Here is a 122,440-nt window from a genome sequence, read left to right on the forward strand (position 1 = left end):
AAAAAAAGATTTTTCTTTAATTTTTTTCTACTATATTTTTTTACTTTTGGTAAATTTTTTAAATTCTATTTTACTTTCACCATTTCATTTCATTCTACTTTATTGTATTGATCTTTGTAAATTTTCAAAAGTTTTCCTTTTATTTTCCTTATTCTTTCTTTTCTCTTCTTTCCCTTTTTTCTCTATCCTATCAAGCTTCTTTCAACAACCAAACCAAAACACATAGGAGCTAGCATCCTTTATTTGATTTTTTATGTTGTTTTTAATTTTTAATTTTTAATTGTAATTTTTTTAATTTTTCATTTTATTAATTATTTTTCTTCCTTCAAAATGATGAAATGAAAGAATTCACCCCAAAAGAAAGAGCAGGAAGAAATGACAGCCAGGGACTTAATCAACGCAGATACAAACAAGATGCCTGAACCAGAATTTAGAATCACAATAATAAAAATAACTAGCTGGGGAATCTCTGTGTAGATAAAAGAAGTAAAATCTAGTCAGGACGAAATTAAAAATGCTGTAACTGAGCTGCAATCTCAAATAGATGTGACGGCAGCAAGGATGGATGAAGCAGAGCAGCAAACCAGCAATATAGAGGACAAACTTATGGAGAATAACAAAGGGAAACAAAGGCAAAAGAGCATGACATAAGAATTACAGAACTCAGTGACTCATTAAAAAGGAATAACATCTGAATCATAGAGGTACCAGAAAATGAAGAGAGAGGAAAAGTGGTAGAAGGTTTATGTGAGCAAATCATAGTGGAAAACTTTCCTAACCTGGGGAAAGACATAGACATCAAAATCAAGGAAACACAGAGGATTCCCATTAGATTCAACAAAAACCAACCATCAACAAGGCATATCATAGTCAAATTCACAAAATACTGAGGCAAAGAGAGAATCATGAAAGCAGGAAGGGGAAAAAAGCCCTTAACATACAAGGGAAGACAGATCAGGTTTGCAGCAGACATATCCACAGAAACTTGGCAGGCCAGAAGGGAGTGGCAATATGTATTCAATGTGCTGAATCAGAAAAATTGCAGCCAAGAATTCTTTATCCAACAAGGCTGTCGTTCAAAATAGAAGGAGAAATAAAAAGTTTTCCAGACAAATAAAAACTAAAGGAGTTTGTGACCACTAAACAAGCCTGGCAAAAAATTTTAAGGGAGACTCTATGAGGGGAGAAAAGACAAAAAGAAAAAAAAATACCAAAAGCAACAAAGACTAGAAAGGACCAGAGAACACCACCAGAAACTCCAACTCTACGGGCAACATAATGGCAATAAATTCCTACTTTTCAGTACTCACTCTAAATGTCAATGTACTAAATGCTCCAATCAAAAGACATAGGGTAACAGAATGGATAATAAAACAAGATCCATCTATATGCTGTTTACAAGAGACCCATTTTAGACCTAAAGGCACCTTCAGATTGAAAGTAAGGGGATGGAGGGGTGCCTGGATGGCTCAGTTGGTTAAGCATCCAACTTTGTCCCAGGTCATGATCTCACAGATTATGGGTTTGAGCCCCACATCCAGCTCTGTACTGATGGCTCAGAGCCTGGAGCCTGCTTTGGATTCTGGGTCTCCCTCTCTCTCTGCCCCTCCCCCACTCACATTCTGTCTCTTCTTGAAAAATAAACTTTTAAAAAAAAAAGACAGGGGTGCCTGGGTGGCTCAGTCGGTTAAGTGTCCGACTTCAGCCCAGGTCACGATCTCACGGTCCGTGAGTTTGAGCCCCGCGTCGGGCTCTGGGCTGATGGCTCAGAGCCTGGAGCCTGCTTCCGATTCTGTGTCTCCCTCTCTCTCTGACCCTCCCCCGTTCATGTTCTGTCTCTGTCTCAAAAGTAAAATAAACGTTTAAAAAAAAAATTTTTTTAAATAAAATAAAATAAAATAAAATAAATAAATAAATAAATAAAAAAGACAGTAAGGGGATGGATAACCATCTATCACGTTAATAGTCACCAAAAGAAAGCCAGAGTAGCCATACTTATATCAGACAATCTAGATTTTAAAATAAAGACTGTAACAGATGAAGAAGGGCATTATATCATAATTAAGGGGTCTATTCACCAAGAAGATCTAATAAACATTTATGCTCCAAACGTGGAAGAACCCAAACATATGAATCAATTAATCATAAGCATACAGAAACTCATTGATGACAATACCATAATAGTAAAGGACTTCAACACCCCACTTACAACAATGAACAGATCGTCTCAACAGAAAACCAACCAAGAAACAAAGGCTTTGAATGACACACTGGACCAGATGTACTTAACAGATATATTCATTTCATCCTAAAGCAGCAGAATACACATTCTTCTCCAGTGCACATGGAACATTCTCCAGAATATATCACATACTGGGACACAAATCAGCCCTCAACAAGTACAAAAAGATTGAGATCATATCATGCATATTTTCAGACCACAATACTATGAAACTCAAAATCAAACAAAAGAAAAAATTTGGAAAGATAACAAATACTGGAGACTAAAGAACATCCTACTAAAGAATGAATAGGCTAAACAAGAAGTTAAAGAGGAAATTAAAAAGTACATGGAAGCCAATGAAAATGTTAACACCACAGCCCCAAAGCTCTGGGACACAGAAAAGGTGGTCATAAGAGGGAAGTATACAGCAATCCAGGCCTTCCTAATGAAGGAATAAAGGTTTCAGATACACAACCTAACCTTACACATTAAAGAGCTGAAAAGGAGCAGCAAATAAAGTCAAAAGCCAGCAGAAGATGGGAAATAATAAAGATTAGAGCAGAAATCAATGCTATCGAAACAAACAAACAACAACAACAACAAAAAAAAAAAAACAACCAGGAGAACAGATCAATGAAACCAGAAACTGGTTCTTTGAAATAATTAACAAAATTGATAAACCCCTAGCCAGTTTGATCAAAAAGAAAAAGGAAAGGACCCAAATAAATAAAATCAAGAATTACAGAGGAGAGATCACAAGCAATACAATACAAACAATAATAAGATAATACAAACAATAATACAAACAATACACAAACAATACAATACAAACAATAATAAGATAATATTATGAACAATTATACGCCCATAAAGTGGGCACTTGGGAAGAAATGGACAAATTCCTAGAAACATATAAACTACCAAAACTGAAACAAGAAGAAATAGAAAATTGTGAACAGACCCATAACCAGTAAAGGAATCGAATTAGTAATCAAAAATCTCCTAAAAAACAAGTGTCCAGGGCCAGATGGCTTTCCAGGGGAATTCTACCAAACATCTAAAGAAGAGTTAATACCTATTCTTTTGAAGCTGTTTCAAAAAATAGAAATGGAAGGAAAACTTCTAAACTCATTCTATGAAGCCAGCTTTACCTTGATTCCAAAACCAGACAAAGACCCCCACTAAAAACAAAACTGCAGACTAATTTCCCTAATGAACACGGATGCAAAATTTTTCAACAAGATACTAGCCAACCAGATCCAAAAATACATTAAAAGAATTATTCATCACAGCCAAGTGGGATTTATACATGGGATGCAAGGCTGGTTCGATATCTGCAAAACAATCAATGTGATACATCACATCAATAAAAGAAAGGACAAGAACCACATGATGCCCTTAATAGATGCAGAAAAAACATTTGACAAAATACAGAATCCTTTCTTGATAAAAACCCTCAAGAATGTAGGGATAGAAGTATCATACCTCAAGATCATAAAAGCCATATATGAAAGACCCACCGCTAATCCCATCCTCAATGGGGAAAACCTGAGAGCTTTCCCCCTAAGGTCAGGAACACGACAGGGTTGTTCACTCTCACCACTGTTGTTCAACATAGTATTGGAAGCCCCAGCCTCAGCAATCAGACAACACAAAGGAATTAAAGGCATCCAAAGCAGCAAGGAGGTAATCAAACTTTCACTCTTCACAGATGACATGATACTTTATATGGAAAACCCAAAAGATTCCACCAAAAAACTGCTAGAACTGATCCATGAATTCAGCAAAGTCGCAGCATATAAAATCAATGTACAGAAATCGGTTGCATTTCTATACACCAATAATGAAGCAACAAAAAGAGAAATCAAGGAATCGATCCCATTTACAGTAGCAACAAAAACCATAAAATACGTAGGAATAAACCTAACCAAAGAGGTGAAAAATCTATACACTGAAAACTATAGAAAGATTATGAAAGAAATTGAAGAAGACACAAAAAAATGGGAAAATATTCCATGTTCATGGATTGGAGGAAGAAATATTGGTAAAATGTCGATACTACCCAAAGCAATCTACATATTCAATGCAATTCTTATCAAATAACATCACCATTCTTCACAGAGCTAGAACAAACAATCCTAAAATTTGTATGGAACCAGAAAAGACCCTGAATAACCAAAGCAATCCAGAAAAAGAAAACCAAAGCTGGAGGCATCACAATCCCGGACTTCAAGATGTATTACAAAGCTGTAATCATCAAGACAGTGTGGTACTGGCACAAAAACAGACACTCAGATCAATGAACAGAATAGGGAACCCAGAAATAGACCCACAAACGTATGGTCAACTAATCTTTGACAAAGCAGGAAAGAATATCCAATGAAATAAAGACAGTCTCTTCAGCAAATGGTGCTGGGAAAACTGGACAGTCACATGCAGAAGAATGAACCTGCACCATACACAAAATAAACTCAAAATGGATGAAAGACCTAAACATAAGACAGGAAGTCATCAAAATTCTCAAGGAAAAGGCAGACAAAAACCTCTTTGACTATGGCCACAGCAACTTCTTACTCAACATGTCTCCAGAGGCAAGGGAGTCAAAAGCAAAAATGACCTATTGGGACCTCGGCAAAATAAAAAGCTTCAGCACAGCGAAGGAAACAATCAGCAAAAAGCAACTGACGGGATGGGAGAAGATATTTGCAAATGACATATCAGATAAAGGGTTAGTATCCAAAATCTATAAGGAACTTATCAAACTCCACACCCAAAACAAACAAACAAACAATCCAGTGAAGAAATGGGCAAAAGACATGAATAGACACTTCTCCAAAAAGACATTCAGATAGCTAACAGATACATGAAAAAATGTTCAATGTCACTCATCATCAGGGAAATACAAATTAAAACCATGATTAGATACCACCTCACACCAGACAGAATGGCTAAAATCAACAACTCAGGCAAAAACAGATTTTGGCGAGGATGCAGAGAAAGAGGATCTCTTTTGCACTGCTGGTGGGAATGCAAACTGGTGCAGCCACTCTGGAAAACAATATGGAGGTTCCTCAAAAAATTAAAAATAGGACTACCCTATGACCCAACAATTGCACTACTAGGTATTTATCCAAGGGAGTTCTGTTTCAAAGGGGCATATGCATCCCAATATTTATAGCAGTGCTATCAACAATAGCCAAAGTATGGAAGAGCCCAAATGTCCATCGACAGATTATTGGATAAAGAAAATGTGGCATACAGACACACACACACACACACACACACACACACACACTGGAGTATTACTTGGAAGTCAAAAAGAATGAAATCTTGCCATTTGCAACTACGTGGATGGAACTAGAGGGTTTTATGCTAAGTGAAATTAGCCAATCAGAGAAAGACAAATATCACATGACTTCACTCATATGAGGAATTTAAGATACAAAACAGATGAACATAAGGGAATGGAAGCAAAAATAATATAATAACAAGCAGGGAGACAAAACAAAAGAAACTCTTAACTACAGAGAACAAACTGAAGGTTGCTGGAGGAGTTGTGGGTGGGTGGATGGGCTAAATGGGTAAGAGCATTAGGGAGGACACTTGGCAGGATGAGCACTGGGTATTATACATAGGGGATGAATCACTGGAATCTACTCCTGAAATTATTATTGCAGTATATGCTAACTAACTTGGATGTAAATTTAAAAATAAATAAATAAATAGGTGATGGGGATTAAGGAGTGCACTTGTAATGAGCACCAGGTGTTGTAAGGAAGTGTTGAATCACTAAATTGTACACCTGAAACTAATATTACTCTGTATGTTAATTAACTGAAGTTTAAAAAAAAAAACTTAAAAAAAGAATCAAATCTTGCCATTTGGAACAACACGGATAGACCTAGAGGGTACAATGCCAAGTACAATAAGTCAGTCAGAGGAAGACAAATACCATATGATTTCACTCATATGTGGAATTTAAGAAATAAAAGGGAAAAAGAAAGAAAAGAGAAACAAAGAAAAAACCAGACTCTTAGCTACAGAGAACAAACTGGTGGTTGCCAGAGGGGAAGTGGGTCAGGGGATGGGTGAAATAGGTGAAAGGGAATTAAAAATATGCTTATCTTGATGAGTACTGAGTAATGTATAGAATTGTTAAACCATTATATTGCACACCTGAAACTAATATAACACTGTGTGTTAATTATACTTCAATTTTTAATATTAATTTAAAGCAAAAAAGTAATAAATGAGGAATAGACGAATAAAAAATCCATAAGATATATAGAAAAGAAAAAATAAAATGGCATGTGTAAATCCAAGTATATCAATGATTACAATAACAAAACCTAATAAAAAAGCAAAGATTGTGAGATTGGATTTTTAAAAGTGAAACAACTATATATATACAGTAGAAATGCTTAAGAGGGCACTTGCTGTGATGGCACCGGGTGTTGAATGTAAGTGATGAATCACTGAATTCTACTCCTGAAACCAATACTGCACTGTTGTTAACTAAATAAAATTTAAATTTAAAAAATGATTAATAGTCCACAGTTACAAAATGATTGAAAGTATATATACATATATATATATATATATGGCAAGTATATATACACACACATATATATATGGCAAAAGATATATCATGAAACATCAGCTACAAAAAAAGCTTAACTGTTTATACTAGTATCACACAAAAGAGACTTACAAATAAACAAACAAACAAAAAGTGTTACTGGAGGTAAACAGGAACATTTCATAATGATAAAAGGGTCAATCCATCATGAAGTTTAGCAATTACGAACATATAAGCATCCAACAACCGAGCTCCAAAATACATGGGGCAAAACTGATTTCTCAAAAGTGAGAAATATTTCTACAATAATAGTGAACACTTTACACCCCGCTTCCAATAATGGATAGGACAACTGTACAGAAGATCAAGAAGAAAACAAAAGTCTTGGACAACACTAAAAACCAACTAGACCTAAGATGCATATATAGAACACTACACCCAGAAACAGGATATACAATTTTCTTAAGTGCACATGGAGCTTTCTCCAGAATAAACTCATATGTTATGCCATAAAATGACCTCAAGAAATTTGAAAGGATACAAACAATACAAAGTATGTTCTATGACCACGTGGAATACAATTAAAAATCATAGCAAGAAAAAATGTGGGAAACTCACAAATATACAGAAATTAAACAAAACACTCCTATGGGGTGCCTGGGTGGCTCAGTTGGTTAAGTGTCAGTCAGGCTCTTTTTTTTAGTCTTTATTTTTGAGAGCGAGACAGAGTGTGAGCAGGGGAGGAGCAGAGAGAGAGGGAGACACAGAACCCAAAGCAGGCTTCAGGCCCTGAGCTGTCAGCACAGAGCCTGACACGGGGCTCGAACTCACGAACCGTGAGATCATGACCTGAGCTGAAGTCGGACGCTCAACCAACTGAGCCACTCAGGCATCCCTAAGCATCAGACTCTTGATTTCAGCTCAGGTCATTATCACAGTTTGTGAGTTCAAGCCCCATGTTGGACTGTGGGTTTACAGTGTGGAGCCTGCTTGGGATTCTCTCTCTGTCTCTCTCTCTCTCATAGTAAAAAAACTTAAAAAAAATAGTTTTAAAAAAACACTCCTAAATAACAAAGGGCTCAAAAAAAAAAAAAGAAATCAAAATAGAAATCAGAATATATTTTTATTATGTTTCTTTTTTTAAAATTTTTTTTAATGTTTATTTCTGAGAGAGAAAGAGAACGAGCGGGGAAGGGGTAGAGAAAGGGAGACACAGAATCTGAAACAGGCTCCAGGCTCCGAGCTGTCAGCACAGAGCCCAACCCAGGGCTGGAACTCACGAACAGAACCGTGAAATCATGACCTGAGCTGAAGTCAGACGCTTAACCAACTGAGCCACCCAGGTGCCCCAATAAGAATATACTTTTAGATAAATGAGAACAAAGACACAGGATACCAAAATTTATGAGATGCAGATAAAGCAGTTCCCAGAAGGAAAGTTAAAGCTGTAAATGCTTATGTTAAGAAAAAAGGAAAATCTCAAATCAATAACCTAACCATATACCTTAAGAAACTGGAAAAAAGAGAAGCAAACTACAAGTAAATCAAGGAGAATGAAGAAAATAATAAAGATTATAGCAGAGATAAATGAAGTGAAAAGTAAATTTACATTAAAAATAGATTTGACAAAAGGCAAAGTTGGTTCTTTGAAAAGATGAGCAAAATTGACAAACCTTTAGCTAAATTGAGCAAGGAAAAAGGAAAGAGAGAAGACTCAAATTACTAGAATCAGAAATGAAACAGGGGACATTACTACTGACTTTACAAAATTTTAAAGGATTGTAAAGGAATACGATGAACAAACGTATGCCAACAAATTGAATAACTTAGATGAAATGGAAAAATCCTACCAAGATACAAACTAGTGAAGCTGACTCAAGAGGAAACAGTGGCTGGAGTGGAGAGCCACTGGGGATGAGGTACGCACAGGGGCTTCAGACTCCTGCCTCAGCCTTTTAGTTTTTTATTTTTTTTCAATATATGAAATTTATTGTCAAATTGGTTTCCATACAACACCCAGTGCTCATCCCAAAAGGTGCCCTCCTCAATACCCATCACCCACCCTCCCCTCCCTCCCACCCCCCATCAACCCTCAGTTTGTTCTCAGTTTTTAAGAGTCTCTTATGCTTTGGCTCTCTCCCACTCTAACCTCTTTTTTTTTTTTTTCCTTCCCCTCCTCCATGGGTTTCTGTTAAGTTTCTCAGGATCCACATAAGAGTGAAAACATATGGAATCTGTCTTTCTCTGTATGGCTTATTTCACTTAGCATCACACTCTCCAGTTCCATCCACGTTGCTACAAAAGGCCATATTTCATTCTTTCTCATTGCCACGTAGTATTCCATTGTGTATATAAACCACAATGCTTTATCCATTCATCAGTTGATGGACATTTAGGCTCTTTCCATAATTTGGCTATTGTTGAGAGTGCTGCTATAAACATTGGGGTACAAGTGCCCCTATGCATCAGACTCCACACCTGAAAAACAAATAACCCAGTGAAGAAATGGGCAGAAAACATGAATAGACACTTCTCTAAAGAAGACATCCGGATGGCCAACAGGCACATGAAAAGATGCTCAATGTCGCTCCTTATCAGGGAGATACAAATCAAAGCCACACTCAGATATCACCTCACGCCAGTCAGAGTGGCCAAAATGAACAAATCAGGAGACTATAGATGCTGGAGAGGATGTGGAGAAACGGGAACCCTCTTGCACTGTTGGTGGGAATGCAAATTGGTGCAGCCGCTCTGGAAAACAGTGTGGAGGTTCCTCAAAAAATTAAAAATAGAGCTACCCTATGACCCAGCAATAGCACTGCTGGGAATTTACCCAAGGGATACAGGAGTACTGCCTCAGCCTTTTAACACCAGTGGCGGGCTGGCAGACCAACGACCCCATGGCTCTGCAGGGATCCTCACTTCCTTTTAGAACTTGGGTAGGTAGGTGGGGAGAGTGTGAGCATCTGAGCCCACTGGGCAGGGCGGGTGTATCTGCGCCGCCCCCTTCCCTGCCAGTGGGCTCTGTGATGTAACCTGAGCGGGGTGTGGTGGGGCCTAGGGCACTAGCCAGCTGGTTTTGAGAAGGAGTTGTAGGGGGACGATGCCATGTGCTGTAGGTGCAGAATACACACCAGAGTTCCAAGCCTTAGTACAAAAAATATATATAAAACATTTCATTCATAATTTTATATTGATTATAAACTGAGTAATTGATTACAAAATCGATTATAGATTTGGGTATATTTGGTCAAACAAAATGTATTTAAAATGTTAAAAAGAGGGAGAAATAGACCATCTGAGTAGACTTATAACAAGAGACTGAATTAGTTATCAACATACTACCCACAAAGGAAAGCACAGGCCCAGATGGCTTGAATTTAGCAAACGTTTCAAGAAGAATTAAAACCAATTCTTCACAAACTATTCCAAATGACAGAAGAGGAAGGAACACTTCCAAACTCATGTTATGAGGCCAATATTGCCCTGATGCGAAAACCAGAGGAGGACATCACAATAAAAGAAAACTACAGACCAATAAATACTATGAACTTGGATGCAGAAATTCTCAACAAAATACTATCAAATCAAATCTAAAAACATATTTTAAAAAATTATACACCATGATCAAGTAGGATTTACACAAGGAATGCAAGTTTAACTCAACATCCAAAATTTGTTATAGTTAAAAAAATTTTTAACGTTTATATATATATATATATATACACACACATATATGTGTATAAATATATATATTATATTAAATATAATTTATTGTCAAATTGGTTTCCATACAACATCCAGTGCTCATCCCAACAGGTTCCCCCCCTCAATGCCCATCACCCACTTTCCCCTCTCCCCCACCCCCAATCAACCCTCAGTTTCTTCTCAGTATTTAAGAGTTTCTTATGGTTTGCCTCCTTCCCTCTCTGTAAGTTTTTTTCCCCCTTCCCCTCCCCCATGGTCTTCTGTTAAGTTTCTCAGGATCCACATATGAGTGAAAACATATGGTATCTGTCTTTCTCTGCCTGACTTATTTCATGTAGCACAATATTCTCCAGTTCCATCTACGTTGCTACAAATGGCCAGATTTCATTCTTTCTCATTGCCAAGTAGTATTTCATTGTATAACCACATCTTCTTTGTCCATTCATCAGTTGATAGACATTTAGGCTATTTCCATAATTTGGCTATTGTTGAAAGTGCTGCCATAAACATTGGGGTACAGGTGCCCCTATGCGTCAGCACTCCTGTATCCCTTGGGTAAATTCCTAGCAATGCTATTGCTGGGTCATAGGGTGGATCTATTTTTAATTTTTTGAGGAACCTCCACACTGTCTTCCAGAGCGGCTGCACCAGTTTGCACTCCCACCAACAGTGCAAGAGGGTTCCCGTTTCTCCACATCTTCTCCAGCATCTATAGTCTCCTGATTTGTTCATTTTAGCCACTCTGACCAGCATGAGGTGGAATCTGAGTGTGGTTTTGATTTGTATTTCCCTGATGAGGAGTGACGTTGAGCATCTTTTCATGTGCCTGTTGGCCTTCTGGATGTCTTCTTTAGAAAAGTGTCTATTCATGTCTTCTGCCCATTTCTTCACTGGATTATTTGTTTTTCAGGTGTGGAGTTTGTGAGTTCTTTATAGATTTTGGATACTAGCCCTTTGTCTGATATGTCATTTGCAAATATCTTTTCCCATTCGTTCGGTTGCCTTTTAGTTTTGTTGGTTGTTTCCTTTGCAGTGCAGAAGCTTTTTATCTTCATGACGTCCCAATAGTTCATTTTTGCTTTTAATTCCCTTGCCTTTGAGGATGTGTCGAGTGAGAAATTGCTGTGGCTGAGGTCAGAGAGGTTTTTTCCTGCTTTCTGCTCTAGGGTTTTGATGGTTTCCTGTCTCACATTCAGGTCTTTTATCCATTTTGAGTATATTTTTGTGAATGGTGTCAGAAAGTGGTCTAGTTTCATTCTTCTGCATGTTGCTGTCCAGTTCTCTCAGCACCATTTGTTAAAGAGACTGTCTTTTTTCCATTGGATATTCTTTCCTGCTTTGTCAAAGATTAGTTGGCCATACTTTTGTGGGTCCAATTCTGGGGTCTCTATTCTATTCCATTAGTCTATGTGTCTGGTTTTGTGCCAATACCATGCTCTCTTGATGATTACAGCTTTGTAGTAGAGGCTAAAGTCTGGGATTGTGATGCCTCCCGCTTTGGTCTTCTTCAAGATTACTTTGGCTATTCGGGGTCTTTTGTGGTTCCAGGCAAATTTTAGCATTGCTTCTTCTAGCTTCGAGAAGAATGCTGGTGCAATTTTGATTGGGATTGCATTGAATGTGTAGATTGCTTTGGGTAGTATTGACATTTTGACAATATTTATTCTTCCAATCCATGAGCACAGAATGTTTTTTCCATTTCTTTGTATCTTCTTCAATTTCCTTCATCAGCTTTCTATAGTTTTCAGCATACAGATCTCTTACATCTCTGGTTAGGTTTATTCCTAGGTATTTTATGCTTCCTGGTGCCATTGTGACTGGGATCAGTTTCTTCATTTGTCTTTCTGTTGCTTCATTATTAGTGTATAAGAATGCAACTGATTTCTGTACATTAATTTTGTATCCTGCAACTTTGCTGAATTCATGTATCCGTTCTAGCAGACTTTTGGTGGAGTCTATCGGATTTTCCATGTATAATATCATGTCATCTGCAAAAAGCGAAAGCTTGACTTCATCTTTGCCAATTTTGATGCCTTTGATTTCATTTTGTTGTTTGATTGCTGATGCTAGGACTTCCAACACTATGTTAAACAACAGCAGTGAGAGAGGACATCCCTGTCGTGTTCCTGATCTCAGGGGGAAAACTCTCAGTTTTTCCCCATTGAGGATGATATTGGCTGTGGGCTTTTCATAAATGGCTTTTATGATGTTCAATTATGTTCCTTCTATCCCAACTTTCTTGAGGGCTTTTATTAAGAAAGGATGCTGTATTTTGTCAAATACTTTTTCTGCATCAATTGACAGGATCATATGGTTCTTTTCTTTTCTTTTATTCATGTGATGTATCACACTGACTGATTTGCAAATACTGAACCAGCCCTGCAGCCCAGGAATGAATCCCACTTGATCATGGTAAATAATTATTTTCATATGCTGTTGAATTCTATTTGCTAATATCTTGTTGAGAATGTTTGCATCCATATTCATCGGGGATATTGGCCTGTAGTTCTCTTTTTTTGCTGGGCCCCTGTCTTGTTTAGAAATAAAAGTAATGCTGGCTTCATAGAATGGGTCTGTAGGTTTTCCTTCCGTATCTATTTTCTGGAACAGCTTGATAAAGATAGGTATTATCTCTGCTTTAAATGTCTGGTAGAATTCCCCAGGGAAGCCATCTGGTCCTGGACTCTTATTTGTTGGGAGATTTTTGATAACTGATTCAATTTCTTCACTGGTTATGGGTTTGTTCAAATTTTCTATTTCTTCCCGTTTGAGTTTTGGAAGTGTGTTGGTGTTTAAGAATTTGTCCATTTCTTTCAGGTTGTCCAGTTTGTTGGCGTATAATTTTTCATAGTTTTCCCTGATAATTGCTTGTATTTCTAAGGGATTGGTTGTAATAAGTCCATTCTCATTCATGATTTTATCTATTTGGGTCCTCCCCCTTTTGTTTTTGAGAAGCCTGGCTAGAGGTTTATCAATTTTGTTTATTTTTTCAAAAAACCAACTCTTGGTTTCATTGATCTGCTCTACTGTTTTTTTTTTAATTCTATATTGCTTATTTCTGCTCTGATCTTTATTATTTCTCTTCTTCTGCTGGGTTTGGGGTGACTTTGCTGTTCTGCTTCTATTTCCTTTAGGTGTGCTTTTCGATTTTCTATTTGGGATTTTTCATGTTTCTTGAGATAGGCCTGGACCACTACAAGCATGAAACCTACAGATAACATAATGAGTTTAAACCCATATCTTTCAATAATAACACTGAATTTAAATGGACTAAATGCTCCAACCAAAAGACATAGGGTATCAGAATGGATTAAAAAAAAAAAAAAAAAAAAAAAAAACAAGACCCATCTATTTGCTGTCTACAAGAGACTCATTTTAGACCTGAGGACACCTTCAGATTGTAAGTGAGGGTATGGAGAACTATCTATCATGCTACTGGAAGTCAAAAGAAAGCTGGAGTAGCCACACTTATATCAGACAAACTAGACTTTAAATTAAAGGCTGTAACAGATGAAGAAAGGCATTATATAATAATTACAGGGTCTATCCATCAGGAAGAGCTAACAGTTATAAATGTCCGTGCACCAAATTTGAAGGCCCCAAATATATAAAACAATTAATCACAAACATAAGCAACCTTATTGATAAGATTGTGGTAATTGCAGGGGTTTTAATACTCCACTTACAACAATGGATAGATCATCTAGACAGAGAATCAATAAACAAACAAGAGCCCTGAATGATACATTGGATCAGATGGACTTGACAGATTATTTAGAACTCTGCATCCCAAAACAATGGAATATACTTTCTTCTCAAGTGCACATGGAACATTCTCCAAGATAGATCACATACTGGATCACAAAACAGCCCTTAATAAGTATAAAAGAATTGAGATCATACCATGCACACTTTCAGATCACAATGCTATGAAGCTTGAAATCAACCACAGGAAAAAGTCTGGAAAACCTCCAAAAGCATGGAGGTTAAAAAGCATCCTACTAAAGAATGAATGGGTCAACCAGGCAATTAGAGAAGAAATTAAAAGATATATGGAAACAAATGAAAGTACAACAATCCAAATGCTTTGGGATGCAGCAAAGGCAGTCCTGAGAGGAAAATAACATTTATATATTTTGGGGAGAAAGAGAGGGACAGCACACGAACAGAGGAGGGGCAGAGAGAGAGGGAGACACAGAATCTGAAGCAGGCTCCAGGCTCTGAGCTGTCAGCACAGAGCCCCATGAGGGGTTTGAACCCATGAACTGCGAGATCATGAACTGAGCCGAAGTCAGAGGCTTAACTGACTGAGTCACCCAGGTGCCCCAAAAATCAATTAATGTAATACATCATATCAACAGAATAAAAAGCAAAAGTCACACGATCATCTCAGTAGCTGCAGAAAAAATCATTTGATCACATTATACAGAATACCCTAAAGAAAACTATTAGGACTAATGAATGAGGTTGGCAAGACTGGAAATTATAAAATAAATTAAAAATCTATTGTATTTGGTGGGGGGGGAGGAGAGAAGAGGCCAATGCAATGGCTAGTCTTTACTGGAAAGAAGAAACTTTACAGCACATTTAAAAAAAATTTTTTTTATGTTTTCTCTCTCTCTCTCTCTCTGTCTCTCTGTCTCTCTGTCTCCCTGTCTCTCTCTCAAAAATAAATAGAAAAAGGAAAGGAAAAAAAGAAAAGGGGTGCCTGGATGGCTCAGTCGGCTAAGTAGCTTACTTTAGCTCAGGTCATGATCTCGTGGGTCATGAGTTCAAGTCCCGAGTAGAGCTCTGTGCTGACAGCTCAGAGCCTGGAGCCTGCTTCATACTCCCTCTCTCTCTGCCCCTCCCGCGATCATGCTTAGTCTCTCTCTCTCTCTCTCTCTCAAAAATAAATAGGCATTAATTTTATTTTTGAGAGAGAGTGAGAGAGCAGGAGCGGGAGAGGGGCAGAGAGAGAGAGGGAGACACGGAATCTGAAGCAGGCTCCAGGCTCTGAGCTGTCAGCACAGAGCCCAATGCCAGGCTTGAACTCATGAACAGAACCGTGAGATCATGACCTGAGCTGAAGTCCAACGCTTAACCGACTGAGCCACCCAGGTGCCCCTAAAGCACATTTTGAGTAAGTTAGTGCAAAAGTTCAGTGGACCAACTGGTGAGGCACCAGCTTGTGATGAGTTCCCCAACTAAGGCATCACTGGGCTTCACCTCTGTGCAGCCAGAACCAGATGATGGCAATATTGTCCTCTTCACAGTTGCAGCACTATTCACTTGTTGGTGATAGATGGGACAAAAGTAGGGTCCTCTTTGGTAACTGAAGCTGCCTGGGGGCTAGCATTTTGTATGGGTCTGGTCCCTTCTGTGCAGCCATCATGACCTCCCTCTCAAGCCCCGTCACCTGCTCACCTCAGCAGGAACACTGCCTCCAGGTGCCATGCAGCGCACCAGGGTGACTTGACTGGGACCGTGCAGCCAGTGTTCCAACTCCACGAAGTAATCTTGAGGTCACCACGCCCACTACAGACAACTTCTGTTGTATTTTTATACACTTGTAATGAAACAATCTGGAAATGAAATTAAGAGAACAGCTTCATTCACAGTAGCATCAAAAAGAATAAAATACTTAGGAATAACTTAACCAAAGAAGTGTTAAGACTCGTAAACTGAAAACTAAAAAAAAAAAAACAAAAACAAAAACAAAAAACAAAAAAAAACTGTTAAAATAAATTTTCTTTTTTTTAAAAATGTTTATTTATTCTTGAGAGAGAGAGACAGAGACAGAGACAGAGGGAGAAGGGGAGGGTCACAGAGAGAGGGAGACACAGAATCCAAAGCAGGCTCCAGGCTCTGAACCGTCAGCACAGAGCCCGATGCGGGGCTCGAATCTACAAATCAGGAGATCGTGACCTGAGTTGAAGTCGAACGCTTAACAGACTGAGCCACCTAGGCGCCCCTAAAATAGATTTTCAAAGACCTAAATATATGGAAAGATATTCTATGTTCAAGCATTAGAAGATTTAATTTAACTTAATTTTGTTAAGATGAATACACTGCTCAAATTGATCTATAAATTTAATAAAATCCCAATCAATATCCCAGCTGCCTTAGTTGCAGAAATTGACAAGCTGCTCTTAAAATTCATAAGGAATTGAAAGAGGCCCCAAATAACCAAAACAATCTTGGAAAAGAACACAGGAGGAGGACTCACATTTCCTGATTTCAAAACTTACTACAAAGCTACAACAATCAAGATAATGTGTTACTGGCTTAAGACTAGATACATTATAAACCAATGAAATAAAATTGAGAGTCCGGGAATAAACCATGGTCTATGGTCAATTGGTTTTCCACAAGGGTGCCAAAACCATTCAATGGGGAAAGAATAATCTCTCCCAACAAAAGGTGCTTGGTGAACTAGCTATTCAGATGCAAAAGAATGAAGCTGGACCCCTATGTCACAGCATATATAAAAAATCAAATTAGAGCATGCATCTAAATAAATGTAGGCGTTAAAAATACAAAAATTTTAGAAGAAAGCATAGGAGTGAATCTTCATAACCTTGGATTTGGCAAAGTAGTCTTAGACATGGCCCCAGAAGCATAAGCAACAAAAGAGGAAAAAATTTTTTCTATTTCATCAAAATTGAAAACTTTGTGCTTCAAAGGGGCACCTTCAAGAAACTGCAAAGTGCAAAAAGTGTACACAGAATGGGAGAAATATTTACAAATCATATATCTGATAAAGGACATGTACACTTGTACCTAGCATATATAAATAACTCTTAAAGCTCAATAATAAAAAGACAAATAACCCAGTTTAAAAACGGGAAAAGATGGGGCATCTGGGTGGCTCAGTCGGTTAAGCGTCCAACTCCAGATTTCGGCTCAGGTCATGATGTCACAGTTTGTGAGATTCAGCCCTGCGCTTGGGATTCTGTCTCTTCCTCTGTCTGTGCCCCTTCCCTGCTCTCTCTCTCTCTCTCTCCCTCTGTCTCTCAAAATAAATAAACTTTAAAAAATTTAAAAATTAAAATAAAAATGGGGAAAGGATTTGAGTATACATTTCTTCAAGTGGCTAATAGGAATGCAAAAAATAGGCACATTGTCATCAGTTCTAGAATCAAAGACTTCGAAAATAATGTGTTAGAAAGATAGGGAGAAATGAGAACACTCATGCATTGCGGCACTACGGAAAACAGCCTGGCATTACTTTAAAGCATTCAACATTCAGTCACCATTGAACTCAGGAATTTCACTCCTAGGTTTAAACCCAAAAGAGTTCAAAGCATGTGTTCAAACAAACATTTGTACAGAAATGTCCATAGCAGCATGATTTGTAATAGCTAAAATGTGGAAACATCCCAAATGTTTATGTGGCATATCCACATGGTGGAATATTAGTCATAAAAATGAACGTGGATAAACCTCTAAAACATGTTAAGTGAAAGAAGCCAGTTATAAAAGTCTACATATTCTGTAATTTCATTTATATGAAGTGCCCAGAATAAGGAAATCTATTTAGTGAGAAAGTAGATTAGTGTTTGCCGAGTGCCAGGGGGGGAAGGATGATAGAGGGGTGATTTGTTTTTGAGGTGATGAAAATATTTTGTTTTATTAATGTTTACTTATTTATTTAGAGAGAGAGAGCACGCACATGTGGGGGAGCGTCAGAGAGAGAGGGAGAGAGAAAGGATCTCAAGAAGCTTCCATGCAAAGCCGGATCCTGCCATCATGAGATCATGACCTCAGTTGAAATCAAGAGTAGGCCGCTTAACCAACGGAGCCACTCAGGTGCCCCGGGATGAAAATATTTTTTTATGTTTATTTATTTTTGACAGAGAGAGAGAGAACGAGCAAGAGAGGTGCAGAGAAAGAGACACAGAATCTGAACCAGGCTCCAGGCTCCAAGCTGTCAGCACACAGCCTGACGAGGGGCTTGAACCCACAAACCGTGAGATCATGACTTGAGCCAAAGTTGGACACATAACTGACTGAGCCACCCAGGTGGCCCTGAAAATATTTTCAAATTGACTGTGGTGATGGTTGCATAAGTTTGTGGCTAGGCTAAAAAGCATTGGACTGTGCACTTCAAATGAGCGAATTGTATGGTGTGTGAATTATATACCAATAAAGCTGTTTTTTAATTGAGTAAGGCAATGATAAGGAATTACATTTTAAAAAAAAAGGGCAAAAGATTTGAAGAGGCAATTCCCAGAAGAGGAAATGCAAATGGTCGATGCACATGAAATGGTATTGACCTCATTAGTACCAGGGAAATGTAAAATAAAACAAAGATCACCTTTTTATTTAACTACATCAGACCGGCAAGAATTTGGAAAGAATACAACATGATGCTTGAAAAAAGGCGAAGAAATGGTTTTTTCACACATTGCTAAGTAGAATTTAAATTAATAAACGTTTTTGCAAGGTATAATGTCCATATCCATTACATTTAAAGTACTCCTACTCTTTCACTTCGTGTTCCCTTTTGAAAGACTCCATGTCCTAGAAATAACGCATGTGACTATACTTAGAATCACTATTGCAGCATTGTCATGCAAAAAGCAAATGCCAGGGTAATGGCCCAGTTTGATCCAATTTTTGTAAAATCAAACAGCAAAAAAAAAAAAATTATGTGCATGTATATTTGCATGGAAGAATATATCCCAAGCTGTTAATATCTTGGGGGGGGGGGCGTGTCAGATAATGATGGACCTGCCTTTTGTGTACATCCTTGCATTGTTTTGTTAGTTTTAATGAAAAAGGCATTACTTTTGGGTTTTGACGATGAAGAAAAAAAATTAAGACGAGGAGGTGGGTGGAGGAATTAGAAAGGAAAGGAAGGAGCTATTTTTGCGGCTGTTTCCGTGTGCGCTCCTTTTACAGATAGTGCGGCAGGCCCGGGCGTCGCGTCTACGCGCGGGATTACAGTAACTCGGTTGTCAGTGATGAGTCAGAGTGCGTGGTGCTGATGCTGCTGCCATTTCATCACCTCTGCGAGCGCAGCATCCATTCCTTCGCTCTCCTTGCGCCTGGGCCTACCTCGCCTCGGGCTCCCAGGCCAGCGATGTGCTCGTGGCCGATCTAGATCCGGACCAAGCCACGCTCTCCGAGGCCTCGGCTGGGCGCCCCTCTCGCCGCCCAAGGCCGGCCCGGGCCAAGGAGACCTGCTGATCCCCGGCTATGGAGGCCATCTGGCTATACCAGTTCCGGCTCATTGTCATCGGGGATTCCACGGTGGGCAAATCCTGTCTGATCCGCCGCTTCACCGAGGGCCGCTTTGCCCAGGTTTCGGACCCCACCGTGGGGGTGGATTTTTTCTCCCGTCTGGTGGAGATCGAGCCAGGAAAACGCATCAAGCTCCAGATCTGGGATACCGCGGGTCAAGAGAGGTTCAGGTGGGAGCGCAGCCGGGGCCGCGAGCAGTGGGAGGGTCTTCGGGGCTCGCACAACCCCTGGGAAAAGAGGACTTCCTGGTCCTGGTCGCGGCCCCTTAGGGACGTTACCGAGCATCTGGGGATTTCTGCTCAAGCCCACCTTCAGCTACCTGGGAGTTCAGTGCGGGGAAAGAAGCGCCCTGGCCGGGAAGGCCGGGCAATGATACGTATTGCTTCCACCACAATTCCACCGATGTGCCCCTTGCTGGCTAACAAACTAGCTGGAATTGATCACTGAAATTTATCAATCTCAGTCCTTATACTACATACTTTCAAACATGTTCCCAGGTCCACCTAACATAACTGACAGACATAGATAGGTGGTATATAGCGACAGCTACATATAGACCTAGACATAGATATAGATTTATAGAGAAACACACACAGAATTACATGAAATAGATACTGATCATTGATTCCTGCTTGCCACCAGCACACATTCAGTGATTATCCACTGCATGCCAGGCGCTGGGCTTGTTTCTGGGGAAACAGCCCAAGGAAACACACAAGAGGATGCCTTGTAAACAAAACAGACAGGCCCTTCCCTCTTAGAACTTCCGTGCTGGCATAGTGGGAGGAAATACATAATTAGCAATGATACAAAAGAGTGTCCTGTTCATATTTGTATGCTCACTGCCTACTATAATGCTTCACATATAATGAGTAATCAATGAACAGGTGTAATTTTCTGTCACAACCCTTTGTTTTCCCTTTGGAATATGTATCATGTGTAATTATATGTGTGAACACAGAGAAGGCTACCTGGAGAAGATGAGGCCGTGATGAGTAGGAGTAGCCCAGCAGAGACAGGAAAAGCCCAGGGAGAGAAAACAGTGTACACAGAAAACTTGGAGAGAACAATTTGAGCTAAAGTCACATAAAGCAGCAGGAACTGGACCCACAAAGGACTCAATAGCGTTTATGCATTTTCAAATATGTTTATGATTATTTGTTTACTTATTGAACACTAATTCCACACAGAAAATACTGGTTAGGTAGTTGAAGAAGAGGAGATGCAAGAGTTCACTACAAACTTGAGGTGTCCCCACCCCCAACCCCACAATTCCACAAACTATAAGTGAAGAAAGGTGTCTTTTTTATATTTATTGCAATCTCTGTATGAACAGCCTTTTCATATCCACTGCCTATTATTTATTGGGTGATCTTGATTTGTAAGAGTCCTTTATAGATTATTAATCTTCCTCTGTCATGTACGTTGTGAAATATTTTCCTAGCTTGTCATTTGTCTTTTAACTTTAAGAAAAATTTTTGATGTATGGAAGGTTTTAATTTTTATGTAGCCTCATGTTGTGTTTGGAAAGGGCTTTGTTACAGCTTCCTCACTGATTTCCTGAACCAAGTTGTTCACAAATGAAAACCTTTGTTCATGTTGAATTTTCTGATTACACCTACCATTCTCCTTTAAACGTAAGGGAATCAGAAATGCTTTCCATCTCCAAGGCTTATTTGCTTGGTTGAACTCATTCGTAGCATTTGTCCTTATCATCATCTAGCTTGGACTTTAATTCCCTGGATGATGTCTGTTCTCTTATCACTGGGCCATTTGTACTAAGCCTTAAGCTACTGAGTCACTCATTGTTTATCTTTTTTTTTTTTTTTTTTTTTTTTATCCAAGGAGACAGAAAACCTAAAACTAGACGTAGATCAAAAAGCACAGTACTTTCAAGCAAGTAACTGTAGAGACAAAAATAGTTTGACACCCTCTAATAAGCTCTAATATGCTCTAAGCAAAGTACCATAACGTATGCAAGTCAACAAGTTAAAATATAGGCAGCTTCTCCTGTTTAAGAAGCACAGCACATGTATAATAGGTTTTAGAGATATTCTAATTACATCGCTTTAAATAAATTGTCACTTTAAGGGGAAGTTTTGGCTCTTTAAGCAGTTCTTCACAGTGGTAGCTCCCGAGTGAGCCTCTCTGAAATGTGTCAGGACCTTTGCAGACCATTCTTCTTTTTCCCATTCCCACATAGCCTAAGAAATAAAAAACAAAATGCATTTCTCCTCAGAGATGCACATAGCAGTAAGAAGTGGGAAAAATGGGGCCTATTGTAATATACCTCTATATACTTATAAACATGTTCTGTTGACTCTCGTCAGTTCATGTTTAATCTTTTCAAATCCTGTTTCAACTACGACAGTTTGTAATGAGCTCTCCAGGTCAGAGAACACTTTAGCATTCGTTATTTCATCTTGCTACATAATAACCTGTGGCTTAGGTATCCCATTTTGCCACGGTGGGAGAGTGGGCTGTGGTTCTACCTGAACTGAGGGGAAATGCCTGTAAGGCCATGAGCATTCATTTCTAGAAGATGCCATCTCAAAGTTTTGGCCAATTGAAAATCTATGTAGTATTACTACACAATGACACCTGCATTCCATTGTTTAAGAAAAAAGAAAATCATTCTTACTAAAGGACTGTGTCCGTAACGAGACACGCTAGAATACACCATCTGAGTTCACTGAAGGACAGGAGTTTGGGCACGGCCTTTATTCTTTACTTCTTTCTTGTGTTTTAGATCCATCACTCGCGCCTACTACAGGAACTCAGTAGGCGGCCTTCTCTTATTTGACATTACCAACCGCAGGTCCTTCCAGAATGTCCATGAGTGGTTAGAAGAGACCAAAGTACACGTTCAGCCCTACCAAATTGTATTTGTTCTGGTGGGTCACAAGTGCGACCTGGATACACAGAGGCAAGTGACTCGCCACGAGGCAGAGAAACTGGCTGCTGCGTACGGCATGAAGTACGTTGAAACGTCAGCCCGAGATGCCATTAACGTGGAGAAAGCCTTCACAGACCTGACAAGAGACATCTACGAGCTGGTTAAAAGGGGGGATGTTACCATCCAGGAGGGATGGGAAGGGGTGAAGAGTGGATTTGTACCAAACGTGGTTCACTCTTCAGAAGAGGTTGTCAAGTCAGAGAGGAGATGTCTGTGCTAGTCAGCCCTTTTATTTCCAAAACATGCTCTCCCACCTGAACTTAAAAGTGATGAAAATGAAGAGAATCCTTGCGTGACTGAAGAGAACTCAACCTCCATTTTGCATACAAGGGAGCCTCCTTCTCCAGGGGTCTTGGACAGGCCGTGGAGGAGTAGATGTGGGAGCCTGGGTGCTGGGAGTGAGGGACTCATTTCGGCGACTGTTTGTGGCCCATTGTGAGTGGACCACATGTCAAGGGGCTGAGGCTTGGGGAGCTGGGCCCAGAAAAATACAACCACAGACAGGACAGCCATTTCTTGGTATTTCAGCTCATTCATAGGTCACAAACATAAATCTGCAAAGGGGAAAAAAGTATCACATTGGAAACAATAAGCCAAACTAAAAAAGACGACGACATCAACTTAATCAGTGAGAATACCCTACGCCAAGTGTGTGTGCTGGGTTGGGTGCAAAGGTACCAATTAGCTTCCAAACAGCTTGTCTGTAAAATGAGGGGCACGGACCAGCTATTTACTAAGACCGTTTCGAGGCCTGTTGTTCTAGTAAAAATGCCGTGTGTATGAAGAGGGAAGCCATTATATGTATTGCTTTTATCACATTCCAGAAAATGTACACCCTTATGATGGAATAACCAACCGTGTGAAAGAAATTGTGCCATGCAAATTACCATATAAGTAGAAGAAAGGAACCCTGTAACCCATGCCATGCCCTCTTCCCTCAGCCCCCCAGCCCAGATCATGCCCGGGGTTTCTCTGCAGGGGCAGCGGCTGCCTAAAAAGTGCACAGCCTGCCTGTCCCTTCAGGTTCCTGGCGACAACAGTACAGGGACTGCCTCTGCAAAGAGCCCTGAGGCAGACATTCGCTCAGCAAGAGGCACCACCGGCACCCTCACAAACACTTCACCGTCACTTGAATTCACAGCAGGCCTCTGAGGTTTTCTTCCCCATTTTACAAAAGAGTAAAACTAAGAAGCAGGAGCCTCGCTCTGCCAGGGTGAAGGTCTCCTGACTCCTAGTTCTTGTTCCCGCTGTCGGGTGAATGAACCGTTATTAATTTGTTTACTTTGGAAGAGCTATGACTGTAAATAAATGTTCTCGACATGTTAGGGTGTTTCCTTATTGCTTACGACTCAGCTGTCATCCTGAGGGAACCTGGGGATGAAACGAAGGTAAAGCCATTTCAGGTATTACTGACAAGCAGGCTTTAAACGAGTGAGTAATTGCACAACTAAAAACACATTAAAACTGTGTGCGCCACAAGCGTTCTTATCACTGAAACACAGTGGACATGTTAGCGAAAAGAACCAAATGCAGCAATGGGGAGTGGGATGGGGGGTAAACACTCAGCTCACAATGACCTTGGCTACCTGTTTGCCATATACTACACGGGGTTCTTGTCTACCCTAGAGAGTCAGCTCCTAATTCTCAGGTGAGCAGACGTCTAACTGCATCAGAAAACTGAAATGGTTGGCTTAAGGTTCCATTACCTTCTTGAAGAGAGGTCATGCTTTAAATTATTTTTCAGATTGTAGCCAGCTGAGCTAGGCAAAAGCCATACTTTTCACAGTAAGAAAACAATTCTGAGTAGTCAGGTTTCTCATATCCATTCTGACAGGAAAGCCTGACAACGGTAAATTGCTTTGAGATATAATACTGAACTTCGGTATGAATGTGACTGAATCTGAAAGTTCGGGAATTTGCTTCAGCCACAAAGAAGAAGCCAAATAACGAGAATTACGGAAACAAACCACCTTGGACCAACCTGCGGCATCGACTACAAGTGAAGCTCTCATCCTGTCTACATTCATTTCACATGACCTGGCCTGGGCGGAGTGATTAAGTGGCCAGCTTTGTGGTTTTAGAAGGCAAATAAAAGATGGTGAACAGGATTAACACACAATTTCATCAACTACTATGTTTAATTGTATCAAGAAGATTCTGAAAGCAAGATTATCCAGTAGATAAATGAGTTTTTTCAGTGGCTTCTGTCAGTTCAACAAAAAGAGAAACAAAACTTCTTTATGGTTTTCTTGTCTAAGACACTATATGTATACTTTTTCCATTCCTTGCATTTTTTAAAGGCAGGTTTAAAAATACTCAGCATAGGATCCAGCAAAGGTGGCTGAGCTTAATTGCTTAAACGAGTTCTAGAAACTTTAAAAATCATTTTAGTAGAATTCAGTGCTGTTGTCACTGCAATAAGTGGGTTTTAGAAACTGAGTGTGAAAAAATCAGGTGTTAATACAATACTAAGGATAAAGCTTTAGAAGCTATTTTACTACATAGGTAAAGAAAAGATCAACTAACTTGTAACAAAGACCACAACTGCATGTTGGATTGGATTGTCTCATATTCCAGAATAAAATGTACTGTATACTTTTCCTCACTTTGTTGTGCATTGTAATGAAATGTGGAAAAATGTTTTCTTTAGCTGTATGTGAATGAGAATTTGCTTGTATTTAGTAAAATGGTTGATTATGTGACTGTGAGATTCCAAGTGTGTGTTGTAGCTGTTTCCAGAGTCTGTCACCACAGTAGTAACCATTGTAGGTTATCCGTTATGTACGACATACACTATGCAAAAGAGTCTTCACTGGTATCTCAAAGCCAGAACAAGAATATGAGTTTTGAAAGTTACGTAATCATCATGTTGAAAGTCACAGAGACCTCACTACAGCCTGAGGATCCCATGACACCAGGTAGCTGTTTACAACTATTGTCATCCCTGGAAAGTCTTCTTTTCCACAAGCTAAATTGTCTCAGCTGTTTTGAGTCCTACTCTATGATATCCGTTTTGTATCAGGATCACTTGGAGTGTGGGGCCCAGATTGGAACACAAAAGTTCAGAACACTGCCTGTGGTTGATAGTGCCTATTTAGGGGAGGGGAAAAAAGGGAAAGATGTTTGATTCTGAGTCTGGGCATAGGAAGGCTGAATTATGCACAGCTTTATCATTTTTATAGTCATGAGTGAAGGAAGGAGGAAGGAAGGTAGAAAGGAAAAACCAACAATGCAACAGCATTTCATATAGTTAACATCCCATTCTCCTTAAAACACTCCTTATAATGCCAGGGTCTGATCATCTTTTCTTTGGTTAATTCCTTTGGTGACCTTATTCTGTCCTGTGTCTGTAAAGACCACGTTATAAGCCAATGAGTCCTGAGTGTATATCTCCAGCTTGTCTCTTTCCCATGGACTCCAGACCTTTATAAATAGCTGCCTACCCAGCATGTCCACTTGAATGTCTATCAGGCATCAGAAATTTAACATGTCCCAGACCAAGCTCCTAATCTTCCTCCCCAAATGTATTCTTCCCATAGCCTTTCCTTCCTCAGTAAATGGCGACTTTGTCTTTCTGTGTACTTTTGCCAAAAACCTTGGAGTCATCCTTGACTCCTCTCTTTCATAGTCCACATGGGATCTATCTGGCTAGGCTGGCTCTACCTTAAAAGTAACCAGAATCAGACTCAGGTGAAGATGTTGAAACGTTCTTCAAATGCACCAAGCACATTCACACCTCAGGGCCTTTGTACTTGCTCTTTATTGTGTCTGGAATTCTCTTTCCTGAGATGACTGCCTGGATTTCTCCCTCACCCCCATCAGGTTCTGAAACCGACAGCCTCCAAAATCTGCAAGCAGCTTCCTGATTCTCGAGAAGATGTAGCTCCAGAAGTTGTCCCCGACAGCTCAACGTAGCATGTGACTCCTTAGTCTTCCCTGGAGAACAACAGAGTTTCGGTATACAATAAAGGGCAGAGAAACTTGGGAGGAGAGAATGGAAAACCTGGAGAGTGTAGCTTCACAGGAAGGAGTGGACAGTAGTATCACAATGCAGCAGTGGATTCAGAAAGCTAATGACTAAAATATATCCATAAGATTCAAGGGAGCCGGAAGTCACGAGCGACCTTTGTCAGCACAGCGTTGGTGGAATGATTTCTGCCTATACCATGCCCCTTAGGGCGTTGTTCTCAGTTCTGTTGGAAGTCCAACTCTTTCCTTTTCTTTTTTTTTTTTTTCCAGTTCTTTTCCTTGCTCTCCATGTTCTCCTCTCCCTAGACAATCTTACCTTTGCTCGTGACTTCAGTTATTGTTTTGGCATTGAGGACTCCCCGATGGAGGACTCCAGCCCATTCTTTTGAGCGTTATACCAATACGGCCAACTCACCCACTGAACACATGCACAAATTCCTCAGACTCAACATATCCAGTATGAAACCAGCATCTATCAGAATGTGTTCCTTCCACCCCAATCTTTCTCATCTCTATAAACGACACACCATCCAACCCTTTGTTCAACACAGAAACCTAGCAGTTATCCTTAATCCCTCACTTCTCCCCACCTCCTGTACCAAATCCATCTCCACTGCAGCGCCATTGCTATCACCTATGTCCAGGCTGCTGCCAACTCTTTCCTGAACTACTCTGGTATCTTCCTAAGTGGCCACCTTACTTTCTGTTCCTATTCCCAAAATACATTCTCAACATAACAGCCAGAATGAATGGTCTTTTCAAAACAGAAAACAGATCAAGTCATTCTTCTGCTTACTACCCACCAATGGTTTCTCATCACATTTAGAACAAAATCCAAATAAACCTTACGTTTCTTAACATGACAAGGCCTTGCAAGATCGGGCCTCTCTGCCTACTTCTCCAGTTGTAAGTTCCACAAATGTCAGAATCTTATTTGTCTTGTTCACCATTGTTTCTGCAACCCGTGACATACACCTATTTTTCAATAACCAAGAAATATTTGAACGAATGGTTGTTTCATTCCCCTACTCTAATCCAAAGACCTTCACTATTACTTCACTTCAGTAAAATACACACATGGCCCTATCCTAAAGTATGGCCAAATTTTTTCTTTTATTTTGAGAGACAAAAAGAGCCCAAGAGCAAGCATGAGTGGGGGAGGGGCCGAGAGAGGGAGAGAGAGAATCCCAAGCAGGCTCCAGGCTGTCAGCACAGAGCAGGACACAGGGCTCGATCTCACGACTGAGATCATGACCTGAGCCGAAATCAAGAGTCAGACATTTAACCGACTGAGCCACCCAAGCATCTTATGATGAAATTTTATGTAGCCTCTGAAACCTGATTACAGGTTCTGTTTGTCTACTCTATCCCATGAACCCTATTTTAAACTTCTCGAGGACCTTCAGGCAATCAACCACCATCCATTGCCAGTCTATCAATGCACCCTTTGACTTTGTTTCGCTCGCTCTTTCTCCTGGCTGTTGTGATGTCTGTCAGCTGGATTCAGGTCATCAGTTCCTAAAGAATAGGATTGGTAACAGTTTGGTCTATTTCCTTCTAGACGATTTCTTTCTTTCTTTCTTTCTTTTTCAAAATGTTATTTACATAGTGGGTAAGAGTATGGATTTTGGAGTAAGACCATCATGGGTTCAAATTCTGAGTCTACCAGTTAATACATGTGTGATTGAATTTCTCAGACTCTCAGGGTACCACATACACTAAACTGGACAATGATAATATTTAATTCATAGAATTGTTGTGAGAATGAAATGACATAATCCATATAAAGTACCTAGCACTTGGTAAATGTCACATCGTAAACATACTCAGAAAATGGGTGTTTTATGTTTGCACCTAAATTACTCTTTTTCATAAATTGTATTATGTAACCTTTTGCACACATACAGTATATATTTTGTAAATATGTGAGAGTAGGAGTTGTCGGTTTTCTGCTTATTATTGTACCTCTATAGTCAATCAGTGCCTGATACATATTTGTTGAATGTGATCAGGAAAAAAAGGTGGCTGACATACTGAAGATGACAGACACAGAAGAAATCGGGGTTTTTGATGATGCCATTGAGCTACAGATTTGACTACCCTTGGAGCCACTCTATCTTAAGACTATTACATGAAATAATACATGCCTTTTTAGTTTATGCCATTTTTTTCAACTTGTAGCTGAAGGTCTCCTAACTGATACAATAGCATTATACAGGAAGTTATTTAATTCCCATTGCTGCTTTAAAGTGATTCTGCGATGTATACATACCTTTGAGTATTTCACCAATTATGTCAAGTCAAAATCATAAAAGTGGAATTTATGAATCAAAGAATATACACCTTTCAAATTTTGATACAATTATTCAGATTGCTTTCTAGAAAGCTTTTACTGAATACCCACGAACAGTGTGTGATAATGTCTATAATGAGTATTATTGTCAATCTTTTAACTCTTTGCAAAACTGAGAGGTGAATAATATATATTTTGTAATTTGCATATATTGGGTTAATTGGTTTTTTGTCACTTGCAACTGAAAACGGGACTAATAACAAGGTGCTGACTTTTTTCTTATTGATCAATAAATAAGATTTCCTTACATATGGAAATAAATTCTTTATCTACCACATATGTTATTCTATATTTTTTCATGTTTTTTGGACTTTTAACTTTATTTATGGTCTTTGGTAATATAAAAAGAGTCTTTAATATTTCATAAATAATATCATTATTAAATAATTTAACAATAAATAATATTTTGTTTATTAATCATAATTTCACACATTGTCTATGAGAATCTGGAAACAGTTCTCTCTAAGTTGGGGAACTGGGTGGCTGGCAGACAAGGTGCAAAGAAAACTTAATGTGTATCAGATAATATTTTATAACTTTTGATATTTATACCATGTACCGCATATATATATATATATGTGTGTATACACACATATACACACATATATATATATATATATATATGGCCTGTTCTCTTGATGTTTTATGGCAATACTGTTAGTTTTAGATAAGCCTTCTCCACCTAAATACTAGAAAACCATGTTTCCTAAAATGCATTTAGGGTTCCTTCAGGAATTGACTTCTGTTTAATATGTGGAGGTAGGAATAAGAACTATTCTTCCCAAATGGCTACTTACCCTACACTATCCATAAAATACTTCATTCTTTCTTCAATGATCGGAAATTCTACTCTTTTCAAATGTTGACATACATATGGGTTTTTGGACTCCCATTTTATAGCTCATTAATCTGTTTGTCTATTCCTGCCCTAACACTACATTGTATTTTTTATTACCTTTTTTCGCTTCAAAACTTTCTTTGATATTCTCATGCAGTACATTAAAACTTAAGAATAAATGTGTCAATTTCTTTATCCACTCATCTGTTAAAAAAGCCAGACACAGAAAGGAAACAACTGCATGATCTCGTTTATATGTGGAATATAAAAAATTTAAATACATAGAAGGATAGAATGGTAGTTACTAGGGGGTGGGGAAGGAGGGGAAATGGGAGAATGCTGGCCAAAGGTTACAAAGATGCAGTTATGCAGAATGAATAGGTTTTGGAGATCTACTGGACAGCATGTAGACTATAGTTATCAATAGTGTATCGGATACTGGAAATTTGCTAAAAGACTAGATTTCAGGTACTCACCACACACACACAATGGTAACTATGGGAAGGGATGGATATGTTAATGAGCTTGACTGTAGTAATCATTTAAGTATAGACAGATAGATATAGATATATCGCCATGTTGTACACCTTCAATGTATACAATTTTTGTTATAAACATAAAAAATAATAAATGTGTCACGTTTTCCCTCAGGCAGGGTTAGGATTTTGATTGCTTTAATTTACTGACACTGATAGAATGTCATTCCGTTAATTTAATCCTTGTTTATGTCCATCAGTTAATTCTTATAGTTCACTTATAGGATTTAGCTATTGTCTGTTAATTCCTAGATATTTTATAATATTTACATATCATAAATATTTGTATTTTATTTGAATGGGTTCTTTTTCTCATTACATGCTCTAATTGGTCATTGCTAGTGTGTAGGGAACTGTGGATACGTGTATGTTTACATCTTGTATTCAGACACTATACTAAATTCTCTTATTACTTCAGTTTTTCAATTGATCTCTTCTGTTTTCTAGGTGGACACTGTAATCCAGAAATAATAATTTTCTGGGGCACCTGGGTGGCTCAGTCGGTTGTGTCTGACTTTGGCTCACTTCATGATCTCATGGTCTGTGGGTTTGAGCCCCGCGTCGGGCTCTGTGCTGACAGCTCAGAGCCTGGAGCCTGCTTCGGATTCTGTGTCTCCCTCTCTCTCTGCCCCTCCCCTGCTCATGCTCTCTCAAAAATAAATAAACACTAAAAATATTTTTAAAAATTTTGTGTGTGTGTCTTTTATTTTGAGAGAGAAACAGAGTGAGAGTGGGGGGAAGGGCAGAGAGAGAGGGAGACACAGAATCCGAAGCAGTCTCTGAGCTGTTAGCACAGAGCCAGACGCGGGGCCGAACCCACAGACTGAAATCTTGACCCGAGCTGAAGTCGGACACCCAACTGACTGAGCCACCCAGGCGCCCTCATTAAAAATATTTTTAAAAAAGAAATAATTTTCTCTCTTCCTTTCTAATATTTATACTTCATTTCTTCTTCTTTTCACACTGACTAGAACCTGGATTACAGTGATGATTGGGGCACCTGGGTGGCTCAGTCGGTTGAGCGTCCGACTTCAGCTCAGGCCATAATCTGGCAGTTTGTGAGTTCGAGCCCCGCATCGGGCTCTGTGTTGACAGCTCGGAGCCTGGACCCTGCTTCGGATTCTGTGCCTCCCTCTGTCTCTGCCCCTCCCATGCTCACGCTCTATCTCTCTCTGTCAATAATAAATAAACGTTAAGAAAAAAATTTTTTAATAAAATGATGAATAACAACAGTAATGGTGGGCATCTCTGTCTTGTTCCTGCTTATATGCTTCTAGCATTTTAACTTTAAATTACTTTGATTACGTTCTAGAACTTTTCACTACATTACTATTTACTAAGAGCTTTTACAAAGAACGTATGCTGAGTTTTTCAAATGTCTTTCTTATACCTATTGAGATAATCAAATGTTTTTTTTCCTTAACCTGTTAATGTAATAAATTGTACCTAGTAAATCTGTTTATGTTTAACCATGTTTCTTTACATGCTTCAAATAAACTGTACATGTTCATGGTATATTTTTAAAACAGTTTGACTTAATTTACTAATATTTTATTAGGATCTTTGCATCTATATTCATGTTTGAGATGGGTTCATAACAGTACTTCCAAAAATTCAACAGAGATTAAGAGAAATAGGGGGGATCTACAGTCAAATAAACTTGGAAAATTGTGGATTTAACAAATCAAAACAATATCCTGCAGGAGTACGCTAGTATATATTGGGGCTTTCCAACGGGAGGCAATTTTATACAGCATCTCCTCAACTTATATGACAAAATAATTTGACTAAGAGTTCATTGTAAATGTTCTTTTGTGTTTTCTTTCAGGTTGTGGCACTATGGTTATTCTGGCCTCGTGAAATCATAAAATGGTTGAAAATGTATGTCTTCTTCTTCTATATCCTAGAATACTTAAATAACAGAGTGGTCTGCTGCTGGAAACTCTGATAGAATCCACCCATAAAAGCTTTTGGGTCCGGCATTTATCTTTCTTTCTTCTTCCTTCCCTCCCCCGTTTTTTTGTTTGTTTGTTTGTTTGTTTCTTCTTCTTTATTCTTGTGGGGTTTTTGTTTGCGTTTTTGTTTTTGTTTCTGGAAGAAGAGGGTATAGATCTTTAGCAACCCTTTCATTTTATTTCAGAGTTATGGTTAGATTCAGCTTTAAACCATTAGATACACTATTCTGTTGTTCACATGTACTCATTGTCCTTCTCTGGAATAGGATTATACTTCCCTCCTATGATGTGGGCTTGGCCATGTGACTGTCAGCGCGCTAGCTGGAGGCTTACCTATCCGACTGGATTCCAGAGCCACCTGGACCTGTGGCGGCCACGTGGCACAGGGATTGGGAGGGACTACCTTAGCAGCACACAGCCTACATCCTGGTGAATGAGTTTTGGTAATTGACATTTTCCTTGAAAGGTATCCATTCCATTTAAATTTTCAAATGCATTGGCATACAGTTGTCACACTTAGTACAGCTTTAAAATCTCTGGATTGGTGCATAGAAACCTCTCATTTGTAATGCTTTGTTATGTTTTTGTCTTTATAATTCAGAGTTGTTAGAGGCTTATCTATTTTTATCAGTACTTCAAAGAACCAGTTCTTGGTTTTATCAATTTTGCTTATTCTGCATTCTAATTTATTAACTTTTCACGTTATCTACATAAACATACTTTGTCTTTTCTCATGTGAATATTTCTCTGGCTCTTCATATGCCAAGTAATTTTTAATTGTACTCCAAACATTTTCTAATATTATGCAACTCTGGGTTTTGTTTAAATTCTATGGAGAATGTTGATATTTTTGTTTTAGCTGACGATTTCTCTGGAAAAGTTCGGGTCACACATTCCAACCTGTCCTCTGTGGGCTGTTGTTCCAATACTAGTTCAGTTTTCAAAGCTTTGGCTGAACCACTTGGATGGTTCCTGTGCTCGTGCACAACACAGTAGCCAGTCCAGAAACTGGGCAGTCGTCTATCCTTTTGTTCAGCTCTTTGGTATGCTAATTAGAAACACATAAGAACCCAGGAGTTTGGTTGAGCTCACGGGGGTCACTTTCCCAAGTTCCTCCCTCTTTCCAGTTCCCAGGGGCTTCCCCTTTGCTGTGCTTCAGCTAGAAATCCCAACCAAGCTGGGACAGAACGGCTTGAGATTGAGATTAGGAAGGGGTGGCAGTGATTGGTAATGACAAGGTCTCAGGTGTGACTGTGGGAATAAGTGGCTAAGGAATGCTCTCGGAGACAGACAAGATCACTGGAGGGGAGATGAGGTAGGAGAGAAAGACTATTCCCCTAAGAGACAGATCATCCTTGACCTTTATTGATGGAGGCAGCAAAAATCAGTGGTTGGATATTTGGGTTTTTTTGAGTTTGGCATCAAGAGGGTCATATTTTAATCTGAATTCCATTTTCAAGCTTACTAGTGTTCTCATTGCCATTAAATCCTAAATAACCTGTAATTCTAGCTTTGATTTCTTTTTACCTCAACATTATTTCATAGTATTTAATTTTGAAATGTTGTGGATTTATTTTAAAGTATTATTAATTACTAATTTATATGAGTTATGATCACCAAATGTGACCCAGATGATTTGCCTGCAAGTGACTACTGGTGTACTAAGACTTCCACTAATGTTTTGATCCATTTTTTTCTTGAATTCCTAACATTTCATATATTCTGACACAATGTTATTTACCAGATACATGTTCACAAAGGTTTCATCTTTATCATAAATGGTACCCTTTACCACTGCAACAGGATCCTGTTTTAAATATATGAAAGTAGAAAGAAAAATTAATTTAAGGAAACAGGAAGTTGAATTCCTACTACAAACCCCCTGGTGACCGGATTCTTTGGAACTGAAAACACAGAAACATCAAACACCAGAATGAAAGACGTTAACGAGGCAGAGTTTTTACTCTAGTAGAAAGCCCAAAATTTGATTCTCTAAAACATCCCTTGACATGTCACTTAAAGTGTTCAAAAACATTTTTCTAAAAGTATGTTACTCTGAAATACTTTACTTATATTAATTACAATTTCATAGAAATATTTCCTGGGGCAGAAATAAGAGGGCAGAGTAATATGGATATGGTTAGTGACTACCATAACCAGTGTTCAGTATTCCAGTGTATTCCTCCACTTTCGAGTGCTTTAAATATTGGTATTTATTTGCCATTATTCAGTAATCATCTTTATTTTGTACCATGGCATACGCAGTCACACATAAAAAATTGGAGCTGTATAAAGCCACTGACCTTTTAAAAACTCTTCCAAGCTGTATTTTCTTTAATGTTTATTTTTGAGAGTCTGTGAGCAGGGGGAGGGGCAGAGAGAGAGGGAGACGGAGGATCTAAAGTGGACGCTGTGCTGGCAACAGCGAGCCCAGGGAGCCCAACGTGGGGCTCCAGTTCAGTCATGAACTGTGAGCTCATGACCTGAGCCGAAGTCAGACGCTCAACTGACTGAACCACCCAAGCGCCCCACAAGGTGTATTCTTATTATATACTTTTCAAATGCCTCTTTCCTTGGTTATTACTATGGTTGAGTGGTTTTCCCTACAGTTACTATATCTGGATTTCTCCTAGAACCCAGTTTGGACTCCATCTACTTTCAGGAGTTCCTGGTACAGCCAACTTTTGCCTATGGGATAGGTAGAGGGTAAAGAAGGGGAGTATGATACCCGCTCCCTAGCAGGTAAGAAAGCAAGGGGTTCCATGCTTAGTCCCCAGCTTGTCTGCCTCTACCTGTCACTGACAGGCCTCCCGCCTTTTGACTTCCAGGATCATTCTTACTGTCTTGGAACTTGACCACTCCCTCCCTATGATAAAATGCATTATCCCCCCTACATTCTTTCCCCATCGTCAGTCCACTTTTTAAACAAACACTGATACCAGTATTTCAGTGTGACACCAAATAGATACCGAAAAGCTCGAATTGTTCCTTTGCTCTGGTATTGCAACCGATATCTATAGTGGAGTTGAAAATTAATGATCTAGGGTGAATTAAAACTTTAACTCTGGACTGAGAAGAAATTGTGGCCCAATCCGGTCCAGACATGGGCTGAAGTAGCCAATGGTGTAGTTGTTGTCACCCGGGGTGTACCGATGAAAAGAAGAGACTTACCTGCTAACCTTTTGCTTTTTAATTTTTGTATTTTTTACCTTCTAGAATCCACAGGTTTGATCTGGGGAACATAAGCCCATTCAGACTAAGATGGATTAACTGAAGCAGCTAAAAGATCTAGAAGAAATTTCCTGTTTGGTCATGGCCTACCTCCAAATAAAGTATCCCCGAAAGGCAAATAGCTGTCATACAATCAACTAAACATAAAATTATTTGAAAACCATGACCAAGATGTATGGTCCTTTATAAACAAATTGCTCAGATATACTGTGCACACCAGGTCCATCCTTTATGTTTAATCTGACTGTAACTAAATCTGATACCAGACAAGAGAGAAGGACCAGACAAAAGTAAATTCTTCAAATGAACTGAAGCACAACCCACACCTGTTTTCATGTGTACACAGAACCCTGGGCCACCTTCCACTAACTCAACAAGAACAGCAGCTCTGCGCACATTTACCAAGTTCAAACACTTCAAGTCTCAAACTTCCCTCTCACATTGGTCGTGTAAGCAGTACTCTCTCTGAATACAGAACAGTATTAATATATAGAAAACATGGTTAATTAGCAGGCACATCAAATCTATGATGCTGGTTGTAGTTACAAAATTTCAAACTAAAAAGTGTAAAAATCAAAAATGTTATCGAGTGGTTTTGGCCACAAGCCTAAGAAGTTACTCTGCAAAGCCTTCCTCAATAGTTTTGCTAAATTTATGGCATCACTTGGTTTTGGGTTAAGGAGAAAAAAAACCTCTCCAATCCATCATATAATTGCAAAACTTTGGAGGCTACTTGAAGTCTTCCTTTCACCTAATCCAGACAGAGATGCTTCCATCTGGCCCTTTAAAGTATCCGAACCATTACTACCTTTTTGGCAGAGGCGGTTATTAGCCAGGGGCCTTATAAAAGGAAATAAACCACTATCAAAAACTGGGCCATAATTAGGCAAGATCCAATGGGCTGTGAGCAAGAGGTATTCAAACCCCCTTTCTCCTTCGAGGTAGGGAACTGACCCTGGATTAGCTTTCTAGCTCAGCTCCCCTGGAAAGCTGACAAAAGTGCACCAGCAGCTGTGTGACCAGGTGAGCCTGCTTCTGGTAAAATGCCCTGGCTGGCACCTTGTGTCCAGACTGAGGGCTGAGTGAACGTCAGTGTCGGTGAGGAGTTACAGCTCGGGCTCCCTGAGTACAGTGTACCTCCTGTTACTGGCCCCTGCCCCTGGCCAGGACCTGCGGATGCCATGCACAGGGGACTGATCTAAGATGTAGTGGTCCCCTTGCGGCTTCTAAGCCACGGTGGCTCCTGCAACCTATGTATGTAGTCTGTGGGGCCTACTGCAAGAATTCCCACAGAACCGTGCCCAAAGCCGCCCCCTGGCGTGGTGTCTTAATGTCCCATGTCCTTCAGACTACATTGGTGTGAGACATAGCCTATCCAGGGCTTTGGAGTTTAAATGTATATTCGAACCCAACACCAGCTATGACAGGTATCACACATGCACTCAGCCAGTGTCTTCAGACACAACACAATCCCACATCAGGAAGACACAACACAATCCCACATTAGCACTGAATAGGCACAGACAAGGCTAGCAAAAGGGTACAGAATTAGAACCACCAAGACAAATCTTTAAGAAATGGTTCAAGACTTACAGGTATCACTGAGTTTAGGGCAGAGAACAGGAGAGAAACGAAAGCATTACTCATGAAGGTATTGAATTTCAGTTAACATTTCTACCCAACTTAGCTACTAGTTATTGTGAAATAAAGGAGTGAGGCATCATGGTACAGAGGGAAGGAAATTCACCTAGGAACTGGATCTGGGTCTCATTCTGGCTATGTGGCTCTGGATAAGGTCCATCAATATCTATATGGCAGAGAAGGGCAGGGGCATGGAGGCAGGTTCCATCATCCCCTGCTGTCTCTACTGACAAAACTACTCTCAGTTAACCCTGAAAATAAAAACACTAGAATCTTGCTCCTTCCGTTTTTGGCAAGTCTCGGGAAAAATCCTAAATACAAGAAAAAGCCTTATGTAAAAATGTTAACTACTGAATTATTTGTTACCCATAACGGAGAAAAAATTTTAAAAACACCCAGATGTGTAAATGTGTACCACAGTTTACTAGAGTTCACCCATTAGTATACTACTGTGGAACTAGTAAAGTGATGTTAATATAACACCACTACAAATAAGCAAATTACATGCTAAGCAAAAAAGGTAGAATAAAAATTATAAAGACAAAATTATTTAAGTTACATTTTAAAAAACTTATGCATAAAAAAGAAATGGAAGACACAGCATTGTTAAGGGGACTACAAATGGAATTTCTTTTTCCCATTTTCTAAATTTTCTCAAAAGAGCATGTGAATGGGAAGATTGTTCAATATCAGTTTCATTTCCAAAACACTTATTATTCAGGCCAAGTTTTGAAGGGACTCTTTTGCCCATATCCTTTCTGGGTATACTGTACTAATATTAAGCTTGAAAATATCATGTCAAATCAGGATGGTTATATTATTCTGAAACTGTAAACCCGTATAAGAGAAATGATCTGGCAGAGATGCTTATATGTATTTGTTGAATTAAGTTTTGTTTTAACTCATATCTCTAAAGAGCTGCATTTCTTCATATTCAGTTCAATTTTCATGGACTTCGACCGACCAAATCATTCCTGTCCTAATACTAACAAGGACATTTTGTGACAATATACTTACCATAACAAGGTTTGGGGAAAAGTAGCACTTAAAATATCTCAAGATGTTTACAAAGTTCAAAAATTAAATATGGAAATTTAAAATTATGAAAAAACTGACTCAAGGAACTTTGGTATCTTTCAGATTTAACTCCTCAATTGTTTGCTGATCTGTACTCCTTCCAAAGGGATTCTGTGTTATTTCTACAAACATAAGTTCTTGGGACATGCTGGTTTTACGGTGAAGTAAACGTGCTTTACAAATATGTGAAAAGATACATGTTAACTTTAGAAAGAATAATGTGGAAAAAAAGGTGCCAGGCCACAGTTTTAACTTCAATGTTTTAATATCATGAAATACAACTACAAAACATTGTACGAGTATATTTTGTTCTCTACATGGAGATGGAATAATACATTTGTGTTTTTACCAGAATCTCTACATCCAGCGTTAGCCACTGTACCAACGGCTTTCCACAGGGATTTTCTAGTCTTCCCATGAGGTCTTATCATGAATAAAAAAAGCTCACAAATCTTTTCAACCACTGCAGATTTATATTTAGCTTAACATTTTTGTTCAGCTGCTTTGGAGAACTGTTAAGAAATACAAAATTGCCTTAGCCAAGAGTTTTGAGAGGCTAAAGAATTTTGTTGTTTCACGTTGGCCAAGATCTCCCTTATGTTGACATTGCAAAGACACTGTGTACTTCTATGGGGTAAGAAAAAGCGTCTCAATAGCCCTCTTACTACTTAGGAAGGTCAATTACCAGTTCCTTAAAAGTACAGAATATTATAATAGATAGCTATTGGCCAAGCAGCACTTCATGAAAATCCATTATATAAGACAAATAACAGCAACAGAGAGCCATAAAGCCCCACATGTACTAAAGAAAACAAGTTTGGAAATATTTAAACTAAGTGCTTTTCCTACCTCTAAACTGGTTTAACTACATCAAGTAAGAGTAATATCAGCCAATAAAGAAAAAGTAAACTGTGCTAGTGTCCAGAATTAGGTTCAAGAGTATACCTCACAGTTTTCAGCCATTCCAGCTAAGACTTTGTTTATGACCGACAACAACAAAAAAAAGATGAAAGTAGCATTTACTTTGTTGGAAATAAAAAAATTAAAATACTGCTAATTTCACAAAATATTTGAAACTAACTTTGTTTTTATAATAAAATGTTTATCTTGTTTTTTAAAGTTTTAACTACCGCTCTTACTGTTCAAAAAAATCAGTCAAAGTAATGTCAACCTTTAGGGATAAACTTTGGGGTACTTAAGATAACATGTTTTGAAAACTGAACCACATTTTTAATTGCCAGCATTATGCTTTGGTCTTGGTAGAATCATCTTTGTTTCTTCTTTTTACATCCCAATTATAAACCCTGGCCATATCTGCAAGAATTGTCAAAGAAAATGCAAATGCAATTCTAAAGATAACATACGCAATGACTAAGTAAGTATTCACTCACATGTTGAATCAGAAATCGTGCACACAAAATACCGGTAACAGCTAGGATTGTGAGCTATCTTGCTAGAATACCATTTGCTAAGAAAATACTGGAACTAAATTCCACCAATACAAAGTCAAGGCCTCAAGTCAACAACTGTTTAGCATATGTAGCCAACTGAAGCCTTATACTTGACAAAACATGTCCTTGACACTGTCAACAGTTTTAAAGACAGCTCCTTGTCCATGAAAGTTCAAAGACTGTTGACACCATATCCTTACAGGCAATATTTAAATTAGTACAATTCAATTATCAATAATTTCATCTCTTACCCCCCCTTTGGTTTCATAGGACATTCACTCAATTTATTTTCCTTTCCACAAGCACCACCCTGTGTAGGCCCTCGCATATCAGTGATTTCTTTCATGGACTGTACCTTTGGTGTTGTATCCTAAAGTTACCAGTGTAACTCAGGCCATCTCGATTTTCTCCAATGTTATCCTCTACGAGTTTGATAGCTATTTCCCTGGACTTCTGTGGATCAAATCTCCACATCACGAGTCCCATCCCAGCCCCTGCTCTAGGCCTCCACCAGGCCTGCCTTCCGTCTCCCAAGTACTCAGCGGCCGCTGTGTGCCGCATGCCACGTGCCGTGGAGAAAAGAACAGGTGCAGCTCCCACGCTTGCAGTGCTCCCGACCTGGCACAGAAAACCAAGTACTGGGTGCAAAGCGCTAAGTAAGCACAGAGAAACAATAAAACACCCTGAGGATCTGAACAGGTATAGAAATGATCTGATACTTGAGATGTACTAGGAAGGAAACGAAGGAGTAACCCACAGAAACATAAATAGGGGGAAATCGTTCCAGGTGGGAGGAACAAAGTGGAAATGTAAAGGGTGTGGCACATTGGCAGGGGGCAGTGAGGAGAACCGATTGGGGCTACTTGGAACCCAGGTGCACGGGGTGGGGTGGGGGAGGTTGGGGCAGGAAGAGGTCAGGGGCACGAGGTAAGACGGTATGGGACACTTCACTCAGGGCCTCTGTGCATACCTTACCTGCAACAGGGAGCCACTGAAGTTCTCTATCGCAACCAGAGGAGCAAAAATAGGATGCGTGACTCAGTAAATTCACACTGGAGATAGTGTGAAGGAGAGATGGGAGAAAAAGAGACTATAAAACTACTTAGTCTAGGTTCTGGAAGGCCAAAAGGAGAAAATGGACAGAGAGGTTTACAAGGGAAATTTGACAAGAATCTGGTGATTGGTTGGCTCTTGGTGATGAAAGAGGAGTGGAGAGCAACTCCCGAGCTTCTGTCCTGGGGAGTGTGTGGGACCAGTGTCCGCAATAGGAACCAGGAGAGAGAAGTCAGAAAGGAGAGGCACAGAGCTGGGTTTCAATATAGCTGCCCCCTCCCTAAGCAGAACACCTGCCTCCACCTCTCTTCTCTGCTCGTCTGAACCCTCTACTGCCTTTCAAAACAAACCAAGTTCTAACTTCCCCAAGTCTTCTTTGCACTAATTCCAGCTCATATCTCTTTCCCTAACTTTATATTGCCTTGGCATGGCATACACGGAATGAACTTATATTTTGCTATGAAATTATGATGTAGCTTTTTACATGTTTAGTTCTAACACAGCAAGACTCTGCCGCTCTTTTTTTGCACTGATTCCCTCACCATCCTGTGCCCCATACAGCTTAGCACAGTTGCAGCAACATGGGAGACCCTTAATAAATGCTTGCGGATTAAACTATTCAACTGGCTATGAAGGCATCTTGAAAAAAATATTTGAAAGAAAAACGCTTATGCATTTTGCAGTTTCCAAACCTTCACAACTCAGGTCAGATTAACCTATCTACAAACTTATTTCAGTATTAGTTCCAAATATGTTATTTATCACTCTCATAAAATCTGCAACTTCAAATTAGCCCAGGAATAAGGATATTCTTCTCATCAAAGTAATGCAAATAAGAGTGTTGAAAATCATCTTTCTCTTTTCCTCCCTTTGCTTTTAGTTAAAGAAAGGATACTGACTTCTGTGGTAGTAAATTGATCTCGAAGAAAGTCAAGGTCTTCCTCAAGGGAATCAAGATTCTTTGTAGCAGTCGATAAATTCTTTTCCAACAATGCCTGGGCTTCATCAATATCATATTCAAGCATCACATTAGCCTGGAGAGAGGAAGTCACAACAATTACTGAACATTCACACAGTGTCTCACAGGGTCGGCAGGGGTTAGGCCAAATCTAGCTGCCCTTTCTTAGAAGTTTTCTTGGACTCCAGATATTCTCCACTCACTTATGCGTTCACACCACAGTGGCAGAGCTGGGTACTCGTGACAGAGACCGTGTGGTCTGCAGAACCAAAATATTGACTCTCTGACCATGGGGCACCTGGGCGGCCCAGGCGGTTGGGCATCCAACTTTGGTTCAGGTCATGATCTCACAGTTTGTAAGTTCGAGGCCCACATCAGGCTCTGTACTGACAGCTTGGAACCTGGAGCCTGCTTCAGATTCTGTGTCTCCCTCTCTCCCTGCCCCTTCTCTGCTCACACTCTGTTTCTATTTCAAAAATAAATAAACGTTAAAAGCATTTTTTTTAATATTTACTCTCTGACCTTTTACACAAAGTTTATTGATCCCTGGGTTAGAGAATATATTTACATACACTACATCATCTATTCCTCATAAACAACACTGGTCAGTCAAGTTACCACCTTCTTTACAGCTAAGAAAATGTGGGCTCAAAGAGGTCAGGTTGCCTACACTAATATAGATAGTAAGTAAACAGGAGAATTAAGAGAAAAACCAATGATCAGACATCAAATTCCATCTTTCTACAACCTCCATGATGACAGTAAATTGTATTACATTTGAATCAATTTATTTTCTTACAGTTTATTTAGTTTGAGAGGGGGAGACAGAGGGAGAGAGGGGATTCCAAGCAGGCACCACACTATCAGTGCAAAGCCTGACTCAGGGCTCCATCTCATAAACTGTGAGATCACGACCTGAGCTGAAACCAAGAGTTGGACACTTAACCGACTGAGCCACTCAGGTGCCCCACATTTGAATCAATGTAAATAGCTGTTTCTGGAGCGACTGAGTGGCTCAGTCAGTTAAGTGTCTGACTTTGGCCCAGGTCATGATCTCACATTTTGTGAGTTCGAACCCCACGTCGGGGTCTCTGATGACAGCTCAGAGCCTGGAATCTGTTTCAGATTCTGTGTCTCCCTCCCTCTCTCTGCCTCTCCCCTTCTTGTGCTCTCTCTCTCTAAAATAAATAAACATTAAATTTTAATTTAATTTAAAAAAAGAAAGTTGTTTCTGAGCTTAAGCTTAAGTAATTTAAAAGTTTTCAAATACATATATATTATGTAATTTGATCCAGTAATGGCAAGCTTTTACTGTCCCCTTCCTTTTCTTCAAATATTTTTTAATGATTTTATTTATATTTGAGAGGGGGGCGGGCAGAGAGGAAGACACAGAACCCGAAGCAGGCTCCAGGTTCTAAGCTGTCAGCACAGAGCCTGACGCTGGGCTTGAACTCACGAACAGCAAGATCATGATCTGAGCTGAAGTCGGACGCTTAACCGACTGAACCACCCAGCAGCCCCTATTGTCCCCTTCCTACCTCCAACAGATGTTAGGAGCAAAGACAAAGTGTGTTGAATTCTGAAGCTCTGGTGTTACTGCCTACACTTAGAGATGCGGGCATTCTGGAGGTGGGGAACCAAACCTCCTCCAGCACTGAACTCTTCCCATCACCTGACTTACACTGGGCATTTCCTGAACCACTTCTCTCATCTGACAAATGGAATTTAAAAATTACTCAAAAGATGATTGTAAGGATTAAATCAGACAGACAATATGAAAGTGTCTGGCACAAAGTAGGTGCTACATAAATAAATACTTACTGACTGAATAACCCAATCCGTGACAGTTAGAAAACTGTATACAAATTCGAATAGGACAAAAAAACATTCAATGGAAGCACATGTCTCTTAAATCCCAGACCCCAATCTCATTCCCAAGTCAACTGACACTGTCTCTTATTACTGTTTAGTTTTCAGAAAATCTCTACACTTTGGAGCTGTACACGTAGCTTGTTACTTTGTATGAGAACCTGCCTGGGGTAATGAGACCTGTGGACAGTTACCTGGCCCATCAGGAATGGCCTGGATGTCTGGTCAGACGACTGAGAGGAGTAAGGCAGGAAAAATCACAGACAAGGCCTATGAAATCGTCTAAAATTGAAATATATGGTTTAAAAAATGGACTCCATTTTCAAGGTTTTTTTTAATAATCTTTTCCCCTTAACTTTAGAGAGAACTAATAAACTCTTATGGGGAAGATACATTTATCGGAGGTTCAACAGTCCTTTCCATTTTACTTCTCTTGCTCTTCCTTCTGTTACATTTAAACGATACGGCACGAGAGGAAGGGGATGAGGGTTTCAGGTAGTTCTGTCTTGACCAGGAGAGACCCGAGCATATTGTGAAGCTCACCACACTCCTCACCTCAGTCCGTCTCCAGTACAGACCCCTTGAACTCCACCTCTGTTCCTTCCAGGGTCAAAGAGAGATGGGCACTTTACCCAGCTCAAACAGTACTGCTATGCCGGGAAAACCATGCTGGTTTACAAATGTAAGCCAAGAAAGCTGTGGCCATTTCGGTTACTTACCCCCAACCACAGACACACTTTATCAGTAGGAGGAACCGAAGCCTTGCAATACAGGTTATCCGCCAGTAAGAATCTAGTCTCCAGTGAACTGGTGGACTCCTTGGAAAAAAATGACAGTACTGTAAATAGGTCAGTTTAATTAAAAAGGTTATAAAGGAGAGATCACAGATCTGAACCTGAGTCACTGAAAACCGTCCCATCACGCCAACTAAGTGTAGTGGCAACAGAAATGAACGCTGGAGCCAGACACCTGGGTGTGGGGGGGATGGATTCTGGATCAGCTACTTACTACCTGTGTAAATTGAGCATTTCACCTGACCTCTCTGTGTCTCAGGTTCCTGGTCTGTAAAATTAGGAAAATTGTCCCTACATCTCCGAAGGCTGTAGCAAGCAGACTTTACACAAACACAGACACACACACACAACAGTGCCTGGCACAAAGTAAGTGCTATGCAAGAGTCAGCAATTATTACTTCATCAGTGCTTCATGCCCAACCAACAAGTTTTCTGAAGTTTCTTACAAATTTCACCACGAGTTTATAGATACAGTGGAATACTACTTGGCAATGGGAAAGAATGAAGTCCTGCCATCTGCAAAAATGTGGATGGAACTGGAAGATATTATGCTGAGTGAAACAAGTCAGTCAGAGAAAGACAGGTATCATATGTTTTCACTCATATGTGTAATTTGAGAAACTTAACAGAAGACCATGGGGGAAGGGAAGAGGAAAAATAGTTTCAAACAGAGAGGGAGGCAAACCATAAGAGACTCTTGAATACAGAGAAAAAAACTGAGGGTTGATGGGGGTAGGGGTGAGGAAGAGGGGTAAATGGGTGATGGGCACTGAGGAGGGCACTTGTTGGGATGAGCACTGGGTGTCGTATGTAAGTGATGAATCATGGGAATCTACTCCCGAAGCCAAAAGCACACTATCTATACTGTAGGTCAGCTAACTTGACAATAAATGATATTAAAAAAAACTTCACCACATAAAATAATGTATTAGAAATACAGTTATCCTGTCAAGTAATAAATCATATACATATACACATATAATATATTATACACATATATATATTAATACACATATATTAAATATAATATGCTTATAAAATTTAATCTTTACAGCCTCTAATGAGTATGGGATTAAGACTTAGCACATTTTCAAATCCAGTTCTGCCAATAACCAGCTATGTGACACTGGTCAAGTGTAACCTTTCTGTAATGGTCCCCTCAACTGTGAAATGAGAACCCAAAACATAATTTCTAAGATTCTTTGCAGATCCGTAAATCTTGGACTCACTCCTTATTCTTAGGGAGAACAACAACAACAAAAACCCTTAGATGCTGTTACCTCAAAATAAGGTATTTTCTTTTTGTATCGAAAATAATTTTGGGGTGCCTGGGTGGCTCAGCTGGTTAAGTGTCTGACTTTGGCTAAGGTCGCAATCTCACAGTTTGTGGGTTCAAGCCCTGCGTTGGGTTCTGTGCTGGCAGCTCAGAGCCTGGAGCCTGCTTCAGATTCTGTATCTCCCTATCTCTCTGGCCTCCCTCCCATTCGTGCTCTCTCTGTCTCTCTCAAAAATAAATAAACATTAAAAAAAATTTAAAAAAGAAAATAATTTCAAATTGCATTTAAGTTTTATAAATACTCCATATAAGTAAAATAATCCAAGATGTGTAGACCCTAAAATTAAAGCTGACTTGGAAAAAAAAGCCACAAAGCCACATTTATCACAGAAGCACACTGCACATGTACATAAGAATCAAGGCGGCAGACTGGATCTACCAGCACATTCAAATACCAGTAACCAAGGAGTCAAGGAAGATGAATTTCTGCTGAAGTATTCTGGTTCATTCACATTTATAAACAAAAATGCACTTACTTTTTTCTTCTGCATGTATTTTAGAATTTCTAATGTCTGCTTAATTTCAGGAATCTGACCTTTCAGCCTGTGAATAAGAAAAAGGTTGACTTAGTGTTCTGCAGGCAAGAAAAACCCTAGGACACAGTCTTACTAGCTTTGCATTTTCTATCGATATCTTTTTGAGGACTGCTAAAATCATCCATTTGTCAAAACCCACAGAATATACAACACAACAGTGAACCCTAAGGTAAACTAGGGAGTTTAGTTAATAAAAATATACTATGTATTGGTTCATCATTCATTTATTTTTTAAGTTAGGCTCTATGCCAAAAGTGGGGCTCGAACTCACGACCCCTAGAGCAAGAACCACATGCTCTACAGATTGAGCCAGCCAGGAGCCCCTTGACTCATCAATTGTAGTCAATGTCCCACTCTGGTGGAGGCTGTTGAGCTGTTGAGAATGGGGGATGCTCTGCATGTTTGGGGAGGCACAGAGTGTATGGGAAACCTCTGTACCTTCTGTTCAACTGTGCTATGGAGATGTGCTCCATAAGTGCTCTAAAAATGAACATCTATTAAAAATTAATCTTAAAAAACAAAACTACTAGCAACTGTCCCAAGTGACATCAACGTCACTGACAAGAAAATAAGAGATAAAAATATGCTGAAAACACTCAAAGTTACTTAGAAGAAAGAATGAAACATTTTTTATTTTGTTGGCACTGAAGTAGCTCTTTTCTGTGATGATTAGAGGCTGCCCAAGGTCATAAAATGTTTTGCATGGAAAAACGTGCGAGCTAGTTCTGGGGTCCCTGTCAAATCACAATGGAATCTGCAACAAAACAAACTAAGGATACAGAAACAAAGCTGTGGTTCTTTCAGAATGCATTTAACTAAACATGACTGGAGATTGGTATGTAAACAAAATTTAAATGTGATGATGAAAATGTACTTATTATAGAAGTGTTGAATCACTATATTGTACACCTGAAGCCAATATAACACTGTATGTTAACTACACTGGAATTTAAATGAAAATTTGATAAACAAAGAAAATATACTTATTATATAAAGGAAGTCACAGCATGCATGAAGAAGAGCAGCAGGGAAAACTGTATTCTACCCTGTGCTACTGACCTGGCAAGAAGTGTGGTAGAAGAGCTCGCTACTTAAAAAAAACAGTATCGATACCATAATGTCTTTTTTTAAACGTTTATTCATTTTTGACAGAGACAGAGTGTGAGCGGGGGAGGGGCAGAGAGAGAGGGAGACACAGAATCCGAAGCAGGCTCCAGGCTCTGAGCTGTCAGCACAGAGCCTGACACGGGGCTCGAACTCACAGACTGCGAGATCATGACCTGAGCTGAAGTTGGACACTTAACCAAATGAGCCACCCAGACACCTAATACCATACTGTCTTGATGACTACAGCTTTGTAATACAGCTTAAAGTCTAGGATTGTGATGCCCCCAGCTTTGCTTTTCTTTGCCCACATTACTTTGGCTATTTGGGGTCTTTTCTGGTTCCATACAAATTTTAGGATTGTTAGCTCTGTGAAGAATGCTGGTGTCATTTTGATAGGGATTGCACTGAATGTGTAGATTGCTTTTTGGAAATAAAGTCCAGTGAATAATCTAGAAACACATACTTAGCATTTATGTTTTTTACTTAGTTTGAAGGATAATGCTTTGTGAACTCTTTACAAATTCAATATGGATGTTGTAGATCTTCCAATTTTGCTTACTTTTGTATTCTGTGTTGATATAGGTAAATGCTAAGGAGCTATATTTGTAAAATATCTGATACACATACAACATAAGAAGAATGTTCAGATAAAGATTTTTTGGTCATGCCAATGATTTCTAGCATATATTTTTGTATGTAAAAATATTACATTATACATAAATTATGGAGCATATATAAATCAACAGCTGCAGCCCCAGGCAACTTAGGAACCTCATCACCCCTCCCCAGTCTGCTCCATCCCAAGAGATAGCAGCTCTCCTGAACCATATGCTTACAGCCCCTTTTTCTCTTTTTCAAGAGTTTCATCACATTTACGTACATCCCCAAATAATATATTCTTTGCAGGTTTCTTGGCTTAATACAATCTCGTGTTATATGTGGTTTTCTTGGGTTTGCTTCTTTAACTCAGTTAGGTTCCTAAGACTTGTTCATTCATTTTCAGCTGTGTAACATTAAATTCTGAATATAGCACATCTTCTTTATCTACTCTCTTGCCAGTGGACAGTTGGGTCAGTTCTACGTCATTATTATTATATGAACAACAGAAATCTCTAAGTTCTAGGAATGGGTAGGGGAGTGAGAAGGGAGATGGAGGCTTAGAAGGGAAGCAAACCAAATCTTCAAAAGGGGAGTACAGCTAAAGGAGAACTTTCTAGGTGTTTTCTCCTCCATCTAAATTGCTCTGGGTGAATCACCTTACCTACTCTGTCATTGCTACGGGGTGGAAAAAGAGTAGAACTGACCAGAAGCAGAGAGGTCAGGCTGAGGAGCTGAGAAGACAAATACTGGTCCCCAGTCACCCCCTTCCCCTCACTCCTACTCCCAGGAGTGATGACACCAAAGACAGCCAAGGGCAGAGGAACTAAAAGAATCCTCAGAGACCAAGTCACCTGGCTGGGGAGAAGGGACATTTGTCCAATGGTGGTGCCCTAGACTTTAACACTAACAGCATTCTTCCTACCCCTACTCACCAGGAGGGGCTTAAATTACTCCCACCTCCACATTACTCCATGACTGGCCAAAGTAACTGGTATCCCTGAGGGAATGTGAGCTGATGGGGAAAAGAAATGATAATCTGATAAACACAACTACAATAAGAAAAGACAATTAAATTCAACAATGTCCATCAGATGAAACAAAATGAAACACTAAAAGATTAGATTATCAATAAGTATTTAAAAATACCTCAGAGAGCAAAAAAAAGGATTATCGGTAATATGAAGAAGAAACAAGTAGCTATAAGAAGAACCAACCAGAATGACTAGGTATAAAAACGTAATGGCTCAAATAAGGAACTCATGGACATCCATCTAATCGCCAAAAGTCCAATTACCAAAGTCAGAAGAGAGGAAATAATAGAGAAATGGAAAGCAGAATTAGAATCATCAACATCTATATTGACAGGAATCCCAAAAGGAGAAAAAAATTAACAGAAAAAAAAAGCAAAAAATGATAATCACAAAATTTCCGGTTAAAGAACAATAAAAGGCATACAATTCAGGTGTTAGAGAGATTACCACAAGAGAATTATGAAATACTAAAGAACTTTTATACAGCTGAAGGTGAAGTTAAAGACAGATGACAGGCTGCAAGGAACCATTTACAGCATATGTAAAGACAGAGGTTAGTATGCAAACTACTACATAGAGCCATCTGCTGCAAAACAACTCAATCGTGCACAAAAAAATCGTTTTTGTTGCATAGCTGATATCAGAGGTGAGGGAAGTTCCAGAAAAAAATTAAAGGGTAAAAAACTGGAAAAGGCTTTGGGTTGAGCAGTGAGACCTACAGAAAAGTAAGCATCATGAGTCAGGTGCCACTGTGGGCTGCAGACCTAAGCCTGCCCCCCACCCCCCACCCAGCAGCTCAGTGGGGGAGCTCGCATATTAAGTGCCAGAACAGGAACAGGCTTGTATAGAATAAGCACTCCTGGCAAAAGCAAAATCCTCTATGGATAAAGGCAAACCACACAGCTATATCCATACTAAAAGGAAGCAGACATACAGCTCGGTAAGAAAGACAAAAGATAGCCACACACAAATTCCAGTGAATTAAAACAAAAGAGATGATGATATCAAAAGTACCCAAAAAGAAAAATTAGTTTATCTAAAAAGAAAGGCTAGGTTTAAAACAATAACCTTATGTTGTTTCCATGGAACACCCTTAAATAGAAATAATAAACAGGTAGACAATAAAGAGACAGAAGAGATGCATCAAGAAAATGTTACCCGAAAAAAGCTGGAACAGCTGTAAGCATTCAACAAGACAGACCTGAAACAATAAGCATTATTTTATATAGGGTTAAGTTCACCAAAACATAGTAATTCTCAAACTGCATGTGCCTGATAATGTAGACTAAAAAGGTTTTAAAAAGGGATACAAATTGTCCCAGGTTCAGAGGGGAGACCGGCCCTCCCACCTGTAACCGTCCCAACAGCCAGAGAAAACACACACCCTGTTAGCTGGAAGGCAGCGGAGAGCCGCTGAGGGTGGCAGGGACCACAGGCGTGACCCCTGCGAGGGAAGCAACTTGGAAGTGAGCTGATCTCCTGCAGCTACTTCACCACATAATAGGTAGGGGATGCTTCTCTTTATAGAAGTATACCAGCTTATGTATAAATTTAAAAATAACTGAACTAGAACATCATTTTGCAACTCACAACGAATGGATCCAGCATGGAGCATCATAAAAAGAGACAACTAGATACTATCTACCTCTTAATGGAAAAACGTTACACAAACCTATGAAGCAGTACTGTCAAAAAACCGCAAAAACCCTGAATACAATTAAGACCGTAGATCCAACTACCAATTTATAGTATTGAGAGGACAAAGAGAGAGGACAGAGAAACATGCAAGAAAGTTTCACAACTGCTTCAAAATTTAGCAACATACTTCTGAATAACCCATGGATTATAAAGATCTAAATGTGAAAAGATAAAACAATAAAACTTAAAGAATAAAACATGAAGAGGATATCTTCACGAACCTGGGATAGGAAAGTATTGCTTAAATAGGATACAAAAAAGCACTGACTAGTAAGGAAAAAGATTGTTAAACTGCACAACATTAAAATTAAATAGTGCTGAGTCAAATACTATGTCCACAGTATATCCACTAAAAAAAGAAATTGAAAGCCTACCACACACCATACATAAAAATAAATTTCTAGATTAAGACGTTAAATGTGAAAAGCAAAATTTTAAAACTTTTATAAGAAAACATAGAAGTTTGTCTTTTTAAACACAAATAAGGATAGGATTTCTTAAACAAGACACAAAAAAATATTAAGGGAAATTTTAATCGAAAACATTTAAATTAAGAACTACTCATCAGAAGAAACCGTAAGAAAAAAGACAAATCACAAAAGGAAGAAAAATTTCTCACCCATACAGTTGACCTTTGACAATGCAGGGTTGACAAAATTCCCCCATGCGGTCAAAAATCCATGTATAGGGGTGCCTGGGTGGCTCAGTTGGTTAAGCATCTGACTATTGATTTTGGCTCAGGTCATGATCTCATGGTTCGTGGGATTGAGCCCCGAGTCAGTCTTCTGTGCTGATAGCACAGAGCCTGCTTGGGATTCAGTCTCTCCTTCTCTCTGCCCCTCCCCTGCTTATGCTCCTTCTCTGTCTCTCTCAAAATAAATAAATAAACTTAAAAAAAACAAGAACACACATATTTTAAAAAATCCACATATAACTTTTGACTCCCTCAAAAACTTAACTACTAATAGCCTGTTGACTGGAAGCCTCACTGATAACATAAAAAGTCAATAAACATGTATTTTATATAATATGTGATATGTATTATAGACTGTATTCTTACAGTAATACCTGACATTTTCTTATTTTTTTCCAGTATTTCAAGGCTATGTGGTTCATCTGTGAGTTTTTTCAAAAGGTCACACATCCTCAAAAAATTTTTATATGTATGTATATACATACATATATATATATACACACATATATCATACACATAAACACACACACACACCCTCTTACTCCATTTTCTATTTCCTTTGCATTTATTGCCTTCTAACCTAGTGTATACTCTAGTTCTGTTTTCTGGTTGGAATGCCAGCTCCATGAGGACACAAATTCTTATCTGTTTTGTTCACTGATATATACTAAGTATTTAGGATGATGCCACATATTAGGTGCACAATAAATATTAATTCTATTGAACTGTGTGTTTACTATCTACATTCCACTAGACTGCAACATCTCCAAGGGCAGGGACTGTCTGTTTTGTTAACTGATATACCCCAAATGTACCTAATTAGGAAGACTGCAGGTGCACACTGCAATTTTTATCCCTCACATTCAGGCCTAGAGCATATATAAACCTGGAGTGAGTACCCTACTATACCACACAGTACTAGAGTTAGCAATATAACTTTGATACACAAATTTCCTCCTCTCTCCCAGGGCTTGATCCTGAGGCCCATTTTCTTCTCTATCTATAACCTCCCTGTGGGTGACCTGAAATCCAATGGCTTTATTCTTCTTTTTAAAATGAAAATAAACTTTATTACAAAATTGGTATGTGAGAGGCGCCTGGGTGGCTCAGTCCATTAAGCGTCCGACTCTTGGTTTCAGCTCAGGTCATGATCCCAGAGTTGTGGGATTGAGCCCTGCATTGGGCTCCATGCTGACAGCGCAGTCTACTTGGGATTCTCTCTCACTCCCTTGCTCTCTACCCTTCCCTCACTCACGCTACCTCTCTCTCTCTCTCTCTCTCTCAAAAATAAACTTTAAAAAAGCAGTATATGAATACTGTAGAAATTTAACAATACAGATGACCAAATTTCTAAAAATGCCATATTCCCACCACCCAAAGATTATCACTGTTAATACACCATTAGTGTACTTCCAAATATTTGTGTACATATACATTTTTTTTCCAAAATGAGAGCATACCATAGTGTTTTCTATCCTGCCTTTTTCTGCTAACATTCTCTATCTGTTCATGTCAATAACTTCTCATCTCACTTAATACCCAGCCCATATTCAAATTACCCTGTCACCAAAATCAAATGAGAAAATATGTCTAAAGAAACTTTTGCACTTTAACATAAATGGCACGTTATGCCCAGGTGACCCTCCTCCCTTTAGTCTGCCTCCAAAACTCATACCCAGCCTTCAGAATTCTACAGAGCCATATGCTCTTCTTGGAAGCTTCCTCTGAACCTCCTTGCCCCCCTCCCGATCACACCTTTCCCTTGCTAACTCATTCCTTTGCACTGAAGTATCCTGACTGTTATACTTTATGTACTTATCTTATTTACATATCTATCATGCCACTAGACTGTGTCCCTGTTGAGAGCAGATACTGGACCTGATTTCACCCAAACAGGATCTGGCACCTAGTCGGAATTCCATAAATATTTAACTGACAGAAGAATGCTGCGTTTGTGCACAGCAGATATCCGCAAATATTTACTACAGTGAACTGACTTTATAAGCTGCTATAAAAATACAGGGAAATAAACAAGTAAAAGCAAGGATCCATTTGTCTTATGTCTATTAGTTATGAAATTTCAGGAAAATCATAACCTCTATGCATCTCTCATCTCATCAGAAAAATAAGGATGAACTACAGATTTAAGATGTTATGACCCTAGGTGCTTTGGAATAAGGTCTTCAATATTCATTCTATTATGTTTTCAAAACCATCTTTAGACTAATAACACCAAGTAGTGGCAAGGATGTGGAACAATTGGAACTCCCATACATTGCTGGTGGGAGTGAAATGTGGTATAGCCACCTTGGAGAACTTTTGGCAGTTTCCTCATAAAATTGAACATTATACTTACAGGTCAGCAATTCTAACCTTAGGTAATTACTCAGAAGAAGACAACATACACATGCACAAAGACTTCAAACGCAATGGGGAAACAACCTAAAAGTCCATTGGCAGGCAAATAGATAAAAATAGATAAAAACTGGATGGAACTAGAGGGTATCATGCTAAGCTAAATTAGTCAGAGAAAGACAAATATCATATGACTTCACTCATATGAGGACTTTAAGATACAAAACACATTAACATAAGGGACTCTTAAATATGGAGAACAAACTGAGGGTTGCTGGAGGGGTTGTGGGTTGGGGGTGGGCTAAATGGGCAAGGGGCATTAAGGAAGACCCTTGGGATGAGCACTGGGTGTTATACATAGGGGATGAATTACTGGAATGTACTTCTGAAATCATTATTGCACTATATGCTAACTAACTTGGATGTAAACTTAAAAGATAGATAGATAGATAGATAGATACAACTCAGGCAACAACAGATGTTGGTGAGGATGCAGAGAAAGAGCATCTCTTTTGCAATTCTGGTGGGAATGCAAACTGGTGCAGCCCCTCTGGAAACAGTATGGAGGTTCCTCAAACAATTAAAAATAGAACTACCCTATGACCCAGCAATTGTACTACTAGGTATTTATCCAAGGGATCCAAGTATGCTGTTTTGAAGGGACACATGCACCCCCATGTTTATAGCAGCACTATCAACAATAGCCAAAGTATGGAAAGAGCCCAAACGTCCATTGATGGATGAATGGATAAAGAAGATGTGGTATATAGATACAATGGAGTATTACTCGGCCATCAAAAAGAATGGAATCTTGCCATTTGCAACTATGTGGATGGAAATGGAGGGTATGATGCTAAGTGAAATTAGTCAGAGAAAGACAAATATCATATGACTTCACTCATATGAGGACTTTAAGATACAAAACAGATGAACGTAAGGGAAGAGAAGCAAATTTAATATAAAAACAGGGAGGAGGGCAAAACATAAGAGACTCTTAAATATGGAGAATAAACAGAGGGTTGCCTGAGGGGCTGCGGGGGGATGGGCTAAATGGGTAAGGGGCATTAAGGAATCTACTCCTGAAATCACTGTTGCACTATATACTAACTTGGATATAAATTAAAAAATAAATAGCACATCACATAGAAAAAAAAATAGATAAAAATTGTGGTACATACATACAATGGAACAAGATTCAGCAGTAAAAAGAAATTAACCCACTGACACACACAAAACCATGGATGACTCTTAAAAGCATTATACGAAGTGTAAAAATCCTGACATAAAATAGTAGTTACTACATGCTTTCGTTTATATGAAGTTCACAGACAAAACAAATTTATGGTGAAAACAATCAGAACAGTGGTCGGCTCTGGGAGTGGGCAGGACTGGCCAGAAAGGGGAAGGAGGAAACTTCCTACAGTGATAGGAATGTTCTACATATTGATCTGGGCAATGGTTACAGAAGTGGATCCATCTGTGAAAATTCATCAAACTAAAATTCAAGATCTGACCTGTTTTTTGAGACAGAGAGAGAGAGAGCGCGCGCGCACATGTGAGCAGTAGAGGGAGAAAGAGAAAATCTTGAGCAGGCTCCACATCCAGTGCGGAGCCCGAGTGGGGCTCGATCTCACAACCTAAGATCATGACCTGAGCTGAAATCAAGAGTCAGATGCTTAACTGACTGAGCCATCTAGGCACCCCCGGATATTTCATTATATGTAAATTATGCCTTAATTCTTAAAACGTTTAAGCCATACAAGATTAACCAAAAAGAAAAAAAAACCTCATGTAAATTTTTACACTTACCTCCTTTTCTTTTGAGCAAGATTGAGCTCCATAAACTTATACTTCTGGTACTGTTCATCCAGCTTCTTCAGTACTATATCTGCAGTCTCATTCCCAGGCTGTTTCATGAAGGAATCCACATCTTCCTTTATTATCAAAAATAACACATGACAAATTTTAGAATTTATAGCTCTAAGCTGATTTTTGAGTGCTTCAACTTTATCTTTAAGACATAAAAGAAAAAAAAGAAGCTTGTATTTCCTTTCTCCAAAGGCTTGTTTTTAACTAAAAAAGTAGTTATAAAAAGCATTTCAGACATCGCACATACATTAGGTATCCAATTTATTCTTCCTCCACCTTCCTCTTTTTATTTATATATAGGGAAAGAAAGATGACCTTACCTGCTTTATGCACCCCCAGGTGGCCCTGGTAATGAAATGAAAATGGTAATGAAAATTACCAACAAACACATTGCCTAGTCACATGCCCCAGCCACAAAACAACTCAGATTGTATGCCAAAATTATCGACTGAGTTTTTTTTTAATGTAGGCTCCATGTCCAACATGGGGCTTGAACTCATGACCCTGAGACCAAGACTCACATGCTCTACCAACTGAGCCAGCCAGGTGCCCCTCGACTAAAATTTTTAATTCAACAAGTTCTGCCACTGAAATCATGTTAAATATGGTCATTTGGTTCCCAAGGCAAGCCACAAATACCTCCTTAAGTATCAACTGGTCAAAATAAAGTAAACCTGAAAGGCAAACGGAACAATCTTTTGTAACAGGAATAATTACGCAAAAAAAAGTAGTCAAACTGAATAGCATTTTTTAAGACGTATACTACATCCTGGTCCTTAAAGAAAAGCTAGTTAATTAAAGAAGGATCAAGAACTGGATGAAAATATATGGAAGCTTTAAGCCAATCCTACTGGAGCTTTCCAGCACTTAAAAGAGCGTTTTTCCTTTACTGTACGTTAAATTCAACTACCTTATGGTTTCTGCAATCTCTAGATCATTACTCTTATCCATGCTTACTAGCTATAAGGGAATATTTCAGCTAAAGAAAGACAAGAAGCAAATGAAAGAAACACAGCAAGGGAGTGAACCATGAGGCCATCAAAATTATCGGTCTAACACAGCAAGAGAAACTGAAAAGGTGAGGCTGGGGGCAATGGCTGAACTCTGCATGTAAAATGGAGACACATCTTCCTAGAAGGGTCACTGCAGGAAAGAGATCTAAATTAAAGTTTCTAGCACATGGTAAACGTTACTAGGAGCTTAGAGTCTAGCAAGGAGAATTAACTGTAGCAGCACAGCATTGTGGCTACAACACAGGGCCTGCCTGGTTTGAATCCTGGCTTCACCACATACTAGATGTGTTCACTTCAGGGAAGCTACTGAACCTCTCTCTTTGCCTCAACTTTCTCATCTGTAAAATGAGAATACCTTTTCCTCACAGGGGATTAAATGAGTTAGCATATGTCAAATGCTTAGAAGAATACATGACAGGTCATAAGTGCTCAACAAACATTAGCTATGCGTATAATACAATCAGCTGAGGGAACTGATGAAAGTGCCAAGCATTCTGCCTTGGGGTAGTGGTAGAGCTCAAGCAAAACTACAGAGAGGTCCTATCTGAACTAGATGTTGAGAGATTAAGAGGTCAGCCACTAGGCAAAGGGGAAAGAGACAATTCCAGCAAAGAAAACAAACTACTGCACCAGTGGGAATGGAGAAAAGGATGAGGTCTTTTAAGCAATACAGTATACTACCTCCTATCATCAAAGAAACTAATACATATTCAGCATCTACTTGGAATACTGAAAGTACATATTGCTTCCCACAGCAACTAAGCATTGTTATCCCTATCACACTTAAAGCCCCTGGGGCTCAAAGCGGTAAAATAATATGCTCAACATGAGGCAGTAATTGGGAAGTCGAGGCAGGATTCAAACCCTGGTCTGTTTAGAAGCCAATGTTCTTTCTACAGTACATGTTATTCAAATAATAAAAATTAGACTGCTTATATATTATATTAGATTGCATATATGTTATGTCATACTGGTAGAAAGTTAAAGGTCTAGAAAAAATAACCCATAGCAGTTTTAGGGGGAAATGGCATTTTAAGATAAGACTTTATAAAGCGTCAGATAAAGTGTATTCTCTGGAATTAGATTTTTGAAGTCACCTCTCGCTGAGGACCAAGAATGCAGTGTTCAAGGCACTGTGGAAATTGAATTCAACGTCTAGTTATGAGCTTATTATACTATGTGTCAGGCGCTGTGCTAGCACTAGGAGAAATGACACTGAGCCAAGATGACCACCTCACTTTCCTCCCACTGGCAGAGCAGAACGTATAAATAGTGGCTCTGGTGCTCCACAGACTGCCCAAGTTCAAATCCTCAGTCACCTGCTTACGCACTATGACTTGGGGCAAGTTACTTAAGTACCCCAGTTTCATCATCTACAAAATGGAAATGATAATCATACTCGCCCCCCAGAGTTCTGTAAAAGCATCAGGAAAGGGCCTGGCAGTCAACAGATTTTGTCTCTTGTTACCATTAGTTGGGAAATGAATGGAAAGAAATAAATGGTACAAAATAATAACAAAAGAAAACAACTACAAAACTGAATCACCAAATGCAACTATGCAATAGAGTGTATATAAAAGTGGTCTAAATAAAGAATAAATTGGGTCCATCGAACGATGTACGATATCATTAACAAAGGTGGAGATGCGGCAATATAGGTACAACCCAAAAGGTCGAGATCACTTCATTAAGACTTTACAGCAGCTCAGTCAGAAGTGAGTGAGGAAAGACGGAGGATCCTGGGCTGAAGGCCAGTCGGGTTCTCTCTCACTCAGTTTTCAAAAACCATTTCTAGAGCAGCCTGATGGAAGAACAGTGTTGAAAGCATCTAGCTGCTTCTCTCTGGTTGGACTTCCGTTGGACTCCCTGTTCTGTGAAGCCTCCAAATTACATTCCCTGCCTCCTCTCTCAACTCCACACCGTTAATTCTCTTCCAGCGTTAGAATGACGTACCTAAAACCAAATATGACCACATCGTGCCTTTCCGTAGACACTTTCTAACGACAGCCCGATGCCTACTGCACACAGCCTCGATTCCTTAGGACACACGAGGCCTTCGCACTCGGCCTCCACGCTACTTTCCCATCGGTGTCTCCTTCCACTCCGGCCAGGCGGCAGGCCACTGCGCCCCTTCGACGCACCGGTAAATTTCCTACTGTCACACCTGGGCACCAGCTGTTCTGCCTACTCATTGTACCCTAAGTCACCAAAACCGCCGGTCGCTCCAGCCTGCAGGCTGAGTCTCTCTCCGGCTTCTCGCCGCCTCCCCCTTTCCCTTTCCCAGCAGCAGAGGGTGAACACCGGCGCCCGGGGGGGCGGCCCCTCAGACCGCCCCGCCCCACAGGCCTCACGCCCGGCGCCCCCTTCCCTTCACCGACCGCGTTTCCCCGGGCGGGTCCCGGCACAGTTCAGCGCGTCTAGGCGCCTAGGGGAGAGCGGACGAAGGGCTCCCCCAGGTCCATCACCTCCACTCCTCCCCCCGTAGTCAAAGCCGGGCTGGAGGCGAGAAAGGAAGGGGTTGCCCGCGGGGCCTACGCCAAGATCCTGAGAACCAGCGTGCCTCTTACCACAAACACGGCCTCAGGAATCCCCAGGTGGAGCCGCCGGCCGTTCCCTGCGGCCACTTCTCCTAATCCACAACCGTCCTTAGCGGCCGCCATCTTGGGAAAGCGAGCGCGCGACTAGCCGCCTCTCGAGCCGCCAACCGCCGGTGGCCCCTGATTGGCTCGCTCACAGCTGCAGGCCCGCCCCACTCTTGTGAATCTGCGCGTTCATAGGCGCGCAGGAAGTAGCCCCTCCTTCTCTCGGAGGAGGAGGTGCCCAACCTATGGGTACCGATTGGCTGCGAGCAGGTGAGTGACAAGTGACGAAGTGTCGCGAGGGAGATGCCGGCTTTGCGGGAAGAACCAATGCGGACTCCGGGAAAGAGGGGTACGGGGGATTTTGTGGGTGGGAGGACTCGAGGGCCCTTGGAATCAGAGGTCCAACTGGAACGCCAGTACCGCGCCAAAACGGGCAGCACCCTCCAGAATGGTCTTTGAAGCGACTCGATCCCCCTCTCAGCTTCAAGGTGAACCAGGGACTAGACGCCATCGGGGAGCCTTGGTCTCGGTGCCTTTCTGGTCCCACCATCCCAGCGAGCTTCCTGGCCCTCAGAGAGGACTGGTTTTGTGCCTGTTTCGGTATGGAGCCGTTGGCCCGCTTTTAATAAATACCCAGCCCATTGCACCAACTTTTCCCAAAAGCCACCTTTGATCACAATCTTGCCACCCCAACTCAAACGTTTTCAAAACTTCATGTTCTACATACAAAATCCTAAACTCTTCCGAGGCTTCCAGTCCTAAGGCCTTCCCCAATGTCGTCCGCCACCACAACCCTTTGAAAGCAAGTGCGCTATACAGACCTAAGTAATTCTTCTTTGGTCTCCTTTCTAACAACTAACCACCCTGCTCCTTCCTGCCTTTGCTTACATTGGAGTGCTTTCCAGTGAAGCGGTGCTTCATCCATTCACACAAACCCTACCATGAGCCAGCTCCTTGACGAATAAAGGATGTTAGTTTCTCTTACCCAGTGGGGATACATATGTAATGATAATACTGATTAACATTTATCAAAGGCTAATTATGTGCCAGTCACTGAGTATGTGATTTAATCACAGCAAGCCCAGTGTGACAGGGAATATTTTCACCCACGGTTTATAGACAAACTAAAGAACCTTAAAAATGAACTGATAAAGCTTTGGGGTGATTGTGGGGTGGTCCGGAGCTGACAGCCAAGAAAGAATTCTTGAAGATGTCTTTGGTGCAAAAAGGTGATTTTATTAAAGCATGGGGACAGGACCTGTGGGCAGGAAGAGGTGCACTGGGGTCGTGATGGGTAACTGTTTATATACCCACAGGTTGGTGGGGGGGGGGGGGTGGGGCTTAGGGACAGGGTAAGTCTCTAAGGAATCTTGGAAGCAAGGTTTCCAGGACCTTGGGGAACTATCTGTTGCTAGGAAAATGCCATTTATTACCATTTAGTAAAACCTCAGTCATGAGACCCTTCAGATGTATATTAGGAAGCCATAAGCTTGAAGTATGATTGCCAGCATATATCCTGGGGCAGTTGAGATAAGGAAGTTTCCAAAGAAGTTTTATACATTAAAGTAGACTTACAGGTTCCTGGGGGGTGGGTCAGGATAATGTTAAGCCAAGATTCTCTTTTGCCCCCAGCAAAGTGTCATCATAGAGGCAGCTGAGCTCCTAGAGGGACGTCACTCTGCCGGTTTCAAGGACTTGTCAATAAGCAGCTGTAGGCAGTAAGGGAACTTAATTTTTCATTTGCCTTAGTTTCCCACATCACCATGGCATGCACTTAAACCCCTGTCCTTTGTTTTTGGGTAGCCAGGAGTGTCTAAGGAATGTCACACATACCCCACCTGGGGGTGGGGTGCTGTTAGCCTGTACTTTGCCCTCAGCTTGCCCCACTCTCCCTCATCATGGGGTGAGGGATGGCTCATTTGTGGATGGATCATTTGTGGGGTGCCTGGATGGCTCAGTTGGTTAACCATCCAACTTTGGCTCAGGTCACGATCTCGTGTTCATGGGTTAGAGCCCAAGTCGGGCTCTGTGCTGACACCTCAGAGCCTGGAGCCTGCTTTGGGTTCTGTGTGTGTGTGTGTGTCTCTCTCTCAAAAACAAATAAACATTAAAAAATATTTTTTTAATGTTGACAGCAGTAATTTCTGGCTACAATTTGAAGTCCCTGGATTTCTCCATACATTGGCAGCAGGAAGAAGTGGAACAGTTGTTTTTGGAAAACTTTTGGCAGTTTTGGGGCACCTGGGTGGCTCAGTCAGTTGAGCATCCAACTTCGGCTCAGATCATGATCTCATGGCTCGTGAGTTTGAGCCTCGCATCGGGCTCTGTGCTGCTCTCAGAGCCTGGAACCTGCTTCGGATTTTGTGTATGTCTCTCTCTCTCTCTCTGCCCCTCCCCACTTGCACTCTGTCTCTCTCAAAAATAAAATAAACATTAAAAATTAAAAAAAAAAAACCTTTTGGCAGTTTTAATTTTAGACAAACACCTATTCTGACTCACCCATTCCACTCCTATATATTTACCCAGGAGATATATCCATGTTTGTCTGCAAAAAGATTCATACAAGCATGCTTGTAGAACTTGTATGTGTACATTAGTTTAAAATTTGGCTTAGGGGAGCACCTGCGTGGCTCCATCGGTTAAGGGTCTGACACTTGGTTTTGGCTCAGGTCATGACTTCACAGTTCATAAGATCAAGCCCTGCATCAGAATCTGCGCAGATAGCACGGGGCCTGCTTGAAAGTCTCCCTCTCTCTCTCTCTCTCTCTGCCCCTCCCCCATGCTCTCTCTGTCTCAAAATAAATAAATAAACATTTAAAGATATTTTTTAAAATAAAATTTTGTTTAGGGGCACCTGGGTACCTCAGTTGGTTAAGCATCCGACACTTGGCTTGGCCTCAGGTCATGATCTCACGGTTTGTGGCATTGAGCCCCACCTGTGCAGAGCCTGCTTGGGATTCTCTTTCTCCCTCTCCCTCTCCCTCTCCCTCTGCCCCTCCCTTGCTTGCACTCTCTCTCTTTCTCTGTCTCTCTCAAAATAAATAAATATACTTAAAAATAATAAAATTTAGTTTAAAAATAATGAGTAAGAAGATTTTCAGATAAACAAAACTGAGTTTATCACAAGCATAACTAAACTAAATGAACTTCTAAAAGATGTACTTCAAAAAAGCGAAAATAATTACAATAATTACAAGAAAGAATAGCGAACAAAGAATTTGTAAACACATGGCTAAATCTAAGCAAAAACTGTTTCTGTAAATACTAATCCCTTTTTTTAAAATTATTCTCAACATGGGGCTCAAATTCATGACCCCAAGATCGAGTTGCATGTACTACCAACTGAGCCAGCCAGATGCCTCATATAAATACGAATACTTTTTATCTGGGGGGCTAACAAAACGGGACAGGTCTAAAATATTGGACCACCATAGTATGTAAGTTGGGAGGGAATGGCCTTACAGTTTAAAAGTGTTCTATGGTCCTTGTGTTATTTGGGAGGAAAAATTAAGATATTAACTTTAGTTTTTGATAATTTTGCAGGATACAATTTCAAGAATAACTATTAAAACAAGAGAAGTAGAGTGCGTCAGCTCTAAAACATTGAATTGAAGAGTCTCAAAAGTACTGATGGTTCAAATGAATGTTTACTTTACTTGGCAGATGTGGATGGTTCAGTTCAGGCTTTAGAGAGATCATCACCTTTTTTTTCACCTCTGAATATGAATCTTTGTGCTTTGATACTTCTACATGGATTGTGTCTGCATGAAAGAAAGATAGATATGTAAGTCTTTTATCATTTCTACATATTTTTCCCTGTGGTTATAAAATAAATTACAGATTTTTTACACCAACTTCTGGTCCACCTTAGTATCTAATACTTGAAGCTTTGTCAGGCCTCCTAAGACAAATATTCAGGAACTAGGGGACCCAATACATCACCTAAAGACTGAAGGAAGAAAATTCTAGAAAATAATACTCTGAAGCAGACACTCTCCCATATGCTTCAGCTACATGCATCCACATTTCCACACTTGCATGCACTTCTACGCTGAAGCTGTTTTCTCTAGCTGTGATACAAAACTTCTATTATCCATACATCTACTAGTTGAAATCCTCCCTGTCATTTGATACTCATTACCCTGGAACATTTGATCCCTGACTTAATCATCCCCTCCTTTGATTTCCCATGGTGCTTTGTGCTTTCCTATCTGTTTATCTGTTTATCTGGAATATCCTTTCCCCACTCCCTTGACAGGCTCTCTATTTTTAAATCTTAGCGATCAACTTAGAGAACACTTCTCTGGGAAGTTGTTCCTGAAATCTCCAGGCTGAGTTATTTATCCACCTGTCCAGGACTGAGCCAGTTGGGTTTATTGAATGAAAGAATAAAAGGACTGCTGGGTAAGTATCAGAACCCAGCTGAGGTTTAACAACACAAGTTTGTAGAGGACGAGGTCTGCACAGTTTGGTGTCTTTTTATAACGCTGAAAATGTTAGAATTCATTTTTCTTCTATGAGACAAACAGTACACAAAAGATGTGTAGATTGTAAAACTCTCTTCTGACACTGGCCAAGCCTCCAGTGATTGTACATCTCTGCCAAGGCCCTAAGCAACAACAGTTCAAACATACATTATTTCTTGTGGATGGAGTAGAAGGGTTACTTGCTGGTCTCTGAGCCTGGTTGCGTATAACTAGTGGGTTGAGGTACCATTCGGTAAGGAGCTCCCACTGGAGTTTGAACCTATGAATTTAAATGGAAAAGAAAACAAAAAGTGAAAACTTAATTACCATCTAATTGCTCTCCCAATACGATAGTACCAGGAGCACAAGTAGCCCCTCCAGAGTAAATACGACACTTAATGAACATCAACTGAAAGGAATGCTAACTGCCAGAGAGAAAAGTAGATGTGAAGGAACTGCTGGTGAGACGGTGTGAAGGAAAAGAACTCAAGAATAGTTCTAGAAAAGGAGGCATGAATGAACTACCGATAAGGCCTACAGAGGACTCTTTATGAGAATAAGATCTCCTACATTGCAGGGCCAATAATCCTCATGGGAAAGAGAAGGGAAATCTGTAAGGTGGACATGGAACATGTTAGATATACAACAATATGTATGGATCTTTGATGAAATACTTTAGTACAGGCATGCGATTTGATTTGATGATTTCCAGGTCAAACGTGAAGGATATGTAGAACTTTTCCTGGTGGAAGGAATGAGGGAAGAACAGGCAGGCACACCAGGTAATGGCGGTGAGTGGAGCTAGGTAGGCATTCGGGGCTAAGAATTGATAGCGCGTCAGTTGTTGTTTTGACATCTCTCTAGTTTGTGTTACCTTTCTGGTGACCTGATAAGCTCAGATTTTTTCCCCCAGCTTTGTTGAGGTATAACTGACAAATAAAGTTGTATATATTTAAAATGTACAACATTACGATTTGGCATTTGTATACAGATTTTAAAATATATTCAAAAGATGAAAGAAGGACATTTAATGAAAGACAAATATGAGGAGGTTTCACAGGCCCATTAAGATAAGACTCTGACCATTTTCCTTCCCTGTTTAAACCTCTTAAATGCATCCTCACTAACTACAGATAGTGTGAAACTCCTCAGCAAGTCTTTCCAAGCCTACTGCTTCTCTATCTTTATCTATTGCACTTTTTCCTCACAAGTTGAGGCAACGTGGGCTGTAGTTAAGGACAACTGGGTAAATTAGAGACTTGAAATGACTAATATCTAAAGACTAATGATTAATGTGTTGACCTGCTGAGAGGTTTCTGGTGATATGCACAGGACTGTGTCCTTGGTCTTCCAGATTATCTGTATCTAAGGTATCAATGAAAATGTAGATGCCATGCTCATTGAACATGTGGATAACATATATACTGGAAGGGATAATAAACATATTAAATAGACTCAGAAACATTAGTGTACTTTCCAAGCTAGAGATAGGATCCCAAATGAATAAGCTGAAGTTTAACAGAGAAAATTGTGAAGTTTTGCTCTTCGATCTTAAAAAATCCCCAGGGGGATATTGGGAGAAGTGAATAGGGGAGAAGTAAAAATGACTAATAGAATTTTAGTTGATAGTAAGGTTAAGTTTTAAGGTTAAGGTTAAGTTTTCCTGTCTTTCTTGTTGTCTTAACCCCATGGCAGCAATTGAGAAGCAGCCCCCACCTCTCTGCAGGGTACAGGGCTGTCGCCTCTGCAGGACCAAACAGAGGGCTTGCTATGACTTCCCGTCTTACAAACAGTGCTGCTTAGAAATCATCAAGATTGCTCTTGCTCAAGGACTGAGACCTTGGTCCACTTCCATGATTCTATCAGATATTGTACCCTGGAATAGCCCCATGCAGTGACCAGATGGGGCACCTAATCCTTCTAGGGAACCTAGGTGTGTATGCCTCCTTCAGTTCACCTGGGTCTGTAGTTACTCATGCCTGAGGGGTGAGATCCCCATTCCACAGTCCAGCCAATGCTAGGTACAGCTTTGTACTCATTCACGCAAACTCCCTAGGAAATGGGCCCTATTCTGTTCACTTTTGGGGGGAAAAATTTTGTGATATAACCTGGCTCTTTTCGTAGCCTTTTAGTTTTTACTTTGCGATCCACACATTTTGCTTCAGTCTCTGTTATATACTAACAACACATGCCATCTGGTTACTGTTTCCTAACCTGGAGTCTACCTTTTAGTGGTTGGACCCTAGCTGCCTATCCTTTCCTGTGGAGTATCCCAGCTCTACCCCCATTCCCTTATATTCCTATTAAGTCTACTTTCTCCAGGCTTGGGCGCATACTTACTTCTAGCATATATAGACATACCTAGCATCATATGATACTCCTCTAATCCTCTTTTGGAGCTTAACTGGCAAATATAGTGAATTATAGAAGTTGCACAGAGAAGTCCAAATGAAGACTTAAAAGAGCTGTGAAGTCAGCAAAGGAAAGCATTAACAAAACAAAATGACAACCAACTGAATGGGAGAAGATATTTGTAAATGACATATCTGATAAGGGGTTAATATTCAAAATATACAAAGAACTTATAAATGTCAACACCAAAAAACCCCAAACAATCCAATTAAAAAATGAGAAGACCTGCAAAAGACATTTTTCCAAGGGAGACATCCAGGTGGCCAACAGACACGTGAAAAGATGCTCAACACCACTCACCATCAGGGAAATGCAAATCAAAACCACAATGCGATATCACCTCACAGCTGTCAGAATGGCTAAAATAAAAAACACAAGAAACAACAAGTGTTGGCAAGGATGCAGAGGAAAAGGAACACTCGTGCACTGTTGGTGGGAATGCAAACTGGTGCAGCCACTGTGGAAAACAGTGTGGAGATTCCTCAAAAAGTTAAATATAGAACCAGAATATGATTCAGTAATTCCACTACTGGGTATTTACCCAGATAAAATGAAAACACTAATTCAAACAGATAGATGCACCCCTGTGTCTACTGCAGCATTATTGACAATAGCCAGGATGTGAAAGCAGCCCACGTGTCCATCAATAGACAAGCAGAGAAGGAAGATTGAATATTATGCAATCATAAAAAAAAAGATGAGACTGTGCCATTTGCAACGACATGAATGGACCTAGAGGGCATTATGCTAAGTGAAATAGGTCAGACAGAGAAAGACGAATACCATGTGATTTCACTTATATGTGGAATCTAAAACAAAACAAAACAACAAATAAAAAGCAGAATCAGATCTGCAAATACAGAAAACAAACTGACAGTTGCCATAGGGGAGGGAGGGAGGGAGGGACAGAATGGGTGAAGGGGAATGGGAGATAGAGGCTTCTAGCAATGGAATGAATAAGTCATGGGAATAAAAGGTCAACATAAAAGTGCACAGAGAATATAGTCAATGATATTGTAATAGTGTTGTGTGATGACAGATGGCAGCATAATGTATACACTTGTCAGATCACTAAGTTGTACACCTGAAACTAAAGTAACATTGTGTGTCAACTGTACTCAAATAAAAACAGTATTTTAAGAACCCTAGAATTAAAAGAAAAGAAAGCAGGTATGAGGTAGGAGGAAAACTAAGAGAGTATGGTGTTTCCAAATCTAAGAGTGTTTCAAGAAGCATTCCTCTTCCCTCACTGGCCACTCCTTTTTTTTTTTGAAAATGTTTTTAATGTTTATTTTATTTTTAACAGAGACAGAGAGAGAGAGAGACAGAGTGTGAGTGTGGGAGGGGCAGAGAGAGAGAGGGAGAGACAGAATCTGAAGCAGTTTCCAGGCTCTGAGCTGTCACCACAGAGCCCAACGTGGGGCTCAAACTCACGAACCGTGAGATCATGACCTGAGCTGAAGTCAGATGCTTCACCAACTGAGCCACCCAGGTGCCCACGGCCACTCCTTTTCTACCTCCTTTGCAAGTTCCTCTGCATCTCCCTGCTCCGTGAATGACAGGTCATCCCAGGGCTCACTGTTTGGATCTGTGTTACTAAAGATCTACACTGACTCCTAGGTGATCTTATCTACTCTCTCATGACACTCTTCAGGGCTTTCGCACCGACGATTCCCTCTCCCTGGAATTGATCTTCCATGTGGCCTATTCCCTCTCCTCTTTCAGTTTTCTACTCAAGACTGAGTCATACTCTCAATAAAGTGTTCACTGACCAGCCTATTTAAAATGGAAACCTACCCCAGTACCCTTACTCTTCCCTGCTTTAAATTTCTTCATAGAATGTGAAGAAATTCACCTTATTTATTTATTGTGTGTACTCCCTCCCATTAGAATGTACGTACCACAAGGACATGGATTTTTGTTCCTTTTGATTATTGCTATATCCCCTTTCCTAAAACAGTACCTAGAACATAGTAGATGCTTAATGAGTACATGCTGGCTGAGTGATAGAAGTGTTGAGTAAGATAAGGACAGAAAAGTAACTCATCGGGTAATAGTGGGGTGCTATTTATATAGGGTAGTCAAGAATGGACTCATTTGGTCAGATTCCTGAAAGAAGTAAGGTAGTGAGCAAAATGAGTATCTAGGAAAATAGTGCTGCGAGCACAGGGCATAAAAAGTTGCAAATACCCTGAGCTGGGAGGGTGCCTGGTGTGCTCAAAGAATAGCAGGGAAGTCCTGTGCCTAGAATGAACTAAGCAAGGCAAAAGTGCCAGGATATGAAGACAGAGAGACCATGGGGAACCGTGGCTTTTACTCCGAGAGAAACGGGAGCAGGGGCAGTTGCACCTGAGTGGCTTGATCTAACTTATTCTGTAAGCCAATCATTTATGGAGCAAAAGAAAGAAAGGCATCAAGGAGGACTCCAACGTGTTTGGCCTGAGCACCTAGAAAGACAAAGTTGCCATCAGCTGTGATTGGGGTGGCTGTGAGTAGAACAGCTTTGGGGAGATCAGGAGGTCAGTGTTGCATCTGTACAGTTTGAGATGCCAATTGCACATCCAGGTGAAGGTGTCAATTAAGCAGTTGGATATATACATTGGTAACAGGGAAGAGCTCTAGACTGGTGATACAAGTTTGGGAATCATCAGCGTATAAATGTACGTCTAAAGCCATGATGTAGATGGGGTCACCGAGGGAATGAATGTTGATAGACAAGGTGCTCAGAGATTGACTCTGGGGCACTCGAGTATTCAGTGATGGGAAAGACAAAACTGAAAAGGAACAATGGGTTGAGAGTATGATGTCCTAGAAGTCAAGTGAAAAGGGAAGTTCGAGGAGTGGGGAGTGGTCAGCTGTATCAAATACCACTGGTAAGACATGATGTGGACTGAGACATAGCCATAGGTTATGGTAATACTGAGGTCACACATGACTGAAAGAAGAACGATGGGGGCAGGCAGAGTCCTTACTGTAATAAGTTCAAGAGAGAATGAGAGGAAAAGAAGTAGTAACATAGCATATACAGAATTCTTTTGAGAAAATTTTCGGTGGGGCACCTGGGTGGCTCAGTCAGTTAAGCATCTGACTTCGGCTCAGGTCATGAGCTCACATATCGTGAGTTCAAGCCCCACGTCAGGCTCTGTGCTGACAGCTCAGAGCCTGGAGCCTGCTTTGGATCCTGCGTCTCCTTCTCTCTCTGTTGCTCCCTTGCTTTCTCTTTCTCAAAAATAAAGATTAAAAACAAAATTTATGGGAATGCAAGCTGGTGCAGCTACTCTGGAAAACAGTATGGAGGTTCCTCAAAAAATTAAAAATAGAACTAGCCTACGACCCAGCAATTGCACTACCAGGCATTTATCCACGGGATACAGGTGTGCTGTTTCGAAGGGACACGTGCACCCCCATGTTTATAGCAGCACTATCAGCAATAGCCAAAGTATGGAAAGAGCCCAAATGTCCCTCGATGGATGAATGGATAAAGAAGATGTGGTATATATAGACAATGGAGTATTACTCGGCAATCAAAAAGAATGAAATCTTGCCATTTGCAACTACATGGATGGAACTGGAGGGTATTATGCTAAGTGAAATTAGTCAGTCAGAGAAAGACAAAAATCATATGACTTCACTCATATGAGGTCTTTAAGAGACAAAACACATGAACATAAGAGAAGGGAAGCAAAAATAATACAAAAACAGGGAGGGGGACAAAACAGAAGAGACTCATAAATATGGAGAACAAATGGAGGGTTGCTGGAGGGGTTGGGGGAGGGGGGATGGGACAAATGGGTAAGGGGCACTAAGGAATCTACTCCTGAAATCATTGTTGCACTATATGCTAGCTAATTTGGATATAAATTTTAAAAAATTCTATTAAAAAATTTTTGTAAAAACAAAAAGAAAAAAAAATTTTTGGCAATAAGTACAAAATGATACTGATCATAATCAATTTTTAAAAATCATATGAAATAATAGTATATATTTTTCCATAGCAAAAGAATGGAAATGTTCTGGAAGGCCACACATAAAATTCATCACAGTCATTGTCTCTGGAGGGGTGGAGGGTGACTAGCACTGGAGGTGTGCCAAGATTATTTTGCTGTTATTTGTAAAATAACATCATTATCATTAAAAATTATCTGAAAAAAATTATGACAAAATACTAACATTTAGTAATTCAGGACTTTGAGGTATGGATGGCTATTATCTTATGTACTTTCCTGTATTTTTAACGTTTTTCCAAATTAACACCACCAACAAAAAAACATGAGTTAATTGGTGGTGAGGCTATGTAGACTGAATGACTTCACAGTTTCAATTAACTGTATTATATCACATGACATTTATGGAGTGCACTGAAGCTATAAAAAGGGGAACTGCTGATTGCAAACAATTTTTAACCAAGTAAAGAAAAAATTTAAATCATGAAAACATTGCCAAATAGGCAGAACAGAAATAATGGACTAAAATGAATTAGAAACAGGTTGGATGAAAAACCTGAAATCAGAAAATCTCCAGACATTCTGCTCGTCTTAACAATTTCTCCCATTGCAAGTCTTGAACAACAACAACAAATTCAGCCTTATTACATTTCACTTTTCTTTTACCTGCTTAATGAAGAGTGGAAATGATCCCAGAGAGCAAAATGGCAAATAAAACAAAACAAAATGAAATAACAACAAAAATCCCTGCAGTAAAGGAGAAAAACCAGCAGCAAACAGTAGCTCATAACTCAAACCAAGAATGTAAAGTAAGTTATACTTATATCTCCATTATGTGCATATTGATTATTCCTATTTTGGATTATCTATTAATTCTGGAACAGCTTTCTCTAAATTATTGCACGGCCACAAATCCCATCTCTTCCCCATTTCTAGAGTTCCTTTCTCATAAAGCCTTTGCGATATCATATCTCAAAGGGCTGCCATTTCTTTTTCCAATGCAAGGAAAGGATGTGGATCGATTACCTTCCATTTTTAATTATCTGTATCATGTTTTTTTTTCTGTTAGTGCAAGCCATGGAGAATTTTAAATATATTTCCCACTCTTGGGCGCCTGGGTGGCTCAGTCGGTTGAGCATCTGACTTCGGCTCAAGTCATGATCTCACAGTTTGTGGGTTCAAGTCCCACATCGGGCTCTGTGCTGACAGCTCAGAGCCTGGAGCCTGCTTCGGATTCTGTGTCACCCTCTCTCTCTGCCCCTCTCCCGCTCACATTCTGTCTCTGTCTCTGTCTCTCTCTGTCTCTCTCTCTCTCAAGAATAAACATTTTAAAAAGTTGTTTAAATATATCTCCCACTCTTGATATCCTAAAAGGGTTTTTTCTTACCATTCTATATAGGCACTTGCTGTGAAGTCACTGGATAGGCCCCTGGAGGCAGTACTTTGAAGAAAAGTGTCAGTTACTACATAGTATGTTTTCTACTAATATTTAATAAGAAATATTATACAGAAGAAATTCTGCTACATATTTAATATTGAGAACAAATATAGTAAACCATTTATACCCAGGGCAATGATCTTTCTTTGAACATGAAAAATTTAGGACTAGACAGGCATATAAACCAATGAAATAGGAGACAGTACAGAAAAAACCCTCACGTATCTGGTCAATTGATTTTTGACAAGGGTTCCAAGACCATTCAATGAGGAAAGGACAGTCTTCGACAGATACTGCAGAGACAACTGGATAGTCACATGAAAAACAGTAAGTTTGGACCTTGACCTCACAGTATATACAAAAACTAACCCCAAATTGATCAAACAACTAAACTTATGAGGTAAAACTATAAAAATCTTTGAAGAAAGCATAGGGAGTAACTTTCATACCATCAGATTTGGCAATGAAATCTTCAACATGACACCAAAAGTCCAGGCAACAAAAGAAAAAAATAGATAAATTGGACTTCATGAAAACTCTAAAAATTTTGTACATTTAAGGACACTATCAAGGGAATGAAAAGAATGGGAGAAAATATTTGCTATTCATATATCTCATATATCTATATAAGAACACCTACAACTTAAAAACAACAAAGCAAATAACCAAATTCAAAAATGGCAAAAGGTTGGGGCACCTGGGTGGCTCAGTCTGTTATGCATAGGACTCTTGATTTAGGCTCAGGTCATGATCTCACGGTTCGGGGGTTTGGTGGGTTCGGTCCTTGTATCAGGCTGTGCACTGGCAGTGTGGAGCCTGCTTGGGATTATCTCTCTTCCTCTCTCCCTGCCCCTCCCTCACTTGTGCTCTCTCTTTCTCTCAAAATAAATAAATAAACTTTTAAAAAAATGGCAAAAAGTTTTGAACAGACATTTCTCCAAAGAAAATATACAGAAGGCAAAAAAGCACATGAAAAGATGCTCAACATCACTAATCATTCGGGAAATGAAAATCAAAATTACAATGAGATATTAGTTCACACCCATTAGGATGGCTATAATATATATTTTTTTAATCCAGAAAACAAGTGTTGGTGAGTTTGTTGGGAAGTTGAACACTCATGCACTGCTGGGGGAATAGAAAGTGGTTTAGCCACTGGGGTAAATGGTATGACAATTCCTCAAAAAATTAAGCATAGAATTATCATATGATCCAGCAATCCTACATCTGGGTATATACCCAAAGAACCGAAAGCAGAAACTCAAATAGATACTTACACACCAATGTTCACTGCAGCATTATTCATAATAACCAAAAGATGGAAACAACCAATGTGTCCATCAATGGATGAATGAACAAAGAAAATGTAGATCTATACAATGGGAAATTATTTAGCCTTAAAAGAGAATGAAATTCTGAGACATGCTACAATATGGATGAATCTTTTTTTTCAGTATGGGTGAATCTTGAAGACATTACACTAAGTGAAATAAGACACACACAAAAGGACAAATAATGTATGACTCCACTTAGAATGAAGTACCTAGAATAGTCAACTTGATAGGCACAGAAAACAGAAAAGTAGTCACCACTCAACATTCTGAATGCATTTAATGCCACTGAATTGTACAGTTAAAATTGTTAGGATGGTAAATTTTATGTTATATGTATCTTACCACAATAACAAAGTTTTAAGAAGATAATAGTAAAATACCTTACAATAATAACATATTAAGTCAGCAGGGAGTATGATCAAAATTCAAGTTTCCTAAGTCCTTATGTCGTTTCAGAAGAAATTACTAACTTTAGACTTCCATAGTTTAACTATGCATGCTGTAGTCTCTAGGGAAACAGAAGGATAGCAGAATAGTGTATAACTTCAGAAGTTAACAGGGGGAAAAGTGAAAGGAGGAAAAAAAGAATGTAATTATTGCAAAAGAAGGCCAAAACTGAGGGGGGGAAAACAAAAATAGGAGGGAAGATATCCTATAATAGGAATATCCAAATATACCCATAGTTACATAAAATATACTTACTAAACTCAAGGTAAAAGCCAAGGATTGGGTTCTAGTTGCAGTTAAAATCTAGTCAGCGCAGGCAACCTGCCTTTCCTACTGAGCACCTAAGTATAAAAGCTGGGTCGCATGCCTGAGCAGCTATTAGAACACTGGAAAGTAAGTATCAGCAGGTGGATCAGGAAAAAAATCCCAAATCAGAAGTACCACTGAACTGGCAGTGGATTCATCATTTTTCCCTTCCACTATCCCCACACTGGACTCAAAGCAGCCTAAGACCTGGAAGATATCACTGTTGTACAGATGAGAGAAAACTCCAGAAGTCTGGCTCCGGTCTGCGTGAGAACTTCTAAAGCTCAGAGAAAGTCAGAAAGTCCCCCATACTGTATTCTCTCACACCCCAGATCCCAGGCAATCCTACTTGCTATCTTGGCAGCAAAAGTGGCTTGCAGGGAAAACTGGAAGAGCCAAATATCTGAGGGAGAGAAATGTTCTTCTCCATTAGGGGGAGCTGTGGCTCTGTGAGGGGAGGGATAAAAACTTTTTTTTTTTTTAATTCTGTCCTACCACCACCACTTGGAACCCTGACTTGTCTCAGTCACAGAAGTGAGGGGTTTTGGGGCCAGAGGAAAAAGAATGAGAGTCCCAGGAAACTGGAAAATACTGGAGAGAGAGCAGAGATACAAAAGCACAGGGAAGCTGTTTATGAACTACTGGGGTCATGGTCCGCTTCTCCTCACCCCTGCAGGGGTAGATCTGATCTTTATTTATTAAGTTTCTTTTAAATCTTAATTCCAGTATAGTTAACATACAATGTAATACTAGTTTCAGGAGTAGAATTCAAAGATTCATCACTTACATACAACACCCAGTGCTCATCACAACATGTGCCCTTCTTAATACCCATCACCCCTCCAGCCCATGTCCCACCCACTTCCCCTCTAATGACCATCAGTTTGTTTTCTATCAGTAAGAGTCCGTTTCTTGGTTTGCCTCTCTTTTTTCCCCTTTGCTTGTTTATTTTCTTTCTTAAACTCAACATATGAGTGAGATCATATGGTATCTGTTTTTCTCTTACTTATTTTGATTAGAATAATACTCTCTAGCTCCATCCATGTTGGTGCAAGGGCAAGATTTCATTCTTTTTTATAGCTCAGTAATATAGATCTTTTCTTTCCTCATATTTTGGAGTAGGGTTCAGAAGAGGGCTGGAATAAGGGATAGGGCTAGGGTAAGGGCTGGAGTGAGGGTATGGGCCTATTGTCCCTCAGTTCAGAAACCTCTCCAGAGGGATAAGTAAGACGAGAGTCACAGTCAGGGTGAGGGCTTGGGGTTAGTGGTTAGTGGTTAGGGGTTAGGGGTTAGGGTTTGGGTTAAGATGACATGACAAGATTTCCTTCTTCTTTATGGCTGAATAATATTCCGTTGTATATACACATCAAATGTTTTATTTTTTCAGATCATGGGTTTAGTTTATGCCTGGAATAAGAGTCAGGGATAGGGCCATGGTGGTGGTATGGGCCTATTGTCCTGCAGTTCAAAGACCTCTACAGAAGGATGAGTTTAGGTGGAGGGTTATGGTCAAGGTGAGGGCTTAGGGTTAAGGGTTATTGGTTAGCAGTTAGGGATTAGAGTAAGAGTCTGATTTAGGATTAGGTTTTCAATTAGAATACTCTCTAGCTCCATCCATGTCACTGCAAGCGGGAAGACTTCATTCTTTTCATGGCTGAATAATATTCCATGGTAGATATATACCACATCTTCTTTATCCATTCGTATAGAGGGACACTTGGGCTGCTTCCATAATTTGCATATTGTAAATAATGAGGTAATATACCTAGTAGTGCATGTATCCCTTTGCATTAGTGTTTTTGTATTTTGGGGGTAAATAACTAGTAGTGCGATTGCTGGATTATAGGGAAGCTCTATTTTAACTTTTTGAGAACCCTCCACACTGTTTTCCAGACTGGCTGTACCACTTTGCATTCCCATCAACAGTGTAAGAGGGTTCCCCTTTCTCTACATCCTAGCCAACATCTGTTATTTCCTGTGTTGCTAATTTTAGCCATTCTGATAGTTGTGAGGTGATATCTCATTGTAGTTTTGATTATGCATTTCCCTGATTGTGAGTGATGATGAACATCTTTTCATCTGTTGGCCAGCTGTATGTCTTCTTAGAGTGTGTGTTCATGTCTTCTGGCCATTTTTTAACTGAATTATTCAGTTTTAGGTGTTGATTTTTATAACTTCTTTATAGATTTTGGATACTAACCCTTTATTGGATCTGTCATTTGCAAATATCTTTTCCCATTCTTTAGGTTGCTGATTACTTTGTTGATTGTTTCCTTTACTGTGCAGAAGCTTTTTATTTTGATGTAGTCCCAATAGTTTATTTTTGCTTTTATTTCCCTTGCCTCAAGAAAGTAATGTCAAAAGGAAGCCAGGGTAGCTATACTTATATCATACAAAATTGACTTTAAAACAAAGACTGTAATAAGAAACAAAGAATGAAATTATATAATCATAAAGGGGATGATCCAAGAAGATATAACAATTGTAAATATTTATGCATACAACATGGGAGCACCCAAATACATAAAATGGTTAATAACAAACATAAAGAAACTGATTGATAGTAATACAAATAATAGTAGAGAACTTTAACATCTCACTTACATCAATGGAAAGATCATCCAAACAGAAGATCAACAAGGAAACAGTGGCTTTGAATGACACTCTGGAACAGATTTTTGGTTTTTTTAGAGGAAGAGTGTGTGTAAGCAGGGGAGAGTGGCAGAGGGAGGGAGAGAGAGAGACAGAGAGAGAGACAGAGAGACGGAGGGAGGGAGGGAGAGAGAGAGAGAGAGAGAGAGAGAGAGAGAGAGAGAGAGAATCCCAAGTAGGCTCCACGCTCAGTGTGGAGCCAATGTGGTGCCCAATACCATGACCCTGGGATCATGACTCGAGCTGAAATCAAGAGTCAGACGCTCAATCAACTGAGCCACCCAGGAACCCTGGAACAGATGGATTTAACAGATATATTCAGAACATTCCACCCCAAAAGAAACATTCTTTTCAAGGGCACATGGGAACATTCTCCAGAATAGATATTAGTTCTCAAAACAAGTCTCAACAAATTAAAAAAGATTGAAGTCATAAAATGCAACTCTTCTGACCACAACACTATGAAAGTAGAAGTCAACCACAAGAAAAAGTCTGGAAAGCCCACAAATACATAGAGGTTAAATAACATGCTACTAAACAATGAATAGGTCAAAGAAGAAATCAAAGAAGAAATAAAAACTTACTACATCTTACTCGACACGTCTCTGAAGGCAAAGGAAATAAAAGTAAAATTGAACTACTGGGACTCATCAAGATAAAAAGCTTCTGCACTACAAAGGAAACAATCAACAAAACTAAAATGTAACCTATGGAATGGAAGAAGACATTTGCAAATGATATATCAGATAAAGGGTTAGTATCCAAAATCTATAAAGAACTTACCAAACTCAACACCCAAGAAACAAATAATCAAGTTAAGAAATGGGCAGAAGACATGAATAGATACTTTTTCCAAAGAAGACATCCAGATGGCCAACAGACACATGAAGAGATGCTCAACATCACTCATCATCAGGGAAATACAAATCAAAACCACAGTGAGATACCACTTCACACTGGTCAGAATGGCTAAAATTAACAACTCAGGAAACAACAGATGTTGGCCAGGATGTGGAGAAATGGGAACTCTCTTGCACTGTTGGTGGGAATGAAAACTGGTGTGGCCACTCTGGAAAACAGTGTGGAGGTTCCTCAAAAAATTAAAAATAGAACTACCCTATGACCCAGCAATAGCACTGCTAGGAATTTATCCAAATGATATAGGAGTGCTAATTCATAGGGGCACCTATACTCCAATATTTATAGCAGCGCTTTCAACAATAGCCAAATCATGGAAAGAGCCTGAATGTCCATCAACTGATGAATGGATAAAGAAGATGTGGTTTATATATACAATGGAATACTACTTGGCAATGAGAAAGAATAAAATCTTGCCATTTGCAACAACGTGGATGGAACTGGAGGTGTTATGCTGAGTTATATAAGTCAGTCAGAGAAAGACAGATATCATGTGTTTTCACTCCTATGTGGAACCTGAGAAACTTAACAAAAGACCATGGGGGAAGGGAAGGGGAAAAATAGTTTCAAAAGAGGGAGGCAAACCCATAAGAGAATCTTGAATACAGAGAACAAACTGAGGGTTGATGGGGAGTGGGGGAGAGGGGAAAGTGGATGATGGGCATTGAGGAGGGCAGTTCTTGGGATGAACACTGGGTGTTGTATGTAAGCAATGAATCATGGGAATCTACCCCCGAAAACAAGAGCACACTATATACACTGTATGTTAGCTAACTTGACAATAAATTATATTTAAAAATTTTTAAAAATAAAGTTTTAGTTAAGAATATAAAAAAAATTACATGCAAACAAATGAAAGTTAAAACACACTGGTAGATCTGATCTCAATGAGCATACCGAAGAATGATCACAGGGGAGAGACCAACACCTAGATCCCAGGCTGACTGTTGGGCGGTGCACATGCAGAAAGGGCCAGAACAGTAGCGCAAAGACTGTGGAAAGTGGGCTGACCCTAGAAGCACAGGCCAGAGATGGAGGCAGAATGTGCAGCTTATGCCTGACCAGGTCATATGCCTGCTACAACACAAGTATTAACATTCTTCGTAAAACTTAACAAGACCTGGAGTCAAAGTCATAGGCAAAATGTTCAGGATGCAATGCAAAGTTACTTGGTACGTGAAGAAAACCATGAATATGTCAATTTGCATGACAAAAAGGTAATCAACATACACTAATGATAAGATGACACAGATGGCGAAATTATCTGACAAAGACTTTAAAGTGGCTATTATATGAGAAAGAATGAAATATGGCCCTTTGTAGCAACGTGGATGGAACTGGAGTGTGTGATGCTAAGTGAAATAAGCCATACAGAGAAAGACAGATACCATATGTTTTCACTCTTATGTGGATCCTGAGAAACTTAACAGAAGACCATGGGGGAGGGGAAGGAAAAAAAAAAAAGAGAGGTTAGAGTGGGAGAGAGCCAAAGCATAAGAGACTGTTAAAAACTGAGAACAAACTGAGGGTTGATGGGGGGTGGGAGGGAGGGCAGGGTGGGAGGGAGGGCAGGGTGGGTGATGGGTATTGAGGAGGGCACCTTTTGGGATGAGCACTGGGTGTTGTATGGAAACCAATTTGACAGTAAATTTCATATATTAAAAAATAAAAAAAAATAAAAAATAAAAAAAATAAAAATAAATTTAAAATACAAAAAAAAAAACAAAAAACTGAGAACAAACTGAGGGTTGATGGGGGGTGGGAGGGAGGGGAGGGTGGGTGATGGGTATTGAGGAGGGCACCTTTTGGGATGAGCACTGGGTGTTGTATGGAAACCAATTTGACAATAAATTTCATATATTAAAAAAATAAATAAAGTGGCTATTATAAAAATATCTGACAAAGACTTTAAAGTGGCTATTATAAAAATGCTTGAATGAGTAATCATGAACACCCCTGAAATAAAAGTTAAAATACAAAGCATCAGCAAAGAGACAGAAGAAACAGGAAAAAGCCAAATGGAAACTTCAGAACTGAAAAATGCAATAATTGAAATAAAAATGCCCAATCAACGGACTCAATATCAGAATGCAGATGACAGAGGAAAGATTCACTGAACTTGAAGACAGACCAATAGAATTTTTCATTCTGGAGAACGGAAAAAAAAGACTCAAAAGAACCGAAAAGAGCCTCAGGGACTAGTGGAACAACCATCTAAAGGTCTAATATTTGTGTTCTTAGAGTCTCAGAAGGGAAAGAGAACGACTGGAGTGCTGAAAAGATATACAAATGCATATTTAAGAAGCTGTACAAACTAGAACAGAACAAATCCCCCAAATCCATGCCATCACATTAAAACTTCTGAAAATGAAAGACAAAATATATTGAAAGAAAATTTTTACAATATCTATAGGGGAACAAATGATTCAGATGACTGTGGAGTTTTCATCAGAAACCATGGGGCCAGAAGGAAGTGGCCCATTTTTTCAAATGCTGAAAGAAAAGAACTGTCACTCCAGAATTATGTATCCAGTAAAAGCTGTTTTAGTAATAAAGGTGAAATGAAGCCATTCTCAAATGAAGGAAAAATAAGAGAATTCATAGCCAGAATTGCCAGAATTGCTAATCGATGTTCTTCATATAAAAGGGAAATTATACTAGCAGGAAACTTGGAATATCAGGAATGAGGGAAGAGCAACGGAAATGGCAAATATATGAGTAGATATTATATAGGTTATCCTCCCATTCTTGAGTTCTACAAAAGGTGTAAGATTGATCGGTCTTCTGAGTGTAACGTATGTACAGACAACTCTAACGTAAAAAAGAGGAAGATAAGGGACCTATATGGTGCTAATGTTTCTACATTCCAATTGAAATGGTAAAATTTTGAATCTAATGGACTGTGAAAAGTATGTTTTGTACCTGCTAGAGCAAACACTAAAAAACCATACAGAGAGATATAGTCCAAATCACAACATATAAATTAAAATGAAATATGGGGCGCCTGGGTGGCGCAGTCGGTTAAGCGTCCGACTTCAGCCAGGTCACGATCTCGCGGTCCGTGAGTTCGAGCCCCGCGTCAGGCTCTGGGCTGATGGCTCGGAGCCTGGAGCCTGTTTCCGAATCTGTGTCTCCCTCTCTCTCTGCCCCTCCCCCGTTCATGCTCTGTCTCTCTCTGTCCCAAAAATAAATAAAAAAACGTTGAAAAAAAATTAAAAAAAAAAATGAAATACTATTCTAAAATATATTCAAAGAACCCAAAAGAAGGCAAGAAAGAAGAAACAGTGGAACAACAACAATGACAATGAATAGAGGGAACAAACAGAAAATAATAAAATGTCAAACCTAAATATAAACACATCAGGATCTAATTGACATTTGTAGAACATTCCACCTAACAACAGTAGAATACACATCATCAAGTGTTCATAGAGTGTCACTAAGATAGACCATATCCTGTGTTATAAATCAAAAGTTAATAAATTTAAAGGAATTTAAAGCATACAACATACTTTCTCTGACCATAAAGGAATTAAACTAGAACTCAATACTAAAAGCATAACAAGAGAATCTTCCAACACTTAGAAATTAAACAACATACCTGTCAGTAATCCATGAGTCAAAGAGAAATTAAAAATATATTGAACTGGAAAAAAATGAAAGTAAAACATCTAAATCGGGGCCTAGCAGGAGTTTTATACCATTAAACAATATATTACAAAGAAGAAAGGTATTAATCAATACTCTAAACTTCTATCTTAAGAAACTCAGAGGAGAAGAGCAAAATAAGCTCAAGTCAAACAGAAAGAAGGAAATAACAAAGATAAAAGCAGAAATCAGGAGGCGTCTGGGTGGCTCAGTCGGTTAAGCATCCAACTCAATTTTGGCTCAGGTAATGCACGATCTCACGATTCATGAGTTCGAGCCTTGCATCGGGTTCTGTGCTGAGCGTGAAGCCTACTTGGGATTCTCTCCCTCTCTCTCTGTCTGCCCCTCCCCCAGTAGCACACGCATGCATGCACGCTCTCTCTAGAAAATAAAAAATAAATTTAGAAAGCAGAAATCAATACAATTAAAAAGAGAAAACCAGTAGAGAAAATGCAATGAAACTGAAAGTTGGTTGTTTGATATAACTGTAACAAGCTTGATGAAACAGAAGATACAACTCACCAATATCAAGAATGAATGGAAATCCCCAGACTTTGTAGCCATTTAAAGGAAAATAAGGGAATACTATTAATAGCTTTATGAACCTAAAGTTGACCCAAACTGTTAATGTTTTTTCATTTCTTCCTTATTATTCCGAGCCCAAAACCTCCTTGCTGTGACCTTTCTAGGTCCTTAGCCATCTGTGTCCTCCAGGAAGCAGTGCAGCCATGCCTTTCCTCAGCACATTTTGAAATTACTTCTTCCTGTTTCCCAAAACCTCTCAAAATTCTCACTCCTAGAACACACCTCAGCTGCATATTAGGAAAACTGAAGTCACTAGGTGCTTAAGAGTTAACATACAGTTTGTTATATCATTGGACCAATATTAAAGCAAAATCATATAAAAATAGCATAGGTCCACATCCTTAAGCCCTTGGGGCCAAATGTGCTTTGGAATTCAAAATGTTTTCTAATTTTTGGAAAAATAATTTAGAAATTACACAAAGACCATACTAGTAACACCCTGGGGGTTGGGGGGCTGGAATAGTACCCTGTAATCTAACACATTAATATTTCTGCAGCAAAATCCAAATGCAAAATTTAGGTGTGAATATCTATACTTCCATGAATAATGATGACAGCCTCTTTGCAGTTCAGGTAAAGTTTTGCAGCCAAAAGAGTTTGTTGCGAACTTAACAACGACAACTAAAAACTTGCTTTCTGGAGCTTTTTGAATTTTAGAATTGCAGATAATTTATTGGGGACCCATATTTCAACTTTGAATCTATTAGCGACCTTCTCTCAAATCTCTCTCTCTCAAATCTTTGGATCTACTGCCACCATTCTAGCATTCTAGGTAATAATACGTAAGAAACGTTACCATGTGACGTACCAGAGGAATGGAAACATGGTTCCAGATGGTTGATGTGCACGTGTAGGTATTCAGCTGCCACTTCATTCCACCAGTAATTTCCTTGTCTGAAGTCTGAGGCCACTTCATGTCAGATCTAAGATGGGATTTATAAATCAGCCCACTCTGAAGAATGACAAATCTACCATTTAAACATGAAGTCACAAAACAAAGCCAAAAGAAGCCCATTGGCTGTTTTGTAGACGAAATGAAGTTATCATTACAAAACTAAATGTTTCTGCTGGGTTTTGAGTTCACGAAAAGAATTCAATGGTAGCAGTTATGCATAAAAAAGTGACTTGAGTGAATACATTTTATTCTAAGCTATTTTAATAGTTTATCTAGAGAAAACACTAGTATTCTCCCAGGGTGGTAGGTCGAAGAGGCACTAAGGTAAGAGGCAGAAGTGTTGAGTTCTGAGCCCCACGAGGCTATTCACTAGCTGTGTAACCTTCATTAAGGAACTTCTTTTCTTACTTGTAAAATGGGATTTACCTATCTTCTTTATGCAATTAAAGTTATTAGGAGAATAAATAATACTAGATAGAGAATATTTTATATAAATATGATAATAAATAGAAAAGGAAACAAATGCTTATGTTCTTGTCCTAAAAGCTCCTGTTTATTCCATATTTGTCATTTGACTTATATAAGTTTAATTTTTATCTAAGTGATACGGAGTTTAAAAAGTCAAATAATACAAAAAGATCTAAAACCAGAAACATCAGTCACCACTTCCCCTTCCCAAAGGTAGCCACTCTTTTCTTCATGGTATTTAAATCCATAATTCTAAAAAAGAATGTCTATACTACTATATCTTAATTGATAAGTTTAATTTAGAAGTTAGACATCATTGATTTCCTTTGGAAGACTTGTCATTCACACCATACCCTACTTCTCCTCCCACCTTTCCACATCTACATCTTTGAAACCTAGTATATATATATATATATATATATATATAGAGAGAGAGAGAGAGAGAGAGAGAGAGATGTGTGTGTGTGTACACCTTATATATGTGAATATAAAAACACTACAGAGGTTAATAGCCCTGACGTAGAGCAAGACTGCCTGGGTTCAAATCCCACTTCAGCCACTTTCTAACTGTGTAAGGTTGGGCAAGTTACAGAATTTCTGTATCTCAATTTGCTCATATGTGAAGTGTGGATTCATTGCATTCATTCAACAAATATCCATTAAATATCTACTAGGTGCCAGACAGTATTCTCAGTGCTTAGGATACATAAAACAGATGAAAACATCTGCCTTCATAGAGCTTATGATCTAGTGGAAATAATAACTATCTCAAGTTGAAAGATATTTTTCCTGAAGACATCTCTCTTGGAGCTCTATATCCTTCTGTTCCAATCTAACCTGCTCTCTAGGCCAATTGTACAAATATCACCCTGGGATTTCCATTGTTGCTATATTGGGAATTCCTTCCACCTCTCACTTCAGTAGGACTCTGTTTCCCTGAATCCCATGTGTTCCTCTTTCTTAGTTTTCTGTTTTCTTGGAGCACACCTTGTAGGAGCTTCCTGAGCAAAGGTGCAAGGTAAGTCCTTTTTTTTTTTTTTTTTGCATTTTTTTGAGTTTTAAAAATGTCTATTTAACTGTTGCATTTGGTTGGGAGCTTGTCTGAGTACAAACTTCTAGACTAGAAATAAATTTCACTAAAATTTTTAACAGGGTGAAGTATTTTCTTCTAGCTTCCAGTGTTATTATTTTAAGGTCCAATGTTACACTTATTTCTGATCCATTGTCTGTGCTTCATTTTCCTCAATTCTTGACACTTTAACCTTTCAGTTAAATCCCTATAATATTATGATGTTTCAAAGTTCACTTCTGGACCTACCATTATCCTCTTTACTCTCTACCAAGATGAAGAAATCAAGCCTTATGACTTTAACCACCACAGTGTTTAGGGGCGCCTGGCTGGCTCAGTGGGAAGAGCATGTGCCTCTTGATCTCAGAGTTGTCAGTTCGAGCCTCACACTGGGTGTAGAGATTACTTAAAAATACTTTTTAAAAATCTTAAAAAAAAATAACTACCACAGTTTTTAGCTCTAGCTCTAATATCCAGACTTCTATGTCTACCTCTTAGATGTCTCATACATATTTGAAACATAACATGTCAAAAGAGAACGCTTGATTCATCTTGCCTACTCCAACTGTTTCTCCTTCAATCTCTCCCATCACAATACATGACGCTACTATCCATGCAGCAGCTCAAACCAAAAACTTAAGCAGCATCCCTAATCCTTCTTATTCTGTCAACTCTACCTTCGAAACATGTCTCAGATGCATCCACTTTTCATTACATCGCCTCTACCACTACCATCCCACAGTAGGTGTTTCAGACAGCACACTCCAAGAAAAAAAGGAGGAGTCTATGTAGGTAGCGTAATTTTTAAATATATTTCTAGATTTGATTTGTGAATCCAACCAGGAACCCATGATGCATCGGCAGATCTGTAATTCCTTTTTTAAAAATTTATGTGGTGTTTGCTCCATGCATGTTTCCGCTTCTTGGATGAATTTGTTGTTTATATTTTGCTTGGAAATCAATTTACTCCAAATTTCAAATATGCTGTTGCCACAGCGCTGCATAAAATATTTGCTTTTACTTATTTTAATCTCGCCTACATCTGTGGTCATGTCAGCCCTCTCAATTTCATGTTGTTACACTTTTACATTTTCTTTTCTGTTTAGTCACGGGAGCTTATTTTATTAGACTTTAAAAAGAAATAATTTTTGCATTTATTTTTGTTTGCAATTTTACTAATTTGAGCTTTTATCTTTATAAATTTTATCTAATATATTTTTTATAATTTTATATAGATTTTCTTAAGACAAAAACTAAATGTTTATTAATTTCTCTTTTTTGGCAATGATGAAATTTTCCTCTGAGTTTAGCTTTCAACAGTTTGATAACTTTCCTTTGGCTTTCCTCTTTGGCAAAGTTATGGGCTATTTATTTGTTTATTTATTTAAATTAAAGTTAGTTAACACACAGCATAGTATTGGCTTCAGGAGTAGAGCCCAGTGATTCATCACTTACCTATGACACCAACTGCTCATCCCAACAACTGCCCTCCTGAGTGCCCATCACCCCTTTAGCCCAACCCTCCACCCACCTCCCCTCCAGCAACCCTCAGTTTGTTTTCTATACTTCAGAGTCTCTTATGGTTTGCCTCCCTGCCTGTTTTTATCTTCTTTTTCCTTCCCTTCCCCTATGTTCATCCATTGTGTTTCTTAAATTCCACATGAGTGAAGTTATGATACTTGTCTTTCTCTGAGTTATTTCATTTAATATAATACACTCTAATTCCTTCCATGTTGTTGCAGATGGCAAGATTTCATTCTTTTTGATCGCCAAGTAGTACTCCATTGGATATATGTACCACACCTTCTTTATCCATTCATCAGTCAGTGGACATTTGGACTATGTTTTTAAACTTATAAATAGTTAAGATCCATGGTCAACTTTTTATTAATGAGTTCTGATTTCATTAGATTATGACAGAATATAGCCTGTAAAATTCTGTAGTTTTTTGCCAAGGTGTGATTGCTTTGAAGAAAATGAACATTCCGTGTGTGTGCGCGCGCGCACGCGCACTCAGGTTTATTATTTATTATGCATTATTCAAATTCTTCTATGTCCTTACTCACGTTTTGCTTACTAGATCTATCCAATAATGAAAGAGGTGGTTTGAAATCACTGCTTATAATTGTATTTTTCTTAAATTCTCCATGTATTTCTAATAACTTTGGTTTCATGTATTTAACTTTGCGTATACACAAAATAGTGCCTCCATAGTGTCTTTTATCATTGTAATGGTATCCCTCCTAATCTGTGTAGTGTTTTTAAACTTACATCCCACAGTATTTGTTGTTAATATTATCACTTCTGCCTTCCTTTGGTTTCCATTTGCCTGCTTTTGGAAGTTTTTTTGGCTGAAAATGTAGGGATTCACTCACTGAAGTAACACTGATTATCTTAAGATGCCGAGAAGTTCCAACTGGTGGTTTTACAGCCTTCGTTTAATAAAATAAAAAATAAGTATTAGTCACTTGAGTCTATATAATAAAGAAAAGAACCAAGAGTACAAAACCACGAGGAATGCCAATGTTTATGACATGCTTAGAAAAACAGATCCTCCAGATGAACCATTGAAGGGATTGTCAGAGGGGTAGGAGGAGAACTGTGTAATATATAATATGGTACACTTTAACCAAGAACATCGCCTACGAAAATTGGGATAGTATATAACAAATTCTCTCTATTAATTATTGAAGGAAAAAATTCTCATATTATAGAGTTTTTTAACAAATGATTTCTATATCGAATCTAAAATGATTACTTTTTTGGTTGTCATTCTCATGAGTCTCTTCCTCTAACATGTATGTTATTATTCGCTGTACTTTTTATTTTTTTTTTCAACGTTTTTTTTTTTTTTTATTTATTTGTGGGACAGAGAGAGACAGAGCATGAACGGGGGAGGGACAGAGAGAGAGGGAGACACAGAATCGGAAACAGGCTCCAGGCTCTGAGCCATCAGCCCAGAGCCTGACGCGGGGCTCGAACTCACGGACCGTGAGATCGTGACCTGGCTGAAGTCGGACGCTTAACCGACTGCGCCACCCAGGCGCCCCTCGCTGTACTTTTTTTTTTTTTTTTTTTTAATTTTTTTTTTTCAACATTTTTTATTTTTATTTTTGGGACAGAGAGAGACAGAGCATGAACGGGGGAGGGGCAGAGAGAGAGGGAGACACAGAATTGGAAGCAGGCTCCAGGCTCTGAGCCATCAACCCAGAGCCCGACGCGGGGCTCGAACTCACAGACCGCGAGATCGTGACCTGGCTGAAGTCGGACGCTTAACCGACTGCGCCACCCAGGCGCCCCATCGCTGTACTTTTTAAATACTAAAATCTTACTTGTTGACTGGACTTTCTCCGAAGTTAAGATCTGTTTCATAAAACAAACAAATTTCACATTATTTTTGTATACTTTTTCTTAAAATAAATTTAAATATGAATTTATATACATATATATATAAAATATTAATTTAAAAATAGATGCTTACTTCCTGCAAGGCTAGCAGGCAAGCCATCCAGATTGTTTGCAATGGTTTTTCCACCTTGCTGTTTGGCTCCAACACGTTTGCGGACTTGTGAATATAATGTTTGTTATATCATATAGGGAAAATAATCTGAAAATACGAAACAGAATTAGATGAAAACCTAAAGCAAATTTATATCAACACAGTAATGATATATATGTACCTCCCATTACAAAATAATAGCACATAAAATTATTAGGCTAATGACTATAAATAAAGTCATGTTAAATTACTCATTAAATACATTTTAATTGAGCACTTCTTAGATACCATACTCAGTGCTGAAGATACAGTGAAGAAATAAGAGAAAACTCCCTGCCTTCATGCAGCATATATTCCATTGGAGACAAAATAACCAAGATAAATGAAGCATATGTTAGCTTGTGGTAAGTGCTAAGGGAAAAATATCAGAGAGAGAGGTATGATATGTCGGTAGGGGAGGGGTATTTAAATTTTAGATAGGAAAAGTTCACTGAGAAGGGGACTTTTAAGTAAAGACCTAAAGTATATGAAAGTAAACCATGTGCATCCAGCAGAAAGAACAGCATGAACAAAGGCCCTCAGGAAGAATAATGAGGCAAATGTGTCTGAAGTTAGAGTAATCAAAGGGGTCAGAAAGGCAACTGAGGTCCTTGTAAAGAATTGTAAGGACTTTGCATTTTACTCTGAGGCCACCATCTTAGGCCAACTTCCCTGAGATGGGGAAGCCACTGAAGAGATTTGAACAGAGGAGAGACATGATCTGATTTTTTGTAATGTTTGTTTATTTATTTATTTATTAATTTAATTTATTTATTTTGAGAGAGAGAGGGTGAGTAGGGAAGGAGCAGAGAGAGAGGGAGAGAGAGAATCCAAAGCCAGTTCTGCACTGTCAGCACAGAGCCCAACGAGGGGCTCAATCCCATGAACCATGAGATCATGACCTGAGCCAAAATCAAGAGTTGGATCCCTAACCAACTGAGCCACCCAGGCACCCTTATCTGATTGGTATTTTAATGAGATCACCTTGTTATGTAAAGAAGGACTGCAGGGCAAGGGAAGAAGCAGGGAGGTGGTCTGAAAGCCCTTGTAGTGGTCCAGGTCAGAGATGATGGTAACGTTAAATAGGGTGGTAGCACTGGAGATAGTGAGAAGTGGTCAACATTTAGATATATTTTGAAGGTAAAACCAACAGGTTTGCAGTAGAGTATCAGAAGCTTAGTTTTAGACATATTGAGTTTTAGAACCCTACTAGACAATTCAAGTGAAATCACTGAATAGACACTTAGATACCAATTCTGAAGTCCAAGAGAAATGGCTGTAGCTAGAGATACTAATTTGGGGGTCCTTATCACGTAAACAGTGTTTAAGGCCTTGAGCCTGGATGAGGTCATCTAGGAATGAGTAAGTATATGTAAAGAAGAGAAATGAGGATAAATCAGTAAAAAAAGTCTAAAAAGGAGCCAAGAGTTACATAAGAAGAATACCAATAGGTAAACTTAAGAAAGTGTATCAAAGAGGTGGGAGTGATGAACTGAGGGGACCCAACAAGATGAAGCCTGAGTAATCACCATCAGATCTTGCAATGTGGAGGTGACTGATGACTTTAATAAGACTCATTTAGTGGTGTATGAGCTAAAAATAGTGCTTAATATGGTTTATGAGGAAATAAGGGAAATGTTCACACATGATTCTTAGGAACTGTATGAACAAGTGGACAAAATAATCAATGAAGATACAGAGGACCTGAAAAAACACAATTAACAACTTCAGCCTAACGGACATACACAGAATACTGTATCTACCAACAAGAGGATGCAGTTTTCCAGTGCACATAAAACTTCTACCAAAAAGAAAAATGATTATATGCTGGGCCATGAAGGAAGTATCAACAAATTCCAAAGGACTGAAATTACAGCGAAGATTCTCTGACATAATGCAACCAGGCTACAATTCGGTAGCAAAAAAAGATCATTAGAAGATCCCCATATGTCCAGAAGATACATGGAAAAATGCTAAACACCACTCATCATCAGGGAAATACAAATCAAAACCACTATGAGATACCACCTCACACCTGTCAGAATGGCTAAAATTAACAACTCAGGAAACAACAGGTGTTGGTAATGATGTGGAGAAAGGGGAACCCTCTTGCACTGCTCATGGGATTGCAAACTGGTGCAGTCACTCTGGAAAACAGTACCAATGTTCCTGAAAACATTAAAAATAGTACTACCCTATGATCCAGTAATCACACCACTGGATATTTTCACAAAGAATACAAAAACACTAATGCAAAGGGATACATGTACCCGTATGCTTACAGAAGCACTATCTACAATAGCCAAGCTATGGAAGCAGCCCAAGTGTCCAGTGATAGATGAATGGATAAGGAAGGTGTGGTTTATCTATACAATGGAATGTTATTTGACCATAAAAATAGAATAAAGTCTTGCCATTTGCAATGACACAGATGGAGGTAGTGAGTATTATGCTAAGTAAAATAAGTCAGTCAGAAAAAGACAAATACCTTATGATTTCATCATATGTGGAATTTGAGAAACAGAACAAACAAAGGACAAGGAGAGAAAAACCAAGAAATAGACTCTTAACTCTAGAGAACAGACTGATTGATGGTCACCAGAGGGGAGGTGGGAAGGACGAATGGGTAAAATAGGTGATGGGGATTAAGGAGGGCACTTGTGATGGGCACCGGGTGTTGTATGGAAGCGTAGAATCACTATATTGTACACTTGGAACTAATATAACACTGCATGTTAACTATACTGAAATGAAAATGAAAAACTGAATAAAAAAGATCCCCATCCCCCATATACATGAAATTTTGAAATGCACTTCTAAGTAACACATGGGTCAAGCCCTGTTCTAAGCATTCTACAGGTATTGATTCATTTATCCTGAGAGCAACCTTATGAGGATCAGGAAGCCGAGGTACAGAGAGGTTAAGTAGTCTGCCCTAAGTCACACAGTCTATGAATGCTAGAGTGAAGTTTGAACCCAAGCACTCTGGTTTCATGGCAGGTACCTTTAAACCATTGATTTGAGAGAAAAAGTGGTTTCAGCTGCTCATAGGGTTGTCAGTAGAATCGGTTCAAGCAATGAGGGTCAGGCAGCCCATAGGCCTTTGTAATAGTGTAGTAGTAGTTCCCCATTCTCCCTACCCTTGACTTGGAATTCACGTTCACATCAGACTGAATCCACAGCTTGTCAAATACTATATTTAACTGTCTTGTAACATCTGTCATAAGTGCTCATGATTCCTGTAGGGACTCAGCAAAGTGGTCATTCTTTTGGGGTATACTATACAAAAATGTATACTCTTTTGGAGTATACTATACAAAAATGTGCCACTTTTGCTATAATATGGTTTCATTCAAAGGACTTATTATGTTCCTCATAGTTTTGGTCAAACTTACCCATTCAAAGTGCAGAAGGTTTGTCCATTGAGAATATATGTACAAAAGAAAAGGAAAAACATTTAAAATAGATACAGTTTAAGTCTTCAAGTTAAATTAAGAACTTTAATTCGAACACATATAAACTCTGTGATAATATAGCTCATTATTACCGGATTTGTGACTAGAGGATTAAGTAACATCATCGAAACACAATCACCCATTAAAAAAACAGAATATGGCTGATTATGAACTGTCATGTGACAGTAAATGTGTAACAACCAGCTCTCCAAGAAAAACAAAAGGCCTGTTTTGTAGTGTTTGTCCATTTCTGTCGTGTAAATACTTCCATCATGGCCCATTTCAAATTACCAATGTGACATCAACCAGCTTGCAAAATTCCTGAAAATTCAGCAAACTACCGAAGTATGAGGCAAACTAACCTTAAGAGGTTACAAAGGACTTCCATGTTAAGCGTAACAAGGTATCACACTGTATGTATATGTTTCTTTGTTAAATTTATCTTTTAATTAGTAATTGTTTACATGTACAAAATTCAAGTTACAAAATTGTGTACAATGAGGACTCTCCACCCATCCTTTCCATGAACCACCAAGTTCTTGGAGGCAGTGCATTTTATTCATTTCTTGTATATCTTTCCAGAAGTATTCTTTAAGAAATTTACAAACATATATATCCTTTTTTCTGTTTTAAAAGCAAAGATGGGAGTATACTATACTTTGTGTCACACCTTGCTCATTTTTTATTTAACAATATATCTTGGAAATATTTCCATTTCAATACATAAAAACAAGCCTCTTATTGTATTGGATATCCCTGCTCATATATCATTTCGCAATCCTGAATATATGCATTGAATAAATTCCTACAAATGAAACCACTTGGTCAGAGACTGCTTCAGGAGGAGGCAGCACACATAGTAGGTGGTTAAGCAGCAGAATTATTAAAGACTCTAATCCTGTTCTCAGTGATTACTGACATAATCATATAATCGAGTTAGGTTACCTGAGAACCAAGCTCTGCTTGTTGAAGTTTTCACAACTGGATTATTTGGGATGGGGGGAATCAATGCGCGCTGAAGACTTAAAAGATTGCAAGAAAAATGAGGCATACTGGAAAATAAATAGAATCACATATATCCCACCCAGCTGAGCATACATTTCCTTAATTTAACCATCTATCCATCCATTAATCCATCCATCCAACTATATACTAATTATACATCTGTGATAAAGAGAAGAAATAGTCAACAGACTTGTTGTCTAATACAATGTGATAATATAAGTCAATTATAATCAACATAACCTAATAAGTGGAATGAATGAATAATACATGATCTTTATAGAAATTCTGAAAAATACTGAAAAGTAAAAAGAAAAAAGAAAAAATTGAAATCAACCATAATTTTTCCAATCAGAAATAGCTAACAAACATTTTGAAGCATTATACCTCAAAATGTGTATTATTTAATTTGTGTATATACACACATATACAGAAGAGTGCAGGTCTGTGTGTATGTGCATATATGTGTGTATACACACACACGTCTTGAATGTTACTATGCACGCTGTTTTGTGGATAAGCATTAAATCATTGTCTACAACAGTTATTCTCACTAGGGAAGCCTCTAAGGGAGGAAAACAAATTCTGCAAAAGAGGGTTTGTTCCAGTCCCAACTTCTGAGTTTGAGACTCACTCAACATAATAAAAGCTGTTCCCTTGGGAAGCATGTCAGCCTTGTGGAGAGTATGGAATCCCATAAAAGGCTGAAAACCTCTATTCCATTTAAAACTGCTACATAGTGTTCCAGCAGGTTCGAAGCCCATGATTTACTTAGTCACTTCCATGTTGTTAAAAGGAAGGAAATTATTTACATAGAAACAAAATTAATTTATATTAAGGCATTTATTAACTTACCTGTAAGGAGGAAAACTGTCATTTTTCTCTTCCAAAGAAGCTAAATGCTGTTTTAGGGCTTCAAGTAAACTGTAGGGTGCCTGAAGATCAAGTTTTTGTGGAAGACTTATTTTCTGATAGTTCTTAGCAAATCCATACTCTCCTACATCATAAAAAGGTTCTGAACAAAAACTAAGACACCTATATAGCAAAGGTATTAAAGGTAAATACAGATGACCTTTGAACAATGTGGGGGTTAGGTACACAGACCCTTGTGCAGTTGAAAATCCATGTATAACGTTTGACTCTCCAAAAAGTTAGCCACTGATAGCCTACTATTGATTGGAAGCCTCACCAACAATATAAACAGTTGGTTAATGCAGATTTTGTGTGTTATACATATTATATGTTCTATTCTTACAATAATACCTAACTTTCCTTAATTTTTTCAGTATTTCTAGGTGATGAAGTTCATCCATAAGTTTTTTCAAATTGCTGCAAATCCCCAAAAAATTTTCCAATCTATTTATTGAAAAAACTCCACATATAAGTGGACCTGCATAGTTCAAACCCATGTTCAATTGCTACAAGTAAATTCATTATGAAAAGCAGCATCTTGATGGCAAATAAGATTTTCAAACTATGCTTTTATGTACATTTTTTTAAAAAAAACGACAAAAGGACTGGTAAAACATCTCTCTCTTTTGGGGAAGACATCAGACTTGCAATCATTCATTATTTTGGGTTCCTTCATGAGTCACCAAGTCACTACATAAATTTAAGTAAAACATTAAGCCTAATGGAGAAGAGGGAGAAAGGGAGAGAAGGAAACGGAGAGAGAAAGAAAAGAAAGGGAGAATCTCATTCATATTAGCACATTCAATCATGGCTTTTGGTCTGCTGAAATGTCACCTCCTCACCGATATAAAATAGTAGCTACCAATAGTCTCTTTACCCTCACTATGTTTTACTTTTCTTCACATCACTTACCTTCACTGAAACTATAGGTTTCTTTCTCTTTTTTACATTTTATTTATTTTTGAGACCAAGAGAGAGAGAGCACAAGCGGGTGAGGAGCAGAAAGAGAGAGAGAGGGAGACACAGAATCCAAAGCAGGCTCCAGGCTCTGAGCTGTCAGCACAGAGCCCGACACGGGGCTCAAACTCACAGACTGTGAGATCATGACCTGAGCTGAAGTCAGACGCTTAACCGACGGAGCCGCCCAGGCGCCCCTAGGTTTCTTTCTACGTATGTTTATTGTCTGCTCTCTTGCAATAGAATATGAGGGTTTGGCACATAGTAAGTGCTTAATTAATATTTGCTAAATGAATGTGGATATATCTTTTCATTCCCAATCCCCATTAAAAATGGAAAAAGTGTGCTTCTTATATAAGATCTGTTCCCCAAAGGAGTTTTACATATCCCACCATTTCTCTCCTGATCCAATCACTCACTCTGAAGCAAGTTTACTGATAAACTACTACAATACATTAGACCCTAGGGATACAGCCAAGAATCTGGTCCCAGGCTTCATGACCTGGGAAGCTCCAGTCTACAGATCTAGGGGAGGAGAACTATCAAAGAATCACATGAATAAATGTAAAATCAAAGTTGTGAAAAGTACTATGAAAGAAGGGTACAAGATATTCAGCTAGGGTTTAAGTTGCGGAATCTGATCATGTCAGGGAGGTCAGAGAAGCAAGTACTCCTGAAGAAAGCAACAGGTGAGTTGAGATCTGAAGGATCTCCAGAAGATAAGTAGGGTAGTAGGAGAAGAATGAGAATCGCAGGTAGAACATGTGCAAAGACCCTGGGAAAGTCATATGGCACAGACCGAGAATAACCATGCACCATGTTGCTAGAGCAGAGAGCAAAGGGAAATGTGGGGGAGATGAACCTGGAGAGTAGGTAAGGATTCAACAATGGTGACCACTGGAGGACTTTTTTTTTTAATTTCTTTTTTTTTTAATTTGAGTATAGTTGACACAGGATGTTACATTAGTTTCAGACATACAACATAGTGATTCACAAGTGCACATGTTCTGCTATGCTCACAGTTGTAGCTAGTATCTACCACCATGAAATGCTAGCACAATACAACTGACTATATTCCTGTGTTGTAGATTTTATTCTTGTCACTTATTCACTTCATAATTGGAAGCCTGTATCTCCCACTCTCCTTCACCCATTTTGCCCCTACTCCTACCACCCTCTCCTCTGGCCATAATCAGTTTGTTCTGTGTATTTACAGGTCTTTTCTGCTCTTTGTTTATTTACATGCTGCCTGATTCCAAAATATATTACAAAGATATAATTAAAACAGTGTGGTATTAAGTTCAGACACATGGAAGAATGGGACAGAATAGAATCCTTGAAAAATATATATATATATTCTGCAAGCTCATACATGCAGACAAAAAATTAGTGGTCCCCAGACGTGGCATTGGAGTGAGGGTCAGAGAAATGGGAAATTTTTAACATTTAAATAAATTAATAAAAAAAAGAAATTACTCAATTTACCTAACTATATACCAATGTTTGTTCTGTTTCTTCTTATTATTTTTTTAATGTTTATTTTTTTTTCAATATATGAAGTCTATGGTCAAATTGGTTTCCATACAACATCCAGTACTCATCCCAAAAGGTGCCCTCCTCAATACCCATCACCCACCCTCCCCTCCCTCCCACCCCCCATCAACCCTCAGTTTGTTCTCAGTTTTTAAGAGTCTCTTATGCGTTGGCTCTCTCCCACTCTAACCTCTTTTTTTTTTCTTTCCCCTCACCCATGGGTTTCTGTTAAGTTTCTCAGGATCCACATAAGAGTGAAAACATACGGTATCTGTCTTTCTCTGTATGGCTTATTTCACTTAGCATCACACTCTCCAGTTCCATCCACGTTGCTACAAAGGGCCATATTTCGTTCTTTCTCATTGCCATGTAGTATTCCATTGTGTATATAAACCACAATTTCTTTATCCATTCATCAGTTGATGGACATTTAGGCTCTTTCCATAATTTGGCTATTGTTGAGAGTGCCGCTATAAACATTGGGGTACAAGGGCCCCTATGCATCAGTACTCCTGTATCCCTTGGATAAATTCCTAGCAGTGCTACTGCTGGGTCATAGGGTAGATCTATTTTTAATTTTCTGAGGAACCTCCACACTGTTTTCCAGAGTGGCTGCACCAGTTTGCATTCCCACCAACAGTGCAAGAGGGTTCCCGTTTCTCCACATCCTCTCCAGCATCTATAGTCTCCTGATTTGTTCATTTTGGCCACTCTGACTGGCGTGAGGTGATATCTGAGTGTGGTTTTGATTTGTATTTCCCTGATGAGGAGCGACGTTGAGCATCTTTTCATGTGCCTGTCGGCCATCTGGATGTCTTCTTTAGAGAAGTGTCTATTCATGTTTTCTGCCCATTTCTTCACTGGGTTATTTGTTTTTCGGGTGTGGAGTTTGGTGAGCTCTTTATAGATTTTGGATACTAGCCCTTTGTCCGATATGTCATTTGCAAATATCTTTTCCCATTCCGTTGGTTGCCTTTTAGTTTTGTTGGTTGTTTCCTTTGCTGTGCAGAAGCTTTTTATCTTCATAAGGTCCCAGTAATTCATTTTTGCTTTTAATTCCCTTGCCTTTGGGGATGTGTCGAGTAAGAGATTGCTACGGCTGAGGTCAGAGAGGTCTTTTCCTGCTTTCTCCTCTAGGGTTTTGATGGTTTCCTGTCTCACATTCAGGTCCTTTATCCATTTTGAGTTTATTTTTGTGAATGGTGTGAGAAAGTGGTCTAGTTTCAATCTTCTGCATGTTGCTGTCCAGTTCTCCCAGCACCATTTGTTAAAGAGACTGTCTTTTTTCCATTGGATGTTCTTTCCTGCTTTGTCAAAGATTAGTCGGCCATACGTTTGTGGGTTTCTATTCTATTCCATTGGTCTATGTGTCTGTTTTTGTGCCAATACCATGCTGTCTTGATGATGACAGCTTTGTAGTAGAGGCTAAAGTCTGGGATTGTGATGCCTCCTGCTTTGGTCTTCTTCTCCAAAATTACTTTGGCTATTCGGGGCCTTTTGTGTTTCCATATGAATTTTAGAATTGCTTGTTCTATCTTCGAGAAGAATGCTGGTGCAATTTTGATTGGGATTGCATTGAATGTGTAGATAGCTTTGGGTAGTATCGACATTTTGACAATATTTATTCTTCCAGTCCATGAGCAGGGAATGTCTTTCCATTTCTTTATATCTTCTTCAATTACCTTCATAAGCTTTCTATAGTTTTCAGCATACAGATCTTTTACATCTTCGGTTAGGTTTATTCCTAGGTATTGTATGCTTCTTGGTGCAATTGTGAATGGGATTAGTTTCTTTATTTGTCTTTCTGTTGCTTCATTGTTAGTGTATAAGAATGCAACTGATTTCTGTACATTGATTTTGTATCCTGCAACTTTGCTGAATTCATGTATCCGTTCTAGCAGACTTTTGGTGGAATCTATCGGATTTTCCATGTATAATATCATGTCATCTGCAAAAAGCGAAAGCTTGACTTCATCTTTGCCAATTTGGATGCCTTTGATTTCCTTTTGTTGTCTGATTGCTGATGCTAGAACTTCTAACACTATGTTAAACAACAGCAGTGAGAGTGGACATCCCTGTTGTGTTCCTGATCTCAGGGAAAAAGCTCTCAGTTGTTCCCCATTGAGGATGATGTTAGCTGTGGGCTTTTCATAAATGGCTTTTATGATCTTTAAGTATGTTCCTTCTATCCCAACTTTCTCAAGGGTTTTTATTAAGAAAGGGTGCTGAATTTTGTCAAAGGCCTTTTCTGCATCGATTGACAGGATCATATGGTTCTTATCTTTTCTTTTATTAATGTGATGTATCACGTTGATTGATTTGTGAACGTTGAACCAGCCCTGCATCCCAGGAATGAATCCCACTTGATCATGGTGAATAATTCTTTTTATATGCTGTTGAATTCGATTTGCTAGTATCTTATTGAGAATTTTTGCATCCATATTCATCAGGGATATTGGCCTGTGGTTCTCTTTTTTTACTGGGTCTCTGTCTGGTTTAGGAATCAAAGTAATACTGGCTTCATAGAATGAGTCTGGAAGTTTTCCTTCCCTTTCTATTTCTTGGAATAGCTTGAGAAGGATAGGTATTATCTCTGCTTTAAACATCTGGTAGAACTCCCCTGGGAAGCCATCTGGTCCTGGACTCTTATTTGTTGGGAGATTTTTGATGACTGATTCAATTTCTTCGTTGGTTATGGGTCTGTTCAAGCTTTCTATTTCCTCCTGATTGAGTTTTGTAAGTGTGTGGGTGTTTAGGAATTTGTCCATTTCTTCCAGGTTGTCCAGTTTGTTGGCATATAATTTTTCATAGTATTCCCGGATAATTGCTTGTATTTCTGAGGGATTGGTTGTAATAATTCCATTTTAATTCATGATTTTATCTGTTTGGGTCCTCTCCCTTTTGTTTTTGAGAAGCCTGGCTAGAGGCTTATCAATTTTGTTTATTTTTTCAAAAAACCAACTCTTGGTTTCGTTGATCTGCTCTACAATTTTTTTAGATTCTATATTGTTTATTTCTGCTCTGATCCTTATTATTTCTCTTCTTCTGCTGGATTTAGGCTGTCTTTGCTGTTCTGCTTCTATTTCCTTTAGGTGTGCTGTTAGATTTTGTATTTGGGATTTTTCTTGTTTCTTGAGACAGGCCTGGATTGCAATGTATTTTCCTCTCAGGACTGCCTTCGCTGCATCCCAAAGCGTTTGGATTGTTGTATTTTCATTTTCGTTTGTTTCCATATATTTTTTAATTTCTTCTCTAATTGCCTGGTTGACCCACTCATTCTTTAGTAGGGTTTTGTTTAACCTCCATGCTTTTGGAGGTTTTCCAGACTTTTTCCTGTGGTTGATTTCAAGCTTCATAGCATTGTGGTCTGAAAGTATGCATGGTATGATCTCAATTCTTGTAAACTTATGAAGGGCTGTTTTGTGACCCAGTATGTGATCTATCTTGGAGAATGTTCCATGTGCACTCGAGAAGAAAGTATATTCTGTTGCTTTGGGATGCAGAGTTCTAAATATATCTGTCAAGTCCATCTGATCCAATGTGTCATTCAGGGCCCTTGTTTCTTTATTGACCGTGTGTCTAGATGATCTATCCGTTTCTGTAAGTGGGGTGTTAAAGTCCCCTGCAATGACCACATTCTTATCAATAAGGTTGCTTATGTTTGTGAGTAATTGTTTTATATATTTGGGGGCTCCTGTATTCGGCGCATAGACATTTATAATTGTTAGCTCTTCCTGATGGATAGACCCTGTGATTATTATATAATGCCCTTCTTCATCTCTTGTTACAGCCTTTAATTTAAAGTCTAGTTTGTCTGATATAAGTATGGCTACTCCACTGGAGGACTTTTAAGCAAGGGGTGAAGTGATCACGTTTGTATTTTGCAAGTTACCAGATCAGCATTCTGGTTGCATTGTGCCAAACAGCATGGGGCAGAGTCTATGGTGGCAGAGGGGTTGGAAGTGAGTGATGATGGAAGTTTAAGCTAGGATGATGGATGACGGTGTGGTGGCAGAGGTGGGTGTAGATGGCACTGAAATGGCAGTTGGAGGAGGGTTTAATGAAGGAACTGTTTGCAGAGATGTAGGCAGGGGAAGGAACAATTCTGCAAAAAAAAAGGGGAGTGCTATCATTGATTATAATGGTACAACAGATATAAAGAAGGGCAACAAACACATGGGCCTGAAAATAGAGGAGCTGACAGAATGAGGCCGCCAAGCAGAAATCTGCTCAGAGGGATTCTCCCATTGGGCCAAAGGTTGGGACCAGGTCTTCTCCTGAGTACAGAAGAATAAGAGAATCTTTCCCTTGATGGAGCCTACAGGCACTTCAGCAGTGGGAAAACCAGGAAGTCTGGGGCTTAGGGTGAACCTCAAATGTTCGAATATACGAGATGGGCAAGAAGGGACAATGGGACACCCAAAAATGAACAGAGCGCTGCCAGTTTCATTACGGCAAACACACAGTGGCCAATGAGACAGTGTTTCTGGTTCATTCAGTCAGTCATCCACTGAATATATAACAAAATAACTAACAAAGAATACATAAAATAACAAAATAACAACAGTTATCACTACATTTGAACAATATTTTTTTGGAAGGACTCGTTTTCATCTGAGTTGTTTTCAGACAATTCACTGTGAGCTGTAAATCTGTGGAAATGCCGCGGCCCAAGGTTACAGATATAAGTAGCAGAACATGGCTCAGAACTACTGAAAACTTAACAGGCACCAAGGTGCTTTACAGTGGAAGGGCAGGTATGAATCTGTAAGACGTCTTTTGTGAGGCACGCAGTTACCCTCCACCCCCCAACGGCACAGAAACACTGTGGCGAAGGCAGGAGGAGAGAGCATCCAGGTACACGTGAGAGTGGAACCAGCCGGTCGGTCTTCGAGTTTGTGTCCCCGGAGCTCTGATGAGGGATGTGGCCCGGAGATGTATGTTTGAACGAGGCTGGTGTGAACTAAAAACGCAGACAGCGCAGACCTCGCACGTGACTTTCCGGGAGTCACCCCGAGCAGCAACGGCGCAGAATGGGTGAAAGATGAGGGCCACACACAGACACAGCAGCCGGCCGCTCACAGGAGGAGGCTCTGTGAGCCCCAGACGATGTCGAAATCAAGACAGGAAGGATTCGCTGAGCAAACGAGCGAGATCTCCTTTTCAGAAGACACAAGGGTTTCAGTGAGCCTGCACCTAATAGGTTGGCATCCGTTCACATGAAGTAAAGACTGATGGAGGCACGAGGAGAAGCTGGCCAACCTACGGTCACAAAGGAAGACCTGAGGACCTCCGAGAGATCCAGTGGCACGCTGGCTAAAAACGCCCCTTGAAACCGTGCGTTGCTTGGAGTAGACCTGTCCCAAGGAGACCGACTGCGGTGGGGCCGAGGTGAGACTGACTTAATGCTCACCTCCCTCGCCTCCCTCCCCTCCCTCCCCTCCCTCCCCTCCCAAGGAGCGCTGCATTTCACTCCACTCCAGGGTTTCCAGGACACCCAAGACAGCACGACGTCATGGGAGCAGCTCTGCCGACTCAGGGCCATGACAAATGACTTTCTGTACTGGCTGAGGGCCAGGGGCCAGGGTACTGATAACGAAGCTCTCCCAGAAAAAGGAGCTGATTTAAGGAGGAAGGAATGAAGATCTGCAAAAAAGTTTACTAACAAAGACCTTCACCTGCCTTCTGCAGCCACTCCCATAGCCATGTACTTTGTTTTTGATTTGGGGGTCCTGAGAACCAGAAGTGAGGTAAGGAGGAGAGACTGGTCAGTCCAATGGGAAATGTGGACCTCTATCCTAGGGCTCCTTCTGTCTGATATTCCCCTTGGAGCTCTGACCACAGGTGGTGAGCAGTGAAGGAGGCCAAGGCCAAGAGGCCAAGTCCAGGCCAATTAATGCTTCTCTGTGCCCTCATGATGGCCAAGCTGCAGCTCTCAGCAAAGATCCCTTCTCACCTCCACCACCTCCCTGAAGGAACTGAGGTTAACGTAGACAAAAATCAGAGGACTGCATTTTGGGAGATATCTAGTCATGCTTCTGTAGTCTTCTCCAGGAACTCAGGAGTTGGCACTGTGTCTCACTCATTATGGCTCCTTCTTCCTTACAGGGGTCAAGCATGTGTTTTTGAGTGAATGTTGATTGATATCCACCAGTGATGGTGACTTCGGGCAATGCTATCCCATCTTCTCCCCTACTCACCCAGACATTGTCACTTTTTATCTGTTCTGGCTATCTGACTTCTCATTCAGGAAGCTGTGAGTTATTTCTTCCCACAGTGGGGTTCAACGTCTGCACACCAATCCCCTTTGTACTTATCTGTACAGGAAGGAGTGCTTATTCTGTGTATACATTAGAAGACGCTTTTCTTTCCTTTAAAGGTTTATGAGAAGACATAAGACAGAAACTCCCTCCTTCTCTGCCACCAAACCTGACATTTATTTGTATCTGCAACCATCCTATCCTCGCCTCTTCCATCGTCTTACTGGAGGCCACAGGTGTGTCCACAGTGTTCTGGATCCAGTGTCCTCTCATCCCCTTGAGGACTTCAATCTACTACCCGTCTCGCCCCCTACATCTTCACCCTCTCTCTCTTCACGTGCCTACTACCTGTGCCGGGCACCGTCTGAGTACTTCACCTTCCTTTAGTCGCCACCAAGGCAGGTCTACCACAGCAAGGTCAGGGATCCGGTTGGGAAAAAGTAACAGCCCTAACTTATGGGATAGGGAGAGCTGGGCGGATGGCCATGAAAGTAGTTAAAGGCCTAGAGGCCAGGAATGGGGCGGGGGAAGATCGCGATGGGGCATGTAACTTGTGGAGGGAGGTCTTTGTGTCAGAAATGGCCTCCACCTGCCTTCCGGGCAAAATAGTAAATAAAAAACACAATCACCTCCCAGGGTGGCAGAAAGTAGTGCCAGTCTTCAAAAGGAGGCAGGGGTGAGGCGTACTCCATGACTACTCCATGTAGTCCACCATTATGGCCCCCAAAACCAGTCAGGCCCTGGAGAATGACAAACTACAGCATAATCAACCAAGCAGTAACCCAGTTGTGGCCACAGTTCCAGCCACAACAGTTCTTCGGGTAGAGGTGGGTTCGTGTAGTCTCAGATACATGGTGTGACACTATAAATCTGGTGAATGTTCTCCTACCTATTGCCCAAAAGCGTTGATCAGAAAGAGTTTGTAGGCATGGAACGGACAACGGTATGCTTTTGCGGTTTTGACCCAGGCTGTGTTAGCCCTCAACAGTCTGTCATAATACGGTCAGGAGAATTCTAGATCATCTGCTTGCCCCTCAGAAAATCATACTGATCCACTTATATCCATGATGTCATGCTAACTGGATCAGATGAGCAGGAAGAGGCCAGTACAGTGGATAGCCCCAAACACTACATGCCCTGCAGAGGGTAGGAGATAAAGCTTGCAAAGATTCACGGGCCTTCTACTTCGGTAAATTTTGAGTTCTGGAGACAGCATGTTCCAACACCGGGGAAGAATGCTCTGGCCCAGATCCCAGGTGACCTGGCCACATTAATTTGGGGTCCAGAGCAGGAAAAAGTTCCGTTGCAGGTCCAGGCTAGGCCAGCAGCCCTACTGCTCGAGTCCTGTGGTACGTGCGGGACAGAGCACACGCAAAAGGCACACGCAGGCTGCTCGAGCAGGTGGCCAGACCCTTGTTTCACCCACACTTGCTGCATTGCCACCTGTACCTCACATCCCGCCTGTTGCCGTGTGACAGATTCCTGATGATCAGTGTCTAGGAAAGGAAAAAGCCTGAGTCCGTTTGATTCTCATGATACTGCTACAAGAAAGACAGTAGGATTATACCCATTTTGCAGTTGCATAAATGAGGCATGGAGAATGGAAATGAGTTGCTTAAGATTCCAAATATTCCAAATATTCTGCTGTTTCCACTGCCCATTTAAAAAGCAAAGTCGGTTAAGTGTCCCAACTCCTGATTTTGGCTCAGATCACGATCTCACAGTTCATGAGTTTGAGCCCTACATTGGGCCTGTGAGGACAACGCGGGGCCTGCTTGGGATTCTCTCTCTCTCTCCTTCTCTCTCTCTCTCCCTCTGCCACTCCCCCACTCAAGCTTTCATGCATTCTCTCTCAAAATAAATAAATACACCTAAAAAATTTTTTTAATTAAAAAAAAAAAAACCATGGTCTAGTTGTTATGAGTCACGATTTAGCACTCAGCAGGGAATGGCCTGTTCAGAAAACACATGTCTATGTATGTATGCATGTATGTGTGCATGGAAGTCATTCGGGAGTGAAAATACACACGTTAAGTTTATGGCAAAGGATGGAGTCTCAGATGATGATTGATACAATAAACACACAAACGTAAGGACAAAAAAGGTCATTTAAACCCACAGAAAAGATACACTGACCTGTGTAAGATATGGAATGTCTTTCTGGTCAACTCCGACTTCCTGAATTCACAAACGTAAACATTAAAACCGGGAGAGGCAACAAAGAAAAGTAAGTATCAGACCAATGTGCACACAAAAGAGAAAATACCGCTAGAGCATGAATGCCTTGCTGGGCTAGTGCCTAGTTGATCAAGCAAACCATGTCAAGTTAAAGTATGCCTTATATTCATCCTAAGGATAAACCTATAAAAGAAAAGACTTGCCAGATAGTGAATTTTTGCTCTTCTGGAAAGAGCCAGATTGCATTTTGGGTATTATACACATGTGTTCTCATTTGTCAAGTACTCAGAGATCAGCTGCTATGCATATTGTTGTGGTTTTGGCTTTGGGTTTTGTTTTTTTTTTTTCCTGCTTTGGTTTTCAGAAGTTCAACTAGTTATCCCGCGTGGGTTCTGAATGTCAGGGCAAACGTGGGGGTCACCTCCTATGTTTCCTTCTTCAGCTCATCACTGACCTGTGCTACCTACTGTCCACTGCCTGAAAAGATGTCTATCACGTGAATTTGGCCCAGTGTTGGAGTTGTTTCTGGTGGGAGGATAAGCTTGGTAACACTTATCCTCATGGCTACAAACAAAAATCCTTGAACTACCTAATTTTAGTGTATACTTTTACTGTTTACAAAATAGTTAAAGTTCTACCAACTTCGGTGTGTGTGCGTGTGCGTGTGCGTGTGTAGTGGGGAGGGGGGGTCCCATTATACCAGATACTAAACTGATACAGAAACCAGCAGAAAAGCCGTGGATAGAAACAGATTTCTGTACCTCTGCTACTTTCAGGAACTCTGCCAACCTGGTTGTTCTTGCAAGGAACTTGGTGCAAATATCCAAGCTTTCCTTGCACTGGCTTTTCCTCATATCAAAATACTTGTCTAAAAACGAAAAACAAATTTATCACGAAAGAGCCGATATCACAGCCAATTTCCAGTTACACTCCACTCTGATCATTCTTTCTTAAGCTGAATCTGTATATGATTTTAACTTGTTCAAAAACAATTCTAGTTTTAACCCAGTTATTTTCTGTCTTGGCCAGCAGCAACACTGGTCGATCCGTATAAGCAACAGATTTTTATGAAGTAAGTACCACATGCCAAACACTAATGCTGGGAAGACACAGATAGTTTAGTTTAATTTCTCTAACTTTCAGTCTGTAATATTATTTACTAACATCACAATCGGAAGCTTTCTGAGGGAAGGGGCTGTGTTTCCTATTCTTTTATAACTGTACAAATGTACTAGATACTTCTTCACTGTAAGAAAAATCTCAAATTCTCATCAATGAAACTTGGAGAACACTTCGTATGAAATAGATCATTCATTAGGACTAAATTAGGGCAGAAACTTCTTGGAAAGCATAAGAAGTATATGCTTGTATATAATAATAACACTTGTTATAGGCTATATCTTCCTAGTAAAGTCAAAATGATGTGATATGACCTTGGTGGAGTGGGCCTTAATGTGTAATGTATAAATATGGCAATCCATGTTGATTCCCTGGTAAATTTCCCAGAAATATCAATTAGCACTTATATAACAACTATAAAGTTCTGTGGCTAATTAGTCAAGTAATTTTTATCCAAAAAAAGCAATATAATGTCTCATTATTTAAAACTATATATGACCTTGAAAGGATCTTCTATTTTGAATCTAAAACAAATATGAGTCTAAATGTAGACATAAAAGGTTTTTAACAGTTTATATATTTTTAAGCAATGTTTATTCCTTAGCCTACCTAGCAGATTAAGGATCCCCTCATTATAGGCTGCAAAGAGGCGAAGAGAATCCTTAAAGAGAAGCATGAAAGCAGCATGGATTATACCATTCGTTAACTGGTTAGGATTTGCCTGGAAATTAAACCAAAGACGAATCAGTTACCACCACAGTTTAAAATAATTCCTTCTCCCACCTACTGGTAAACAATGCCATTTACCAATATGTTCAAAAAGGATTTATAAAGCTCTTACATTAAAATTAAGAAGAGCGTCAAACTGAATTTGAATAACTGGAAGAGTGTTTAGCAGCTGTTTTGTATCCATAGTTCTCATCATACCATCCATCCTGTAAAAGAGAAGAGAGATTCATAGTATCAATAATTAAGAGTTTGAGAAGCACAGTGACATCAGCATCTCAAAATAAAGCTGTGTTTTTAGCCAACTACATATCAGAACACTTACGTATTTCAGTATTTCTTGCTTACAAACAAATGATATTTACTGACCCTCTCCTGGCTTTGGTGATGTCAGATGTGATCAGTCTACATGCGAGTGACTTCTCATTCAAGTACCTGCTATATCGCCTGATGAAGGTTGACATAGCATAGCCTAAAAATGAAATATTTTATTATTTCCAGTGTAATCAACATTAACCATTTACAATGTATGTCAACAAATGCCGAGACTTCTCATTCCACATTCATCCATATACCTCTATGATGTCTTTGAAGCACAAAAGCTAGAATGGACCTTATTAATGATCTAGTCCAATATTCCTCACACTTTCTGATAAAGGTTATTTCTTATTTCCTCAAAGCCTTGAAATCACCTCAGGATGTAGTGTTGATAGTGACATTCCTGAATCGAGGAAGTAATTGAACTTTATCAGGTTTTTTTTTTTTTTTTCACATTTCTACACACATTTCTACACATTTCTACACAATATTGGAAATTCTTAGCATTTTCCTGAAACTCCCCATCCCATTGTCACCATCTGTCCCCAGCCCTGCCCATGTTTTAACCAGGCATAGTTTTCAAAACAGAGCTCCCCCCATCTTGCCACATGGAAATATTTCCATCAAAAAATCATCTTACCTTCTAGCGCGCTTTTATCCAGGAAGTTGTGCAAAGTGAACAAAGAGCTTCTAGATGCAAGATGCTGGATAAAACGCTGTCAAATGTACCAAATTATAAAATTAGCTTCTGTCCACAAGTAGAGCTCTTTAACGAGTTTATCATTGTGAATGCATCTTTAACACAATTCTATCACATAGCTTCTATCTATTTCAGGAGCACTGATTAAGGTGAACGTGATCACATCCTGGGCTGCGCAGCATAAGAATATGCAGTGTTGCCAACTCTCCCAACGAAACAAGGGCTTAGACGTTGCAGCTCATGTGAATACACACTCTTTTCCACCAGGACTTTCTATCTAGCCATTCCCTCCTTTCTGATTTTGAGAAGTTTTACTTAATTCCAGAATTATTTTAATAGTGAATATTAAACTTTTTAATAACTTAATTTTCAGAAAAATATAATCTGATACATCTGTGTACCTCACTACCCAGAGACGATAACTGCTAACTTTTTCACAGAACTGCCTCAAGTCTATTTCAAAAATAAGAAGAAAGTATATTATAAAGTAAAAAGTGCCCTTTGCCCATCCCCAAGTTCCATTTCCTTTTCCTCCCTGGAAGTAACGAGTATCATAGTTTTAATCTTTATAGTCTATTTTCTTTATAATTTCAGATATATTTGTCCCAAGGGTAAATATTAAGTATTTTGAAACTTGCATAAATAATATTATATTTAAATATCATTCTGCAACCTACTTCCTCTCTGAGCATGGTTTTTCAGATCTAGCCTTGTTGGTATACATCCACTTAATTTTATAAACACCTCATTTTAGTTATCTGTGCCGTACTGATAGAAATTTACCTAATTTCTACTTTTCAATTATTATAAATATGCTACAAAAAGTGGATTTGCTGGGTCACTGGACTTGGCATTTTCAATTTTACTAAACACGTCTCAATGCTCTCCTCCCCACAGTCACAAACTCTAGCAACTAATATTTATATATCATCCACTGATACTGTCACACGTTTAAAATGTTGCTTATCTGAGCATGTTCTCAGATGGTCATCAGCCATTCTGGTTTCCTTTTCTATGAACCCTCTGTTCATTTGTCTTGGGAACTATTCCACTGTAGTGCCTTTTTCTTACTGATAATGCATTCTGAATATTAATCTTTTGTCTGTAATGTATATGTTGGAAATACCTGATTCCAACTTTATGGCATCTTCCCTGCTCAAATGTCATAAACATATTCTCCCACATTTTCTTTAATTTTAAATGTTAGTTTTTTGCATGCATAGACATTTCATTCATGTGGAATGTATTTTCGTATATTAGGGTAAGATAGAGATCTCGTTCTATTTTTTCCATAGGTTGTTATTTCTACCAAAAGGCTTTATTTTAAATTCTATACTTTCCCCCACATTTTTAGTGCCACCAAGCTCTGATAGAAGTATACGGTTCTACTTCCAAGCTCTTTATTATGTTCCATGTAGATATGTTCCTTTTTTATCAGTGCCACACTGTATAATTAGTCACTTTGTAGTGTTTCAAGATCCAGTCAATCTGTAAATCCTAACTTTTTAACGCAAAGCTTACTGAGACAAAATGTTAAAGTAGAATAAGTAATTCCACGTTAAAGAACATGTCAGTTCTGTAAAATACCAAGAGTGTTTGTATGTGGGGAGAGGTGGACCGGCGTTGCAAAGTAAAAGATAGCAAGCCTTGACAAACCAAGAATATTTTGCCATTGGGTACTGACAGTCCTTTGAGCCAACAGGAAGGAAAGGATTACCCACTGAATATACAGCACGCTCACCTCATTTCCATGAACCATGAGGTGATGCACAGTGACCAGGGCTGTAAACACTACCACCCAGCTGCTGCTCCTGGCCTTCTCAGAAAGAACATCAGCCAGATGTTCAACACTCATATTTGTTTCGTTTACGTATTGTATTAGATCTGAATTAAGAGACAGTGACAAGCATTAAAACACGGACTGAGAAATCACTTTTGAAACCAAAATTGGTAACTTTGACTTAAATACAGATGCAATCGAATCTCAGAAATCACAACGGGAATAATCCAAAACATTTTCTTCATTACAGGTATTACAATTTGTACTGATACGTGTTACGTGATAGTTAATGCCTGTCTGCTCTCTTGTTCTGTATACTTGATGAGGGTAGGGACTGTGTCCATTTTGGTCACCAGATCTTCCCAAGACCCAGCACAGTAGTTGGCATACAATGGGTTATGGTAAATACCCGTTAAGTGAATGAATAGGACTCAAGAAGGTAACATACCTGATGTCATACAGGCAGTCAAGTGGCAGGGCTGGTATTTGCAATCACATTTGTTTGACCAAGATGCTACTACATCATACTGCCTTTTTTGAGAAAAGCGACATTATGTGAAGGTTCAGTCAGGAGCTCTCCTTGTAGTGTCACCCCGTGTTAACCCTCTTGTTTGCATGCTATAACCTTTTACTGCTCGTTCTCTTTAAAGAAATTTTTAAAGTAAACTCTACCTCCAACATGGGCCTCAAACTCACGACCCCGAGATCAAGAGTCACATGCTCCACCGAGTGAGCAAGCCAGGTGCCCTTATTTCTTGTTCTCGAGTCCACTTCCACATAGCTTTATCCCTACTTTACTAAAACAGCCTCCCAATTTCCTGCTCTGGGTTGTAAGCATTCATACAACCCCTCAAAAGCTAGTTTTCATCACTTCATTTTTCCATTCAGCAACAGGCAAAGATTCCCTACTTTCTGTCAGTTCAAAATCATCTTTGGGGGCGCCTGAGTAACTCAGTCGGTTAGGAGTCTGACTCTTAATCTCAGATCAGGTCATGATCTCATGGTTTGTGGGATCAGGCCCCGCATTGGGTTCTGTGCTGAAAGCATGGATCCTGCTTCGGATTCTGCCTCTCTGCCCTTCCCCTGCTGGTTATCTCTGTGTCTCTCTCTGTTTCTCTCTCTCAAAATAAATAAACTTAAAATCCTCTTTCATTTCAAAACTGTCTATAAACTATCATTATAAAACAATTTCATCTCTAGCACTTAATCATTAAGCAGCACGTTAACAGGCATAGCACCAGGATCCATACTGAGGAGGGTGCTTAACAAATATGCTAGGTGAGCAACAGGCTGACCTTAATTGCAGACCCAGCCAGATTCATTTATTCAAGAATATACACTACATTCCAGTGGCTATGCCATGTTTAAGGTTATGAAGAATGAGCTTCTCTCACATTGTTTTCTAAGTCTGCTCCATTCCTCTTTCTGTGAAGTTTCCTCTGCAAGGTTTTTGTTTCTTCTTCCCCATGATTTCAGCCTTTGGACTGAACCTTCGGGATATCATGGTACTGACTCAAGTGCCCCCTTTGGTTCCATGCATCTTTCACATAGATAACCATTATTCATCCTTTAGGTCTTGAGAAGCAAATTTTGGCACACGTGCATCAACATCCAGGGATGTATTATATATTTTGCTCCAGAATCTCCTATGGGGCCTGCCCAGAACACTATTAAGCGTGTGTGTGTGAGTGTGTGTGTGTGTGTGTGTACATATAAATAATCCGTTTCACTTAGTGAAGTGTCAGTTGCTGTAATACATGCAGATTGTCATGATGGTAAGTTAAAAATTCAGAAAGCAAATACATACTAAGTCAATGGAGAGTTTTTAAGCAAAACAGCAAAATAAAGAGGTGATCAAAAGAGTGAGCTGGCTATGACGTTCTCAAAAGCAGCGGGATTTATGTATACTCGCAATAGCATGCATTGTTTATGAAGTCAGTGCTCAATGTGAACTCAAACAGTAGCGGGTAGGGCTAGCCTGGGAGTCTATTCTGTCTCTAAGCAACAGATTCTGTCACCTGGAAACATTCATGGGAGCACAAAAAATGTTGCAGTGGACATTGTAAAGCCTATCCATTGACCTTGGGTCAGGACTGTTCACGGGATGATCTGCCCTGCAAACTTTCCCTCCTTCATTTCAGAAGCCTTTGCTGAAAGTAATGATTTATAAGGGGGCCTGGGCGGACTTTGGAAGTGAGACCCTTTGCCTAAGCCTGGCTTTTATTATGCCACCGCTTCGAGTGTCCTAAGTTATTGGGGTAGCTTGTAAATAGTTCAGAGTTTGGAGTTAAAAAGGCCAGTGGCTCCCTTCTAGGCTCACTCCGAGATGACTAGGGGTGAGAATTCCATCTCCTCCCGAACCTCCCGCAGGAAAAGGGGGCTGGTAGGAGGGGAGTGGGGTGCCCATGACGTTAGAGGCACCTGGGCCTCCGGGCCGTCTGCGCCAGGACTGCAACTCACCTGCCAGGTGTTTCGGCTCGGGTTCTGTGGGCTCGTCGGTGGTAGCCCTGAGGGCAGCCTTGGACGCAAAAGACCCCATGGTGCGTCACGGACCGCCGGCCACGAGGGTGACGGGTGCGGTGCCCGGTCCCTCCTCTTCCGGGCCAGCGGACTGAGCCAGGACCGGCACTGCAAGCAAAGGGCGGAGCACCTGAGGTGACGGAAGAAAGGCCCGGCTGTGCGGCCAGCCTTCGCTTGGCAACCTTTTCTCTTTGCAGCCTGACGCACACCTGCAGCATCGTGAGGTGGGGTTTGAAGCTGCGAGGCACCGGTCACATGACAATACTTTGGAAACCCTTGATGTGGCATTCTTAGGGAGGCTCCAGTCACATATTATGGAGGCTGCTTCCCACTGAGGACATGTCCTCCGCCCCTTCGCCCAGCATCAGACATATAAGTCCGTAGGGTTGTTCGTACTGTCCCTTCGTTACACCTTTTAAATGTACGGAATCCGTACATTTAAATATAAGGCCACTGTCGTGCCTTATATTGGTAAGTCTTCTCTGTTCTTTTTCTTCATGGTTCTGGGCAGAGAGCTATCAACTTTCATGATCTCGAAGACCCAACTTGTGGTAGGGTAGATAACTTATTTGAGATTCCTCTTTATAATATTAGCATTTAGGCTTAAGTACTGCCTTTCTTCTCAAAGAACATATTTCTTATTTCAATCTTTTAAACTTTGTTGAGATTTGATTTATGAAACAGAATATGCTCTCCCAAGATCAGTGTTCTCTATACTCTCGGAAAGATGCATATTTTTCTACTATTGGGTGCAATGTTCCAATCAAATGTGTAACAGAGTTCCTGATATTGTATCACAAGTGATTGGAGCCATCTCCTTCCCTGACCATGCTTCGAATGGGAGACTTTCTCTTCATGTCTCTTCAAGTTCAATAACCTTTTCTTCTTTCTTCTGCATTCTAATCTTCTGCTAATCTCATCCAGGACAGGCTGCATTTCGAATATTGTATTTTTCATCCCTGGAAATTCCATTTGGTTCTTTTTGTATCATCCATTGCTCTCCTCATTAGGATCACATTGTCCTTTAAACCCTTGAGGATATTCATAAGAGTTATATTGGTTATTTTAAGATGCTTGTCTGCTAATTCTTTCATCTTTCATGATTCTAGCTGTTTCTGTTGACTTTTTTTTCTTGTGCATGAGTCACATTTTTCTGCTTCTCCCTATGCCTAGCAATTTTGCATGAATGCTAGACATTGTTACTTTTACTTTGTTGAGTCCTCTATTTTGATGTATTCCATTAAAGAATGTTGAGGTTTGTTTAGATAGGCATGTACGATACTTTGATATCACATACTTTCAGGTCATGTTTTCTTAAACAGCTTTATTGATACTTAATTCACACATTGTACAATTCACCGATTTAATCTGCAATTCCGTAGCTTCTAGTATATTCAGAGTTGTACAACCATCACCAAGATCAAGTTACATCTTTACCACCTTCAAAAGAAACCCCAGACTCATTAGCTGTCATTCCCCATTTCCCCCTAAACTTCACATCCCTAGGCAACTACTCTTCTACTTTATGACTCTAAAGATTTTCTGGACATTTCATATAAGTGAAACCATTCAGTATGTGGGCCTTCAGCAGTGCTTTCTTTCACTTAATATATTCCAGGTTCATTCATCTTGTAGCATGTATCAGTACTTCATTCTTTTTATGGCCAAATAATATTCCACTGCATGGATATACTACAATTTATGTATTCATTCATTGATGGATATTTGGGCTGTTTCCCTATTGAACTATTGTGAATACTGCTTCCTTTACAAGTTTTTGTTTCAATACCTGTTTTCAGTTGTTTGGGGTATATACCTAGGAGTCATACAGTCATATGACTTTAACGATCAATCGGTCATGTGTTAATTCTGTGTTGAACTTTTTGTGAGAAATTGCCAAACTATTTTCCACAGTGGCTGAACCATTTCACAACCCCATGAGCAATGTATGAGGGCTCTAATTTCTCCCCATTTGTTTGATTTCAGCCATCCTACTGTGTGGGAAGTGGTAACTCTTTCAGGTTTCATTTGCATTTCCCTGATGACTAATGATTTAGAGGATTTCTGTCATGTACTTTACCGGGAATTTGTGTATCTCCTTTGGGGAAATGTCTATTCAGATCCTTTTCCCATTTTTAAATTGAGTTATTTATCTTTTTTAAGTTTTATTGAGGTCTGATTAACAAATAAAAATTATGTATATATTTAGGTTGTACAATGTCATGTTTTCTTTTAAGGTGTATAACATGAGGATTTATTTGTTACATTTATATTATTCCTAAGAGTTTATTATAAACTAGTTTCACAGGCCACAAAGAAGTAAAAGGACTAGTACAGCCTTACAGGAAACAGGCAGGGGGTTGAGGAGGGCCAGTATGGGTCTAGGGCCTTGGTGGGTGCATTCTGGGGGGAGAGGGCCCGGAAAGGGAAACCAGACAGTCCCGTGAGACTCAGAGAACGATGGCATAACAAACAGATCTGTGGCAATGTGGCCCTGGAGCACTGGGCCCATGCCTCTGTGGAGCAACTTCCATAACTCTGTGGCCAAGGGTCAAAGAAGGCCTCGAACCCCTGGAAGAAGGGGGCTGCATCCCTGGTGGGAGCATGCCAATGGGAGTTCCTCGCCCAGAAGGGGATCCCCATCGGGGAACCCATGGGAGGCCTCATGACAGGTGGTGGGCCCATCGTGCCTGCAGGGGGTGCCCTCAGCCCATAGGTGTGAAGGACCCCCACAGCCAGGTAGATATTGGGTGAGGGCCCCTCCAGTTCTGACTGTGGCAGGAGCTGCAGCGGCTGCCACAGCGCCTCTTCCTTGCCGGGTCATCACTCGCTGGGATGGCCCTCAGACTGGCCCAGCAAGTCCTACAGGAGTGTAGGGCATCAGAACACCAGTGGGGATTCCTCTGCCCAGAGCTCTCCCTATCCCTGGGTCCCTGGCAGCTCCCGCAAGTGAGAGTCGTGCAACGCCAGTATCTTTGGGCGTAGACCCGTCTACTGTCATTGACACTAGCTTCTCTCCCCAGAGTAGCACCAGACCGAGGACTCACTTCTCTTCTCTTTCTGCTTGTTTTGAGTTCTTTGGCTAGATCTTCCTGAATTCTTCACAGTCACAGAAGATCAATTTCATAAGCTGGCCGAAAGCCTTGAAGTCTTGAACGTGCTAACGAAGATATGGCCATCTTGCGGGATGTACCTCACCCTGTAGTCGGTGTGCTGCGGTTGTGATAGCTCCGATTCCGGCTCAATTCCCTCAGCACAGCCCAGGTCACACCACTGCTCCTGCAAGCGTGGCCATGGATAAAATGGGATCTGGCGAAAGCTACTTTCCATCCTGGCGCTGGGCTCTTGAGTTCCACATGAGGGTTTAATATATGTATGCACCGTGAAATGATTACCACAATCAAGTTACGCATCCATCACCTCACATACTTACAGCTTTTCTGTGTGTATGGTAAGAACACTTAAGATCTACTCTTTCGGCAAATTTCAAGTAGACTATAAAATTTTATCAACTATGGTCACCATGATTAACTAATCTCTCTTATAACTAAGAGAGATTAGATTAACTAATCTCTCTTATAACTGAAAGTTTGTACCCTTTAACCAACTTCTTCCCATTTTCCCCCCTCCTCAGCCCCTAGCAACTGCCATCATTCTACTCTCTGGTTATATGAGTTCAGCGTTTTCAGGTTCCACATATAAATGAGATCATGCATTAGTTGGATTTCTGTGTATGGCTTATTTCGCTTAGCGTAATGTTCTCCAGGTTCATCCATTTTGTCACAAATGGCATCATTTCCTTCTTTCTTATGGCTAACTAATATTCCATTGTATATACACCACATTTTCTTGATCGATTCATCCATCAATAGACACTTAGATTGTTTCCACATCTTGGCTATTAGTAATAATGCTGCAATAAACATGGGAATGCATACATCTCTTTGAGATCCTGATTGCATTTTCTATGGATATATACCCAAAAGTGGGATTGCTGCTGAATCATTCAGTAGTCTATTCTTAATTTTTTGAAGAATCTCCATACTGTTTTCCATAATGGCTATACCAATTTATATTCCCATTAACAGTGTGCAGGTGTTCTCTTTTATCCACACCCTCACCAATACTTGTTATCTCTTGTCTTTTTAAGATTTTTTTAAGTTTAAATGCTACACCCAGCACCCAACGTGGGGCTCAAATTCATGACCCCAAGACCAAGAGTCACATGCTCCACCAACTGAGCCAGCCAGGTGCCCCATCTCTTGTCTTTTTACCTCACAAGTGTGAGGTGATATTTTGTGGTTTTGGTTTGCATTGTCTGGCTTTTCATACACATGTTGACAATTGTATGTCTTCTCTGGAAAAATATTCATTCAAGTCCTTTGCCCATTTTTTAATGCTTTTATTTTGTTTATTTTTTTAAATTTACTTATTTATTTTTTAATTTACATCCAAGTTAGCATATAGTGCTATAATGATTTTAGGAGTAGATGCCAATGATTCATCCCGTATGTATAACACCCAGTGCTCATCCCAACAAGTGTCTTCCTTAATGCTCCTTGCCCATTTAGCCCATCCCCCCACCAAACCTCCTCCAGCAACCCTCAGTTTGTTCTCTGTATTTAAGAGTCTCTTATGGTTTGCCCCCCCTCCCTGTTTTTATATTATTTTGGCTTCCCTTCCCTTATGTTCATCTGTTTTGTATCTTAAATTCCTCATATGAGTGCAGGCGGATGATATTTGTCTTTGACTGGCTTAATTTCCCTTAGCATAATACCCTCTAGGTCCATCCGTGTAATTCCAAATGGCAAGATTTCATTCTTTTTGACTGCCGGGTAATACTCCAATGTATATACATACCGCATCTTCTTTATCCATTCATCCATCGATGGACATTTGTCCTTTGCCCATTTTTTAACAGATTATTTGTTTTTGTTTTGTTTTGTTTGCTACTGTTTTATTAGTTCCTTATATATTTTGGATACTAACTTCTTATCAGATATATGATTTGCAAATATTTTCTTACATTCTATTGGTTGAATTTTCATTTTGATGGTTTCCACTGCTGTACAGAAGCTTTTTAGCTTGATATAGTCCCACTTGTTTATTTTTGCTTTTTTTTTCTGTGCTTTTGGTATCATATCCAACAAATCATTACCAAGACCAATGTAAAGGAACTTTTTCCCTGTGTTTTATTTTAGGAGTTTCAGGTCTTATTTTTAAGTCTTTACTCCATTTCAACTTAATTTCTTTTTTTAATGGTTACTTTTTGAGAGAGAGAGAGCACGTGCATGTGCATGTGCATGAGTGGGGGAGGGGCAGAGAGGGAGAAAGAGAATCTGAAGACTTCACACTCAGCGAAAAGTCCGATGTGGGGCTCCACCTCACAACTGTGAGATCATGACCTGAGCCGTAATCAGGAGTCGGACACTCAACAGAGTGAGCTCTCCAGGCGCTCCTCCATTTCAAGTTAGTTTCTGTGTATTGTGCAATATAAGGGTCTATTTTCACTCTTTAGCTTATGTATATCCAGTTTTCCCAACACCATTTATTTAAAAGCCTATCATTTCCCAATTGTGTATTTTTGGTGTCCTTGTCAAAGATTAGTTGACCATGTATGTACAGGTTTACTCCTGTGTTCTTTATTCTATTCTATTGGTCTATGTGTCTGTTTTTATGCCAGTACCATAGTGTTTTGATTGCTACAGTTTTGTAATATCATTTGAGCAAAGCCTCCAGCTTTGTTCTTCTTGCTCAGGACTGCTTTGGCAATCCCAAATAGGGAATCTTTTGTGGTTCCTTAGGAGTTTTAGGATTTTTTTTTTCTTTTTTTGTGTGAAAAATGCTATAAGAATTTTGATAGGGATTGCATTGAATCTGTAGATCACTTTAGGTCGTACGGACATTTTAATGATATCAATTCTTCCAGTCTGTGAACACAGGATATGTTTCCATTTATTTGTATCTTCTTCAAATTCTTTGATCAGTGTCTTGCCATTTTCAGTGTACAGATCTTTCACTTCCTTGGTTAAATTTATTCCTAAATATTTTTTGATGCTATTATATATGGGAACATTTTTAATTTTCTTTCGGATAGTTCATTGCTAATATATAGAAACACAACTTATTTTGTATGTTGGTTTTGTATCCTGCAACTTTACAGAATTTGTTTATTTAAAAATTTTTTTGGTGAAGTCTTTAGGTTTTTCTACATATAAGACCATGTCATCTGCAAACAGAGTTAATTTGACTTCTTTTTTTACAATTTGGATGCCTTTCTTTTTCTTGACTAATTGCTCTCTCTGGGACTACCAGTGTTATCTTAAATAAAAGTGGTGAAGGTGGGCACCCTTCTTTTATTTCTGATCTTTGAGAAAAAGCTTTAAGCTTTTCACCACTGAGGATGATGTTAGATATGGGCTTGTAGAATATGGCTTTTATTATGTTGAGTTACATTTCTTCCATGCTAATTGTTGAGTTTTTATCATGAAAATATGTTGGATTTTGCAAAATGCTTTTAATGCACTTATTGAGGTGATCATATGATTTGTGTCCTTCATTTTGTTAATGTGGAATATCACAGTGGTTGGTTTGTGGATGTTAAACCATCCTTGCATCCCTGGGATATATCCCGTTTGATCATGGTATATGATCCTTTTATGGTGCTGTTGAATTTGATTTGCTGGTATTTTGTTGAGAATTTTTACATCTTTTTCATCAGGGATATTGGCCTATAATTTCCTTTTATTGTGTGTTCTTATCTGGCTTTGGTATGAAGGTAATCCTGGCCTTATTAAATGAATTTGGATGTGGTCCCTCGTCTTCAATTTTTTGGAAAAGTTTGAGAAGGACTGGTACAAATTCTTCATTAAATGTTTTGTAGAATTCACCCATGCACAGTTTTAAGCCATTTGGGTGGGGGGTGGGGCGCACAACTGTAGCAGCCCAGTACTGGAAGCTATCATTAGATGACTGAGGCTCGGTCCCAGTGCCGTACAGACATAAGGCAGGGAATTTGGTTTGTAAATGTGTTGATTCCCTGGAAAGGTACTTCCCATTGAAAGAAAATGTTTAATTTTGAGTTTGGGAGGGGGTGAGAGACCCAGCCTGGCCTTAAGTGAGCTGATCCATCTTTGGACTAGGCCCAGGCATCTTCAGGAACCTCAGTGTACCAAAGGCCTCAAGGAAAGGGAAGCAGTACTAACGAAAAAGAGCTTGGAGAAACAGGAGTGCTTCAGGCTGTAGATCTCGTGCTGAGTAGCTTCCCTAATGGCTCCTGTTTCTATCAGCTCCTCCATCAAGACAGTGATCTCCCATTTCTCTTGCCCTGGCGTCCTACACTGCTTCCGTTTTTCCACACCACTGTGGGCACTCACCCCACCACCGCCGTTCTGATTGTGGAACCTCCCTCACAACCTGAAGAGGTGTGAAACATTCTCAAAACACCTAGTCCCATGGCACATTCGGCAGTACCAGCCAGAAACACAGAGTATCAAGAAGGTCCATCAACTAAAACAGAATAGGAATTAGCTTCAAGGACCTCAGTGGTGTGACCACAGTCAGCTGACTGCACTGAAATAACAACACTGTAACCCATAAAGGCCTTCCCAGTGGCCCAAGAACGGATCAAAAGTCTGATGCTTTACCATAGAACAAATGGGCCGGTTTTTGGCAGGAGTTCCAGGGTTGGTTTGTTGTGTTTTTTTTTTTTCTTTTAAATCAGGATCATAAAGTTCTTTACCTTGTGAAACACAGCTGTTTTTCTCGGACTGACAGGAAGACTAAAGACTGCGAATTCACCCCACTGTTTCCAGAAATGCTCCCTAACAGGCAGGCATCTGGAGTTTGTTGGGGCCACCGTCGTTGAGATTGAGACTTCCAACTTGCCACAGCCAAGACATTATTTCTACCGCTTTATAGATGTGTATAGTTTAGACATATATAGTTTAGACATATTTCAACACCAATTACACATTTTTACAATATGTAAAATTAACTCACCCAAGCCTCGTTCCCATCACAAAGTTACTTTAAAGTTTTTTTTTTTCTCTTCACTGCAAGTTTTACCCAAACTCTAAGAACAATGTTTTTCTTTTTTGTTGGTGTTGAAACAAGAAGAGATACTACATCGTATCTCCCCAGCTGGGAGCTTCCAGTGCAGGGTGGAGAGGAAGAGGCCAGCCTGCAGGGTTGTCTGGAGCTGCAGGGAAGTGTCTTCTCTTTTTTTCATGTTTTGTAAACAGCTTTATTGAGACATAGTTTGCGGACCATACAAACCACTGAAAGTGATCAATTCAGTGGTTTTTAATATAGTCACAGGGTTGTGCCACTGCCATAATTAACTTTAGAGTATTTTTGTTACCTCAAAAAGAAAGCCAATACCTTTAGCTCTCACCCCTCTGTTCTCCCTCCCTCCAGTTTCTGGCAGCCGCTAATCTGCTGTCTCTACAGATTTCCCGATTGTGGACATTGCAGAGGAACAGAATCATAAAATATGTATCCTTTTGTGCATGCCTTCTTTTATTTAGCATCCTATGCAAAGTTCTTTACATATTCTGGATGCTTTCTTATTTATATCATTTGCAAATATTTTTTCTCCCACTCTCTGGGTTTTTTCACTCATATTTAGACCTCATATTTAGGTCTCCGATACATTTACACTCGGTATTTGAATATGGTGTGGGGTAGGTGTCCACCTTCATTCTATTGCATGTGTTTAACAGCTGTTAAAAAGATTATTCTTTCCCCCCATTCAGTAGTCTTGGCATCCTTCTTGACGATAAGTTGACCACAGATGTGTAGGTTTACTTCTGGACACCGGTTCTACTCCAGTGATCTGTACATCTATCCTTGCGACACTACCAAGCTGTCTTGATTGTCATTGCTTCCTATGAGTTAGTGTGCTCCTTCTTCGTTCCTCTTTTTCAAGATTGTTCTGGCTATTCGCTGAGTCTACAAATTGGCTTTCACCACAATCTCTACCACTCGTACAAGTGCCCTTAGGCTTCAACTTTTCCACATTCTGTCACAAATAGAGTCGGTTCCTCTGGGAAGAGATTAGGAGTGTCTGTTTTACGGACTGCCTCTCCCCCCTAGGCAAAATCTCTGAGCCAGGGCTCTGCGGCTGAGGATAGGGGCAAGGGCAAGCTTCTCTCTGAATGACACCTCTGCTCTAGGAGTTAAAAGGTCATTTTGGGGGTGGGGGTTGCAGTAGCCTGAGATCCTTTCAGCTTGCCTTTCCAGGCACGGAACCACGACCTCATGAGCTAGGGCAAGGGTGATCAGGGACCCAGTACTCTCAGCGCACCATGCCCAAATTAGAGCCTCCATCCAATGAGTGGGGGCTGAATGGGAGAAAGGAGCCCTCGCCTCTCAACTACACTTACCTGGGGCTTACTCTCAGCAACAGAAAGTGGGGAGCAGGATGAGAAACACTGAAGTCCTGGTCCTCCTGGGAGGAAAGCCCTCCAACTGGGAGTTGGGAGGAAGGGAACCCCGTGTTCTTGGCTGCACCAGTCTGAAGTGGAGTCTTCTTGCTGAGCTGGGAGAGGGGAAGGAGGCAGCTGGTCTCAGTTCAAAAATTAGAGATTCTTAACACATTTTTGTAGATTTTCTTGAATAGACATTTCTTGACTTGTTTACCCTTAGGACCATTTCCAGACACTTTAATTTTTTCAAAGGGGCGCCTGGGTGGCTCAGCCAGTTAAGCGTCTGACTTTGGCTCAGGTCATGATCTCGCAGTTTTTGAGTTCGAGCCCCACCTCGGCCTCCCTGCTGACAGCTCAGAGCCTGGAGCCTGCTTCAGATTCTGTGTCTCCCCCTCTCTCTACTCCTCCCCTGCTCACGTTCTGTCTCTTTCAAAAATAAACATTAAAAAAAATAAAAATAAAATAATTTTCACCGGTTTCACTGGGGAGTGAATCTGTAGACCTCCTCACACTGTCATGGTGGAAGTTTATGGAGGTTTCAAAGCAGCTTCAAGTAGGGTAAAGGAGGGAGGGATTTGGGGAGGTTGCAAAACTACCAATACCACTTTGAATTCACTTTTGGTTTTAAGCGGCCTTTTATTAGCTGCAACCAATGAACTTTTAACGACAGCCAAGGCACCGATCAGGTGGCTTATTTCAGTCCTACTTTCTGCTGCTTAACTTCCAGATGTAGATCAACAGGCCGCATATGCCACTGCGCCCTAGGGAGCCCTGTTAGGTCCTCTAACCCAGACCACACAGCCACTGAACGCGTAGGACAGCGGGAGGGCTCTTACTCTCTCTGCTTTCACTGAACAGTTATGTGAGAGTTGTGCTACCAAATCCTGGAGAGTCTATCTTATCCCGTAACCTGGCCCTGCTTGCCTTTAAAGAGGGCATTTTAACTTTACCAGCCTCATGTTGGGCCCCAAGACCGAGGCTAACAGATTTGGTGGGTTAAGCCACACGGGCCCTTTTGAGATTCAGATAGTTTATTACTTACATCGTCAGCAGAAGGAAGAGACATCAAAGGTACTGGCAGTTCTTTGCAATCTTTGTCCCACGCGCCCAAATGGATGGAAGCAAGTTGAAAGGGGCTGGATGGCTGCAGTGTGAGCTGTGAGCCACCCCACTTTTGCCAGGAGGCAAAAAGTAACTTTCAGGACAGCCTCCCAGAAGTTCTGTACAGGCCTCTATCCTTTCATGTAATGGGAGGATCTCAAGATGTTCTGCCAAGACCCAGATTAGCTGTTAGTTCAAGCCTTGCCTATGTGGCATATGTGGATACCATATAGGTACGAGGACACCATGATAGGGCTGTTACCCCATATACATATGCCCCCCCACCCCAGAGCAGGGAACACAACACTACAATCCAATCCAAAGACCCCATTCAAATATTGCAACTGTCCTGACAATTTCTTTCTCCTTTCTGGTCCAGAATCCAATATAGGAACACATATTGTACTTAGTTATCATGCCTTAAATGTCTTTCCGTCCAGGGAAACTCCTTGGCCTATCCCTATTTCTCATGTCCTTGACAGTTAAACCACCCATCAACCCGCCTTAGCATCCGTTGATGACTCCCACCTCCATCGACCACTACTGTGATGATGACCCAAGGGTGATTTTCTAATTTCATCATTCCTTCTAAATTTATTAGTTGAACTTCTACTTAAAGGAATAGCCTGCTTTCCTCCCCATCTATTCATTTTTATCGGTGTGGACTCAGATTATTATGTTATTCAAAGGATTATAATCCTTTACTCTATTTCGCTACACAGACTGTTCCACATTTGGCAAATGGAACCCCTTCAGGCTGGACCAATGTGCTTACTTAAATGGTTCAAAAAGATGGTCTGGGCACATCTTGTACTTTCTCTGCCCTAGCCCTGGAATCAACCATTTCTTCCAAGGGTCCCTGTTTACCTTTAGTGAAGGACGGTATTTGAGAACCAACATCTAGGTGATAGATGTGCTCATAGCTACTGGACATCAGTTCTAATCTCTGTTAGTGGACAGAGTGAAGAAACGTATGTATATATGTATACACACATGTATACCTCTATCTCTGTGTATATAAATTTTTGCCTTTGAAAAAATTTCATATTAACACTTACAATTTTTTTTTTACTATTTTACAGAGGGGAGG

The 122,440-nt window shown here is 39.8% G+C and overlaps 4 protein-coding genes and 2 pseudogenes across 4 annotated transcripts; 1 reads left to right on the plus strand and 5 right to left on the minus strand.

The window, feature by feature from the left end:
• Window positions 1-15,651: 15,651 nt before the first annotated feature.
• On the minus strand, window positions 15,652-19,013 carry LOC109260874 (cytochrome c oxidase subunit 5B, mitochondrial-like; annotated as a pseudogene).
• A 454-nt stretch (window positions 19,014-19,467) lies between these two features.
• Window positions 19,468-25,403, plus strand: RAB39B (RAB39B, member RAS oncogene family). Its single transcript, XM_019439376.2, has 2 exons — window positions 19,468-19,909; window positions 22,489-25,403. The coding sequence occupies exons 1-2, from the start codon at window positions 19,695-19,697 to the stop codon at window positions 22,913-22,915; spliced, it is 642 nt and encodes a 213-aa protein (XP_019294921.1). The 5' UTR covers window positions 19,468-19,694; the 3' UTR covers window positions 22,916-25,403.
• Window positions 25,404-38,541: 13,138 nt separating this feature from the next.
• Window positions 38,542-59,359, minus strand: VBP1 (VHL binding protein 1). Its single transcript, XM_019439372.2, has 6 exons — window positions 59,227-59,359; window positions 55,587-55,711; window positions 46,233-46,299; window positions 44,346-44,444; window positions 41,695-41,833; window positions 38,542-39,609 (listed from the first exon to the last, which is right to left on the minus strand). Exons 1-6 carry the CDS (start codon window positions 59,317-59,319, stop codon window positions 39,539-39,541), a joined length of 594 nt encoding a protein of 197 aa, XP_019294917.1. The 5' UTR covers window positions 59,320-59,359; the 3' UTR covers window positions 38,542-39,538.
• A 3,510-nt stretch (window positions 59,360-62,869) lies between these two features.
• LOC109260885 (phosphatidylinositol-binding clathrin assembly protein-like) lies at window positions 62,870-107,935 on the minus strand. The gene is made up of 14 exons (XM_019439373.2): window positions 107,858-107,935; window positions 106,462-106,537; window positions 105,873-105,975; window positions 105,619-105,712; window positions 105,387-105,498; window positions 104,420-104,526; window positions 103,617-103,658; window positions 92,674-92,753; window positions 91,762-91,838; window positions 87,305-87,388; window positions 87,156-87,186; window positions 82,200-82,314; window positions 63,876-63,987; window positions 62,870-63,002 (listed from the first exon to the last, which is right to left on the minus strand). Exons 1-13 carry the CDS (start codon window positions 107,933-107,935, stop codon window positions 63,904-63,906), a joined length of 1,083 nt encoding a protein of 360 aa, XP_019294918.2. The 3' UTR covers window positions 62,870-63,002; window positions 63,876-63,903.
• A 156-nt stretch (window positions 107,936-108,091) lies between these two features.
• On the minus strand, window positions 108,092-111,002 carry LOC109260873 (clathrin coat assembly protein AP180-like). Its single transcript, XM_019439352.2, has 2 exons — window positions 110,762-111,002; window positions 108,092-108,405 (listed from the first exon to the last, which is right to left on the minus strand). Exons 1-2 carry the CDS (start codon window positions 110,838-110,840, stop codon window positions 108,092-108,094), a joined length of 393 nt encoding a protein of 130 aa, XP_019294897.2. The 5' UTR covers window positions 110,841-111,002.
• Window positions 111,003-113,372: 2,370 nt separating this feature from the next.
• LOC109260875 (small nuclear ribonucleoprotein-associated protein B-like) lies at window positions 113,373-114,343 on the minus strand (annotated as a pseudogene).
• Between the last annotated feature and the right edge of the window lie 8,097 nt (window positions 114,344-122,440).

Source organism: Panthera pardus, unplaced genomic scaffold (assembly GCF_024362965.1).
Source record: "Panthera pardus isolate Hobbes unplaced genomic scaffold, ASM2436296v1 HiC_scaffold_27, whole genome shotgun sequence".
NCBI lineage: Eukaryota > Metazoa > Chordata > Mammalia > Carnivora > Felidae > Panthera > Panthera pardus.

What these genes read in the sequence shown, in the direction of transcription:
- LOC109260873 (XM_019439352.2), bottom strand. Translation starts at nt 110,840, where the DNA reads ATGGGGTCTTTTGCGTCCAAGGCTGCCCTCAGGGCTACCACCGACGAG. An exon ending in CGAGCCGAAACACCTGGCAG is followed by an intron (nt 108,406 to 110,761) that starts GTGAGTTGCAGT and finishes CTCTTAATTCAG; the next exon opens with ATCTAATACAATACGTAAAC.
- LOC109260885 (XM_019439373.2), bottom strand. Translation starts at nt 107,935, where the DNA reads ATGGAACATAATAAAGAGCTTGGAAGTAGAACCGTATACTTCTATCAG. An exon ending in GGATAAAAGCGCGCTAGAAG is followed by an intron (nt 105,976 to 106,461) that starts GTAAGATGATTT and finishes TTTCATTTTTAG; the next exon opens with GCTATGCTATGTCAACCTTC. An exon ending in AAGCAGAGCTTGGTTCTCAG is followed by an intron (nt 87,389 to 91,761) that starts GTAACCTAACTC and finishes TATATTCACAAG; the next exon opens with TCCGCAAACGTGTTGGAGCC.
- RAB39B (XM_019439376.2), top strand. Translation starts at nt 19,695, where the DNA reads ATGGAGGCCATCTGGCTATACCAGTTCCGGCTCATTGTCATCGGGGAT. An exon ending in GCGGGTCAAGAGAGGTTCAG is followed by an intron (nt 19,910 to 22,488) that starts GTGGGAGCGCAG and finishes CTTGTGTTTTAG; the next exon opens with ATCCATCACTCGCGCCTACT.
- VBP1 (XM_019439372.2), bottom strand. Translation starts at nt 59,319, where the DNA reads ATGGCGGCCGCTAAGGACGGTTGTGGATTAGGAGAAGTGGCCGCAGGG. An exon ending in TTCCTGAGGCCGTGTTTGTG is followed by an intron (nt 55,712 to 59,226) that starts GTAAGAGGCACG and finishes TTGATAATAAAG; the next exon opens with GAAGATGTGGATTCCTTCAT. An exon ending in AAGTGTGTCTGTGGTTGGGG is followed by an intron (nt 41,834 to 44,345) that starts GTAAGTAACCGA and finishes TCCTCTCTCCAG; the next exon opens with GCTAATGTGATGCTTGAATA.